Source organism: Plasmodium brasilianum, chromosome 11, assembly GCF_023973825.1.
Source record: "Plasmodium brasilianum strain Bolivian I chromosome 11, whole genome shotgun sequence".
Taxonomy (NCBI): domain Eukaryota; phylum Apicomplexa; class Aconoidasida; order Haemosporida; family Plasmodiidae; genus Plasmodium; species Plasmodium brasilianum.
This window is the reverse complement of record NC_090124.1, coordinates 490,246-625,000: the sequence shown is the minus strand read 5'-3', so window position 1 is coordinate 625,000 and position 134,755 is coordinate 490,246. Positions and strand designations below refer to the sequence as shown.

Here is a 134,755-nt window from a genome sequence, read left to right as displayed (position 1 = left end):
AAGGGGGGTATAAATAAACAGAAAAATGGCATAACATATAGCAAAAAAAAAAAAAGAAAAAAGAAATTGCACACAAAAAAAAAGAAACAACACAAATATGAAATAATGTTTAAAAAAAATCCTCAAAAAATTGCCCAGACGCCTAAACATTAATGCAACTAATTGAAAGCAAAAAAAAATGGGATGTATATCCCGTTCAAGCTCTTTTACGCAGAAACATAATTATCTTTCATAAAAATAACCTGATGAATCCGAAAGGTTGTGCATATTTGGCGTATTGTTCATAAAAATGGTTTCAAATTCTTTTGGCATTTCCCACTGAGTTGTATTTGTTTGTTCATTGTAGTAATAAGGTCTTCCTTCTCCAGAATAATATTCTTTCCATGCACCCACTTGTCGAGGATAATTATTGTTTACACCAAAATTATTTCCGAAGTTTATATTATTAGGGCTTGTAATGTGCGGTTGTGGTGAAATTCCATGTGGTGCATTTTGCATAGGCTGTAATGTTAAGGGCATTTGTGTCTGTTTAGCTGACTTGGGTTCAGCAAACCTAACCTCAACAGGTCTTGCACATCCTTCTAATGTTTTCTTTCCATTTAATGTGTTGATTGCATATAAGGCTTGTTCTTTGAATGCAAATTTTACAAAAGAACATCCTTTTCCTAATCCAGTTGAATTATCTTTCATAATAAAAACTTCCTCAACTGCACCATAAGGAGAAAACATTTCTTTTATACTTTCTTCAGTAATATTTTTTGGTAATGAACCAATAAATAATTTGGCTTGATCAACACCTGATTCAATATTTTGTGGAAAACCTAATTTCATAACTTCTCCTGAAGCATATTTAACTTGTAGTGATCCTAATTGTGGATCTAAAGTTCTCTGATTATTTAATGACCTTATTGCATTATCAGCTTCTGAAATTGATGCCATTTTCACAAAAGCACTTGATTTATGTATGTTTGTTATTTTATCTCGTATGATAACTACTTCATTTACTATTCCAAACTCTTCAAATATAGGACGTAATTGTTCTTCTTCAAAATTTTTTGGAACCCTTCCAATAAATAGTTTTATAGATACAGGTGGAGCTGGATGGCATGGAAAATTGTGATCACTGTAATCAATGTTAATTTCATTGTTATCTGACGAATTTTTTGTTTTTACTGAATTATCCTGCTTCGATTTTGCATTTTTTGTGCTTCCATTTAATTCATTTTCTTCTTTTGAAAAATCCAATTCATCTGATATATTTTCATTATTCTTCCCCTGAATATAATTTGCTGTATTTGTGTCAGAGGAATTTTCATTGGCATCTATGTTCTCACTATTTTCCATACTTATATTCCGAATAGTCATTAATTCTGATGTTCCTTTGTCCCTCACAGGCGCTCTATATGTAAATATGTATATGTATATATATAGGTTCGTATATATATGTACGTATATATTATATATATATGTGTGAACCTACGTATTACGTGTTCGAGCTGGGCGTTTCTAATATAATATACAAAGATAAAAGAGAAAATATACTCTATTTAATTTTAAAATTAAATAAAAATATAAAAAATAAATTTTACATAAATTTCATAAAATCTCTTCAATATTAATTTACGCTTTTTAAAAGCTTCTTATTTTTTTTTAATTTTATTTTTACATTGAATTTTATTCTGAATTTTGTTTTTAAATTTATTTTTAATTTTAATTTTATTTTGTTTGTTCTTTTGTACTCTCTTTTTTACAATATTACTACAACAATAATATGCCTTTTATAAAATTATATAGATGTTTATGTATATATATATATATATATATGTATAATACACTATAATTTTCAATACGTGTATGGCATAAAAAAAAATTAAAGGAATTATACAATTGTTAAATGGTACTTCGCAATAGAATAAATTCACATAAATGCTTATCTACTTTTTTAAATTATCCCGTTTTTTCAAATTTATATAAACGCATATCTATATTTATATATATATATATGTATACATAAGCATATATAAATATATACGTACATGATGTAAGTACATGTTATAGCTCTTTCACACGTAAAATATAAATGTAACGTTGATGAAAAAAAATAAGAAAATGAAAATGCTTAACTGTATTTTGATAAGGAATATCTCTTTTTTTTCTTTTTAATTCATAATTTTTAATTATTCATCTTTTTATTTTAATAATCCTTTCATTTTTTTTTTTTATTTCTCTTTGCTCCTTGTTTTTTTTATTTTTTTTTTTTTTTTTTTTGGGCTTTGTACTTAAGTCATAAGAAGAGCACGTAAAAAAAAAAGTGCATGTGAAATAAAAAAATAAATATGTATTCTTATATATAACATTATTCCATAAACAAGCATACTTATATATATATAATATATATTTTTTATACATACAAATGCATACGCTATTCTTATTGCGCACATAAAAAGCTAGAATATTTATAAAACTTGTGCATATTTTAAGAAATAGCACAAGCCGAATATAAAAATATTATAATAAAAGGCTTTAAAAGGTAATGTTTTTTTTTAAATTTTTTTAAAAGGTGAGATTAAAAATTCAGTTGAGAACATCACCAATGTTGGAAACAGAAGTGAATAGTATGAAAAAAAAAACAGTGTACATTGTTTCCCTGACCCATTTTTTTTTTTTTTTTTTTCGTTTCAAATAAGAGACTTTTTTATGTGTTATTCATCCTTAGTGTTATAAATAATTTTTATAACATCATTTTTAGTCTTATCATGAAAATTGTCCTTGTTAATATAACACTGAAAGAGTGTTAATTTTTGGTACTCATAATTTTTTTAAATTTCATATATATATTTTATATACATATAAATACAAGTGTATATACTTTCGCAACCTGTAGATTAATTAAGCAGCACAAATTTTCACACTTTCTTCTCTACCTTAGTGCTATAAGGGAATACTATTTTATAAATATTGAATGAGTTTATTTTTCACGGGTCATCCTTCATCACGCAGCAGTAGTAGCTGATTATTTATATATACGCATATATATAATTTTTATGTATAAATATCTGTATATATTTAACGAGCTGATAAATTCGTTCCTTTTTATTTTCTAGTAGGTATATTTTTTAGCTACAAGAATGGCTTGTATAATTTTTCGCAATTTTTTTTCTTTTCTTTTTTTTTTTACTCCAAAAGATTAGTAGCAAAAGCGAAAATTAAATTGTAGCTTATATATAAAAAAATCGGGAATAAGTGTACATGTATTATAAATATAATTTCATTCGTGTTATATATAAACAAAGTGCTATTCATTATTAAATTGTATATCTTTTTCTTGAACACCATATATTATTTTTGAAAAATTTCTAGTGACAACATTAATTTTTTTTTATGCACATTTCTTCAGAGTTTTTAAAATGAGCAAAAAATAATTCGTTTAAAAGTATAGTGACTTCCGCAACATACGTATATTTGTATGTATGCATATATATATATATATATATATATATATATATATATATTCGATTGTTAAGCCTTTCTTCCCTTGGTTAAGAGAAAAAATTCTGTATTTAAATAAGAAACGTATGTATGTCATCCCTTGAATAAAAAAGTCGTTTCCCTGTGTGTGTGTAGTTTGATCCTACGATTATTAATAAAGAAAAAACAAAATATAACTCATTATTAATGTTTTTAATAAATATATATATCTTTTTGGAAAATTGAAAAAAAATATATTCTGTTAGATATGCTTAACAAAATATTTATTAGCATTATATAGATTTACATTTTTTTCTAATAAATTAAAATGGTAGAAAGAATTAGAATAAAATAACCCTATATTATATAATACTCACGTATGTATCTACGCAAAAAAATAGAAAGAATGGATGGAATGTATGGCAAAGAAAAAGGGGTCTTAATTTTTTTTTCTTTTTCCCATAACTTTTTGTTTTCCGTGATCATACTTTTTGTTCTAAAATTTATGTGAAATATTAGGAATTTCATATTAATACGAATATTTTTTGAGATGATATAAAAAAAAAAAAAATAATATAATATAAAATAAAAAATAAAAGGATATAAGTAAATTTGCTTAACGTTCTTTTGAAGTATTCCACTTTTTCATTTTATTTTATTCTATTTTGATTTATTCTATCTTATTTTACTTTATTTTACTTTTTATTACTTTATTTTTTTTACTACATATCAATTTTTGTAACAATTTATAATTTTCCTGTAAAACAAACGCATTTAAGCTTTTTTTCCTTTTTTACGTATTTATGCATAACTGGGATAGAGTTCATAATTTGAAAAGAATGGGAAAGGTGACTGTTATATTAATTTTTTTTGGTTTTCCATTTTACTACTTGTTCCTTAACAAGAATGTAGTAGCATTATAAAATAAGGAGATAACTGTGAAAAGATATTGTAATATGCGACTTAAACAGGGATTTCATTTAAAATATATTCATTTTCTATCCTTAAATAATAAGTCGTTAAAAATAGTTGTCTAAGTATGTCAGTGTACATGCTTTTACTTAAACGTGAGTTTGTATTATGGGAATATTATTTTATGTGTATAATACGCATAATTTTAAAGTGGAAAATTGCATTCATTGAGAATAATACCTATTATTAAAGGATTAAAATTAAAAAAAAAATGAAAAATGAAAAATTAATAAATATGAAGATGATAATAGCTAAACGATCGGATCAAGGAAGTAGCGTGAAAAGAAAATAAAAAAAAAAATTAAAATTAATATAAAATAAAAGGTAAGAAAGATAAATTATGCAAGATATAACATAAAATGTAAAACTTAAAGGATAAAACGTCCAAAATAAGGCATACAAGATGCAATATGTATGATAAATGAGCTAATTAAATGTAAAGACACTGTATTTATGTACGTATCACATCATGAATTTAATAAAACATTATTATTCTATATGTGTACATGTGTGTACTCCAGAGAAGTATGTAATAGATCAAAGCGAAATAGAATTTTCCAACACAGGAAAAACAAACATTAGTTTTAAAGTTTTCGATTTATATTACACAACAGAGGATAGTCTTAATATACAAGACAAATATATAAATAATTTTGAAACTAGCATAAGAAGGGAAGTTGATTTAAGGTGGGAAAATCGAAGGAGAAGAAAAGGAAGAAGAAAAAGTTACAAAAATTTAGAAAACATAAAAGTCTTGGAACATTTTTTTTCGAACAGTAAAAAAGACAAAACTGATGGCTCATATAGAAGGTTTCATAAAGAGAATACAACAAAAGAGTGTAGAGATCAATGGAGTCAGGTAGATAAGGGCAAGCATTCTTATGATAAAAGTTCTATATCTGTAGAAAATCTTTTTGATATAGTCATACCTCTCGCAAAGGAAGATACATTAAATAAAACATATATTTTTGAGAAAAAGCTGAATTTAACAGAAACAAGCCAGGAAAAAAAAAAAAAAAAAAAAATATTTAAATAACAGAGGATGATGGGAAGTAAAAAAAAGAAAAAAAAAAAATTATTCTTATCTGAAGAAAAGTAATAATCAAGAAGTATTTTCACAAAGTTGTTCATGCTATAAATATGTCATGTGGAAATATTACAAAAACATCTAAAATGAACATTCCCAAAATAAAGGAATAGAAGGTAAACAAGAGTTCTCCAAATATATAAAAATACAAACGGGGAAATAATAAAAAAAGAATATTTTATGAAGCAATATCTGCGCAAATGGAATACATTGTACACTGATAATATATAAGGAATGTTGTAGAATACATGTTAACATAAAGGGGATATGTCCTACGAATCAACTTCAAATATATGTATACCCACGCGTATGTATATACTTTGTAGAATCAATTCGACAAATTAATATTTGCTATAATTCAATTTTTTTTCTTTTTTACTTCTTTAGTTCTTTATTTATTTCATTCTTTTTTTTTTTTTTTTTTTGCGTTTAAGTGATTTCGATTAAACAAAAATTAATGTAGGATTTAGTAATGTAAATTTTAGCGCATTTTTCTTTTTCAAAAATTACTTAAATTTATCTAGCTACAAGCATCGTAAAATATGTACTACTGATGGAATAGTAAAAGTCAGTTATAAAAAAAAAAATAAAATAAGGTAGAATTATAATAAAATAAAATTGCTGATAAAAATAATATACTTCTCATTACAGTTGAGCATTTCCTATTGGCACCCTTTTCCTTTCTTCTCTTTTTTACGCGAAACCCATTCCCAACGAAATGTCGATTAGAATTTAATTGTTATTATGCCTCTATAATACTTAGTTTTTTAAGGCATGAAAGCATAAATGCTCACAAATAACCTCAACAGAAATGTTTACGTCGTGTGGATGTAGATTTGTAAGTGCCTACTTGTGTAAGGAAATATAGGCGTTCAGTTGTCATATATATGTATGTAAACATATATATATAAGTCGTACGTACATATATACCAAGTTTCTTACGGTTAATTTTTGATTATTTTCAAAATTCTCAATTGACTGTACACCCCTAAATAAAGCAGAAATGAACTCAAAAAAATGATGAAAAAAACAACGTGAAATTAATTTTTACATTGATAATTTCTTTATATATAAAAAAAAAAAATATAAGAATGTAGCTATTTACAAAGGAACATTCCTTTATAAGGAGGCAGAGCATAAAGGTACTTCATTTAAAAGTAACTTGTATTTTTTTTAAATAAAAAAAAAAAAGAGATAACTACATTCTTCGATTTCTTGCTATTTTGGTTTATTAAGAAAAGAAATTATTTTATGAAACTATGTTAACTTATTAACTAAAAATTTGAATGGAGGTGTACATTATTACTCCCCTTTTTTCATTATGTTGTATTTTTCCAAATATATAAACCCACGTGTATTTTTTATTTGGTACTATATGCACGCTTTAAAAAATGAATTATAACGAACTTAAAATTCCATTCCAGCTGTATATGCTTAGATTTATGTATGTATGTTTATGTACGTACGTTTATGTACATTTGTTTATGTACATATGTTTATGTACATATGTTTATGTACGTATGTTTATGTACGTATGTTTATGTACGTATGTTTATGTACGTATGTTTATGTACGTATGTTTATGTACATATGTTTATATACGTATGTTTATGTATGTATGTTTATGTATGTATCTTTATGTACGCATGTTCAGGTATGTACATTTATGTTTGTATGTTTATGTATGTATTCTCATGATTGCATATATTTGTATACATGAAAATACTTAATCGCTATTTCAAGTTTTTACTGCTTAAGGGTGAAACGCGTTTACGACACTTTTCCATATTTTTTCAATAATTATCTTAATTATTTTTTTAACATTTTATTATATTTCCTTCTTTTTAAAAAATTGAGTTAATATGTAAACAAAAATTGGAGAAATTATTTAAAATGTGGAGAATTTTTATATTTAAACAAGTATGAACTAACAAATCTTTATTTACAAAAAAAAAAAATTAAATGCTTATGGAAAAAAAAAAAAAAAAATTGTATATGCCTTTGAAAGAACGCAGAAAGCATTTTATATTTTTAATTTATTATTATTTTTTTTTTTTAATAAACATTAAATATTTAATTTGATTATTTAACGAATCATTTATTTTAAACGGGGAATTTGCACACTTAAATTCACATGTAATTTTAAAAAGAGGAGGGAACTTGGGAAAAGGTAAATTAATTGATGAATTAATAATATTTAAAAATTTCTTTTATAACAAAAATAAAAACAAAAAATGCATGCTATTTATTATTATAATATGGGTACATACATATATAATATAATTGCAATTATATATACATAAATAAATATTTTTGAAACATAAAGGATTAAGCTGTTGTTTCAGTAGAACACATAAGCAAGTATTAAGTGTAAAATGTAAATATAAAATTTAAAAAAAAAAATAAATTTACCTCTTTACTATTTAAAAAACAACACACGAATGTCTTTTTTAAGAATTGAATTTTGCACATTACATTTTACTATCAATAATTCGCAAAATTATTCTTTTAAGCACTCTTTTCAAAAAACCGTGTCTCGTTAAATCCGATAAAAAAAAAAATATATATATATGTATATATGTGCTTAATACAGAAAGGGGAACTCAATACAAAATAAAATGCAATATTCTTTTTTTTTTATATGTTTACACCTTTTTTTTGATGCTTAATTTTTAATTTTTTTATTTTTTCGCTACTTTATTTTTTTAATTAATCAATGTGTCTTTGCTTAACACGCGCTTGTGTCTTGGTTGCTTTTTTTTTTTTAAAGGATTTTTTATAAAAAAGGGTGATAATCTTTTTTTTAATGCACTTAATATAAAAATAACAGAGAAAGGAGTAGTGATAATACAAGGAAAAAATTGAAAGCAGAAGTCACACATTTACATACACATGTAAGTGCAAAAATAGCAAAGCCGTTTTGATTTCCAATTTTTAATAAATTAAATCATCGTTATATATATATATATATACATATACACAATTTTTCGATATATCTTCCTTTAAAAAAGCATTAATATATAATTTAAATTTATTTTGAAATTATCAATTGAAATTGAAAAAATTGTGATATGTCGACGCAAAATGCAAATATGAATGATAAAAAAAATTATGTCGATCCAAATATAATATAGTAAAAATGCATATGTAAAAATAAAATACATTACATTAAGCGTAATAACAAAATTAATATAAATTTATTATAGCGTATTATAATATTTTAATTTATTGTATAAGTTTGATGCGTTTTTTTTTCTTTTTTAATATACCCTCTTTTTGTCTTTATATTTGATGCAGTAATAAAAATGTATTTTCCTTATTAAAAAGGAAAATAGTTAAAAGAGCTTTAAAATTTTAATGCACATTTTCATATGAATTATTATATAAAAAGAAATAATGTTAGTTCTTGAAGAGTATATAGCATTAACTATTATCATTTTATTATTATTATTTTGCGTTTTATGAGTTTATATTATTACAATAGTAAATACGATGAATAAACATCTACTATTCTTTTAGTGGTGTAAATGTTTTATTATGATTATATCGGGTTGTATCTTATGGAAATATGTGTATTACGCATAAAATCGAATGTGACAGAACTTACATGTATTTATAAACATGTATATACAAAATTATATGCACATACGCACATAAATTTCCAAATATATAAGTGCTTTAACTCCTTTTTATACTTGGTGTTTTACTTATTCATTTAATTTTTTATTTCTTTTCCTTTTTTAAAAAGAAATAACAAATCCATAAATTCAAAAGTAAAATAGGTGAAAACCGAATAGTTATAATATTTATTAAAAACGTAAATTTTCTAACAGTCAATTACGACCATTCGTATATTTCTTACCACAATACAGAAGAAAATAGCTTTGAACAGACCTATTCCAAACATATATATTTATATATATATTACAAAAAAATATTTAAAGATAGGTATCAGATAACTTGAAAAAGGAATTAAAGCAAATACCAAAGTACAAGGAAAAAGTAATAAAAATCATTTTTGTGTTTGCCGCTTTTTCAATTTTACATTTTTTGTTAAATGAAATATTATTTTGGTACAAACTAACACATATGTACGTACGTATACATATTTTTATATATATGTACATATGTATATGGTAATATATAGCTTAATAATGTTAAGTTATAACCATTTTTGGAGTATTTTTTTTTTCTTTCTTATTTATAGTGTATATGATATAAGTATGTAATGCGCTTGTAAAGTGTACTTAAAAGGTGGGTATAAAAATGTATGTAAAATAAATGTAAAATATAAATATATATATATGTAAATTGCATGCATTTCTTTAAAATAAAGTATTTTTTTTATGTATTATTAAATTACTTGTAATACAGATTTAATAATAGTATAATATTACTGTGCTAACTTCATAGTAAAAAAAAATTTATTTTATTATTTTATTTTTTATCTTATCAGTCTATTCATAATTTTTAAGTGTTAAAAATAGTATATTAAATTTCATATTTTTCTCGATTCGCATGCAGAAATATAAAATATGGAAAGCTCATTTTTATGATCATTTATAAATATTTATTAATGTAAAGCATAAAATATTTTCCGAATTATTTGACTAATCATATATAAATGAAAATGCAAGAAATAGTATTTTAAATATATTGTAAATAAAATTATTTAAAAATTTTTTATAATACATTACTAATTATCTAATACTTTTAGTGATACACAATAATAACCTTTTAATAGTAATGTATATATAAATATATTTATATGAATGCATATATAAATTATATGTGTACACTTATACGTGTATGCATACGTATATTACGTATATATATTAATATATAATATATACATATATAATATATGCATAAATGTATTCATAAGTGTATACGTAGGTGTATACGGAAGTGTATATACGTAAGTGTATAAGTGTATACATAAGTGCATACGCGCGTACATACTTAAGAGTATATATGTACATATGTAATATAGTGTATAGTGTACATGTATGCATACATTCGCATTAATCATTTTTATTAATATTGTGCTAATATATGAATAATTGAAAAAAAAATTAGAAAAAAAAAAGTGAAATAAACGTTTTGATACTATTTCTATTATTTTTTTACCAAATTATAGTATATTGTATATCTTAACTTTGAATAAAGCTTATAATATTATATGTGTGTCATATATAAAAAATATATACAAACTACACTATAACAAATTAAAAAGGAAATTTTTATGAAATATTATTTTATATTATTTAATGTGTTTTATACATTTATAAGAATCCTATAAAAATCTAGAAAATTAGTTTTAATGTAAAATTTATATGTAATGAATTTATTTACAGTAGTTTATGAAAACAGTTTTTACACAATTCAAAATTATGTGTTATAATGTAAATATTTATATATATATATATATATATAACATATATTCTTCTATTTTTACAAAGGCATGAAAAGCATAATGTATATATTATTTTTTAAGCTATTCATTTTTTACACATATTTTATATATGTATATTATATATATATATATATAAATAAAGATATAATAACATTCTTTTAACTAAAAATAGTATATTATATTTCTTTTCCGTGATAATGCTATTACATGTACCTTTTTTTTTTTTTTTTTATCATCTATTTATTTTAACCAATAAATATAGTTTTATTTAAAAAAAAAAGAGAAAAAGAGAACGAAAAAAAAAAAAAAAAATTGGAAATATACCTATATTTATTTAATATTTTTATGTTTTTTAAATTTATTAACTATTACGTTTTAATACATTTATATATTAAGCAATATTTTCAAATATTTTATTGTATTACAAATTTTAAAACAAAAAAAAAAAAATAATAAAATAATACTAATAATACTTTTTAATTAAAAAAGTATATGCACAACAAAAATATGTGGAAAATTCTGTATTTATTATTAGAATTATATATATGCAAATGTACATACAGACACACACACAAACTTACACACGTACACACACATATTCTTTATAAATATTACACATGTTGAATTTATGAGAAATGTATGTATTTTTAGTTATTAATTTATAAATTATTAATAATTTTCATATGAATGCACAATGTGTTAATTTATATAATACAAATTTTTCTTTGTGTACATGCATCAAAAAATAAGTACATGTGTATAAATATGGGTATATATATAAATATTCTTATGTAGGTAAATTCATACCACTATTATATATATATCTCTGGAGATAATAATCTGCATATATCTATATATGTGTTTATATGTATATACAAGAATACGTATTCTAAAGTGTGAGATTTATTGCATTCTAACGCGTATGTGCAAAACTGGTATAAACATACAAAAAAAATAAAAATAATAAAGTATAAAATAAATGCAATTAAGAATATTATTGATAATAATAATGATACATTAACAATAATTCTCTAATCAGAATTTTTTTTTTTTTTTGTCCATATGTTTATAGAACTGTTTATTGTTGTTGAGGTTACATGGAAAATATATTTTATTGAATAAATAAAATTAATGTATGTATACTTAATTGGACGTGTGTATTTAAGTGATTATGTATTTGTTTTTTTTTTTTTTTTTTCATATGAGTGTTTATTCTATGCTTTAACATCAAAATTATTTTATAGACAATTTAATTCATGCTTTTCAATATTATTAATTTTTAAAGATTTTTTTTTTTTATTTATATAACATTTATAGCAAAATGCTAAGGCAGACTAAATTAAATATATATTTACCTTTTTTTTAATTTTATAAATGTGTAATGTATGTATATATATATTATAATGTTGAGTATGATTATATATCTTGCAAATACACATGTACATACATATATAGGCATACTTATGTAAAGGCATGTATGTGTATATATATATATGTATGTATGTATGCATGTATGTATGTATATATATGTGTATAGATATATGTATATGAACATATGTAATTTTAATGAACAAGTTAGCACCTGCTACAAAAAAAAAAAAAAAATATACTTAGAGTTATGCATATGTATATAGATAAGTAAATTTTATTTGAATATAACAGATTATTGAGTAATGTTAAATGTGTAATAATTTAACAAATACATAAATAATTATAGTGTGCATAATATATTCTTACATACATCTATTCATTCTTTTAAATAGAATTACTATTAAATGTAATTATTATTATGTAGTAAATATATGTGTTTTGACATATCCTATTTTGCATGAACATTTTTATTTTTCTTAATTTTTCATTCAAATTTATTTATTTTGTATTAAAATTATCATACTTTTTTGTAAAAGTTTTTGATATGTAGTTCTTGAGATCTTTTCTTTTTATGATAATTATTAAAAAAAAAAAAAAAATTAAATAAAACAAAACAAAATAGACTATAATAAAATAAAAAAATACTTCATCTATTAATATTTTATTATACAAATATGCTTTTATTATCTATCTTTTTACATGTGTGTGTTTACTTATATATGTATGTGTGTTGTGACAATTAATACATAAAATGTAAATTTTTCATTTAACCGAATGTAAATATGAAAAGTTGGTTATAACCTCTCAATATCTATAAATTATGTAATTTATTTTATTTTTGAAAGATTATATAGTTAGATTTAGATAATTTCATGTGTTTAAACTTATATGTATGTATACAGCTTTTTTTAAAAAAAAAAAAAAAAGATAAAAAGAAAAAAAAAAATTCTGTTGTTTTATTTTTTTTTTTATAAGTGCATCTTATATTTTTAATTTACACCCCATTACCAATTTCTGACTAAATTTAAATATTCGAACCATTTTTTGCAGCTTTTTGTTTATATATGTATATGTAAATATACTTGTATGTGATACTTATTATAGTTATTTTAAACACAAATATTACATATTTTGTAGAAGTCTTATGTATAGGGAATATTTAAAAGAGCTTTTAGCTTTGTCTTTTTATACGTCCATATATATATATATATATATATATATATATATATATATATGTGAATAAGTGTGTATGCATAAGATTGAGATTCGATATTATGTAAGAGAAATATTTGCATTTTTTCCGTTTTACCCATGTTATATTTTGGTGTTCTATGTTATTTCATGTTTTTATTTGCTTTTTGTTAAATAGTGCATATATATCTGTATATATGACTGTGTTCTTATGAATTAATAAAAATTCTAATTATTAATTTATACACTTTTTATTAATGCCTAAGAAACCTTATAATTATAGAAGCCTTTCGTAAATAGTTTATTATTTTTTCAATTTTTTTTTTTTCCTTCCATCTTTATCCCCATCTCGCTTCCTTGCTCCATTTGTTTTTTATTAACTTTGACAACCTTTTCTTTGTGACGATTATAGTTTGTTATAGCAATCTTTATATATGTATCCATCTGTAAAATTTATAAATAAATTATAAAAGTAAATGAATTATAATTTTTTTATTAATTTTTGAATGTTATAATATTAAAACAATTTAAATTACAAATATAGCAGTTGCTTAGCGTAAGACAAATTTTTTAATATATTTGAATATATTTTTCTTATCTTCTAGACGTGTGTGTTGGTATTCACTATTCTTATAATAGCGTATGTATATGTACATGTACACATGTATATGTATGTACATATCTATACATCTAAAGATATATATATATACGTATGTGACATATACGAATTTTCATATTTGCATTAGATTAAGAACCGTTTTAAATTTTGTAGTATTATGAGCACAATACTAACTAGGGTAAATAGTCACTTTTAAAAAAATAAACTAAGAATTAGCAAAACAGAAGATGGATGATACTTACAAAAATGCACCATCAAGTGTTATTAATCTACAGGAAGAAGAAATAAATAATTTTCTTATAAGTAATAAAGAGATTGATACAAATTCGAAACCGAGTAATCAACAAGATGTGAGTGAAAAGACAAGCATATCGAATTCACACTATGAAAATGTTTTAAATATTAAATACAGAACAACGAATAGTGAGGAGGTGAATGTAAAAGATGAAAATAAAGAGCAAAACAAGATAACAAGTGAAGTTAATAATGTAGAAGGTATTTACAATTTTGGAAGTCCATGTAGTGAGAATAACATAAATAAGAGTTATAACAACAATAATAATAACGGTGGTAGTAATAGTACTAGTAATACTAATGATAATGATAATAATAATTGCCTTTTTAATGATTTGAAGAAGAATAAAAGTAATTATTACAGTAGTAAAGGATCTAGCAGTTTCGAAAAATTGAACACTGCAACCAGCGTTAGTGAACAAGATTTATTTTTTAATTCAAACGATGGCATAAATTATTCGAACTGTAACAGAATTAATCATAACTTAAATAGTAAAAGTAATATGTTAGATAATGCTTTTGTCCCGTTGAACGTTCATAGAATTATAAAGGACAAGTGTAACGGTGGCTGTAGTGTTATAGACGATGAGCTTGATGAAGAGAATCATCTGAATAATTATAAGTGTAATGGAAGTAGTAGTAGTTGTAAAAATAATATCAGTAATAGTAACAATATTGCTAGTAATAGTAGTAAGAGTGGTGATTTAAGTTATAACACGAGTAAAAATATGAACAAGAAAAGAATTGATACGTCTAATGGCTTAAATAAACCAGTTAATATGAACAATATTTCCAAAAGGGGTATACCTAAACTAAGAAACGCAAATTTGAAGAGTATTAACAGTAGCGGAGGGTTTAATAACACGAATAATAGTACTTTTAAGAATTACAATTTAAACAAAAGAAAAACAAAAAACTTGAATAACTTTTTACATACAGAAGTTAATGGAAGTTGCGAAAAAATGTACTCAAATATAAAAAAAAATTTTCAAATAAATGAATTTGCAAATGTAGATAATAATATGAAAAATATAAATTGTATGGAGTCTTGTAATTTTTGGCAGGATAATGTTAACAGTAGTATGCACACTTTTAGGGGTAAAAATGATGAGGAGAACAACAACGACATTTCACAAAATGATGAAAATGTGCCAAGTGTAAGTACAAGCAGAAATTGTATTAAAGATGGTATCCTCATGATTGAATCAAATATGATAGACGATAATGTAAATAGCGAAGAATATTTTAATATATCAAGAAATTCTAGGAGTAATGATAAGAACAAATACTATGCTCCTGTGAGTAGTAGCTATAACAGCATGTCAAATGATAAGGAAAATTACTACAGGGTGTTAGAGTATAAGGAGGATAGACGTTGCAACAATTACAGCAATTCTAACATTTGCAAGGATGGTTTTGATACAAATAATGTAGGTACGCATGTGTCTAATGTTAGAAGTAATGAAAGTATTATTAATAATGACAGTAATATATATGACAGTATGTATGAGGAAAATACGATATCACACAGTAATTTAAGTAATGAAAAGAATTATCAATACTATAATAAAATGAGTGAGAAATATTTAAATAATGTGAATGTAGATAATTATAACGATAAATCCTTTGCTTCGTTTGGGGTTACTAATGGTAGAAAGAATGAATGTCCAGTAGGCATTGATAACAGTGAGGAGTGTAAAAATATATCTCATGAACATTTCCTTTTTAAAAATCAGCACAAGATATTTAATGGTAATATGAATTATTATATTACATTAATGAACAAAAATTTCAACAAAGTCAATAGTTCTGTTCATGTTAACACAAAAGACTTGAAGGAACATTACATTAAGACGGATAGTACTATATACAGGAATACTCTAACAAATACATGTAAAAACAAAGAGGACGAAAATGAAGAAATATATCAAGATTATAATTATTACGATAGTGAAAATATGAACGTAATGCATAGGAATTATGAGGAAGATATTTTTAAAAAGAGAAAAAATATTAAATCGAACTTGAAGAATATGGGTAATTCTGATATTTTGGGGAAAAATGAACATCATGATGATAATATAAAATTGCATGAAAAAGGTTTAGATATTTCTATGAATTTGAACATTCAAGAAAATTTGTCTTTTTTAAATTTCGATGACACCGGAACTGATTGGAGGTATAATCAGGAGATCGACAATTTTGTAAGCAAGGAAAATAATCGGATAGGCTGTTCGAGTTTTTATGATAAAATGAAATTGAGTAAGACCATGGATTTTGAAATGCATGGAGAAGGTAATAATAATATTTATAGTGGTGATGAGCAAGGAAATTATGGAGAAAAAGATAACATTTTTATAGTATCTATGGATGATAGTGATACTTGCAGCGGAATTTTGAATAGAAATATGAACCATGTTATACAGAATGAAAATAGTCATGGTATAGGTGTTACTTTTAATGCCTTTAATTTTAGCAAACATTTCAAGGGTACAAGCTTGGAGAATTTGAATAGTAGAAATAATATTGATACAACATGCAGCAATTTAAACAATGATGAGAATATTCATAAAAATGATAGTAACGATATTACTTTGACGGATGACAATAATTTAAATGTTTCCATTGCAGATAAAACAGTGGAGAATAATATAAGTGGTGTAAACAGTGGTAGCATTGTAAATTACAGTATGAATAGCGCGAATATGAATGAGAAAAATTTTTCATTTATTAAAAAAAATAAAAATGAATGTGCAAAAAAGTGTATGGATGATAATACTTTAATTTGTGCGGTGAACTTGGAACATTTGGATAAGAAGGAAAAGAACAGTAATAACGTGAAGAAAGTGAAAAAGAAGAATACTGATATAAAAAATGTGAAAAATAATATACATATCAACGACAAGTCTAATATTAACAATAACTCTAGCTGTAAAAGCAACATTAAGGATAACTCAAACGAAGGTATTAGTAAAACCACTAAAAAGGGTAACAAGGAATCAACCACAACTAATATTAGTGCAAATGTAGCTAAAACGAGCGAACTTATCTTATGCAAAACAAATATGAATAATTTGATAACGAGTGATATTTCGTCAGTCATTAATGACAGTACCAAAAAGGTGGACTTGAAAAATGTTGATGAGAATAATAATGGTAGCTGTAACAGTAATAATATTGATGATGTGGATAAGGAAAATATAGATAATGAAAACATTGGTGATGATAATAATGGTAAAATGTACAATAAGATGGATAAAAGAAGCAGTATTAATAGTAGCGATAATGTCCAATTGAAGATCATTAGTAATTTCAGTAATGATAGTACTAACAACACCAGTAGTAATAGAACTTCTAATAACATTATTAACGATAGTAATAGTGGTAATGATAATGAGAATGACATGGTTGCTGATGATAACAGTAACGATGGAAATAATAGCAGGAGCAACAACTCAACGAACAAAAATAGTTTAAGGGTTCCTGAAGGTAATTCAGATCTTGTTAATGATGAACCTGCAAATTGTAATGTATCCAATTATGATATAGCCAATTATGATATAGCCAAATATGATATAGCCAATTATGAACCAGCTAATTATGATCACTTTAAATTTGACAACTATTCTTTTAAAAGTGAAATGATAAGAAATTATAAATCTAGGAACAATGGCTTCTTAAAATTTTCGTCAAGTAATTTACTTAATAGTAAGTTTAATGAGTGTTCAAATAGTAATTCCTTTATGCATAACAGATATAATACAGATGAAAAGGGAAATGGTAGCCTACCGAATTCTTTACAAGCTATTAATAAGTTTAATAAAAATGCTGGTAAATATAGCAGTAACATAATCAGAGAAAATAATTTTAATATATACTCAAGCAATATGGACGATGGAATGCATATGGACAGGAAAATTCTTCATCCCCCCGATTTTTTAAATGTCACCAATAATAATAATGGCAGTAATAACAATAATGATAGCAAAGATAATAATAATAATAATAATAAGGATAGCAATGATAATAAGGATAGCAATGATAATAACCATAACATTCATAACAATAATATATATGACGTAGGTATCGAAATGCATGGTGGATATTACCTACCCATTACAAACAACCCTTTAGAAAACGATGGAAACATAAATTTATCAATAAATGAAAAGGACAAAGAAATTATGAACCCAATTTTTTGTTGTAATAAGCAAAGTATTAAAAATGACCATGGTATGAATTCTGATACCTTTTGTAGTATCCCTAATAATTTAAGTGATGAAAAAAATGATGATATAATGTTTAATACTAACAACAAATTAGATAAATATAATGATATAAATAATGGTAAAAATATGTACCTCCCTCATTTAGGTATCAGGGGCAATATGTACAATACTCATAATAACAACCTTAAAACTAATGAGGAAAATATATTTTATAGTGTGGATGATGAACAAAATATTGTATATAAAAATATGGAAAATGTGCATAATTTTACAGATACTATGATTAATAGTGCTACAAATAAATGTATTTATAATGAAATAAATAATTTACAACCAAACAGTGATAACGATCTATATATTATGGGAAATAGCGAATGCATGTTTAATAATATAGAAGACGATATATATAACGAGTTAAGTAATTTACAAGGGAATGAAATTAAATGTAACAGGCATAGTAATAATAGCCAGAACAATAACAGTAACAATGATATAGGTAATATTAGTGGAAGTTTATGTAATAACCTCATAGACACTGATAAGTATGATACCAACATGAATAGAATTGAAAGCAATATGGAATTCATTTTAGGTGATAATGAAGACTTAGATAAACAGTCAAGAGCTATGATGAGAAATGATAAAATAGTTGAACTACAAAATATTATAAATAGTTTAAAGATTAAGAATAGACAACTAGAAAAAGAGTTAACTGATGTAAAGAACATGCATTTAAAAAAAAAACAAAGCATGATTTTAAAGAGCTTAAATAACAAAATAGATGACATTAGCAGCTATTCAACACTTAAGGATAATACAAATAATTCTGATTGTGATAGTGCCGATTATTCAAACAAATATATACAGAACATATTAAATGATAAAGAAAAATATAATTACGACACAAAAATATCTATTCAAAAGTTTCATTTAGCTTATACAAATAATTCAATTGGGAAATTAAAAATAGCAGCTCAAAGAGATATTAGTGGTTCATTTATGGGTCCCAAAGGAATTCATGTAAAAACGATAAAATCATCTTTGCATATTTCTGTTTATAAAAGTGCGAAGGATGTGTGGTTTCCTGGATTTGCTGATAGTCATGTTTTTTTATTAAAAGGAAATATATTTGGAATTTTAAGAGCATGTCAATTATTATATCATTACGTAAAATCAAAAATGTCCTCATCTAAATGTTGTATATATTTAGTTGCTCCCTTTGAGTGTGTGCAAAAGTTATTAGCAGATGGATGCAAAAGAATGGCTATTATTAAAGAGGAATGTGGTGCAGACGTACGATTAGGAAATCTGTATGTACAAGTGCATGAAGGGTTTACTGAAAGATTAATGGAAATAAGAGGAAACGAAGTTAGTGTGGATTGTGCATTGGAAAAGCTAGTTATTTTTATGCAGTCTTGTTTTTCTGTACAGTCATATGACTACGAGCTGTTAAAGTATCCATGTCGTTCAGTCTTAAATTTACAATAAAAGACAAAAAAAAAAAATAAAATAAATAAATAAAATAAAATAAATTAAATTAAATTAAAACAGAGTAAAATAAAATAATATATAATAAAATAACATAATATGTAAGCTTTTTTGTTAAAATATTTTTATGTAAATATTTTTTTCATCATTATAAATATTTATTGGAAAATAGAGGAACATGAATGGAGAAGTTATATATTTATGTGTAATTATTTTTTTCTGTGTCCCTTTTTTTCATTTACCTTCCTTACGAGTGTATTAACATATATAATGATACGCATGTTTGCACTTACTACACCCGTATGTTTGTATTTATTTTCACTCATTTATTTTGTATTTGTCAACATTCATATGTGTGCATTTATGCCCATATAATATGTATTGTATGTATGTATTATGTATATATATTTATATGTGTGCACGTGCGTAAGCGTAAGCCCAAGCGTATGAACTAGCACATGATATATTGTTAATACGGTTATTTGTCCAAAAAAGGGGATGTATTCCCCCTCCATTTGATTCTTCCCCTTATTTTTACATTAATTTTATTTTTTTTTTTTTGTAACATATATGAATTGTTTAGTTGTAAAGAGTTTATTTGTTTATTCTCTTTTGTTTTGTTATGTTTTTTTTTTTTTTTTTCTTTTATTTAAATCTTCACAAGCATAATTTCAGTACATTTATTTAATAATTTACTTTAATGTTTCAATAGTTAATATTTATAATTATGTACTATTATTTTTTTTTTAGTTATAATATTAATTTACATCAAAGAAATTTTTTTTTAAATGTTTCAAAACATGAATATGTTTATGTAAGATTAACTTAATTTTTTTTTTTTTTTACAAAAAAAAATATAATATTTTTAATTATAGAATAATATTTCCAAAATATTATTAACATTTTTTTTTTTTTTTTTGGTGTTTTTTGGTCGTTATTATATATGTGAAACAGTAAATTACGAAAGAAAAAGGGTGTTATGGTAAATGTGTAACCCGTCTTTTTTTCGGCATTAAGTATCTTCTTTATTTTATTGTTTAATTTTAAATTTGTTATAACTATCGTTATACAGAATTTAATTTTCTTTTTGGCTTTATGGAGCATTTTAACAGTATTTCGTTTGAGAAACACTTTTGATATTTGCCATTTTATTGGGGGTTTTTTGTGTATAAAATGTAATATTCTGTGTACAGATAAATATTTGTTATTTATTATAAGAATATATATTTTCCTTATTACCTGTTGTAATAAGTTTTATAATTCATAGACATTTCCAATCGTAAATATTTAAATAATTGATATGTTAATTTAAATTTTTAGTATTTCTTTTAAAGGTTTAATTTTTAATTTTGCAAATTTATTTATTAATAGAATTGCCTTATTTAATTTACAAAAAAAAAAATAAAAAGTAATAAAATAAAATAAAATAAAATAAAATAAAAGTAAAAATAATTATTATAATTATAATAATAATAATGTTAATATGTACATACAACTTAGAACTTTATTTATACATGTGCTGTTAGAACAAAATAGCAAAAATAATGCACAGCAAAAATTAATTTATTATTTTTGCCTACATTTAATTAATGGTGTTTTTTTTTTTTTTTTTTGGCATATATTTATGTATACATATATATACGTATGATGGAAATAAAGTTGAAATACATTTCAGTGAAAAAATATATAGCAAAAATATACACGATGTATTTTACAACAATGATAAGGAGTAATATTAAAAGGCTGGAAATGCGAAACTACAAATAATAAAATAACTAAATGGCTAAATAACGAATTTATCATAAATCAGACGCTTATACTTTTCTCATTAAAGACACTTAAAATTATATAATGTGTACTTTAATCAATGTAACATAATATGATATTTTCCCGTTTAAACATACAGATAATGTAGCAGAATTAATATTCTTTTTTTTTTTTTTTTTTTTTTTTGTTATGCAATATGACTTTTACTGAAATTCTACCGATATAATTAAGTATAATAAATAAAAATATGAAAAATGATTATGTATATAATATCTTTATTAATTTAGCAAAGAAAAATTCGCTATTCCTTTGAGAATTTAGCTCGCGTCTTATAGTTTATGTATATACATTCTTATGGCATAGAATTTTTCGATAAAACTAAACAGCACATGAATAAATGTATGAAAAAATTATTAAAGACGTTCCTTTTGTTAATTATGAATAATTAAATAATTTTAGCTGTAATAAATATATCGGATTTCATAATGTGTATGCTCTATTTCAGTTAATTATCATTTTTGCAGTATTTTAAATTATTATTGTTTTTTTTTTCTATGGTTAAGTATTTTTTTTCTTTTTTTATTCCTCCACCCCTAGCTCCCGTTGCACATTTCGTTGTTTAATTATGTTTACTTAAACCATTTCGCCGTAAAATTAATTTATTTTTTATTTATTTTTTTTTTCGTCGATTAAGCTGCGTTTCTTTTTCTGGTATTCTATAAGTGATTTATTTACTTTTATATCCTCCATTTGTCCCTATTTAGGTTAAATTAGAACAGGACTTTTTGTAAATATGAATAATTTGAAGTTGTACAGATGCAAGCATTTAACTGAGATATATGCTAAAAATAAGGAAATCAATGAATACTTAAATATTCTACAATATCTTGATTGCTCAAACAGCGAAGGTGTAAGAAGTTTTAAAATATTTATTTTCAATAATTCGTATAGTGCACTACAAGAAAAATATGTTGAAAAGGAGGAGCATGATAGTGAGGAGTCTCTTAAAGAGTGTAACCGAACAACGGAACAAGAAAAAAAAATATTAGATAGTAAAAAAGTGCAATATATGGAATCATTTGAAAAAAAATTAACAGCTCAAAATAATGGAATAGTAAATAAAGAAGAAAAAAAATATTATGAAATATTTATTTTTTATAATAACACATTTTGTACTGATTTGATATATGACACTTTAGCACTGGACATATATGAAGTGCCTTTTAAGATTGAAACTATTGAATTTTTAAAGGAGATATTGATAATGTGTAAATTGTCAAATGACAAAAATGTGAAGGAGGATATATCAGAATGTAATAATTTGTTAATTTGTTATTCTAAAATATTTAAGTTAAGAAAAATTTTTGATTCGTTAGGTTTACAAAATGTTAGCTCTTTCGTTGGAACACTTATAAAACTTCCTTTGGAAATAAATTTAGATAAAAGTGAAATGTATGAAAAAATTAAAACAGCCACAACAGAATTCTTGCTTTTCTCGAAGAATATAAAAAATATTGACATGGAGATAAATGAAGGCCATATTTCTAGATGGGGAAAGCATAACAAAGTTATAAGTATTTCTAATTTAGAAAAAGATTCAAAATTAAGAAAGGAGCTAAGTTATTTTTCTGTTGATTACAAATATAAAGAATTAGTAAGTCAATATGTCGTCTACCAAAGTGAAATTAAAAGTAGTGATAGAAGCATGCCTGATGATGAGCAGCAGGAGCAGGTAGAACAGGACAAGTATAACTACAGGGGTAATAAGGATGAGATATGGTTCATCCATAAACTCGAAAAGGAACCCTACGAAAAAGATGAATATAATGAAATAAATGTGGAAAAAGGAACACTCGATATTAATAATAGATGTATTAAAAAACTTACAGATTATCTACCTATATTTATGAGGACAAAAAATAACAAAACAACACTAATAAATGATATTAATTCTGAAAACAATTTTTGTTCCTCATTATGTGATATATATATTGAATTTTTGTTGTTACTGCGAGAATTAAATATTTCCCTTTGTAGCTATGACTTTTGTTTGTATCTTCCACTGTTAGACATATCCATTAAGCGAACATTTGATAATCTTTGTTATTTGTTATATAGACAATTATTTGATGAAGAAAGAAAGTTAAAATTATTTTTTAACGGTCGAGTATGGTTAAGTTTTAGTGAATGTATATTTATTTCAGAAGATTTAAAAGAAGCATTTTATTTGGGTTTATCTGATATTATAGAATATTCAAATGAGAAAAATTTCCTCTTTTTAAGTAAAAAGGTTAGAAATGCTTTATTATACTATTTGAATATATTATATAATGACAAAAAGTACAATTTAATTACAAAAATTTGTAATCATAATTTGAAATATATAGACAATGTTTCTTTAAATTTTAAGGATATAGATACAGTATTTCATGATGATAACTTATTAAAAAACCAACTGGAAAAGAGCACTAATAAGTTTTTATGCGATGTTATTATAAATAATTTGCCATATGTACAATATGAAAATTGTCTGCCAATTTTGGTTTATTTAGTTCAATTAGATGAAGAACTTATAGATAAATTTCTAAAAGAATGTCCTTGTTTTCCTAATGAGGAAAAGATTTTTAAAAGTATTAATGAATTAGTATTTCCATTAGACAAAGAATATTACGAAATATATATGGAGAGAAGCAATAAGGAGGGTAAACCTACTTCAGATGAGGATAGACAGAATGTGAATATGTTACTTAAACAGAATGACAAAAACGACAATGATGGAAAATGTACAAATCCAGAATCGAATAACACAACGGTAAAAGGTTTTATAAATAGGGGAAACTTACTGTCTTTCGATTTTGTTAGAAGGCTTAGAAATAAAGACATGGAAAAACTGAAGTCTTTAGGTCTAACAATCATCGATGAACAGTATAAATTAAATGATAATATAAACGACATTTTACTAGATTTAAATAAATTATATTTTAGCAAAAGTACTTATCAGAATAAACTGAAAATTTTGAACAAAATAATTGGCCAATTAGAGAAAAACATAAATTACTTAGATGATCCTATAATATTGCAAAAGTTGAGGGAACTTTTCTTTCTCCCCATTTTTAGTAGTAAAGCATTTAGTTACCTCAGCTTGATAAATGACTCATCAGTAAATGGAAGCAACAGTAACAAAAGTAGTAACAGTAACAAAAGTAGTAACAGTAACAAAAATAGTAACAGTAACAAAAATAGTAACAGTAACCAAAATAGTAACAGTAACAAAAATAGTAACAGTAACAAAAATAATAATAATAATAAAATGTTATGTAAGAACGGTTTAAGGTCTACCACACACGGACGTGCTGCTAGTGACAATGATGGGGATGATTATATAGAGGATAATAATGCTGCAAGGAGTAATATTTCCCACCTATCGAATAGTACAAATAACAGAACTTGTAGGAACATTACTGTGTATACAAATAACTACATCAGCAATAGTAATGATTTATTTTTGGAGCACATTACCGAAAAAGGAAATGACAAATATTTGAAGGATTTTATTAGAATAAATGAGGGTTATGATAAAAAATATTTTAATATAGTTTTTTTAAAAGGAAAGAATTATACAATGGAAAAAATTAACATATCTTCAACTTTGAAAGACCTATTAAATTTACATAAGAGACCCTCCATAAATGTTGTAATGGATCACGTCGAATTGCTTACCAAAAATTATAAAAGCTTTTGTTTTCAAAATATAGCAAAGGTGTATGATGATATATATGAATATTTTGAAAATTATATTTGTGAAAATAAATTAAAAGAAAAGTTAAAAAATACCATTAAAGGTGAAACATTTAAACATGACATAACTGATTCTAGACAATTCCTAACGGAGGAGCATCAAATGTTTTTAGATTATATACAAAAGACTAAATATATTTATATTAAGAATAAACTGTGGTGTGCTAAAGATGTATTCATCACAAGATATACTATTCCTTTTAACATTTTTTTGTGTGAATTACCGAAATTATTTAAAATAAAATACCCCAATTTGTTAGAGATGAGTTGTATTCAATTGAAGCTAAAGCACTCCAGGTTAGTTGCTATATTGAACAAGATAATCAATAAATTAGAGAACAAAGGGGGAAAACAGAATGAAACTAATAAAGGTGATGAAGATAATATGCAATTAACTGGTTTACTAAAAATTTCTTATATTAACACATTAAACATAATTGACATCTCCATTTGTGATCAGGCCCTTCAATGTATTGAGGACAAAATCGTAGATTCCAATTATGTGGAAAAGGAAAATCTTTCAAAAAATGGAATATCTAGAAGTAATGAAAAAGCAAATAAAAAATTAGAATGCCAATGTTTTGAACATATTTATTTGCCAAATAACAAGTGCGTTTTGGTGAAAAAAGAAGAGTGTATATATATTAAAAATTCATTACTCCATAATAGCAGTTCGCAGAAAAATAAAATTGTTCATAAGGACGTTAGGGAAATTACTATTGATTTATTAAATATACCAAAAAAGGAAAAAGTAAGTAGTGTTGTAAATAAAGCCAAAACAATAATAGAAAAAAAAGTGTCTCCTAAAATGAAACAAAATTTAGTAAAAATTGTAGGGAAGTATAGACGCCAAACGCGATCTCCTAACATAACAAAAATAAAGTGTTCTCTCCCAAGGGTCAGAAAGGAGAAGACATGCAAAACGGATATGACAACTTGCATAAATAAAAAATCAATTAAGTCAAATATAATCAACACAAAAAAGAATGAATCACTATTAAAATGGAAGAATGAAGAAGTGTCTGTAAATTTCAAAGAAAAGAGTGTATTTTCACTAAAAAGTACCATCAGCGAAATTGTAGCTTCTGATAAGAGTAAAATGTCTCTAAATAATTTAAAAAAGAATGAATTAAAAAAAACAAGTGAGATGAATGAAAATACAATATTTAAAGAAATAAAGAATTTCATATGCTTTTTAGATGATATAGGATGTTTCGATATAAAATTTATTATAGACAAAAGAACTTTTGAAGTAGACAACCTTCCAAGACATTTTTTTAAAAGAGCATGTATGTGTTTGTATATAAAGGTAAAAAATGAAAATTATCAGAAATTTTTGATGGATAAAGATGAGCTAAATATATATGCTTCTTCTTATAATATTATATATAACAAGGAGAAAATAAATTTAGACACAAATAATTGCCAGCCGATTAAAACGTATGCTGATTTAATTTGTTTATATCTGTTTCAGAATTTTCCACAAATAGTAGATTATCTGATAATACTAAATGGTGATAACATTTCTGAGTGGTATTCAAAGGTAAAGGAGGGAAATAGAAATAATGAACAAAGCAATGATACTAATATAGTTAATATATTTTCTTTAAATAGTTATGACCAGAAATTATACAGTGAACTTAGCATATGTAACAGCATAGAACAGAATAATTTTTCTCTTAAAGAAGAAGATATTGCAAGGATGAACACTATAAATAATAATGCAGATGAAACTGTAAATTGGAATGGATGGCATGATAGAAAAAAAAATATATATAGAAAAAAATGTTCATTGGATGAAAAGGATGGGGAATTTATAAAAAAATTTTTTTTATATAACTATTTTTTTGCACACGCGGAAAAAAAAAAAAATGATGAAAATGGATTCCTTCGGAAACTCTCCAAAATTAGAAGTAGTGTAACTATGAAAGAGGGAAACCAAAAAGATGTCATCCAAAGGAGAAGGATAAGGATAAATACGATGGAGGGTGAAACAACATATGTTAGTTCGAGAAGGGTTAAATCCGTGGAAGGAGAAGATCAATTAAAAGAAGCAAGCAGAAATATTTTAAACAATGACGACTATAGAACGATATGCATTCGCCTGTACAACAAACAGAAGTTGTCACTACTAAAAATTATTGAAAATGTATTTTTGGAGTGTAAAAAATTTAATGAAAAATTTTTTTTTTTTTCAAAAAATTTAACCAAATTAGATTTTATAAAAATAAATGAAAAAGATGCAAGAGTAGAAAATGTAGCCAGTTTAGGTATTACTATGTCTAATAACCATTTCCATTTAAGAGAAAAATTTTATGATTCTGTTGTTAAGAAGTCAGAAGAAAGGAAAAAAGAAGATAATATAGATAAGGAAGAAAATGGAAATTCGTCATTAAATTTAGATGAAAAAAATTTAGAAATTTTTTTGCAATGCCAAATATATAATGGTAGTAAGTCCAGCAGATGGATAATAGGCTTATTAGGAGATGTAGGCATATCAATATGTTTTGAACATTATCAGATTTTTCGTAAACATTATTTATTTCAAAATTTAAATATCATCTCAAATATTGATAGTTTACCTATGCATATTAAAGTCAATTTATTTGAGAATAATATTTATAATTTAAAAAAATTGAAGAAAGATAAAAATTTGGAAAGCGTGATAAATAATATATCTGTGCTATATGCACATTTTTTAAGATTAGCTCATAGAAATGCGGTAAAAAAATTGTTTAAACATGATTCAAATAAAATATTGTACAAACATAAGGGAAAATGGATTAAAAGAAAAAAAAGCCAAATGGAAAAATGTTATAATAGCAACAGTGGAAACACTACAGAAACGAGCACAAACAAAGTGAAGGATAATAATACAAAAATTGAAAAGATGAGCAGTATTTTTAGGTGTAATAGTGGCATTAGTAATGGTAATATAACCCTGGATTATATATACAAAATAGATAAGAGTGAAATTAAAAGTTTTAATGAAATATACCAAATTTTTAAGAGCAAATATCTTAATTTTATTCCAAGAAAATATGACAAAAATGATTTTTTCTGTTCCGTTGTTAAAAATGTATTTTTGAATTGCAGAGAACTTCATATTTTACCTTGTCTTAAAAAAATTGATAAAATATATTCCTTATTTTGGAGCAGTATGTACAACTGTGTTAACATATATCCCTTCTGCAAATATGTAAATCAACTTACTTTTTTTTTGTTAGACTTAGGTTTAACTGTTCTCTTGCCCTATTACGAAATTGACAACATTGTCCACTTGCATAAAACTGTAAATTCAACGAATGTACATAACAAGTACGGTGTGAATAGTTCTAACAAGGAGAATAATGATGAATTGAGATGTAAAAGAGAAATAGATATTCTTACGAACTTGGAAAAGAATAATAAAGCTATGCATAGTTTCCAAGCACATTACTCAGATGATAAGGGGGGAAATGGTACCGTTACTCCGTTAACAAAAGAATTTAACCATGAAAAAAATTGTGGACATGTTCTTAACTTAACACCATATTATTTGAGAAGTATAATAAAAAAGCATATTTCTATTTATGTATGTTTTATAAAAGAATGTTTAAATGAAAAGAAAATTTCCTCCGTAGTTTATTTACTGGAATACATTTTTTCAGATTTTAAAAAACATGATGCACGTGATACGTTAATAACTTATTTAAAGAGCATGCCTTTGCTGTTTGTATACAATTATAATTCATCTTATTTAAAAAGCAAAATAGACAACTATATATGTATAGAGGATGTAAAAAAGGATAAAATAGTATATAATATAGAAAAGGAATCGTCCGGTAATAATGAAATGGAATTTTGTAAAACGAAATGTGATGACGAGGAGGGGGATTATGAAGATAGAACTAATAAATATAGAGATGATATGTATGGGGATGATAAGTACAAAGATTGTATGCATAAAGATAGCATGCATAAAGATGATAGCTATAATAATGATACGAATGAGACACAAAATGAGAGCGAGGATGAAGATGTGAATAAAAATGGAGATGGTAAAGTGTTAGATTTCGTTGATAACTCTGTGTACTCTTTTTCCAGTAATACGAGGAAAATTAGGAGAAATATATATTCTATATGCCTCGATAACTTTGTTAAAATTAAAAATAATAATTTTGGTACAGAAGAATTTTTTAATTTTGAATTTATTCATTTGATTAAATATGATGAAGACAAAAAAATTTATTCTTCTAAATATTTTTATTTATTTGATTTAAATAATGTAATTTTTATAAATGTACATTTTTATTCTATGTCTTTTTTATCTCTTCTACTGGAAGCAAAAATCATAGTAAAATTATGCTTTACGGATTTGCCTAATGTGTTGAAGCATAATTTATATTGTAATATTTTTCATTATTCTTCTTCACATGACAGCAAAGAGGATAGAGAAAAAATTGTTTCCCCATGTGATAACTATAATGAATTAACTTCTAATGATAATAGTAGAAGTAACCAAATGAATTTGCTACCATCCTACTCAAAGGAATACTCAAATAACATTTATGAAAATGAATATTATTGTTGTAAAAACATAGAAGAAAATAATGACAATGTTAGCAATTCCTTTTACGATGCAGTAAAAGTTCCTCATGATATTAAAATCATTGTCTATAGTAGACTCTTATTAGAAATGATTAATGAATTATATAATGAGAACATGGAGACAAATATTTTACAGGCATTAAGGGATTTCCGTTTATTAGTAACATTTGATATGTTAACTCATCATGAGTCATACGCATTTATGTATGTACATAATGTAAGTGATATAAAAAACATTATAAGTTTTCAATTTAAGGATGTGCATATAGAAAAAATTTTATTTTTAATAGGATACAAGAAAATGCATAACATATTATCAGCAAATGCTATTTTTACACAACATTTAATAAATAATTATGAAGATATTATGTTATCATTATATAGAAACAGGAAAAAAATTAATTGGTCTCTTTTAAATAGGAGAGAGAGAAATTCTCTTTTACATACGTTTTTATCAAATATAAAATTTAATAGTAACAATATTTTCTATTTTAAATCGTTACCCCTATTTTACTCTTTGAACTCTTCTAGATTTACAAATTTGTTAGACAAAGATAAAATATATATTATAATTCATACAAAATATATTGATTTGATTATTCATATACTGTCAGAATTTGATTCGCATAATAGCAGTATTGATAATTATGGGATTCACCAAAATGGTAAGAATAATTTTTATCAGGGTGATACTAAGATAATTGATTGCAGTGATAGCCATAATAATGATGAGCTCAACAGGATGAACAGCGGCGTTATTGACATGAATACTGGTAAAGGTATAATGGACCCCATTAACACAAATAAAGGTAATAATAACAGTAGTTTTAAGAACATAACATTCAATACCTATAATGTTTATAATAATAATATGTCCTTAAATGGATGTGATGGGGAAGACAATAATCCGTGTATTATTTCGAAAATATACCAAAATAGTATTAAAACAGAAGGAGAGAATGCACAAAATAGTATGGAATTAATAAATGGTACTTCATACAGTGTGTATAAAAGTACAGATGATAATTTAGTTATGAAAAATTCGAATAATATGATAAAGACAAACAAGGATGAAATGAAATCAAAAACGAAACATATATTCATACATCATTCTAACATTAATATAAAGTACTGGAGACATATAAACATTGATTGTTGGTATGGGTATGACATAATTACTAATTTTTTTTTAGAATTTTTAAGAAATTGTACGAGTGAGAACATATTTCAGAATATTATGCTTTTTATATATAAAGAGTATGAAGAAATTTTTGAAAAAAGAAATTTTCAAATGAAGCAAAAAGGAAAGGTTAAAAATGACGCAGATATTACACATGATACAGGTGATAATATATATGGTGTAGACAACATGAACACATCAGAAAATTTGTATAGTGAATTCCTTATGAACATTATTGGTGAGGTGAAGGATATACGTTTAAAATTTAAGGGGAATGTACAAATTTCTCAACTTTATAACGCAAATAATAATATATTCAAAGAGTTCATAAATGATAACAAATTATTTAAATTTATGTATTTCAGCAATTTTAAATATGAAAAGGAATTCTTAGAAAATCTAAACTTTCGTGTAATTCCTAGCACAGTAGAATTGAGTAACTTTCTGCTAATTCTAATTAATGTTATAAAAAGGATAAATGATACAGTAGAATTGAGTAACTTTCTGCTAATTCTAATTAATATTATAAAAAGGATAAATGATAATAATAATAATAATAATAAATAATAATAATAATAATAATAATAATAATAATAATAATAATAATAAATAATAATAATAATAATAATAATATAATAATAATAATAATAATAATAATAATAATAATAATAATAATAATAATAATAATAATAATAATAATAATAATAATAATAATAATAATAATAATAATAATAATAATAATAATAATAATAATAATAATAGTAGTAGTAATAGTAATAATAATAATAATAGTAGTAGTAATAGTAATAATAATAATAATAGTAGTAGTAATAGTAATAATAATAATAATAGTAGTAGTAATAGTAATAATAATAATAGTAATAGTAATAGTAATAGCAATAATAATTTGTTAGTCAAAGTTAATATAGAAAATATATACAGTAACATAAACTTAGACTGCAGCAGGTATAATACATTATTTAATGAAGAACATTTTAATAGAAAAATTGATTGCATTTTAAAATACATCAATGATAACATAAAATTTTTACTTAAAAAAAGAGACGAATATTTTGCTTATTTATTTACGTGTCTAATGGATCTATTAATCAGTACGAAAGAATTTACAGCAAAATTAAAAAATTATAAAGAACTGGAACGATATTATAAGTGTAAGAGCAAAGGAGTAGTTCCATATTCCTTTGACGGAACAAACAACAAATATAATGAATTAACATCAGATGAAAACGACAATGAAAATGAGAATGAAAATGAGAATGAAAATGAAAATGAGAATGAAAATGAAAATGAAAATGAAAATAAAAATGAAAATAAAAATGAGAATGAAAATGAGAATGAAAATAAAAATGACATAAACAATGTCAAAGATTGTGATTATGCGAGCAGTGGTAAATGCGAAGATAGAGATCATGAAAAATATGTACACAAAAATAGTGCGATTACTGATGAACATGGTGCTGGTCAAATGGAGGATTTTAAATATAGTAACAAATACGATAATGAGGTCGAAAAAAATAAATATGAGAAAATATGTGTAATTAATATAAATAGCAGAGAAAATTGTAAATTGAGTAAAAGTAAAACGTTATGATATACTATTTGTTCACACTAGTAAATTGTTCTCATGGTCATTATAAGAGAAAATAGTAACACAATCCATAAGTTTTAGAGTATATAAAGAAATTAAGAAATGATAAAGTAAATAATAAAAGGAATCAAAAACCAAATATTATATTAATGTTATAAATAAAGCTACATAAAGTGGTAAATGCTTTTTCAAAAATTTGCTTCACAATTAAAAGCATGTTAAGGGGTAAAATGAATGGTGCAAGTAGAAATAAATATACAGACAAATAAACCTATAAATAAATATATTTATATATACATATCTCATAGATAAAACAATATTCATATAATTTGTATTTATCTTAGATATATATGTGCTTTAACTTTTTTAATGGGGGAAATATAAAGAAAAGGAAAATAAGTTAAGTTAGCGGAGGAAAATAATCATGGATAATTGATGAATAATTATGAATGTTTTATTATATAGAAGATTTTTAAAATAAAGGAATGCAGAATAAAAATAAAATTCTCAGCTTAGATATACGCGTAAAATTGTATTTTTCAAGTAGGTGCACACGTGCGTCAACAGATGCAATTGTCATTTGGACGCATTCATAGTTTGTTAATATTAAAATGATGCTTATTTTTATCATAAAAAAACTACAAATTAAAGGCATGAGGAAATTATAAATGTAGACAACACCCAGAAAATAACGGAAATATATGAGTTAAATGAGAAACAACCTATACGTGAAGTAATAAACATGTTGCAAAATAAATAAATATAAGTATTACATATAAACATGTGTTTTATTATTTTTTTTTGTTTGTTCTTGATAAGAATCATTGTTTACTGTGTAAGTGGCATTTGTTCAAGGGCAGTAATACATATATATATATATATATACATATATATTAAATACACATTACATATGCATTATATATTCATTATATATACATTACATACATATTTCATACGCGTAACATAAGTATTACACAAATGTTACACAACCATATGAGTACATTTTTTTTTTAATATTTTCCGTAAATATAAAAAAGTATCTCTGTGCACATACTCAGCTTTACACAAAAATTGTGGTACAATGTGTATTAGCCGTACAAATTATAATGTCTAAATGAAAAGATTTTTTTGTACTTATAATTTTTTATTTAACACTTTTATGCATAAAAAATACCTTTTTTTTAATTTTTTACTGTTCATTCATCAATTAGAAATATATTAATTTTTAAGGCCAAATTATTAACAAAATATTACAAAAAATGTTACACGAAAAGAAAAATGCAATTTTAGTTGTTTAAAATTTAGTTTAAGTGATCTATTTACAGCTAAAACAGGAAAAATGGGATATTTATAAATAGCATAAAAATGCAGAAATTATTTGGAAATATAATAAATTCTGACATATTTTTACTAGCTAAAATAAATAAATAAATAAATATATATATATATATATATATATATATATATATTTATTATATTTTTTTTTTTTTTTTTTTTTTTGGTTCTATTTTGTACATAAAATGGGGAACGCAGTAAATAAAATAGCGCTTCTTACAAATAACAATGTCGAGGAAAATAGGAAAGCACCTGACAAGAAGTATAATATATTAATTTTAGGCCTTAATGGTTCAGGAAAAACGACACTATTATACCATAATTTTATTCCTGGTTATAAAAATAACACAAAAAAATTAATATAGCGATTGAGTGAATAATTATGATTACTAGGCTACAAAATGTAGCTGTATATATATATATATATATATATACGTTTCCACATTTATAAAAAAATAATTTAAACAGCTATTTCTTTTTTTTTCATTTCCCCTTCCGTACTATAAAAGAATGGACTACCATCACTTCTCACATGGAACCAACAGTATCTTATCACTATGAAGAAATTAAGTCAATAAATGGAAGAATTGGTTTTTGGGATCTTTCGGGAAATCCAATAGTTAATTTTAATTATTTTTGTTTTTTTTTTCAAATATTTTTATTAATGAATAAAGATTTTATTATTTTATTATTTTGCATTTTTTAATTTTTTTTTAGATGAGGAATATTTGGCAATTAATTTATAGAAATGTAAAAGTAAATGCAATTTTGTACGTTATTAATATAATGGATATATCGGATGAAAGTATAACGGAGAATAATTTACTAATAAGCCTTTTGCTAAATGATGAGTGTTTACAAGCGTCTTGTATTGTTTTAGTGTTTAATACTTTTAATGATGTAAACAATATAGATGAAAGTACTAAAAATCAACAGTTAATCAAGTATAAAATTAAAGATTTAATTGATCATTATGGGAATAGAATTCACCACATTTTTGTAGATTGCAAAAATTGTAAATTAGACAAGAATTGGATGGACTTAATGCAACAAATTTCTTATTATTTTTGAAGAAAAATATAAAAAGAAATTAAACTATGTATATAAATACTAATCTGATAAGGTGAATTTTACAACAGCCTTTAAAAAATAAAGAGAATTAAGAAATTTACAATTTAATTAAAACAAAATAAAAGCAAGCTTCTTGTTGCAAGCGAGTTAACGCGATAGGTGTATAGGTATGTATTTTTACATGCACATATATAAATATACATACATATATATATATATTTATATATATATATATATATATAAATTTAATTTTAAGCAAGTGTATGTGGATATTATTTCTCAGGGAACAACCACTTTGTGTAATGTGCTTATCTCATAAATATTTTATTTTGTTAGCTTATATATTTGTAAAAATATTTTTTATTGAACTTAAAAAAAGGTAAAACATACATTGGTATATTTTTATTGCATATATACAGTTAATCGTAAAAGATAGAAATTTATAATTAGATTATTAAAAAATAAAAAAAGAACAAAGGGGAAAACGTTATGTAATGTAATAACGTATTAAAGAAAAACGTTTGGTCAAATAGGTAAACAGAAGATAATGTATTTTTATAACTTCTTTTATTTTATGTGTGATAGAAATTTTGAAAGAAAGGAAAAAAACAAACTATTTTTTAATGTTATATACATATCACATAGTCAAAAAATACCTTAACTACAGAAAATTAAAAAGATAAAATTTTAAATTTTGTTTTTCAAAAATTTGTAAATGAATAAAAGGGGAAAAATAGGAAAAAACAGAGATAAAATTTTGATACATTAATTTCACAATAACAAATTAAAAGGTTAAAAGGATAACTGTTCAATTTTTTTTTTTTTTTTAATTTAAACGCATATGTACACATTTGTATACACGTTTTTTTACACATTCGATTACACTTTTGTTTACACATTTGTATGCACATTTATTTGTACATATATTTTTACATATATCTGTAAATTTACTTTTTATTTTTAAGCAATTGTTCACACAAAATATAGGAGATTTTTTTTACTTTTTGAAAATAAGTAGGAACTTTAATTAACAAAAGTGCTTGTAATAATTGCGATAATACGTGTACATATTATTTGCATATAATTGTATTTGTATCCTTAAATGTTTAAATGGAAAAATCTTGTATGTTTTTATAACTTTCATTTTAAGAATGAATTTTTTTTTAACTTGTATCGGTTGAATATGTATATAAATAAATATATAATAAATATGTATGCATTATTTACATGTTATAATTAAAGCTACAGATTTTTATTTATAATTAATTTTTTTGTCAATATTTTTCTTGCTTATCTAAAAAAAAAAAAAACCCTTTTTGAAGAGAAAGAAATTCTAAAAAAGAAAAAAAATTATTAGAGGGAAGAAGGAAATATTTTGTGGTATAGTAAAAGTGTGCCAAAGAAATAACAACTACAGATTGACACTCAATGAAATAAAAAAAAAGAAACAAATCATAATTCAGCAGTAAAATCATTACATTATTACATAAATAATATATGTATATATATATATATATATATATATATACTTATGTAACCTTCGTGAAGTTTATTGATAATTCGTGCTTATTCTATCATTAGATGAGAGTGTTATAAAATTAAAAAAAAAAGAAAGGAATTTTTAATAATGAAAAGAGGGTATAAAAAAAGAAAAAAATGAAAATAGTGGAAGCGAAAGAAAGCGTTCGCTTAAAAACATTTTTAAATATGTGCAAGTGATAGTACAAAAAAAATATTAAGAGAGCTACAAAATAATTAATCAAATTTCTTATTTCTAAATGGTAGTGAAATGAAGTTAGGAGTTACAGATATTAAAATAGAAGACTTAAAAGGGCAAATGGAAAAAAGAATAACAACCAAGCATGAAGAAAGTAGTGCAAATACATATTTATTTTTAGAACAGCATATGCATAGTACAAAAAATAGAATTGCAAAAGAGGATGCTACTGTAAAGAATGATATCATTTTGGTGAATAACACTACAGATATCACTACTACGAAGAAAAATGAAAAAAAAGAAAAAGTTGTAAGCAAAATTAAAAGAAATAAAATGAAGGATAAGGTGGAAGCAAATTCTAAATTAGATAAAAATTGCATAGACGTAAATGATGAAAGTGTTGACTTAAAATTTGAAAATAACCGGAAGCAAAACTATGGAAGTAGGAACAAGTTAAATAATAAGAAATCCTTAAAGGCAGGGAAAAGTTGTATAAATAAGAACAGTACTAATACAAGTAATAATGAAAATAATACATGTGAATTATATAAAGAGGATGATTATGAGAATGGAGAAGAAGACGAAGCTATTAAAAATATTATAAAAAAGGATAACTCCTATTGTACGGATAGTGAATGTTCTTACATAAGCGATATAAATAAAACAAAGATGTGTGTAAATAATGAATGTTGTTGTTGTTGCAATAGGAGAGGGAAAAAATATATCAGTAGTAGCAACAATCCCAGTGATATTAAAACTGTACGAAACAATAGTAACAATTGTGGTAGTAGAGAGAATAAAAAAAATAAAGGAAAAAAGAAAAAAAAGAAAGATTCAAAGAATGAGTTAAAAAATATGGATTGGTTAATATACACAATTCGATACATGGATTATAGGAGATTACGAAGAAGATTTAATGGAATAAGAAAACCGATCTCCAAAAAAATAGTATTTATAATAACAATATTTTGCTTAATATTAATATCATGGAAGTATTTCCAAACCTTTTATGAAAATAATAGGCTTACTATTAGTTTTGAAATTCAGACAAGTTTTTTATTTTTTTTAGAAGCTACATTAGCAATTATTGGAGTAATAATTTTTGCAAAATTTCAGACACGTTTGAGTTTACATTGGCCAATATATGCTTCATATATATTTATTATATGTGCATCTGTTTTATTAATATTTTATGAAAAGGATAAAACGGATAAGAGTTCAAGAGGAGAAAACATTTTGATGATATATGGAATAATTCAATTGTCTTTAATTATAATAGTGAAAATAATAGTTTATATAGGTCCCATTTTAGCCATCTATGGATTTTTCTGTCCATGTACAGAACATTGTAGAATATTAAAAAAAAAGATATCAACAAATAAGTTAAATATTACGATAAGTCGTTATAATGATTTTGCAGGAATGTGCGGTAATAACTTTTGTTGTTTTTGCTTATGTGCCTATCGATCTTTCTATCGTATAATAAATTGTTTTTACAAAAAGTTTGCAAACTTGCGTTTTAAAATTACAAAAGATAGTATTAATGAAGCACCATTTAGTCATCAGTTAAGATATAAGGGAAAAACAGATATATATGGTAGACCCCATGGATATGGGGAATGGATAGAGGATCATTCGTTTGGTGAAAAGTTAAGGGGATTTTGGTTTCATGGATACCCAGTAGGTCCTTTTATATCTCAAGAAGTTGGAAGTGGTTCTCTTTTTGTAAATACTAGGGTTGGTTTTGCTGCATGTGTAGGTAAAGATTGGTCTGATGTCAGATATGGAGTAGCATGTACTGAATGTTCTATTAGTGGACATTTTTTTAATGATTTTCCTTTGACCTACTTTTTTAATCCTAAAATTCAAAAAGATGCAAATGGGAGATTACCAAATAACAGATATGATATTATAGTAAAGGATATATTAAAAGAAAATTATGAAGACATTTTAGGTTATGATTTAAAATGGTGTTTCAACATGTTAAAAGTGAATAGTAGTACTACTACAGAACACTTCTCAAATAATTGTATGATATCGTTAGATCATGTTACTATGAGTTTAAAAGTGCATAATTATAAACGATTAGGTTCAATCAAAAGAAGGAATGATATTCTTGATGAAATTGTTGTAAAATTAGTTAATGTGCCCAAAGAGAAAAAACATAAAAAAATGTACAAAAGAAATAAACTTGTCAAATATGATGAAAAATTTAAAACAAAAGAAAATGATGAATTTTTTTTTAGTAATAAAAATAAAATACAAAATAACATGAAAATATTAGGTTCACAAGGTAGTCATATTATTACAAGAAACTCGTTTAGAGAAAATCGCCAATCCTACTACATACACAAATTATCAGACAAATCGCTTGATTCAATAAATGATGATATTTATTTATATAAAATGAATAAAATAATTAAATCCTCGGAGATACACAAGTGCCCTTTTTTTGACGACTCGAAGCAGGATGTAACTCTCACAGATTTACAACTCAAGTCACACAATGAAATTGAAATAAAGCAACGTTTGAAAAGACGCTATCCTAGCGATCTGAGTGTATATAATGACGAAAAAGAAAAAGGTAGTCATGCTATTCACATAAGTAAAAAGTTTGATCATCGTAAAAAGAATCACCTTAGTATGCGTACCCCTATGAACTGTCCCAAAAATAAGGGTTATCATTATAGTAATATACCTCATATTGATAGTTATGGAAAAAATGAGAAAGAATATGAAAGTTGGAAAAAAAAAAGAAAAAAAAGAAAAAGTAAAATTGATAATCTAAGTGAAGAAATTGACTTAGTGAATTACCCCACCATTCTTCATTCCTCAATTAATGAAAGTATGACAAAGGCAAATTCGTCGTTTTGTTCGAAAAAACTCGATGAGTTTGTTGTTGATGTGAAGGATTACAATGAGGGAGTACATGAGAAGAGCTCGAGCAGCAACGCTAACAGTAGCACTGGAAGTAGCACTAATAGGAGCATCAGTAGTTGCACAAGTAATAGCTTCAGTTGTTGTAATAATGACAACTCTAATGAAGGAGTAATAATGGGAAAATTTTTTTCTCGTAAAAAAAGAACATCACTTGATGCTTGTACTCCTGGTGCGTTTTCTACATCCGATGAGTATAAGGAAGAGCAGAATACAAAGGAACACCTTCTTTTCAGTCAAAATGAATACGAAATGTTCAGAACACAAAAAAAGGAACGTGTATGTTCTAATGTTTTGTGTGTGAAATTTCGGAGAGAACATACTTTTGGTTCCAAAAGGCAAGGAAATAAAAGCAATGAAATGATAAGGATCGATAAGGAAAAAAAAAGAAATGATGATCAAGATGCCGAGGAAATGTCATTTTCGTACCATGAAAATGAATATGACCAGGTGCAGAACTCGAATAGAGGGAGGAAGAAAATCGTCAATTTAGTAAGTGATTGTAAGGGAAAAAATGGGTGCAAGAATGAAGGAACAGATAAGCAAATTGGTAACCAAATCGACAATCAAACTGACAATCAAACTGACAATCAAACAGACAAAAGGGTAGATAAGCACTCGGATAAGCAGCCGAATGAGGACAAACGCGAGAAGATGACCCTAAGGGATAAGGATAAAAATGGAAATAAGGAAAAGGTGTCATGCGAGCAAGTATTCTATGATGAAACTGAATCGGATGATATTGAAGGGATCTCCTTGTTTAATAAGAAGGAGCGGAATAGTGAAAACCAACATGACATTTCAAAAATTGTAGATGATTATGAGAAACTTGGTGAAACTAAAAACTTGTTTATTTCGGACATATTTAAATCTTTTATTAAATCAGGGGCACAGAAAAGGTTAAGGAATAAAAATTCTTTACATTCTAGTGATGATGTAGATGAGTATATACAAAAACATTATGAGGAAGAAAAGATGAAAAATAAAAAATTTAAAACAAGTTTATTGAATTTAAAAAAAAATAGAAGGGAACATCCTAGCAAAACCATGAAAAAAATTAGTTTACACAAAATGAAGAACTCAAAATTAAAAGGTTTTGTAAAAAAGTATACAAAACAGTACAGAAAAGGTTCCATACATATAACTTCAAATAATAAAAAAATTGATAAAATTATACGTTCTAAACAAACACCAAAAAGTAGGAATACAAAAATAATAGGTTCTATAAGAAATAAAGTGAGAAGCTTGAATGAATCAATTGGTAGTTTGAATAGTCCTAATTTATCTCCATTTAATATGCAAAGAAATAAAACTATTGCACAAGTTTTTGCTGAAGAGGATGAATGGGAAATATACAGACATCAACATAAAGAAACAATTGTTGTTGATGGATGGCAGTCTTTATCTTTAAAACAAAATTTAAATAGTATGCCAGATGAAATTGTTATATATATACATGGTTATAATGTGAAATTACATCATGGTTGTTCTCAGTTAGCACATTTAGTTTCTTTTTCTAAATTACCATCCTATATTCAACCGTTTGTCTTTCATTGGGAAGGGCATACGTGGGGAGCTCTTTCTGCTCTTTCATATCCTATTGCAAAGAAGAGATCAGAAATGGCTGTTTTAGGAAATTCCTTTAAGACATTTATACAAGAACTTATCAATTCAGGTGTTAAGAATGTTCACCTAATAAGTCATTCATGTGGTTCAAGACTCTTTTTCAACGGATTCGCAAGTTGTGTAGAGGATAACTTATTTTATAATGTCCTAAATAAAGAGAAGCCTAAATTGAGGAAAAGTAATCGTACTAAGAGAAGCTCGGAAAATTCCAATGTATTCAAAGAGGGTGAGAATGAAGGCGATGCAGAGAGTGATGATGATGAGGACGAGGGAGAAGACGATGATGAAGATGATGGGAAGGACACTAAGGACAACAAGGTCAATAGGGATAGTAGGAACCATAATGATGAATGTAACATGATGGAGCTTAACCAAAACAGAAAAAAAAAAAAAAAGTCAGTGTAAATAAACCCCTCCGACAAAAGAAAAAAAAAAAGAAGAAAAGAAAACAGATCATAGTAAAAACGGTAATTCTGTTAAATCCAGATTATCCTTTAGATAAGTTTTTGGAAAAAGATTTTTTTATATTAAGAAGTCATTGTAATCATATAGTTATGTATGGTGATACTCGAGACCAAGCATTAACGTACTCAGAAACGTGGAATAGGGAAAAATGCCTCGGGAAAAGAATTTTCAAATTAATGCTACCATTATATAAAATATATAATTATGAAGACTATTTAAATTTAAACATGGAAATAAATAACTTACAGGAAAGATATTATGAAGAAAAGTTTAAAATGTGTGATAACATCTTATTTCCTAACTCTACATTTGTGGAAGAAAATATTAAAAAGCAAAAAAAAACTAAGGACGATTTGTTAGGCAAAGACAGAAAAAATAAAAGGGAAAAGGAAATAGAGGGGGATGAACATGCAGTGGACGATGGAAAATCGTTGGTTAATCCCACCAAGAGTGGGATCACTGGTGGTATTTGCGGCGGGAACAACAGCAGGAACAACATCGGAAGTAACAGCGAAAGTAACAGTGGAAATAATGCTAAATCCAAATTGAAGCGCTATACATTTGATTATGAAGATGGAGGCTCGTACGTTTCTGAAGACCTCACGAAGAACTACCTTAATGACAATTTTTGGAAAACCGTTGAATTTAGTGATACCAGCTTAAAAACGTTTAAATCAAAAAAAAAGTTTAGATTATCCACAGCTTTTAAGAAAATAAAGAGAAAATGGTTATTCAAAAATAAGAAAAAATATATATATTTTAATGAAAAATCAGCAAATAATCCGTATACGCTGAAACTAAAAAAAAAAAATATTAAAACGTCCCTTCAAGTTCCTCAGAAAACAGACACAGTTTATATATCTTTTGATAAATATGCATGGCTAGACATGGATGTTATAGATACAACATTTGTTGAAACGAACGTGGATTTTTTGAAACATTCTTTTTATCAAGTGAAAAGAGAAATTATGGATGATATAAGAGAAGTTTTGACATCTAATATTCGAGCACATGAACGTGTAAGCAGGTTAGACAGAAGAAGAGGCAACGTCTTTGTGCTCAGAGTAGCTCCAGCTGGAGTTGGGAGCTTGCACAGATGAGCACAAAAAAAAAAAAAAAAATCAAAAAATTAAAATATTAGCAAATTAGTAAATTAACATTTTAGCAAATTAACATATTAGCGAATTAGCATATTAGCAAATTAGTATATCAACAAATTAGCATATCAACAAATTAGCAAATTTAGCAAATTAACGAATTAGCAAATTAGCGAATTCGTAAACTAAAATATACCATTTTTATGCTTCCCCACCCTTTTTTTTGAGTTTTTTGTTTATATTTTTAATACATTGCGTATGAAGTTATAATAAAATTGCACGTAATATTGTTGCGCAAATATTTGAATTACCTCGGTATTATAAAAATACTATGCATTCTAGTTTTATCTAGAACTATTTTTAATTTAATTTTTTTTTTCTGTTATTCTGTTTATAATATAATGCAATGTAACATTTAAATGTTATTATCTCATTATTATTTTTTTTATTTTATTTGTTTATAATTATAAATATTGTAAATTTAAGCATAATATATTTAATAATTCTATTCATATGTTATATTTCTGAACCCTTCCAAAAAATATTAGAAGACTGTAAAGTTGAGGATTTGTATATAAATAAATATTAATATTATTCATATTTTCAAGGTATTCATCATCATGTTCATCATATTTCCACGTCATTGTGTGTGCGGTAAACTGTATATCCCTACGTTTCTCATTCTCGGTAAATGGGCATATGCATATATATATATATATATATATATATATATATATATATATATATATATATATGTGTATATTTTTTTTTTTTTTTTTTGGGTTGTGGGATTAGGAAATGCATGCTACAAAAACAGTTACAATTATCGATGTGCTCTTCCTTTTTGGTGAAGCGAATGAAGAAAATCATACTTTTATTAAAATTGTTAAATTAAATAAAAGGAAGATTTAAAATATTAATACATGTTATGTCTGCGCTGATGTTAAAATAGACATGGTAAGGACTCCTTTGTAACTTATGAAATTAGTGCATATCTTGAGTTAAGGTATAAATCAAAATGTTTAAATGTTTCACATTTTAAATATTTATTACTGTGAAAACTGTACCATAGTACGCTCAATTACTGGGAATACCTTTAATGTTTTGAATGTTTTAATTATTAAAAATGTTTATATAAATATGGCGACAAATATATGTGCCATTGAAATAAAGGAAGCTTATTCATGAAAAGGCACTTGGTTTCGCTTTTATCGAATAATTTATTATTAATTTAAAAAAAAAAAAAAAAAAAAAAAAATGCAAAAGGAGAAGTTAAAACAAAATAAGGATGTGAATAAAAATGAGACTATGAACGAAACTGTAAATAAGAACGTCTAATGAGAATGCAAAGAGCACTATGCAGAAAAGAAATAGAAAGAAAAAAGCAAAATGAATATTAATGAAGATGCACATGCAAATCCACAGGGGTGGAAACATTATTGTACTGCCTAAAAACATAAGGATATTGAATAGCTGGTATACTCTCGATTAAATAATTTTCTCTTAATTTAAACCACAAATCTTTAATTTCATTAATGGTAAAAGGATGATCAATACCTCTATAAAAATATCTAGCTTCATATGTCATAAAAGAAATTTTCACACCTGGTCTTTTACCCTCATTATAAAATGCTGATAAGATACGAAATTTTGGGGAATTTAACCAATACTTGTCAACTCTCTCTAATGGGGGTGGATCGAAAATTCTTGAAAACCACAAAACAAATGCAAAAGCAAACATTGATGTCCATGCGTTTCCAAAAAATAAGAAGGACCCATTTGTGTACTGACCTTCAAAAAATCTTCTCCATAAAGGCATACGACTGTAATTCGGGGCATCTAGAAACCATCTTGGAGTAAATATTTCCTTAAACTCTACATTTCTCTTCAGTATTTTCGAACTGCTTAACAAACATTTTGAAACATTCATTCTTATTGCTCAAGATATTCATTAATGTAAATGCTCAAATAGTATACGTAGAATGGGTATATTAAAATGCATACACAATTAAGTGTACATATATATATATATAATTTATATAAACACGTTAATTCATTTGTACATTTTACACAGTTTTTCCCTTCAACCTTTTGAAGTGTAATCCCACATATTAAAATTATTTTTTGTTTTTGTTTCGATTATTCATGAATATGTTACTCTGCAATATGCATAAGTGTACATTCTTTTTTTTTTTGTTAATTCAATTTTTTTAAATATTTTATATATGCTTTGTAATTTAATTTCGATTATATTCCGCACCATTTACTTAAAATTTTTTTTTTTTTTTTTTACTAGTCATTTTGTTATAAATATTCATATCCTTTCAGAAAATTTTAAGAAAATCTACGTACATAAGATATAATATGATTTAACAAAAGGGAAAAAAAAAAAAAAAAAGGTACTGAGGGAAGGAATGTAGCTTAAGGCAACGCCTATATCAACTTTTAATAAAAAGGTAGTAAAAAATTAATTGAAAAAGAATACATGTGTGCGTAATATAACATAAGTCCATGGTGCAGTCTACATAACTATTTTTTTATAATTATGATATATAATATGAGGAGATGACAGTAGAACATTTATAACTTGGTGTTTATTTTTTTCTTTCACTTTTTCTATGTTATTATTAGCCAAGTGAAAAGAACAATAAAACCTGTTCATATGTTTAATTTGGAAAAAAAAAAAAAAAAAAAAAAAATTCAAAGATATACTAACAATAATTACTGTAACCATATCGTTGACACACAATTTAAACATACAAAAAAAAAAGAAATATGAGACAAGAGACTCAAATATTTGTATGTATTATATACCTTTTTGATACACCTATTGACTTACACACAATTCGTTGTATTACTTGAAAATATTAATAATAATAAAAAAACTATTTAACTTAACATTTTTATAAAAAAAAAAAATTATTTAAATACACTTTTCTTTCCTAACCGTAAATATGGTATATATTAAATTAAAATTGACAACAAATGGTTAAAGCTAATTAAAATTAAAATAAAAGCATACACACACACACAAAAAAAAAAAATATATGAAATCAAGTATAAAGAATAAGGAATAAAGTATAAAGCATAATGAATGAAAAATATAACATAAAATGTAAAATGTAAAACGTAAAACGTAAAACATAATTTTATGGAAAAGAAAAAACAATTGGAATAAAACAAAAATGCCAATATAAATAAATTTAATGAAGCACAAAATTAAAAAAATGGGTAGAAAAAAGGGCACTTTTCTTTTTAACCTATTCTTAGTTTTTATGAATAAAGAAATATCTATTTACCTGTTAAGGGCTACATCTTCATATTAACAAATTTAAATTATAGTAAATCCTGCTTCGTTAATTATTTGAATTTTTAGATATTAACTTATCCTGAACTTCTGTAAAAAGGTGCACGAAAATATACACACATATATAGACATGTACATGCGTATGTTTGCTTTTTCATACGTAAAACTATCTACTTGCACGTAACATTCATATGCATAAATATAAAACGTTTGTAATATGGATAAGAAATATGTACAATACTTCAAAAAAGCTTGAGCGCACATAATTTTAAATTAATTCTAACCTTTTTTATCGGATTTCACAAATTTTTTGAATTTCCTAAATTTTTTGGTTGGAAGATAAGAATCTTTTATAAAATTATCGAAGTCCTTATTTTTCTTTGAGTCCACTTCTCTGTCTTTCCATTTACTTCTTTTAACTGTTATTGGTCTATTACCAATAAATTTATTATTCATATTTTTTAATGCATCTAACATGTCTTGGGGGTCTGATAAGGATACAAAACCGTAGCCTTTTGTTTTATTATTTCTTTTCTCCCTTATTACCTACATAAATTAAGAAGTATGTGCACAATAATGATAAGCTTAATATGCACAGGCACCTGTAAATATACATGTACACTTATATATTTAATTGTTTACGGATTAATGCAGAAAGTTAGCAAGGATTAACTTAAATGTATATGTTTATTTATCTTTTTCGAAATTTTATTTTACTAACTTTTGCCATATTAAATGATTTATATTTCCTAAAAGCATTAGCCAAAATATCAGTCGTAACTTCATTTCCTAAATTTCCGCAAAAAATTCGAAAATCATTTTCTGGCCAATCATCTAGTGATGGATCCTTCCATACAATTCCAGCTGCTTTTCGCAAGTGTGGCTATGTACGCAAAAAGAAAAAAAATATATATATATATATATATTCAAGCATTGGAATGTTTGTTTATTATAATATATATGCGAATTTAACTATATTGCAAAAGTTATACGCCACCACATAATTACATGAATACTTTATATACGAATACAACCATAATACAGTACATATGCCTATGTTAGTATGGTTATATATACATATATATATATATGTATATGTAAATGTATGTATAATAACCAATTAAATATGTTAGGGAATATGTATGTAAAATCTGATACTTTAAAATATATGCAAATTTTTATGATTTACTTTTTTTTTGTTATCTTTATCATCTTTCGAGGGGGATGTATTATCCTTCTGTGTTTCCACTTTCTCGTTTGAATTCATTTATTGCTATATATATTATGTACATATGTATATATGTATGTATTTTTCCACTTTTGTTCGTGGATATGTTTAACAAAAAATAGTTGAAATGAATTACACTTTGTTAGCATCTATATATTAATCTTTTTTTTTTTTTTTTTTTTTACTTACCAAATAAATGCACTTAATGTGCTTTTTATTTTTCTTTAAAAATTAAAAAAACCATAAAAATAAAATGAAAAATTTTATAACATCCATAAAATCATTGAAATACTTAACGTAACTCAATAAAAAGAAACAAAATTGTAATTAAAAAAAAAAAATTATTACATTTTGTGAAATGCAAAACAAATTATATTAAATTGTTATTTCTGTAAAATACGCGTTATATTTTTCATTATTTATTGTATAAATTTTATTTTTCCCAATCATTTTTCAAGAATATTACGTAATAAAAGTTCACTTGCTTATGTTATCTACATATAATGGAACTGATGCTTTCATTTCCCCTTCAAAAATGACTTCATCAATACTACAAATGAATGTACTTACTGTTTATCCATACAAATACGTGCGTATGTGAATATATTGTATACATATACATGTATTTAGTTATTTAATTTGTATTTAACTGGGTAATAAATTTTTCATTTTAATCATTTTTTCTAAAAGTTTAAAATGTTTTTTACAAAAAAAAAAAAAAAAAAAATGGAAATCATAAGAGAAAAAAACAAAATGTACTGTTGATATACAAAATAACAAATAAATAAATATAAAATTTCATTAAGTTATACCTTAAAAAAAAAGGCAAAAAGTTTAATTTAACATTAATAAAAAACACAAATATTAAAGAAACTATAAAAATTTTCACTTCCAGTTTTGTACAAGATGATATTCTATATTGTCCAGTAAAAACTTATACCTCTGAAAAATTAAAAAGAAAAATAGCAATGTTTAAATGACCCCTGAACATTATGTGGACAAGAAAATGACAGAGTGCAGGCAGATGGAGCAAAAGCATTAAGTGAAGGTAAAAAAGAAAAACAAAAATAAAATATTAAAATGGGAACAATCAAAAATAGAATGATAAAAAATGAAGGCTTAGTAAAATGTTCTTTATAAATACCACACTCTCTAATTCTTCCTTTTTTTTTTCATAAAACGTTTTTAAGTCAGGTACGTTGCTGTTTATGTTTGGCGGCTCTATAGGTTTAAAATGAAAAAATATATAGTAAATTTAAGTTAAAATATATAAATTTACACATACATATATGTACATATGGAGTATTTAACTGTTTTGTGTTGTTCGATCATTTCCCCTCAACGTTCTATTAATTTATCAATTTTTAATTATAAAAAAATATCCTTTTTATTTATCCTCCAGTTACGTCTAGCTAATGGATTTTGGGCTGCCATTATATTATCCATTGCGTTGTTTTGTGTTCCATCCTTATCTACATCAATTTATGGCAAAAAGAAATTTTGAATATTAATTAGCTGTTATGTTATTTATTTGTTCAATATTTTGTTTGTTTGATTGTTAGTATGTGTATTTATCTGTTTATTTATTTGTATATTCATTTTCCATTTTATCATTTTACAATTACCTTGAAGAACGAAATAATCAATAATACTAATTATGCCGTTCGATCCAAACATAACAAGAAAATACCTACAGTTTAAAAATAAATAGAAAATGGAGTGTTATATTAATACTGAAAATTTTGAAAATAAAAAAAAAAAAAAGATATATTTTCCAAATGGGGTTCAGTGAAAAATGTAAACAAACCATGACAGGGAAGATACAAATTTCATATCAAGCAGCTCAATATCCATTCCCATCTGTAATGTTGACTTAAATTTGTACGTTAACGGAAATGGTATTTTTGCTATAAAAAAAATAAGAAAAAGGCGTAAACATGTAAAAATATATATATGAACATATTTGTGTATGCCATGGACGTGTGCGTGTGCTTTTGCGTGTGAATGTATATGTGCATATATGCATATCTGCTCATGAAGGTACAAAGAGGCATACCTACTAAAAACCCAGAGAAAAAAAGGTTTATTAAAAACCCTAACCCTAACTGTAAAACTAAAAAGGGAATTTGATTTTTCATCATGCCAAATAAGTCCGAAGGGTCTTGTTTTAAAAGTGCATCAAAAGGATTAGCCTGTTCTGGCAAATCGTTGAAGAAACCAACTTGCGGTTTGTTGAAAAAATACTTTCGACTTAGAAAAGCCACCGGACTGATAAACCCGTAATTAGTTTTCAGCTGGGTATACCTTGTTAAGAAATTGCTTAAAACAAAAAGAAAAAGAGAAAAAAAATTTATACAATTATTACTTATTCTTTTTATTTATATGCAATAATAGATTGTCGTAATTCATGCATGTACATCTATGTGTGCGTATTATATGTTTATTCTTTATTTTACTTCTGTCTTAATTTCTCAATATCCGTTTTCATGGTAGGTCGAACCATTTGTGCTAAATTACTTTTTATTATACAAACTAAAACTACAATTATAAATATTGGCAATAAGGCATATATCCTAATTCGTTCATCCACTATTAATGCATCCATCTCTTCTAATTTTTTTTTTTTTCTATTTATTTTAATTAAAATTAAATATTTCATAAAAGGTAATTATTTATGAAGTCCCAATATGTATGTATGCTTCTTACATAATGTTGTAATAATTTTGTTTTTTAAAACTTTTGCTCTCCTGTTTATGCTATGAATTATAAAAATGTGGAGGGATAAAATTAAACTTAATTATATATACGTATAAATATATATATTATAAATATATGAATTTCGCTATATTCTAATGTAATGAATACCACTATATTTTAAATAACATGTCATATTTAAAAGGCATATTTCTGTCATAATCTGTTTATAGTATATTATAATAAATAACAAAAAAAAATTAACTAAAATGAAGTAACAGTAATATAAAAAAAAAAAAAAAAAAAAATGAGTAATAAGAACACGAAAAATAGGCTGAACATTTGAACTAGTTAAGATAAAATTATGCTTGTTATATTACGTAAAATCAATCTATTGAACTGCTTAATGGTAACGATAAAGGATGTTAATTAAAAAAGGCACTCTCAAAAAAAAAGAGGCATTAACAAAAAATGCTAAAATTTATAATGTGAACACTTCTTTTTTTTTTTTTTATTATACAAAATGAATGCGATAACAATAATGTGTAGTAATCATATACCTCTTTTTGATACAGTTTAAAAATAAGAATTTCTTTTATTTGTATATATGTTAAAACCGAAATTTATGCTATTTAAATAGAAAAATTAATATAAGCATATGAATACATACACATATACGTAATATATGTGTATGTAAGCATTCATGCCAATGAAGAGTTAAACAAAATATTTTTTCCCAATTTTTACAAATGAAATAACAAAATATTTCATTAACAATTATGTAATATTTATTTATAAGTAAAAAGCTTAATTTTTTTTTTTTTTTTCGACTTCATATGTTTTTCCATGTAAGATATGTATATGTTGTTATTATTTGCTTGTTCAAAAACAATTTTTATATTTTAAGAAGATTTTATAAAAAATATAAGCAAAAACTAGTGAAGAAATTAAAATAATTAGAGTGTGGTAAAATACGGGGGGTAACTGAAATAAGTAGGAAACGAGTTCTATATTAAAATATAGATTAGATAGCCTTTTGAACAAACCATACATGTTTTGTTTATATGTTATTCCATTGAAGTAATGACAGATTTCTATTAAGTAAAAGTCATTTATATCATCATAATATGTGTTACTATTTTTAATCATAGTTGTAGTATCCTCCTTAAAAAGCTTAAATGGGTAAATGATTTCATTTTTATAAATTATATAATTATTGCTAACAATTTTATTACTGTTATGCTGTTTTCCACTCTTGTCATCCTTATAATTGTTAAATACAAAAAAAAAAGTATGGTCCAATATGTTATTCATAAAAGTAACATAATAATAATATACTATATAAAAAAAAGAGCTATAAAATTTATCATAAAATTGTGGAATACTTTCTGCATATTTTTCTTTTTTTTCTCCTGTAATAAAAATATAACTGCTTTCATCCAGTGGATCACTATTTAAGTGATCTGTTTTTACAAAATATCTTTTTCGCATGGTTCCCATATGAGTATTATATGCTTTTTCCCTATTATTAAATTTTAATAGATCACTTACACACAATTTATAAAATGAGCAATATGTACTGAAAGATGATATATCTACATAGTTCAGTCTTTTTTTAATTATTCGTCTTGTTATCTCATCATGAAATTCTGAAGTGTAAATTTTTTCTCTTTCTAATATTTGATTTGGATGTATTTTAGGTATCTTGTGACTCCATAAGTAAAATAAATTCTTACTATTTTTTAGCAAATATCTTTTGACGCATTCAAACGTGGTTTTTTTTTTTTTTTTCTCAAACGGACAATAAAATGCAGCGGCATTTTCTCTTTTTTTTTTAATTATTATGACCTGTTCAGGCGAAAATGCTTCATAAATAATTCGATTATACATACCTTTTAAAGTTCTACTGTTATTAATCAGTTCATTAGTTGCAGTTACTATAAATAAAAAGCCAAAAAAAAGCAGCATTTTGAAATTAAAATGTAGCATATTTTTTCATTAGCTGTAAGAAATTCATCGAAAAAAAGGGAACCATTAAAAAATTAACAAATTCATTAATAAAAAATTATATACTAATGAAAAGTTATAAAAACACACTCTTCCTGTTTCACCTATTTTATAAAAAAAAAAACATCACTACATACCTTTTTTTTTGACCTAATTAAAAAGAAATTAAAAAAAAAAAAAAGAAAAAACCTTACCTCATTCTCCTTCGATCTAACTGCAAAAATATATATATATATATATATATTTTTTTTTTTTTTTTTTTTTGAATAAAAATAATAATGGTGAGAATGATCCTAAAAAGAGCGAAGATCTTCATCTTGAATTAACTTATACATCATTTACAATAAAAAAAAAGTTCATTTTTAGCAAGATCATAAAAATGAGCGGAAATAATGAGAACTATAACGGTATAAGAAAAGAAAAAACAAATGAATTAAGCAATGAAAGCATACTAAATGATGAAAACATTATATCTATATGCATAACAAATGTATTAAAGTCTTCACTTGAGAGAAATTTAGAAAATGAAGATTTCTTAAATAAAAAAAATGAAGAATTAACCAATTTTATTGAAAGCAATGGTAAGGACAATATATCAGTCAATGAAGAAAAGGATAAATATGGAACTGGTGATGATTTAGAATTTGTTAATGTAATTAATAATAAACCCTTTTTAAATAATGAACATAAAATAAAAAATTGGGGGGAAACAGCTAATGAAGGCAATATTGTTTATAACCCATCTATAAACATTTTGGCAGATAGAAAGAAAAATAATAAAAGAAAAAGAAATTACTTAAATATTAATAAGATTAATTTTGATTTTGAAAAAGAAGACTTTGCATGTAGTTCCAGCGATGAATTAATTAGTCTTAAGTATACAAGAGAAAACGAACTCGAAGGAGAATATGGGGAAGAATTCGAAGGGGAATATGTAAAGTATTACACAAATGTGTGTACAAAAGAAAACATAAATAATTATCTCATTAACATGAACAATGAAACAATTAGAAGTCTGATAGAACCACCACCAATACCATTTAATGAGACTTTCCAAAAATACAATAAAGAAATAAGTGATATATTTATGAAATACAAGAAAAATGATGATACTTTAAACATATATTTAGCTTCTCAGCTTTTGTGTATTGAAGAAAATGCATTCACAAATGAAAATAATTTCATAAGCAGCAATTTTGATCAGTTTATTATGAAAAAATTAAATGTTGTTAATCCAACAATTGACAACACTATGAATCAAAATAAAGATTTACAAGAACTGTTGAAGTACCTTATGTCATGGTATTTCTCCGGTTATTATTCAGGAAAAATGAGTGTTTTAAAAGAATTACATAAATAGTGGTTCTCCCTTTTTTATTTTTCAAATTTCTTTTCTTTCTTTTTTATTTCCCTTCACTTATTATAAATTTAAGGAATAAAGTTTATTTTCTTACAGCATCCACAGGATGTTGTAGAAGAATAGACACCCCTACACAAGTTTATATTTACAATAGTACTGATTTGTTTGTTGTATCTGTTATATATATTTACCCACGTATATATGTTATAATGTATTTTATATATTACGTAGAAGTTATTCTTTAAAAAAAACAGGTAGATAGTAAAATCCCCCAATTTTTTTTTTTTTTTTTTTTTTTAAGACAAAATAAACACAATGCAAGTACAATGCCAAAAAGATCAATTTTTTAAAAATAGTTTTTTTTTTTTACCCATTGAACCTTAACACTATTTGATCTTTTTGCACAATTAATACCAATTTAAAGTAAAATGATAGGAACTTATGATTTATGTATATATATAATATTTTAGTTTTTAATTTTTTTTTTTTCTTTTTGATACATCTTAATATTTCGTGGTCCCATTAATAAAAACACATATAAACAAGTGTTATTGTGAATACCTTTTTAATTAAATTTATTTAATTTTTTGTATGCGAATTTATATGTTTATTATTCTGTTATAATTTGAATCTTAATGAAAAGTAATATGTCTTTCTTCATTTAGATAAAAAAATAAAATATGTAATCAAATTGTTTGTAAGTTATGAAAAAAAAAAAAAAAACTTCGTAGTTACAATAATGCTTACAATTTTATTAAATGATATTTATCCATTTGTAGAACATTGAAATATTGCACGAATACACTATATTCTTTAGAGCTATATGTGTCGGAAAATAAAATGTAGCGTTACATCCTCCTGACCGATTTGCTTATGCCTATTTAACATACGTACATAAGTACACGTGTACAAGAGTACATGTATATATATATATAAACGTTCTTATATTTATATACACATTATTCAAGATGATGCTTAAAAAAAAAAAAAATCAACATTAAACTGTAGTAAAAGAAAGTAAAATGAAAAATTATTACATATAAATAATAATAGCTCACTTGATCAAATTAATTGTTACTTTAACAATGTAATTTTTTTGATTTATTTATTTTTGAATACAACTGAAAAATAAAACAAATAATTCATATAATATACAATAAATAAAGCTCCAATATGGTTAATAGCAATATGATTTAGGATAAGAATACATTTTTTTTTTTCCCCATTGTTTGAACTTTAAGCGTCTAAGAGAAGTTTACGCATTCTATATATACAACACAGGACAATTTTTACTTTTTTTTCTTTTGGCATTCTTTGATATGCTACTGTGAAAAAGTACAGAATAATTGTTTCATATTTTAAATTTATTTTTTCTTTATTTAAAAATAAAACGTAAAAATGAAAACAAATAGAATAAAAACCGAAGCTTTAACGTTAATGGTAAAACGAGGGAAAAAAAAAAAAAAAAGACAACGTTTTACTTATCTAATATATTTTTTCTTCTTTAATACTGATTTAATAAAAATGTATTTTCTTCTATTCTTTGGAATGTATAGCATTTAGATGGAAAGAGAAAGTACATAGGTACAAATAATAAAATTTACAGAAAAGTTGTTATAAACCCAACCTCCGAAGATGATTTACAAAAATTTTGTAGAAATTATTTTAGAATATATAATTTCTCTGTAAGAATTTTTTTTTTTTTTTTTTTTTGAAGTTACATTTGCATTTAATTTTCATTGCATTTTGTTTTTCTAACCTAAACATACAATTTAAGAATATTACTAATTGACGGTAAACATTTTCTTTCTTCTCTTTTTTTTTTTTTTTTTTACCCTCTTTTCAGTTATATAATTTCATTAGAAGACTTATATCATTCGACGCAGTTATTGTATACTCCTTATTTTTAACCGTCTATTTATTTTCTGAAATTAATAAAGGAATAACAAAAGAATATGTATTTATTGATACGACCATCTCCTTACTTTTAAACATTATCATTTTAGTTGTTATAGAAACTCTGTATGAGTTAAAACTACTGAAGGATATAAAGGATGCAAATTCGCAGTGTTACCTTAGGATAGTACCTAAAATGTCTTACTTTGAAAAAGTACAAGAATAGATGAAAAATAAAAAATAAATTATGCAAAATAATAGCACAAAAAATTTGGAAAAGATAAATATCCTAATTACGTAGAAAATTGTTATAACATGTCCTTAAAAATAAAATGTAAAATATTTAAAAAAAAAATTCCATCCCTTTAGGTTATGACTAAAGACATAAAAGTAGGAAACATAATTAGAATTTTTCAAGGTGATGAATTTCCAGCTGATGCAGTCATACTTTATGTTAAAAATAATTTAAATGCAGTTGTAGACTCTTTTAAAATAGATGGGTTATTTAGAAAGAGCATTAAATACCCAGTAGATAAGTACAAAAGTACAAATGCACATTTTACACTGTTTTCTCCTCTTCTTCAGATATAAATAAATATATATATATATATATATATATATATATATATATATATGCATATGTATGCACACGCGTATGCAATACTATCATGCTCTATTGTTCTATTTTTAGTTGACAGAGATTATTTAAAAATGCTATCAGAAATAAACGGCGTCATTAGATGTGAATTGCCTAACAAGGATATATTTCGTTTTGAAGGTAACTTCAAACTGGACAAGCACCCGAGGTCGTTGATATTGAGCTACAAAAATTTTGTCCTTCAATGTAAAAAAAAAAGAAAAAAATGAAGTATAGAAAAAAAAAAAGAATATACAAAAGAATAAACAAATAAAAAAAATAAAGTATAAAACATACCTCATAAAATAAAGACATTACTATTCACGTTCTATCACCATTAGTTATGGAACTTATTATGGCAACTAAAAAATTTATTGACGCACTATTACTTTTTTGCCGCTTTTATTTATTTTTTTTCTTTTATTATAACCTTTTTCTTCTTTTAGCTTCCATTTTGAAAGGAGCAGAATACATAGATGCAGTAGTTGTATACACGGGGGCCGACACAAAAAAAAATTTGAATATTCCTCACAAAATTGAAGAGAATAGAACATTTTGCATAAAGATGAATAATGTTGTGTATTACTTAATATTTATGTATTTCTTTTTTGTCCTCCTAAGTATTATAATAAAGATGTCCTTCTACCATAAAAATGAATCTCTCCATAACACAAAGGATTCCTTTTTTAATGTTCTAGAAGATTTTATTGGTCTTTATATACTAGTTTTGCCTATTATGATGTATTCGGAAAAGAGCCTTATATACATAATTCAAAGTTTGAGAATAGGTATATATATATATATATACAAAAAGAGATGGAAACTGCAGCATTATGAGTTCTTATTTTTGCTCTTTTTCCTTTGGCACTTTTGTAATTTTACCTGTTATACGACACTACAAAGAAAAAAAAATAATAATTATTGAATAACTTTTCTTAAATGCAGAAAATGATGTAAGAATGAAAGAGAGCAAGGATAGTGATAAACCAAAAGTTTTCAATAAAAACAAAAATGATGCATTAGGCACAGTAGATTTGTTAGCCACAGCAAGGAATGGAATTCTTGTAGAAAAAAAAGATCTATTTGTATCATGTGTAGTTAATAATGTTTTATATGCGAAGGAAGACTTTGTTCATACTTGTGAAAATTTTCAGTTGCCCACTCTAAGCATACTGGATGCAGAGAGGTTCAAATAGAAACGCGCAAATACATACGTCTATGTGTATAATTATAAGTATGTGTATGTCTATGCGTGAGCATGTGTATATACTTGTAAATGCTTATATATATAAAAACATTTATTTATGTATGTATGTACATATATACATACATGGGCAGAAACAAGCTGCGTACAAAATTAGAAGTTTAATATATTAGCAAAAATAAACTCTATGAAATCTCGGAGCATTTGCATTTCGACTTATAGGAGTGACCTTACAATTTTTTTTTTTTTTTTTTAATTGAAAGAAAAACTTCTTTTCCTTTTTTTATAAAATTTTTCAGAGAAAATATTGAGGAGCTTTTAAACTTAGATGAAAGAATTTTTAAAGATCCTGAAAATATACTCTTCCCTTCAAGAGACTTCGGTTTGTTTCTAAAAAGGTTTGAAAAAAGAGTAAATTCGGTATATGACCCGTTTGTTGATGACTTGTCTAAGCTGCTAAAGGAAAAATATAAAAGTTACTTGAACGAAGAAATTTTGAATAAGAACGTTAGACTTACATCTTTTATTAAATCCAAGTTAAATGCAGGATATAACCGTAAAAATTTATAACATTAAAAAATCGCATGAACTGTTCATGTAAAACCTCGTGATACATAAAATGTATGATTTACTGTCTGATGTTCTCCGTAATTTACGGAAAATGAACGTTTCGAGTTATCTATGTGTTTAATTATATGCTTATTTTACTCTAATGTATATATATATATATATATACATGCTGACGCAATGTTTATGTGGTTAACTCCCTTTAGAATTTTACGAGAATTACAAAAGCAGCTATAACTGCAAGGAAGTAATTGACGATGCAGAGAATAAGAGCGAACAGTCAATCCGAATAGAAGAATTTATTTTAGGAATGAGTGTATGTAACAGGATTATCATTTTTAATGAGAAATGCCTACATATGTCTATAAAAGAATGTAGAAGTGAAAATTATAGCGATCAACATATGAAAAGTGAAAATGAACATGAAAATGAAAATGAACAAGAGAATGAACATCGTAATTATGATTATAGTGAGGAATCAGATGAGGAAAGTTTAAATACAATTGAACATGAAGATGTATGCTTATATAACATTGTAAAGAATATAGGATTTCATGCTTACTGTTATAAGAATAGTGTGTTTTATTATAATTTAAAAAATGAATGTAAAGAATATTATATAATTTGTTTTCATGATTTTTTAACAAGTAATAATTTTTCCATGTGCATTTTAAAATATGCAAATGAATTAGACAAAGGGGTACTATATGTTCGAGGTTATGATTTTAACATGATTCCTTGTTTATCACAAGCGAAAAATAATTTAAGTAAAATTAAAAAAATTATAAAACTATATACAATGAACTATTTAAGAATATTATTTATTTGTAAAAAGGAAATAAAAAATGAAGACATTGCAAAATACCTTTTTCTAAAAAGTTCCAGAAATAAATTGTCCCTAAAATTATACGATTTAATGAAACTATTTTTTTTGTACGATTTGGAGGTTGTAGGCATAATAGGTTTGAAAAATGAATTAAAAGAAGGAGTAAAAGAAACTTTTAACGATATAATAAAGTTTGATATAAGGTCATGTATATTTACAAATGGATGTTCAAAGGATACCTATTTGACCGCATTGGAATGCAATCTTATCGCTTCTAATTCGAATTTATTCCTAATAAACTTTTTTAATACAGACAATACTGAATATATGGCAAATATATTATTTAACAATTTTGTTCAATCCCTGGAAAAGCTAAAACCTCCTTCATATGCTGTCGCAATAAACGATGCAAGTATCAAAAATATTATGGCTAATGCGCATGCAATGGTTAGTTATGTGAAAATGATTTATGCACATATTTAGCATTACTGTGATTTAGCATTTTACATCCACATACATGCTTGCATATATGTAACACTATGTATTGAGGGGAATATGTATAAAGCTACATACGAACTTGCTTATTTGTGACAATAAGTATAAACCTTAATGTGCATAAACTATTACTTATCAACTTACATATATGTAATTCGCCATATGCACTTAAACAGTTAAGCTACTTACGAATTTGTGTACAGCCTCACATTAATTTCGATGTATATCAAATGTTATATATTATATTACGTATTATGATTTTATTTTATTTCCCTTTTGGAGTGCAGAAAATGTTCCTATGTATAGCTATGAAAGCCACAGTTATTATGTTTTGTAAGTTGAAAAATAAGACTAAAGGGAAAATAATAAAAAAATTGTTATCTTCTACTAGTCCTAGATTAACAATATTAGGTATTGGGTCTACATTAAATGATGCCTATTTATTAAAATATACAACTATAAGTGTGTGTTTGAGTTTAAATGAACAAGTTAATGTCCTGTACAGTATTTCTGATTATGTACTGCAAAAGTTTAAACACGTTAGTGATCTCCTTGTATTAGGTCGTTTAAACAGATTTTCCCTATGGTAATAGGAAAAAAATTAATGTTTTTCGGACTTTGTGCACATTTATACATGATTTGCTTCATTGTTGTCTAGTATATGATTAGTTAGTACATGCTTTGTCAGTACATGCTTAGTATATGCTTAATTAGTACATACTTAGTACGTGTGTGGTACATGTTGAGCACATATTCACGTAAGATTCAGTATTCCTGTTGTGTAGCTGAATAGACATTAATTTTTGTTTTTAAACGGAAAATTATTTATATTTGCTTCTTTATTCATTTATTTGCATTTTTTTTTTTTTTTTTTTTATAGTAGAGCATTCCTGTGGATAATATATCTAAAGATCACAATCGTTTCGTTCTACTTTTTTCACAGTTTTGACAATTATTTTTCAGGATCTTCCATTTCATCAATTTTATACTCCCAAACAACGTTTGCTGTTTTTCATTATTTATTAATTATAGCCTTTTCAGCTTATGATATAGACTTGCCGTATAAATTCATCAGACGCGTTCCGTACATTTATCAGCTGGTAACACAAAAATGGAAGAATAAGAAGAAGGAAAGAAAAATGAAGAACGAAAGAAAAAGGAGAGAAAAATGAAAAACAAAAGAAAAAGGAGAGAAAAATGAAAAACGAAAGAAAAAGGAGAGAAAAATGAAAAACGAAAAACAAAATGTGAAAAAAGAATGCATTTCATTTTAACCTAATTGTACACTGGAACATGTGTGTATCTGTGAATCCACAGATATGTATTTTTCTTCCTTTTTTTTTTTTTTTTTTTTTTTTGTAGGCAAGAAGGAAATACTTCTTAAACAATACGATTATATTTTTGACAATTATGGAAGCTGCGCTGATTTCATTTATTTCATACTTTATTTTAAGGACTCTCGTTTTTCACTTAATTACGCATCGAACCTTTACATTCCACATATTTATCCTAAATTTTTTCATAACTTCTGAAAAAATACTTTTATTTTCGAAAACGTGGCATCTGTACTTCTTTATTATGGCGGTTGTTATTATTTGCTCTTTATTTATATATGTTAATGTATACACACTATTTGATTGTCTAAAAATGGGGAAATGCGAGTTTAGTCTTTTTACCACGGAAGATGTATATTTTTGGGTATCTCTGTTTCCAATTATGTATATTAACTTTTTAGTTGATAAAGCTATGAAATTTATAAGCAACAAGTATGACAACTAAAAATTAATATGGGATAAATGGCTATTTCTTTTTTTCTATATCTATCTAGTGAAAGTGTTTACGTTGTGTGCATGTGGCGTATGATTTTGCAAGTTAGTTGTTCTACATATTTGTGTGATTTGTCATGCCTACTGAAAATTAATATATATGAGCACTATTTTGTTTTACTTTGTTCTGATTTGTTTTCTTCTGCTTTGCCTTCTTTTGCTTTTTTTTTTTTTTTTTTTTTGCTTTGTTTTCTTTTGTTTTACTTTTTTTTTTTTTTACTTTTTTCCACTTCCTGACCGCAGCATATATCCAGACATTTCTGACTACTTCCGCGAGAAGTTTGTAAAGAGAGGGGGAAAAGATAAGTGGGGAAATTCATACAAAGTAGACGATAACACAAATAATTTCATTGATTTCAATAAAAATAAAAATCTGCAAAAGTTGATACCTACCCCAAGGAGTTATAAAATAAAGGATGATAATAACTATTATTACACCAAGCGTAACAAAACCAAGTTCATTTATGAAACTTTCAAAAAAATTATAGACATCAATATAAAATACAGGAATCAACAATTAAATTTGGAATATAAAACATATGAAAAGAGAAACAAATTAAAACTAAGGATAATTGTAATTATACTGTTTATAATTTTTTTAGTAGTATTTTTTTCACAAGCATTAGCTTCAAAACTTACAAAAAATAATCTGAACGTCATAACTTACACTTTGATATGGTATTATTTATTAGGAGCAATGTGTTTAATATATATAAAGTTAAGAAATAATTCTAATTCTACTCTTTTTTTTTTATTTGGAAAATTTCTATTAATACTTGGTTTTATATTCGAATTATATGATAATGTGAGTTATAATATAATTAATATGCTAGTAGTTTATTCCTTTACAGTTTCTTACATATATTTTATTTCTTTTAAAATATTAGAAGGATTACTAATTTGTGTAATTATACTAATAATAACAACATGGGTGTACTATCATAAAAATAAGAGTTTTGATTCTTCCTGTTCAGCATTCTGTGCAAATCCTTATCTAAGTATAAATAACTTAGAAAATGTAAATATCTCCTGTTTATGTAAACAGCAAGTACTAACCTTTTTAATATGTATATTAAGCTTTACTTTAATATGTTTATATATGAAATATTACGAAATTTATTACTTAAAAAAAAAGTTTTTTTTTAGATACAAACAAAAGATTAATTTAGCTAAACAGATAGAAATATTACATACAATGTTACCTAGTTTTTTAGTTGAATATTTATTAGTAAGCCATCCCAAAGCTGATGGAATAATGGTGGGAAAAAATATATCAGGAGAAGACAGAGGAATTATATCGGTTATTTTTTGTGATATAGATGATTTTCAAAGTATGGTTTCTACTTTACAACCCCATGCACTAGTTGAGACATTAGACAGTTTATATTTATATTTTGATAAATGTATAAAATATTTTAATTGCATCAAAATAGAAACAGTATTCGAGTCATACCTAGCTGCATCAGGTCTAAGTGAAAAACAAAACAACAGCATTTACAAAATTAAATATGATACAAGGTGCGCAATCAAATTGGCCATAGCTCAACTAAGCGCAAAATATTACATAACCTACAAAGTTTTAGACACTCAACAGTCCAGCCTGGACAGCAACAATAACATTAACTATAACAATAATGGTACTAACGCTGACAATAACACTAATACTAGTTCCAATACTAGTACCAATATCAGAACCAATATCAGAACCAATATCAGAACCAATACTAGTACCAATACTAGTACCAATACTAGTACCAATACCAGAACCAATACTAATGCGTTTACCTATGACAGATATGTACATAAAAATATTAGTCTGCGAATAGGTATACATACAGGTAAAGCAATAAGTGGCGTTATCGGATCAGTCAAGCCTCAGTATTCACTTTTCGGTGATACTGTTAATACTGCTTCAAGAATGAAGTCTACATCCCTCGCAGATCACATCCATGTCTCATATGATACATACAAGTACTTAGAGGATGATAAGACTCTAGTGTGGGAAGAAAGAAAAATATTCATCAAGGGAAAAGGAGAGATGAAAACCTATTTACTTGTTGATATTTTAGATAATTCGAAAAGGAAAAAAGAACAACCTGCGGAGCTTGGATTGTCTAGCTCCACTATATTTGAGAAAAACGTTGAGGGAAAGGCGTGGGAGAAGGAAGAACGAGGGGAGCTGATTAAGGAAGAGGAGAGAAAAAAGAAGATAAAAAGTGAAAAGAAGGAGGGGAAGGAGAATCGAGAAAAAGAGATAGACGAAAAGAAGAGGAAAAAGCAAAAGGAAAAAAAGAGTGAAGAAAAAAAGGTGGAAAAGAAGAATGAAGAAAAGAATGAGAAAAAAAAGCCGAAAGTGCAAACGGACGATGTGAAAAAACTTTCGAAAACAAAAAAAAGAAAAAAAGAAAAAACAGAGAACAAGCTGATTGCAGATATTTTTGATATGTATGAAAAAGGCGAACATTGCTACTGCAACAAAAGCGATGACAGTACTATGAGCATAGCAAGTGACAATCTTCTTACCCATTCCAGGGATGTTTACTATAAAAAGTCCAAATACTTGAGCTTCGGAAATTTGGAAAAAGCAAAAAGTTTAAGAAGAAATGCTGCATATATCTTTGAATCTCCTCTAAGTGGAAGAAGAAATGATGGATACATTTTGGAAACTCCTGTAAGTTTAACAAATGATATTGTTAGCAAAAAAAGAGATTATGCGTCTGATGCATTGTATACCTCTCAATATTTAGTGGATGAGGATAGTATAGAATCAGTTGGAAAAGGAAAGAGGAAAAAACGACGGTATTTACGTTACATAGAAGAGTACCCATCCGAATTTAAAGCAGAATATGAAATACAGGATCATATAATAAAAAAATATATAGAAGAAAGAAAAAATTACCAAAGTAAATTTTACTCCCCTATATTTAATTTTAATAAAATTTTGAAAGATTCAAATGTTTTTAAAAGAAAGAAAAAAGGAAAGAAGCATAAATATACATCTACCTATGAGGGAGTATCATACAATTTTGCAAATGATAATTTTACATCAAATTATGAGTACTCCACTGAGTCTGAATATTATGGAAACCAACTAATGCAAGATAAAAAATTCATAAATTTCGATGATTTGTTTACTAAAATATACAAAAAAAAGAAAAATTTATTAAAAAAGGAAATTCAGCAATTAGAGGAGAACAAGAAGACAAACCAGAAAAAAGGAAAGAAGAGCGAAAAGGAAAAAAACAAAAAAAAGGAAAAAAAAGGAAAAAAAGGAAAAACAGGAAAAACAGGAAAAACAGGAAAAACAGGAAAAAAAGGAAAAAGAAAATTTTCTTTTAAAAATAGAAAAAATGAGTATGACGATGAACAAAACGATTACCCAAAGAGCAGACAAAAAAAATTTTTTCATTCCTCTAAGCATGAAGCACAAAAAATGGTAGATGATACGTATACGCAACTATCTAATTCTTCTTTTTATGAAAACAAACTAAAATACTTTGTTTCTTCTGTTGACGAACCGTGTGGACATGTTTGGATGAAGAAAAAAATACATGCACATAATAATGGTACATTTAACCAAAATAAGAACAATTACTCATCGGGAACAATATCGAATAAAGATTTGAGTAAAAAAAACAAAAATACATGCACCGCGTTAAATGGAGGTCATTATTTTGGAAAAAATAGAGTAGATCTAAATAATAATACAGAAGTGAAAAAATTTCTGAGCGCAGAGGGGATAATATTTGGTTCTGCCATGAAATGTGCTCCTGAGAATAACTACGAAAGAAATGAAAAAAAAAAGAGTAGATTTAAATTAAATGGAAATAGTTATAAGGGAAAAAACACACATAAACTAAATGAGAGCAATTTGCTTAAAAAAAAGGAGGTAAATTTTAGCAGTGCACAAAACGCTGTGAAGGATAGCGCAAGTAGTTGTGATAGTGCTAGCAGTGGTAATACTAGCAATAGAAGTAGTAGTAGTGATAATATCATTGGCAACGGAAGCGACAGAGCTAATATACTTTATGGAGGAGATCAGACGGGAAGTGGGGGGATCCGCAAGAAAGGAAAAAGAAAAGATGCGAGTGAGGAGGAAAAGAAGGATTCTAATGATGCTTATTGTTATGAAGATAAATCGAAATCAAAGAGGGAGGAGGATGAATCAGAGAAAGCGTTAAAAAAGAAAAAAAATATCACAAAAAAAATAAGTTTTTACAGTTTAAAAGAGGATGGAAAAAGCTATATGTCCGAAGAGTTTGGAGATAGTTCTTGTGCTATAAAATCAAATGAAACAATGAGCGTAGTAAATGATAATGCAAAAAAAGAATATTTTATATACAGTCCATCCCTCAAAAAAAAGAAGAGTATATTAACAAAAATTAACCATATATTTAGAAGTTATTTCAAAAGTATGGATATACGCGAACGAAATAAATCTATTAAGTATAAATATGAAAATAGTATATCACCTCTAAGTGGTACTACAAAGAGAAGTGAACAACTTATTAAGACAAGCACAACTGTTAGTAACAAAAACTTAGATTTCGTAAATAAATTTGATAAGTATAATAAGAAACTGCTAAAAAAATTGACGTCCACATTACATTTAAATAAAAAAAAGGACACCAATTTTAATAACCTTTTTTATAAATTTAGAGATGAAGAATTAGAAGAAGAATACACACAAGGATATTATAAAGAAATAATAAATATTGATTTAACCAAAAAATTAGTTATAATATTTATTATATCGGAACTAATTTTAAGTTTATGTAATGTGATTGAGTTATCTTATTATGATCATAAATCGAAAACAAATGATTTTATCGTAATTATATGGCTTATAAGATCTATTTATTTATTTATAATATCTTTCATATGGCTTTTATTAAAAGTAAAACTAAGGGAGTTTAAAAATAATTCAAGTAAAATGATGTGGACAACTTTTATATTAAATATTTTTTTATCTTCTTGGTGTATTATATTAATAGATCTGTCTTGTATACACTATAGTAATTTAGTTGGAAACTCAAATGAGAGATCTTTATTTTTTATGAAAGATGCAACTGAGTTAATTATTTGTATGCAGTTGATATTTATTAAAAATATGTTATTTAAGCATAAATTTTTTTTTTTCGTATTCTTTTTTGTATTTCTTATTTATTCATTTTCTAAGCTCTTTATTACACATTTGAGCGAAATTCGAATATGTTGTAGTATCATTTTGATTCTTTCTATTAATATCCTCTACTTTTGGTATTCAGAATATATAGACAGAACTCAGTATTTAATAAAGAGGAAAAGAAATAGAATGGAAAAAACATCACACGATTTCCTCACAAGAATATTACCGAGACATGTTTTAGAAGAATATCAAAATGATAATCTACAGTTAACATACAAGCATGAACAAATAGCATTTTTATTTGCTGATATTGTTGGTTTCACAAGATGGAGTAAAACAGTTTCACCTAAAGATGTTCTAAAGTTACTACAAAAATTAATATCTAAAATTGATAAAGACACAATTAAATTGGGATTGTATAAACTTTTTACAATTGGAGATGCATATGTAGCTACTAGCCAACCTAATTCTTCAATTACTGATGAAAGTCAAGCAGTTGAAGGAATTCTAAATATATTTAAATTAGCAAAACTTATTTTACACAATATTAATACTATAAAAATACAGTTCAAGAAACATGATTTCAGTATGAGAATAGGATTACATTATGGATCATGCGTTGGTGGGATCATCGGATCTGTTAGAATTAGATACGATATGTGGGGATTGGATGTATTAATAGCCAACAAAATAGAATCTAACGGAATACCAGGAGAGATCATCTGCTCTGAGCAGTTCAAAAACTTTTTCATGGAAAACGAACCTCAGGCGTAAGTTGAAGTCTTATGTCTTTTAAGTGGTCACGTGTGTATTTACGTGTTAATTGTGTAAATGAATAAAATAAAACTTATAGCAAATATTTAGTGAAAAGCGCATATAAGAAGCTCTTACGCACTGTGTTACAATTGCCTTTATAAGCTACTTTTTTTTTTTTTTTTTCTATTTTTTTTAGGAAGCTAAATTTTTGGTACTATAAAACCATATATATAAGTAACAAAGAGATAAATCTATACGTTATAGAAGATAAAAATTATGATGAAGATTATGATCAAAAAATTATAGATTATGAAACCTTACTGAAATTGCGGGAAGAAAAGGGTAAAAAGATACCTAAACTTTAAACATATAAATAAAAAAAGAGTAAGCAAAAAATTAATATTTATTAATAAATTAAATAATAATTCTATATTTGCGAATTTTGCAAGGAACAAAAAAGAAAAAAAAAAAAACATAGGAAGCACTGTTTACATTTACATCAATACGAATTCACAAGCATACAAGCTGACGAAGTGGACGGGAATGAAAAAAATATTGAAACATTGAAATAAATAACGAAATAATAAATTAAGAAATAACTAATTTTACAATATTTAAAATTTTTATAATATTATTCATTTAAATTAGCTAAACTTTCTTTTTTTTACAAAAGACATACAATACATATTCAAAATTTTAGCAACACAATACAAAAGTTAAAAAATACAAGGGTTATTTTCTTTTTTTTTATTTTATATTTCCATTAAAAAAATAAAGGAAAAAATTAAAATAATACGATATTAATATAAAAGTTAATTTTACAGAACAATATGAGCGATATACTTCTAACACTAATTGTTTATTATATAGAGAAACAACTAAATAAAATAAATCAAGAAGGCATTAACATAAAATGCTTGTATGGCATACAATAATTAATGAAACGAGCTGTATTTATGTAATTCAGCATAACTTCACTGAAGCAAAAGTAATATATAGACATTGTTTACTTGTTCCTAGTAAGTGGGTATTTAAAATGTAAAAGATGTTTATCTTGAATGTAATCACTTAAAAAGGGCATTTTAACAAAAGGGATAAAAATAAAAAATTTACGGAAGTAAACCACAAATTTGTAGATGTCTCTATATAAAAAGGTAAATATTCATTTTGTCATTTATTTGTCTATTTGTTTGTTTACCTATTTATTCATCTATATATTTGTTTGTTTACCTATTTATTCATCTATGTATTTGTTTGATTACCTATTTATTCATCTATGTATTTGTTTAATTACCTATTTATTCATCTATGTATTTGTTTAATTACCTATTTATTCACCTACTTATTCGTTTGTTTACTTATTTATTCATGTACTTAATTGTTTAACTTATTTTTTCATGAGCACATCCATAAATACGTTGCATGGAAGATATGTTGATTAAAAATATTCATAGTTTTTTTATAAAATTTACAGCATTTGCATCTTTTAACAAAAAAAAAGAAAAAAAAAAAAAACTAAGACAATTATAGAAGTGTTTGTTAACTTTAAAAACTGCAAAAGAAAATTTTTAAACATTCTGAAAAAAAATGTTACTTGCACAAACACCTAACAGGGGTAACAAGTTTTCTCGGTACTCTTATTAATTTAATTAAATCAGTACGTTTGTAGTTAACTCGGGGTAAAAGCATATGTAAAAGTACGTAAACGTATATAAACGCAAAGTATAGACATATGTTAATACATACACATATTTTGCTTAACATTTACATTTATTAAAAAATGTTATGCAATAAAAAAAATTTGGAGCTGTAAAATATTATCTTCAATGAATAGTATATTTATTGCAAAATTTGAAATAAAAAATAATTTGCTCTTTATACTTCTTCATTTTTAATAAAAAAAATAAAAAAAAATATAGTACATACATTTATATATATGTATATATTTATGTTTGTAGATGACTGATTAAAGGTGAGAAGCTAAATTATGTCGTTTACTAAAATTTTAATAAGACGCGGAACCTTCGAAAAATATATGCTTATATATATATATATATATATATAGTTCGGTGTTACGTTAATAATGTATATTGTGCTTGAATGTTTTTAAAAAATATATTGAGAATATTAATTAATATTATAACTGTCTACATTGAAATCATATGCTAACAGATATACATTTTAAGAATAAAATCTTAAATATTTAATACATTTTTCGTTATGTAAAAAAAAAAAAAAAAAAAAAACAAAAAACAAAACAAAACAAAACAAAAGAAATGAAGTGAAAATCTTATTAATATTAAAATTATTTTAGAACTAAAAAAACAGTATCCGTTGAACTAATGTGTATTTGCATTTTTTCTTCCTACACGTTAAAATTAAGCAAATCTGAAAAGTAATTTTTTCATATATTTATCTTATAATATTAATATGGTTTTCCCTTGTTTCTTAAAAATTCAAAAAAATATTAAGTATATGGTATATCAATATTATATAATATCTCTTTGCCAACTTTCTTCTATTCTTAACACATAAATCTAATATACGTACATATGTACTGCATGCGCATATGTTTACATGTGTATATATTTACACGTGTATACATCTGTTTTTCTACTTTATTTTTATTTTACAAGGATGGAGAAATATTCTTTAATATCCTTCTGTATTTTATCTATTCTATACCCTTAAATGTATGTATGCATATATATACGTGTGAATAAAATAAACTTCATTTTCTGTTAAACTACGTTTTTTTTTTTTTTTTTCTCTTTTTATGATCAGAATAATTTAAACAATTCACATTTCTTATAATAGGCTCACGTATTATTTATACACTTTAAAACTTATATCAGTTATAATTTTTTTTTTCCATATGTTCCTCCGTTCTTTATATTATCATTGCACAATTACAGATATAGAAATAAAAACCTTTTTATTACATCAACCTAGTTATAACAATTTAAACATGCACCTCTGGTTGTTTTATTATATATATATATGTTATTACTTTGAAATAGGAATTACTAGTGAGTATTATTAACCACGTTTTGTTGTGTCTATCTGAACGTTATTGTTCTCGTCATTCGCATATGTTCAACCAGTATGGTAAGGTCATTATTTCTTGTTTTTCTTTTTTTTTTTACTTTTTTTGCCATTTAAACTATCGTTTTTGCTGTTAGTTTTTTTGGTGTACCTGGATCTATTCATAACATGATAAATTTTATTCTTAATGTTTGTGCTACTACAACTTTTACATTTGTTACTATTTTTACTGTTACTACGGTTTCTACTACTGTTATTATTATCATTATTATTACTAGTACTATTATTTTTACTACTATTATTATTATTATTATTACTACTACTACTACTACTATTTTTATTACTGTTATTATTATTACTATCCTTCAACTGTTTACATCTACTATATTTACTTTTGAAATTAATCATGGAGAAATTAAAATTACTTGAAAAACTATCATATTTCCGTATCTTTTCCATTGTATTACTTCTTCTTTCTTTTTTCTTCCTTTTCTTTTTCTTTTTATTTTGTTTATTTTCGTCCACAAGTATATCCCTTAAATCACTGTCAAGATATTTGTAACTCTCAAAATTATTAAGACTGGTTATTTCATTATTTGGTAATTTATCTTTGTCGAAAATAGACCTACCTTCTATTTTCAAATAAAAATTACTCTTGTTCTCGCCTATACATGATTTATCATTAATAATGAAATTTTGTTCCTCACTAGAACATGCTCGGTTGTTACTTTCATTTTCTGAAAATAATGCTTCGCTCATTTTTTTAATGTCAAGCAGTGATAGGTGCTCCTTACTTTTCCCGTTATTACCCATACTTCCGCCAATTATATTACCCATACTTCCACCAATTATATTATCCATACTTCCGCCTATTATATTACCCATACTTCCGCCAATTATATTATCCATACTTCCGCCTATTATATTACCCATACTTCCGCCAATTATATTATCCATACTTCCGCCTATTATATTACCCATACTTCCGCCAATTATATTATCCATACTTCCGCCAATTATATTATCATTACTGGCACTAATTCTATTATAATTTCTGTTACCATTACTATATTTACGACTGCTAGCAATACTATTATTACAACTGATATCCTTATTCAAAGATAATAAAGTATTACTTACTGCAACTAAATTATTATTTATTGAAATTATGTTATCCTTTCCTTGAGGGGTAGGTGTACAACATATTTTCCCATTCTTCACATTATTTAAATAAAATAAATTATTATCTTCTACTGAATCACGGTTACTTATATATTCATTATTTGTTTTTAAGCTCAATGCATTCTGACTACTCAGAAGATATATATCTTTAGCTAATATGCTTCTTTTATTATAAAAACCCAAAGGAGGTGCGCTCGAAATTTCATTATTATTACTATTACTATTAATATTATTACTATTACTATTAATATTGTTACTATTACTATTACTATTAATATTGTTACTATTACTATTAATATTATTACTATTACTATTAATATTATTACTATTACTATTAATATTATTACTATTACTATTAATATTGTTACTATTACTATTAATATTATTACTATTACTATTAATATTATTACTATTACTATTAATATTATTACTATTACTATTAATATTATTACTATTACTATTAATATTATTACTATTACTATTAATATTATTACTATTACTATTAATATTATTACTATTGTTATTATTATTATTACTATTACTATTGTTACTACTATTATTATAATTATAATCATTATTATTATTATGATTAATATTACTATTAATGTTAGTATTACTTCTAGTATTAATATCACTACTGCTGCTATGATTATTTCCGCTATGATTACTGCCGCTATTATTGTTGTTTGTATTAGTATTATTATTAGGATCTGGTGTTCTCTCCTTTTGCATGTTCACAGTTGACAATTTTTCATTCACATGAATTTTACTAATATCATTTAAAACATCCAAAACCATATGGTTGAAAAAAATACGAGAGTTTGGAAGGAAATTTCTTTTATCTAAACCTTTAATATTTCTCATTAAGAAATTATTAACACTTTTATTAGTACTATAATTATTCATTCCAAATAAAAAGGGAGAATTTTCCTCGTTCCCTTTTTTGTCAATATTGTGTGTTGTTTGTGGTAAACTATCCTCATTATCACTATCTGATATGTATATGACCTCTTGTTCACCTAAAGCAATGTCCAAAAAAAAAAAAAAAAAAAAAAAAACTTATATGTCTTCATCGATACATGCATACGTGCACATTACTGTATAAATATATTTTCTATGTATATATACAAATAATATGTAGGCACATTCACATCACAAGCACACACACATACATATACATGTACACACGCATACACATACATATGTACTTGTATAATTATATATACATGTACAATTCTATGGTATTAAACCTTCCGAACATTCAACTCTCCTAAAACTTTCGCATGTACATAATAATATATATATGCAAGCAAAAAAGATATGCAATTATGCGCATAAAAAGGGTGTAAAAAAAAAAATAAAATAATAAAATTTTGTAGCAGTGAAAGGAAAGAATTCAATTGGCTCCTTAATTAACCAAAATTCATTTTAAGTAAATTTTATTTGTAGTTGAAACAATAAAAATATTAATTTCAATCAGCAAAATGGAAAAAAATACACTTCCATTTCTTTTTCATATTTATTTCCCCCCGCTTAATCTCGTGTATTATATGCTTAGATGTATTTTTTCTTTGTGTATTTTCTTTTTCTCATAGATTCGTTTTTTCTCTTCTATTCTAACTCCACGCACGCGTATATGTATATACATATATATATATATATATATATGCATGCATGCATATAAGTATATATATACTTTTTCTTCCTCTTTTTCAATTAATATTTTACATAACATTTTGTCTTTTAATTGAAAATGCGTTTATAAATTTGAAAATTCTACAAAAAAATTGTGTTAAACGAGATGTAATTTCTATGCAGAATTTTGTATTAATGTGTAGTTTGTGTCTGGTTTTATTCGTTTTTAATACATATACTTCGAAGTTTATGCATATACACATATATATATATGCATGCGTACATACTTATCTGTGAATATTTTTCTTATATGTAACATATACTCTATCAATATATACATCTAAGTGTGAAAATTTAATTAACAAAAGGCATACCCTGTGTAACATTATGATTCTTTTGCACGCTGCTTTTTTCAAAAGAACTGCAATTATTGTTATCTTCCGGGTCTGAATCTAATATAATAATTTCATTAGGACTGAATATATTGTCTTTATCTCCTACGCTTTCAATACTGTTACGAGCTTTAAAAATAAGTAAACGGAGAAATGTTTGTATATATATATATATATATATACCCAAACATACGCATATGTATATATATACCAGGACAAAGTTAAGTTTTTAAATTTAATGCACACGAAAAACATGAATACACTGTACAAGAATACATGTGCAATCGTTTTTGGTTACCTGTATTATACTCCGTTTTAATCTCTATTTTGCTCTTCTGAAGATTCACTGAATCAATATCATCCACCTGCTTAATCACTTTCCCTTCTACACTGTTATGATTAAAAATTATTTCCCCACTTTTGCTCAATTCTACTTCTTTAATGTCTTTAGGTACTTGTGATAAAATATAGGTAATAAATGTATCTATTACTAAATCTTTTGGTCTTAAAAATAACGAACAGACAGGACATTTCCATCTATTATTAAAAGCTTTTGTTTTTTTAGTTACATCAATAAATGATTTTAAATCAAAACATTGTATGTGACAACATTTTACTCCTCTACATGGTATTAAAATTCTATCTAAAGAAAAAGGACAATGCAAACTAATTTTTCTATTAATTTCCATACACATAACTTCATCATCATCATGTTTTGTTAATAATATATTAATTATTCTTTGTTTTGAATCTTTAAAATTTAACGAACTATTAACAATAACATTTTCAATTATACTTTGTTCTGTTTCAATATTACATAATAAAAAAGCAACAACATATAATTTTGGTATTTCATAATTTGTTATATTTATATCAATATTATTATTTCCTGCTTTTAATGTATGAGTAATTTTTAATGGGCTATCCCGTCGTTTATGTTCCCATGAGGGTTCAAAAATTTTTTCAATAACATTACCGTTCACTTTTAAAATAAAAGTCCTTGGCCATTCTTGTTTTAAATTAACATTAGTACTTAAATTTTTTTTGTCAATATGCATACAAAATATTATAACTTCTTTATTTTCATTTCTCCAACTTTTAATATCACATGCATTAATCACTAATTTTTCTGAATTCACATTTAAATTTTTCATCCATAATACTTTCTTCAGAGGATAAAACGGGTCAATATCTCTTAGTCGACATACTACACATAATATTTTGTAATTATTTAAGTCTTTGTTTACACATGCATTTTGAGTATAGCAACTGACATGCTGTAATTTGTTGCACTCTATACATTTTACTATGCAATTTTTACTAATAACATTTTTGTTCATCCCTCCGCAAACGCACGAAGAAAAATCGCTGTCCTCTTGGTATATCTTCACCGCTAATAAAAAAGGTACGCAAATGAATTAGATGTGTATGTTTGTATATGTACGTGTGTATATGTACGTGTGTATATGTACGTGTGTATATGTACGTGTGTATATGTACGTGTGTATATGTACGTGTGTATATGTACGTGTGTATATGTACGTGTGTATATGTACGCGTGTATATATACGTGTGTATATAAATGTGTAAATATATATGTATGCATATATGTAAACGCCTATACGTTCGTAAAAAATAGTACTGAAAAGTGGAGACATTGCACGTCTATGGCGTTTATGTACACGACGAATGAATAAGGTACATCACAAATATATATTTACATATATGTACATATGCGTATATAAGTGCATATGTGTATATTTTTCCTTCATGATTGTGCTATTGATTACCTTTACCCTTTCTTTCAACGGGTAAATTATTTTTTTTTATTACGGAGTTTTCACTATTTGAATGATTAACACTATCATTATTATTACATAAAAAAAGGTTATTTGCGTGATTATTATTATTACTAAGAAAGAAATTATTATTATTACTAAAATATTTATTATTATTACTATGACTGTTACTAATAATATTATTATTAAGTGGGTTATTTATTCTCCTTCCGCTAATTAAATCAAAAATGGAAGGCTTCGTTGCTAAAATAAATTCATATATTTGTTCTTCTCTTTCAACATCTGTAATGTACTCTAATATCCGTTCTACTATTGCAACTTTTTTCCCATGCTGTGGTAACAAAAACTTTCGACATAACTGATTGAGGTCATACACTCTTAGTTTATTTAAGCTGTAAATGATGGGAAAAAACAGATAACATATATATATAGTTTTTATTTTTTTCTTTACGTCACTTTTGAGCAAATATACATAAAACAATATATATAGTATATAAATGAAAAGAGAGTAACTAAAAAATTACAGAAACTTAAAAACTATAGTAATATAATGATATTACGTAAATAAATAACACAATACATAAAAATACAAAGATAATAATACGTATATTAACATTACCAATCAGCCATATTAGTATTGTAAACATTGTAAGACATTGTTACTATATATATATATAGGTATATTTTTTTTTTCCTAAATGTATTATTTCTATCAGCTTAAAATATTTTTTGTACTTTCCTTTTTCTGCTTTTTATATATTATTAGTATACTATTTTTTATTAACAAAAAATTAAACTTTTATATACAATAATCGCATTAATAGCTATTTAATCCACACAAAAAAATTAACAATAAAAACATAATTAAAATCGAAAATGTAGATATGCATACATATACAATATGCATAGATTATTTATATGTATATGTATATAAATGTAAACATCTTATGTACCTATGTATGTATATATATATATATATATATATATATATATATATATATATATACCCATTTATGTGTACATATGTAGCTTTATATGTATAAATAAATATACATAACATGCAAATATTACGAAGTACATGTATATGTATTTATACATCTTATGTACTTATATATATGCATGTGTACATATGCAATACATGTACATCAAAATATTTTACTACATTTTGTAAAATGTTATTAAAAAAAAGCTTTATTATTTAAAAATGAATAAATGGATGTTAAAAAAAGACAAAATTTTCTATTTTTTTAAAACTTCAAAAAGTATAAAACAATATTTCTCATTAATGTAATTAATATTGTGTAATTTTTAATAACTTAAAATCTAGTTTAATCTTTTTTATATACGAAGAAAAAGTGTATTATAAGGCGTAATATTACTTCTCGTGTAATTCGTATAAGTATATATATATATATATATATATATATACGTACATAAAAAATATATATATATAAATATATTTGTTAATTATATATGTAAATTAAAAAAATTTTATGTATATATAAATTTCAGAAAAATTTTTTATTAAAACAAGTAATAAAAAGGAGAAAAAGAAAATGAAAAATAGCTCATATTAATACTAACAATAAAATTTGTTCAAGCATCATAATGCTAAAAAAAATTCTCACAAAAAAAATAAAATGTATTTAAACTTATATATATATATATATATAAATATAAATAAATATATAATTAAGTTTATCTGCTCTTCGTACCTAATATTTACTTAAAACATTATTAAAAAAAAAAAAAAAAAAAAAAGAGGTAATTGTAGTTAACTATGATATAATAAACTTCTAAGTAAATATAATTAAATAAACACTGTTATCAATTTGTGAATGGTTGGTGTCAGTGAATTCTTTCTTTTTTTTTTTTTTTTTGGTTTCTATTTCTAAACTATTCAGGATTGTGAAACCGTTAAAAAGTAAAAAATTTGGATTTTTAATAAAAAAAAATATAATTAAATTTTTTTTTTATAAATTAGTACAAGTTAGTATGTACGAAATTGCACATAAATAATATATATTTATAATTATAGGGATATATTTATGAATATATACTTATTATTCTACATATATATATATATTTATATATAATAATTATACATAAAGTGTACATATATAATAGATATTTGTGCGAACTTAAATAAAATTATAAGATTATTATTTAAGTTCCCCGTAACTGCGCTATTTTTTTAAAAATTCCTTGAAATAGCGATTTTCCTTATCCGTTAGCTACACTCATATGAATATAGTAAGCCCCTCGAAATTAAAGCAAAAATGTGCAATAATAAATAAATTAACAGATAAATAAATATAATAGTAAATTTATTAGCACATTTATGGAAATAATTTAAAAAGCCCTCTTTCTTTGTTCATACTTTAACTGGAAAAAATATATATTTTAAAAGATAATAATAAAAAACGTTGGGCTTTGTATTTTATTAAAAATTATGTGTTAAATTATTTTTACGTGATTAATTTTTTTTTTTTTTCAAGTAAATAATTTTTATATTTTGTCTAATTATAACAAGTTTTTATTTTTAAAATGTGAAATACACTTGTATAATTGCGCATATGGGTAATAAAAATACATAGATTTCAATATAGAAACGAATGTACGCACGTATATATACACATATTTATAATATTACACGTGTACAGTACTACATACACACATACATATATATATATATACACTTTGACGCAAATGAATAGAAACGTTAAAAGTAAAAAGGAACTAGTATAAATTATTTTTTATGTTACCCCGTTATATTTTATTATAGTTGTTTTTCTAAGGACTTCAGAAGTGTATATTTTTTTTTATAGTATACAATATCACATGTAATTGTGAAAAACTAATGTAGTATTTTTCCCCTTATACGTTTGATATTCATTTAATAAATTATATAACTTATATAACATATATTTTGTATTCTAATGTAATAAGGTATGTGCTGAATTTGAAAACTCGAGTAAGCACGCATCTGTATATATACATTTGTGTAAGTTTTTATATAGGTACATATATATACACATAAAAATATCTTTGATGAGTTTAATGAAATAAAAGAAAAAATATTTTAAAATTACAATTCCACATATACATTTTTCGGACTAAAAGTTTGATGAAATATGAAATGTAATTGGTGAAACCATATGGTTACTATATCAATTCGTACCTATGAAAATTTAAATAAAAGAGCAAAATCTAGGATATTTAATTAGGGAAATAATAAAACAGTGGAATAATGTGTATGGAAAAAACATGCTAGAATATACAAAAATTTAAAGTACTAAAGTTTTGTAATTTATTCGCATCTACACATATATGCTTATTTTCTTTTTTTTTTTGGAAGTAATTATTTTTTTATCATTGTACTTTTTCATTATTGAAAAATAATATTTTTATTCTTTTTTTTTTTTTTTTTACGATTACGTATAATTACTTTTTAGTATTTAAAAAACATTCAAATGGTAAAATAGTAATATCGCGAATGTTTATATATGAATATATGATTAAATAACAATTAATACTTATAATGTTGGTTGAGATGCAGATATTGGATCTTTTTTAAAATATGCGGAAATTTTTTTCGTATATGGAAATGTATCAATTTTAAAAAAAAAAAACAAATAATAATTTTGCCATACAATGAAATAAACGATGTACTTTAAATTGCATATATACATAATGATAAACGATTATGCATTTTTGGGGATATAGGTGAAAAATTATTTTATCTACCATGTATGCATTTTTCTTGCTTTTATTTGTTAATAGCTATATTTTTTTGTGTAGTACTACTCATTTAAATTATTGTTACCCCTTTTTTAAATTACTTAATGTGCTCAGGAACATAATATGGAACAGAACTATTTAAAAATATTCCCTTTTATGCTTATGTGAGAATTAAGAAAAAAAAAATAATTCTATATATATATGTATGTGCAAACGAATAGAGGGAGTATTATTCACTTATAAACATTTTCCTTTACGTTATTAAGTATTTCTACCTTCACTGGGGTTCGTATGTTTGAAGGCGCTTATATATGCAGGTGTAGTATATACATGTGCAAGTGTTCACATGTGCAAGCGTTTACATGGGCATGTGTTTACATGTGCAAGTGTTTACGTGTGCAAGTGTTTACATGTGCAAGTGTTTACATGTGCAAGTGTTTACATGTGCAAGTGTTTACATGTGCAAGTGTTTACATGTGCAAGTGTTTACATGGGCATGTGTTTACATGTGCAAGTGTTTACATGTGCAAGTGTTTACATGTACAGGTGTTTACATGTGCAGGTGTTTACATGTGCAAGTGTTTACATGTGCAAGTGTTTATATGTGCAAGTGTTTATATGTGCAAGTGTTTATATGTGCAAGTGTTTATATGTGCAAATGATTATATGTACACATATTCATATGCCCGCGAGTTTAAGCATTCACTTGTTTACATGGTCAAGGGTTTATACAATTCTCTAAGTATTTACACATGTTAATGCATCTACAATTTTATGAACGTTTTTATGTGTATACACATTTTTATATATAAATACACTTTTATATTTAAACATGCATCTGAGGCAAAAAAGCTTTAATATTTACATGTACCAAATGTACTCATAAACTTGCGTGTATTTACATACTTCTAAAAACAAGTAAGTTTTAATATTTTTGTAAATGACCAAATATGTTTATATTTCTTTAATTATATTGAGCAAAGAAATATGTGTATTCGACTATATTAAAGCAACGGGCGTGCAGAAAGCTAAAAAATATTGATCCCATTAATGCTAAAATATAACATGCACTTAGTAAAAAAAAAAAATTTTTCAATTAAAAATAGGGGTAAAATTATATTAAGTGAAATTTAATCAATAAATGGAATAAAGTAAATAAAGGTGAAACGAAATTTTTTTATTCAAGAGAATAGGACAAAAAATAAAAATAAAATAAGGTTAAACATTTGAAACTTTTTTTAATTAACGTACAAAAAAAAACAAAATAAATAATGTATATATAAAGGGGTACCACTAAGAAAAGTGCTCAATGAGTATGCGTATATATATATATTTATGTACCCCTTACGAAATAACCTTAACTTAAACAATTATTTGTTGGTACACCTAAAACACGAACACTGATTAGTACATCAATTTTTTTTGCACGAATCGTTTTGGTATTTACTTCAAAAAAAGAATATCATAGCTTGAATAAAATAAATATAAAAAAAAAACAAATATCTTTGTCATATAATTTGTTTTTAAATTTAAAAACAAAATTAAAAAAAAAAAAAAAATTTTACCTTATTTATTTATACGTACGTAATAAATGAAATTAATGAAAGTTTTGGGATATATAAACATTATCACCAATTGTGTCAATGGCATTTTTTGCAGAGTGGATAAAAGAAAATATAACCTATTTACCAACAGTTTTATTTACTCCATAAATACGACAAACTTATATTCATTTACAGCCATTATGAATAAAACACCAGATTGGATTCAGGAAAAATGCCCGGAACATAAAAGTTACGATATTGTTGAAAAAAGATACAATGATAAATTTAATATGACATATACAGTGTATGAGCATAAGAAGGCAAAAACGCAAGTGATAGCATTAGGTTCAAATGATCCTTTAGATGTTGATCAATCATTTGCTTTTTATGTTAAAACGTTGACACATTCAGGTAAAGGAATTCCACATATATTAGAACATACAGTTTTATCCGGTTCTAAAAATTTCAACTATAAAGATTCTATGGGGTTATTAGAAAAAGGGACCTTAAACACACATTTAAATGCTTATACTTTTAATGATAGAACTATATATATGGCTGGATCAATGAACAATAGAGATTTTTTCAACATAATGAGTATATATATGGATAGTGTGTTTCAACCAAATGTACTTGAGAATAAATTTATATTTCAAACAGAGGGATGGACATACGAAGTAGAGAAATTGAAGGAAGAGGAAAAAAATTTAGATGTTCCAAAAATAAAAGATTATAAGGTTTCTTTTAATGGCATAGTGTATAATGAAATGAAAGGATCATTTAGCAATCCCTTACAAGATTTGTATTACGAAATTATGAAGTATATATTTCCAGATAATGTGCATTCAAATATTAGTGGTGGAGATCCTAAGGAAATTCCAAATTTAACCTATGAAGAATTTAAAGAGTTTTATTACAAAAATTACAACCCTAAGAAAATTAAGGTATTTTTTTTTAGCAAAAACAATCCAACCGAACTTCTAAATTTTGTGGACAATTATTTGAGTCAACTTGACTTGACCAAATATAGAGATGATGCTGTTGAGGATGTAAAATATCAAGATTATAAAAAAGGTCCTTTTTATGTTAAGAAGAAATTTGCTGATCATTCGGAGGAAAAAGAAAATTTAGTTTCTATTTCCTGGTTATTAAACCCAAAGAAAAGTAAAAGTTCTGATGTAGATTTAAGTTTGGAATCCCCTACTGATTATTATGCTTTGTTAATAGTAAATAACCTTTTGACCCATACATCAGAGAGTGTATTATATAAAGCGTTAATTGAATGCGGTTTGGGTAATAGTGTTGTTGATAGGGGTTTAAATGATAGTCTTGTTCAATATGTTTTTAGCATAGGATTAAAAGGAATTAAGGAAAAGAATGAAAGAAATATAAGTATAGATAAAGTACATTATGAAGTAGAAAACGTTGTTTTGGATGCTTTGAAAAAAGTTGTACAAGAAGGATTCAATAAATCAGCTGTAGAAGCAGCAATAAATAATATAGAATTTGTGTTGAAAGAAGCTAATTTAAAAACTTCAAAAAGTATCGATTTTATATTTGAAATGGCTGCACGATTGAATTATAATAGAGATCCAATGCTAATGTTTGATTTTGAAAAACATCTAAACGTTGTTAAGCATAAAATAAAAAATGAACCTAAGTATTTAGAAAATATAGTTGAAAAGCATTTCATTAATAATGATCATCGTGCTGTTATTTTACTTGAAGGAGATGAACATTATGGAAATGAACAAGAGAAATTGGAAAAGGAGTCTTTAAAGAAAAGAATTGAAAATTTTACAGAAAAGGAAAAGGAAGAAATAATAAATGATTTTGAACAATTAAACAAGTACAAAAATACTGTAGAATCACCTGAACATTTAGATAAATTTCCCATTATTAGTATATCGGATTTAAATAAAAAAACGTTAGAAATTCCGGTAAATGTGTACTTCACAGAGGTTAAGGAAGAAAATAATATGCAGCAATATAATTATGCAAAGTCTAGTAAGGACATCCTTAAGCAAAATATGAATTATTTCCAAAGTAAGTACATTTTAAGCAAATTATCTACAGAAAAAAAAGTACATATGAATGAGGGTTCTATACAAAAGGTGGATGAAACAAAAGTACCAATTCTAATTTATGAAATGCCTACTAGTGGTATTTTATATCTGCAGTTTATATTTTCTATAGACAATTTAACACTAGAAGAACTGAGCTACTTAAATTTATTCAAATCTCTAATTCTTGAAAATAAAACGAATAAAAGATCATCAGAAGAGTTTGTAATTTTAAGAGAGAAAAATATAGGGAATATGATGTCGAACGTAGCATTATATTCTACAAGTGATCGTTTAAATGTTACAGATAAATATAACGCACATGCTTATTTTAATTTCGAAATTCATGTATTAAGTCATAAATGTAATGAAGCATTAGATATTGTACTAGAAGCATTAAAAGAATCCGATTTTTCGAATAAAAAAAAAATTATAGAGATATTAAAAAGAAAAATTAATGGAATGAAAACAGCATTTAGTTCAAAAGGGTATTCCATATTAATGAAGTATGTGAAGTCTCATCTCAATTCAAAATATTATGCACACAATGTGACATATGGATACGAAAATTATTTAAAATTGCAAGAACAGTTACAGTTAGCAGAAACAGATTTCCCAGCTTTTGAGCAGATTTTAAATAGAATGAGAAAAAAAATATTCAGTAGGAGTAATTTAATAATAAGTGTAACATCTGATGCTGGAGACTTAAATCAACTTTTTGTGAAGTCCAAAGAAACGTTTAAAAATCTTTTGATGTATTTTGAGGAAAATGAAGCGAGTGTTAGAAGTAGTAACAACAACGGTAATAACATAACAGGTACTGGATGGAATGATGAAATAAAACAAAGCAAAGTGCTGGAAGGGGAACAATCGAAAAAAGAATTTTTTGTCATACCAACGTTTGTGAATTCTGTATCAATGTCGGGTGTTTTGTTTAATGAAGGAGAATATTTAGATCCTGCTTTTACAGTAATTGTAGCAGCTCTAAAAAATTCGTATCTTTGGGAAACTGTTAGAGGCCTCAATGGCGCTTATGGTGTTTTTGCAGATATTGAATATGATGGAGTCGTAGTATTTTTATCTGCTAGAGATCCAAATTTAGAAAAGACTTTACAAACATTTAGAGAGGCAGCTCAAGGGTTAAGGAAAATGGCAGATACTATGACGAAAAATGATTTACTCAGATACATTATTAATGCTATCGGTACTATTGACAGACCAAGAAGAGGAGTTGAACTGAGCAAACTCTCCTTTTTAAGGGTTATATCGAACGAATCTGAGCAAGATCGAATTGAATTTAGAAATAGAATTATGAACACAAAAAAAGAAGACTTTTATAAATTTGCAGATTTGTTAGAAAAAAAGGTTAAAGAATTTGAAAAAAGTATCGTTATCATAACAAGCAAGGAAAAGGCAAACGATTACACGAATAATGTAGATAAAGAATTTAAAAATATTCTTATTGAGTAATAGTAGTGTCCTCTTTCCACCTATGTACATAAAGAGGAGGAACTACCATAATATAAAAATTTTTAAGCTTTTTAAATATTAAATATTAAAACTGCATCGTTTACTGTTTGCACATAAGTATGTATACATGTGCATGTGCATCTATGTATGTATGTATCTATATACATATAAATGTATATGTTTTTATATGATCATATATATATAGGCATAAATCATGTATGTTAACTCGTCTTTTATAAGAATATGTTATTCCAATAGAAAAAAGGAATGAATAAAATAGGAAAAAAAAAAAAAAAAAAAAATTAAACTCTCATTCCAAGTATGGAAGAAAAAAAATTATTGTTAAATACTGCAACTTTAAGTAGTCACACGTCTTTTTGTTTTCTCCTACATCTTATACTTTACATCATTTAAAGAGAAGAAAAACAATTATTGACATGAGGACCAATATGAATATTTTCCCCGATTTGTTATTCCTAAGGTTTGAAAAAAGGGAAATATAGATAGACATATAGAATTATAGCTTTTAATATGTGGTTGTTTAGGAAACAATATGTTTTTTTTTTTTTTTTTTTTAAGAACGCGTCATTTATTATCCTTTAGAATACAAAAGCTTAAAATTTTTTAACTTTTTTAATTTATCAAGAGAGAAGGGAAAAATGTGTTCATACCTTATCCTTATTATTCTTCCCTTATGGGAAATGGTACAAAGAATGGGATAACACAGCACGATAAAAATTTTTTGCACACAGATATTTTACTTTTTATTTGTTTTCTTATTTTGTTTGGGTACTATTATATATGCAAGTTTACATTTATGTAGATATGATATCGTTTCGCTAGCGAGTATAAGCGTATTAAATATGTATAATGGAGAATGATCAATTCGAAAAGGGACCTGTTGAAATGATTCCTCGAAAGTTATTCCTACTTACGAATGAGTTTATTTTAACACACAATAATTCATGTCATCAGCTTTAAATTATTAAAATTATAGTTACATTATATTTAGTTTTAAAGTTAGCCATACATTTTATAATTTAAAAAAAAAAAAAAGAAAAAAAGTGGCGTATAATGGGGTTCATTTATTTATATATGTATATATATATATATATATACCAAACATAAAAATAAAAGTAAATAATTTAACATAAATTCATACATAAAATGCTTTATTTTCATTATTATTTTTGTATATATTTTAATTAAGCTTCTTTTTTTTCTTTTTTTTTTTTTTCTCTCTCTCTCTCTTTTAAACAAAATTGAAAGGTTATCATGCATATATATATATAACAGAGTAATAAATTAAAAGCTATTTCTTATAACGTAAAACATTGAAATAAACATTTCGTTAATTTAAAAAGTAATACAATATATATTTCTTCTTTTTTTTTTTTTTTTGGAGAGAAAAAAATTCTATAAATATATTTGAATCTCAAAACCTTATAATATTATCATAAATATGTTATAAGGAATAAGCAAAAATATGAAAAGTCTACAAGAAACATTTTTACATTGTTTCACAGAAAGATTTTCGTTAATTAAATGAACGTGTATTAAATGTACGTACATATATATATATATATATATATATACATTTGTAGATGTGCACAAGCAGGCATGCGCATATACAGATGTGGGTATATATGTAATATGTATATTATTATACACATGTACAATTCTTGAAGTTATTTTAATTTAATTAATTTATATGAATATATATACATATATATATTGAATTATAATTAAATAAAATAATTTAGGTCTTCCCCATGTTATAGTTCTTATTATAAGATCTCTGCATGTAAGCCCCTTGTTCATTATTTTTAAAAAAATTATAAGGAAAATGCCCATACTGGCTATTAATAAATGACTGGTGCATTTCGTTAGTAGAAACACGAGAATTGAATCGATTATTTGGTAACGTATTTTGAATAGAATACATTTCATTATTAGCGAAATTTGATGAATCGTTTCCGTGGCATGAAATAGGTGGAGGTGGAGGAGGCGGGGAAGTATACGACTAAAAGGGAATAAAAAAAAAAAATATAATAATAAAAATAAATGTTAAAAAAAAAAAAAGAAAATTTTTAATATATGCATAATGCATACATAGAATAAATTTCGAAAAAATGTATTAATTGAACAAATAACTAAAATTAGAATTATATTTCCACATATATCTACGTTTATATGTATATACATGCATGCATATATATATTATATCCAAATTGATAATTGAAGTAACGAAAAAATATCGTCCTTATAGTATTCATTCTTTTATATTACATTGTTGGGCATTCTATCTATATTTACATATTGAGGAGCCAAGTACCTAAAAAGTTTTTAAAAAGAAAAAAAAAAAAATTATGTTAAAATTAAAAATGATAAGCATGTATTGATTTCTAATATAGCTGATATTTATTCTTGTTACGTTTAATTCTTACTGTTCTTCCCCCTTTTTTATTGAAACTTTCAAGTATTTATTGCCTGCGTTAAATCCATTCATACCCGCTACAGCATTAATTGCACTTTGCTGATTTTCAAAGTTAATGAAACCATAACCCCTACTTTTTCCATTAGTTTCCCTTTTTATCGTTGCACCTAATATATTTCCGTAATGCGAAAAATGCTACAAGAAATACGGAAAATAATGCAAATAATTAGAACTACACATGTATATAAACAAATAAATAAGCACGAAAGAATAAATAAACATATTCCTTTACATAAATAAAAGAGTGAAAAATTAATAGCCATCTTAAATAAATGATAAAATTCTCCACAATTTTCACATTAATTATTTCATACAAGTTTCCTTCTCCTTTTTCGTATTTACTCTGTTCTTACCCTCTTTAGATCTTTGTCACTCCAGTCGTTAGGTAAATAAAAAACGAAAATCGTACATCCGGGTTTTATCTTTTTCTTGTTGTTTTCATTAGAATTAGATTTTAACAAAACCTAGAAAGTGTTCAAATGTGTTATTACATGAAAGGCATATTTGCAAAAAATACTTCTTTTTTCTGTTGTACATTATTTTGTTGTATTTTTTCTTATCTTAATTAATTTTATTTTATCTTTTTTTTTTTTTGAGAAATTCCTACCTTAAGTCTTTTTCCTGTGTATACTTCGACCTTGTTCATATTTGATATAGCTAGTGCAGCACTATGTGGGTCGGTGTAAACAACAAAACCGTATCCCTTACTTGATTTATCATTTTTTTTTGCTACAGTAGCGCTCTCTAAATTTCCAAATGTTTTGAATTTCTTTAAAAGTGAGAAACATAAATATACACATAAATGTGGATAAACTTGTACAGATAAGTTTACATATATACATACATATGTGAAGTCATATATGTACACAATTTTTTTAACTTTTAAAGCAATAATGAAAAAGAAATTTAATATTATTTTACATCAAATAAATCCTGATCATTCCAGTGTGGAGGCAGATAAAAAACAAAAAGTGTTGTTTTTTTGTTATCGTTACTTGACTAAGGAACAGAAAAAAAAAAAAAAAATAAAATAAAATAAAATAATGTGTGTTCTTATTGTATGTATTAGAGAACTTAAAAGAGGAATGTGTCATGAGATAAAAAAAGGAAATAATTTATAAAAATACTAAGTTAAACAAGCTATTTTACTTTATCGGTAAGTATACATAGAAATATATATATATATATATATATATACATGTACTTACACGCGTTTCTATAATTTTTATTTCTTACTTGTGATTTTTGTTGTGAGTCCATTTTTGTTGAATTCATATCTAGGCACTCGTCCACCATTTTTGTCGAAGTAACTTTCAATACTTTTCCATTTATTTCTTTTCCATTCATTACTTCAATAGCTTTTTGTGATGATTCACTGTCGTTATATTGTATAAATGCGTACACGTTTATATCTTTGTCTATGATTATGTTATTTATTGTTCCGAACATCAAAAAGTTCTACAAGATGAGAGAAATAAACACACACATGTGTGTGTATATATATGTGTGTATATATATATGTGTGTATATATATGTGTGTGTATATATATATGTGTGTATATATATATGTGTGTATATATATGTGTATATATATATGTGTGTACATATATGTGTATATATATATATGTGTTTATATATGTGTGTATATATATGTGTGTGTATATATATGTGTGTGTATATATATGTGTGTATATATATGTGTGTGTATATATGTGGGTATATATATGTGTATATATATATGTGTGTATATATATGTGTATATATATATATGTATTTATATATATGTGTATATGTATGTGTGTGTGTACATATGTATGTATACACATGCACATATTTCAGAATAATTCTCCTTTCGCACATGTATATGTATGTTATATATTCCCTATTCATTTATGTTTCCTACTTTTTTTATGTCATTTTCCATCCATTCGTTAGGAAAATTATAAACAAATATACTATTCGACTGAAAACTCTTGTTCCATTCCATCTTGTTGTCCTATGAAGCAATCAATGGGAAAAGTATATTTAAAATATAATAGCTCTGTTGACATTGAAAATTTAATTCACAACAAGCTATTTAGCACCAAAATAAAACTAACAAGAGAATATTACACAACTTTATAATGTAATATATCTCTACTGAATGAACTACAATGCAATACACTTTTTTCTTCTTCTTTTTTTTTTTTTTTTTTTTTTTGTTTTATATTTACTAAATCCATTAACATAAAAATCTTCTATTTTTTTAGAATATGTGTTGAAACTTTAAAAATTGTAAAAAAATTGTAAAAGGATAAACAAATTAATCAATAAATGAAGTAGAATGGCCTTAAAAGAATTTGTACAAGAAGGAACATAAGTTGTACATATACATAAATGTACGTATATATGCATATATATATATATATATATATATAATGCTTTGTTATTTTATTGTGAATAAATATTCACTGTGTTTAAAAGAAACGCTATTATTGTGTAAATGTATATCATTCGTTTATTAATTTTTACTGAAATATTTATACGAATTCATATTCTCACATCTTTTGTTTTTTTGTTAATTACACTATATAGTTTTACGTAATAGTTCTTATAAGAAAAAGGAAAAAATGTAAAAACGAAGTTCAAAAGAAAAACAGATTACAGAAAATATGAGATTGCGTGAATACATCAGTGAATTAATATACATAAATATGTATATGAAAAAAAATCAATCAAGGAAATAATATTAAAATACTTTTAAAATGTACTTTTTTATTATATTTTAATAACAGTTCTTATATAAAAAAAAAAAAAAGAAAAAGATTTCCCTAAAGATATAGTAAACACATAATAATAAAAAATTATATATTTTTTTTTTTTTAGTCTGCTCTTTTGAAATATATATTTATATGCATAAACGTAATATGTACATATATAAACATATAATATATACATATATACATACATGTATAAACATATAATATATACATGTATACATACATATATACATACATGTATAAACATATAATATATACATGTATACATACATATATACATATAATATATACATAACATTATATAATGGGTATTTAATTAGTGTTATTACGCTTTTTTATCCTTATTTTAAACTTTTAAAGTTCGATCCTTGAATAATGCCTTTAAATAAATATATATGCACTCATCTTAATATATACATCTATTATAATATACAAGGAAATTATGCTAAAAATACAGAGCATTTTTTTTTATTTCTTTTTTTAATATATATATATATATATATATATATAAATATGCGTTTACGTTTTTTGCCTTCTCCAAATTCTGATAACGTGTAAAATCCGTGAAAAATAATTATATTAATTTCACTATCATATATATAAAATAAGCATGTGTGAAAAATATATATATGATAAAAAGTAAAAATAAAAATAAATTAAAATATGATAAATAAAAATAAGAAAAAATAGAAAGAAAAATAAAATATGAAAAGTGGAAAGAAACTTAAAATAAGGAAAAACTGAAAAAAAAAGCTAAAAATAAAACATATCTAATATCCATCCATAGAATCTAAATATATGCAAAAAAAAAAAAAAAAAAAAGAATAACGGAATACCAGAACAAAATAACAGAATAACAAAATTACAAAACGACAAAATAACAAATAATGAATAATGAATAATTTCGATAAATGGGTGTATTACTAATTATACAACTCTTTGAAACTACAATTTTGAAAGAAGAGATAAAAAAAAATTAATAACTTCCATGCGTGTATTTTTAAAAAAGGAAGCGTTAATCTATTTTTTAAAGCGAATTCTTATATTGTTTAAAAAAACCAAAAACACAATGAAATATTTGACCGAAAAAGTATGCTATATATTTATATAGTCTACACTAAAAAAAATTTATATGCTTTTGTTGGTAATTTTAAAACAAAGAACAATTTTTTTATATTTTTCCCACATATATTTAGAGGTTATTATAAATTTTAATACATATTAGTTATAATAATAAAAATTCACAAGCCAAAAAAAAAAAAAAAAGTGTATAACATTTTTGATTACATATTACAGATATATTGGAAAACAATAGGGGAATATAAATCTGTTAAGACGAAATCATGTGTAAGATAAAAATTTTTATAATGAATTAAATGTTACTCAAAAAAGAACGAATAAACATGTTGTGCGAAAATATTACGAAATAAAGTTGTATTTTTAAATGTAATCTTTTAGTAGCAGTTGCTATTACATGTTTTTTTTTTGGATTGAAAGGAAAAGTTTTACACAAAATAGTAGCATATAATAACAAAAATATATATTTTTATGTAAATATATGAGTGTAATATGTGTGTATACATATGTGTGTGTACATATTTCTGTGTACGTACGTGTGTGTATACATATATGTGTAAATACGTATATATATTTTTACATGTGTACCATTGTTTTTAATGTGGAAAAGGGAGAATATGAGATAATTTCCTATAAATAAAGGAAGATGAAAAAGAATACATAACGAAAATAGAAATAAACAACAGTGTCATCTATTAGCACTAGCTTAATAAATGTATTATTCAACGTAACCTTTATGCACCTGTTCACTCGTACAAATATAGTGCGTTCATTAAGGTAGGCCATATATATATATTATAAATATATACATACATGTACATATGCTTGTATATTAAATGCATGTGCATTTATTCGTAGGCTTCTTTTCTATACTACATTATTTTAACATACATCAAATGGTAACAAGTCGAGGAAAACAACTAATACGAAAGTAATTGCTTAGAACGCAAATTTTTTGTTTATGCTGATTTAAAAAAAAAAAAATAATAACAAAACTTAAATAATATTTCAATAATACTGGGTTAATAAAATTTTAAAAAGTGAAATATTTAGTTACAAAAACTGATTTAAAATTTGTATCCCATATTTTTTGGTACGATAAAAACGTTCTTAGAACAAATAAGGCTAAATCTAATTTAACTGTAAATAAATTGAGAATCGATGTTTGTGATTAATAATAAAGCAAATAGTAGGCCTACAAAGTAAGATAAAAATATAAATAAATAATTAAAAAATTATACTAATACACAAGCAAATATATAAGCAAATAAATAAGCAAACAAATAAGCAAACAAATAAGCAAACAAATAGGCAAACAAATAAGCAAACAAATAAGCAAACAAATAAGCAAACAAATAAGCAAACAAATAAGCAAACAAATAAGCAAACAAATAAGCAAACAAATAAGCAAACAAATAAGCAAACAAATAAGCAAACAAATAAGCAAACACATACGTGAATAAAGGAACAAATTGATGAACAAAAAAATAAATAAACAAAGTAAATATACGAAAGAATAACATAAAACAAAAAAGGATTAAAAAGGCTTACACACTCCAGAAATACGGTGGAAACGATACCTACTAAACAACTGCTTATTCATTATATTTTAATTTCTTTTCTTTGCATTTTTTTTTATTTTTGGTGTTCATTCCTCCCTTCAAATGACTTTAATCTCTATTATTTTCCGATAAAAAAATGTCGAGCATTGAAATTGTGAATGCTTGTTGTAATGGGTTCATTGATACACCATTCATACCAAATTTTATGACAATCAGTTAGTCTCCAAATACTCAGAGACAGATGTTGTTCTTTTCTTAAAAAAATGATTTTATTTATAGGGATAAATAATGGATACCAACTATGCATATTTTTGGTATGAGTAATTGGTTCAATTGATATATAAACATCATCATATAATTGACTTTTAAAATAGCATAAGAAACCATGCAAATAAGAATCTAATTTAATTTTAAAATTAATATTTTTATAACGATTATTATGAGTATTGTCCTTTTTAATATCTTTATTGGGTATTTCAAAATAGAAACACTCTTTTGGTTGTTCTTCCGATATTTTACAATAAGAATATAAATTGACTACATAAAACATTTCATTATTTCCTGAAAAAGAATTGTGACATATTTTATGATAGAGGCTAGAACAAGATATAGGCTCAACATAAGATAAACAATTTTTGGGTATACTTACCCCATCCTTCTTTAAATATTTTTGTATTCCATCTAGACACTCCGGAAATAATTCATTATCACCAAATGAACCTAACAATTCACTAACAATCAAATCTGCTTTTTTCTCTATTTGTACATATCTCATGTCACTATGAATAACCTTAACATTTTTCCATTCTTCTTCTTCCAATCTATTTTCAAGAACTAAAATAGCACTATCATTTTTTTCTACAGCATAAATTTCATAATTGGTAATTTTATTTTTTTCAAGGGCACGTAAGGTGGAGTCAACAAGTGGTCCCCTTCCTGCTCCTACGACAAAAATAGTGAATTCTATACTACTTACTGTTTTACTATTATTACTACTATTTTGGAGTCGTTTGGATAAGTATTTACTAATAGCTAATTCATACTGTTCATATTTCATTTTATCTTTTTCGAATATTTCATATATTTGAGAGCATAAATTATCCTTTAACGGTTGCAAAGGTATTTGTAGGTAGTCCCAGTATGCATGGTCAAATAAAGTTTCGTTATCAAAATTTTCGATAGACATAAAAAGTCTTTTTAAATAATACATACAAAATTTTAAGTAACTTGTATCTGAGTTTATTTTTTCATTAATTCCTTCTACGTCTTTTTTACCATTATCTTGATAATACAAATGATTCAATCTTTCTTTCCATCCAGTTAATACTATCTCAATATTTCTTCTAAAAAAGAATATTAACAAATCTTTTAATTTTTTTGGTAAATATGGGTATCCACTTTTAGAATCAATGATAAATGAATTCAATGGTATTATAATTAATTTTACGGGTTCTGATTTCCATACATCTAAATTTATATCATTAATTTCGAAGTCTTTTACATTCACAAGTTCCAAGCCTACGTTCATATGGGATATATTATAATTACAGTAGGAGATAAATTTTGCCCAAACATTCCACCCGTTTATAATTTTGTAGGATTTTGCACAATTAGCATTGTGGGAATTACTACTATACAAATTCGTGTGTTCAATTTTTTTAGCTATTGGTATCCTTACTATTATGGATACTCCGTTATAATTATGAATATTCGCATTAATACATCTTGCATAATTATCACATTTATTATAAGATGGTGTATTAATAATTAAATTTGGTATTAATATATAACTAGTCCATTGTATTTCTTTGTTTAATACATCAATACTGTATGAACTAAAATGCTCATTGGGGTTATCTGTATCAATCCATTCAGATATTAAACCGTAAATCTTTGTTTTCCAAATTTCTCTATCATTAAATTTATTCCCAAAAAGGGGATCTACTTTATATGTATTCGATAATTTAGAATATAGAGAAGAAGTATATTCAGACGGAATAATAAGATTACCGTCTGTGGTGCTCTCTTTAAACAGTTTACATACCAAAAAATCTATATCAATATCATCTATTTCGCTTACGTCCTCATGGTAATTATATTCTATTCCTATTTTTAAAACTGCATACTTGTTTTTTAGAGGCATTTTTTCCTTTACATAATCTATTCCTTTTAAAAGTATTCTTGACAAACGTATTTATTCATATGCTTTATGATAATCTATGTGTATTCCGTGAACAATATTTTTTGTAAGGAACTATTGCTCTCCTTATATGTATGTTTGTATGTATGTTATTAAATGTATATATTTAATTTTATTAGTAAAAAAAATAGAGGAGGCTTATAACACATACGTTCTGTTTGTATCTATTTCAATAAAGCCCAACTTTTGAAATCCATTAATTTCATTTCGTATTCAAATAAGTGTTTACAAACATTACGCTTTTGTAAAACCACAATATTTTTCTCGTTATAGAGTGTTATTATATTGAGTATGATAGATAGGGTTAAATAAATTTATTGTACAAGGGGTACGAAATAAAAGCTCGTAATATAAATTCAATTCGTTATTAAATAAATATCATACACTTTCAAAGCAAAAGAACATAAAATGAAACAAAAATATAATAGCACTGAACGGAGGAGGCGAAAAACCGCTCAAGAGAGTGAGTAAATGTATACATATATATCTATACAATATATAAATGCCATGCCTTATGGATAATTTGACTATATATACTAGTACACATTATTAAATACGTGCTTAGTTTATTATTTATTAATACAAAAGCGTATAACTCTCAGATGATCTCCAAAATAAGTTTAATAATATGAAATGGTCATTATTGCCTTTCTGCTTTCTTATAACCTCTTTAACCGTTTAACTAAGAACAGTTTTTCTGTTACCTTTTTGTGCTCATAACAGCATATAAGCTCTCAAAACTTGAAAAAAAATAATAATATAAAAAATGTGGGGCTTTATTTTTTAATATCGATGTAGAGGTACAACCTTTAGTATCGAATATTTTAGAAAACATGAGAACGAAACCTTTGCAATAAAAATTTCTCGTATACATGATTTGTTGTTTTAATGAGCACTAATGTTTTTGGACTTTTAACATTTGAACAAAATGAAAAGTGTTACTATAGGTGTTTCGTCGTAATAAAAAAAAAAAAAAAATCATTACACTAATACCATATTTACCGTAACAGAATAATTTTATAAGCTAAAGTATAATTGGAAGAGCTAATTTCGCCCATGCGTAAATGAAAAAAAATTTTAAGATTCTAATTTCACGCCATTTGCCAGTCAAAAGATACAATTCTTATATTTAATTTTAATTGAAGAGCGCGTTAATAATAGATACAATCTCACCGTTGGAAGAGTATATGAACTACTTGTGTAAGCATCAACATATGGAAACACTTGTTATGGAATTATTACACAAAATGATTAAGTAGTAATTATCGAGAGTTGGCGTAAAGGACAGAGTGTAAAAATTATAGATAATTACAAATGTAGTCTTTTTTCATCAAAAATTAAAGGAAATTTTTTATTATTTTTTTTTTCACTAATCTTATTAAAAATTTTAAATAAATATATTCTAAGAAACTTCTTTTTACATAATTCAGATTAATACATATAAGTGACTACTTTTAATTTAAACAAAAAAAAGTTTTTTTTTTCTTTTTTTTTTTTAATTATTAGAACTGTTTAAATATGCACCTACACACACACATATTTACGTTTACGGTATATAGTTTTTTAAGTATTTACATATACACATTCTTAAGATATAGGTACTTCAGATATAAATTTGATACAATGCACAAAACATCTTTACATCATATTAACAGAGAATGAATTAGAACTTGTACTACTGGTAACAACTAAGAAAGTTTCTGTCATTTTCATAATATTCTCTTATGTGTACCGTTATATATATATATACATTTTTGTGCATAATTTGATTTTATAATAATTTTTGCGTGTCATATACTCAAATAACATGTAAAATATATTTTAGTGCCAATTAAGTGATACTGTTACTTTTTTTTTCTTTTCTTTTCCTTTTTTGTCCTCTCCTGTTTTCTTTGCTTATTGTATATGTTCTCATTATTTATATTTTTTTTTATTTCTCGCTGTTTGTTTAGCTTTATGAATGTCTTAACAATATTTGTTTAAACAAAAAACAGTATTATATTTTTACATGGTTAAAATATAACAGAAATGAGTTTAAGGAAGGACAGTGTTAAGGAACGCTTTAGAAGAAAAAAGTTATGCACAGCACAGAGGCTTTTATAGGAGACCCAAGTTTACAAAAAAATAAAGAGATTAAAGGCAAAAATAACATAAATATATATATAAACACAAATTTTTTTAACTTCGCCTATAATGCTAAGAAATACATAGTAACAAAATAGTTACAGTTTTTCCGCAATTAATTTGTTCATGTTTTGGTATATAAATTAATGTGCTTATTTTACTACTTTTCTCATACTCATACGTTTCATCATGTTATATCGACACGTATGTATATATGCCCACGTACATCTATTATATATTCTTCTTTCCAGTAAAAACTCTGAACTATATAATTCACTTTATTATAACGTTCATACAAGAGTATGCAATTTTATGAAATGACCAAAAAAATAATATTTAATGTACAATTTAAAATTATTTACTAAAGTATAAAATTATTTAAATACTTGTATGTGTGTGAACTACATATAAAATAAATATATATGTAAATAGCCTCTTAATGGAAATTCTTCTTAAAAAGATCATACAAAAAAAACTCCACATAATTAAAATAAAAAAATAACATGAATTCGCAAAGATGTAATATAAATGTTGTATTGAAATTTCGCGTAAAATATAAAAATTACGTGAATATTTTGAATTTGGGAAAATATTGTAATACAGAATAATTTTGTTTTATTTTATTTTATATCGTTTTATTTTATTTTATTTTATTTTTCTTCATTTTGTTTTGTTTTATTTTGTTTTAGTTTGTTTTATTTTAATTTTTTTTTGTAAATTTTTGAAGTGTGATGATTTGTAGCAGTGTATAAATAATAAAGCTCCCTATATAAGGTAAAATTCCAAAAAAAAAAAAATTGAAAAAATTTGTTAGGAAAAAGAGATTTTAACGTGTTGATATATTATATATGAACATAATTATATATGTGAACGTAATTATTATATTCATAATAACAAAGCACTTATTAAGAAAAAATAGCAAAAAGTTGTACAATTTGTGTTAATAACTATTTAGTGCATACTTATACACTTAAGCGAATAAAAGTTTTGTATATTTATACATATATATTTTATATACATACAAATATATTATTGTATGTGTTATTATGAATTCATAAAAATATGTGGCACTGCTTAATTTTTTTGCATAATCATAAAAAATTAAACACATAATTACAGAAATAAGCAAAAACTTAATAAAACGAACATAGGAAAGAAATTTAACATAAATAATGAAAAAAAAAAAAAAAAAATTAAACAAAACATTAGATATAATATGTATAAAGGATAATAAAATTATTAGATGAAAAAAGTATTGCTTAAGAAACATAATACATAGCCAAATGATTATATAGCTAATATAATTAGTGAAAAAGGAAAAAATTATACATTTATTATACATACATATACATATATATTTTCGTGTAATTTGCGTGTACATTTTTGCGTAATTTGCGAGCACACTATTGTGTATATTTACGCGTTAACTTGTACATTTGCGGGTATATATACATTTATACCTGTATATTTGTTGTGTATTTTATGTGTTTGTTTAGGTGTACATTTAGATTTACTTTTGCGATTATATTTTGAAGCTATTTTTTATATATAGTGATTCTCCTCCATTTCCTTTACTCACTTCCATATATTACAAAGGAGCAAGAGTTATTTACTAGTAAAGGAATTAGGAAACATTAGTTTTTTTTTTTTTTTTTTTTCTAAGAACATTTATCACTTGTGTAAATAGACAATTTTCGAAGTTAAAATGCAGCCATATGAAAATAATAGAGGGTTAAACAGTTACAACAACAGCAATATCAATGCTAATAGTAATGCTACATTTTATAATAACAGTAATCAAAATAATGTAAATAAACCAATGAACAACCCTTTTTTTTATAACAATAATACTGCTGATATAGCAAGTAATAGTAATAATCTTAAAGGAAATGAAAATGTGTATATACAAGGTTATTATCATCCACAACAGCAAATGCAACAGGGAGGATATAGTATTCCAAATCAACCACATATGAATACAAGTAATATAAACGAAAATATATATGGAGATGGAACAAATACAAATGCATATTTAAATAACCAAGCACAATATCGAGGTGTGCCTAATCAATTTATTCCTGTACAAGGTAGCCCTACCAATATATTAAAAACACAAGGAAACGTATTAGGGTATGATACTAGCGGACATGTAAATAATGTAGTACAACCAATTATAAATGATTCTTATCAAGAATTTTTACAATTTAATGCATTTTCTCATTTTGTAAAAAGTTCTGTAAGTTATATGCCAGCAAATACAACATTAAAACAGAAAGCATATGTGCCTTTAGGTTTTGTAATACAACCATTAGCTCCAATACCTGAGGGATATCCCGAGTTATCATCAGTAAATTTTGGAAATTCAACTGTTGTTAGATGTAAAAAATGTAGAACATATATAAACCCATTTGTTAGGTTCGAAGCAGGAGGGAAAAAATGGAATTGTAACATGTGCTATCATGTGAATGATACACCTCAATTTTATTTTGTTCCATTAGATGAGAAAGGAAAAAGAAAAGATTTATTTCAAAGACCAGAATTATGTACGGGTAGTGTTGAATTTATTGCCCCAAGTGATTACATGATAAGACCCCCGCAACCTCCTGTTTATTTATTTTTAATTGATGTAACAGTGACATCTGTTAATTCAGGTTTATTAGATGTGGTTTGTAGTACTATTAAAAAATTATTACCAAAAAATAGTGATCTTAATAATAAAAATTCATTCGATTCTCGTACCTTAATTGGAATTATGACATTTGATTCTACTGTTCATTTTTACAATTTAAATTCAAATTTAAAACAAACACAAATGATGATAGTACCAGATATACAAGATATATTTATCCCTTTACCTGAAGATATTTTAGTAAATGCCCATGAATGTCAAAATGTGATAGATGTGTTATTAGATAATTTACCTACTATGTGGAGAAATAATAAAATGAGTGATTCTTGTGCTGGTAATGCATTAAAAGCAGCAGTAATGGTATTAAAAAAAGTGGGTGGAAAACTTTTATTTTTTGTATCATCAGTGCCAAATATTGGCGATCTAACAGTAAATGTAAATAGAGAAATAAAAGATAAAGGTAGTAGTTATAAAAATATATATAGTTCAAATAGTTCAGGAAATAATGTTGTAGATGCCAAGGTAAGAGAAGTGGAAATGTTAACTCCTTTTAATAATTTATATGCCGAATTAGCACAAAACATAACACAATATCAAATTGCAGTAGATTTGTTTGCATGCCCATTATATAATCTCGATTTAGCTACCATATACCCTTTAATTAAGAATTCAGGAGGTTCTTTATATTATTATCCACAATTTAATGTACATCAATATAGTGATAAATTAAGAGAGGAATTATTATTTGCATTAACAACAGAAATTGCTTGGGAATCAGTAATGAGAATAAGAATAAGTAGAGGATGGAAAATTACTAACTGGTATGGAAATTTTCAATTCAGAGGAGTAGACTTATTAGCTTTACCAAATTGTCACTCTCATCAAAATTTTAGTATTATTGTTGATTTGGAAGAAAATGTAGTTCAAGATTCTGTGGTCTATGTCCAGTCAGCTTTATTATATACGAACTCTAATGGTGAAAGAAGAATTCGTTTACATACTTATGCTTTGCCTGTTACACAGAATATTAAAACCATTACAGATTCAGTTAATCCTCAAGTTGTTGTATCATTATTATCTCATCAAGCAATAGATATTACTAAGAAAGGGAAAATAGCTGATGGAAGAAATTTAATTCAAACACTTTGTTCTCAGGTGTTATCGGCACAGTTACTACCATCAGAAAGTGCTAGGTTATTATCTGTATATATTTTAGGTATGCTAAAGTCAATTTCTTTTAGGGATAGTGGAGACATTTCACCTGACTTAAGAATTTTTCATTGGTCAAGAGTTGAAAATATACCTGTGGAATCAGTAGAAGCCTATTTTTATCCAAGAATGTTTAGTTTACACAATTTAGAAAAACATCATGGTAACTATGATGAGAACAATTCTATTATGCTACCTGACACGTTGAATTTGACTTGTGAAATTATGACACAAGATGGTTGTTACTTAGTTGAAGATGGGGAACATATTGTTATGTGGATAGGGAGGTATTTCGAAAAATAAGTCTATACATTACTGTTTCGTGAAAGACTATTTTATTTTGAATTAGTACAACGGTCCATACATACATGTGTATGATTGTGCGCAAATGCCTGTACATGATCATGCACACGTGCGGTACACTTTTTATTTGTCCTTCGCAGAAGTATCAATCCCCAGTGGATGTATGCAGTGTTTGGAGTTCAATCCATAGAACAGTTAAATTCGGAATATGCGGAAAATCATATAGGTAATTCAGAAAAGAAGATATGTATTTATGTTTGTATGTATATATATATATATATGTGTTGTGTTAATTTGTAGTGGAAGATGCATTTATGTAATTTTTTTTCCCCCCCCCTTCCCCTATTATTTAAAAATTTTTTAGGGTCAACCGGTAATCCTTGTGGTGTGCAAGTATTAAACATAATTAATGTGTTAAGGAAAAATAGAACACCCTCGTATATGAAACTGTTGATCGTGAAGCAAGGAGACCCATTGGAATATAAGTAATGTTTCCTATATATATGCTCATTAATTTTTCCATTATATATCCTCATATGTGTATGTATATGTGTTTCTGACCGCATGAAGGAAAAAACGTGTGACATTATGTATACACATCTTTATATATGTATATCTATGTGTCTATATATTATATATATATATATATATATATATATAATATATATATATATATATATAATTTAACCTTGTAGATTTTTCTCATGTTTAATTGAAGATAGATCACAACACATGATGATGTCTTTAAAAGAATTTTTAGCAAAAATTTGTAAGATAAAAAGAATTACAATTTTTAAATATACATAATATACATGTGTGAAGTTATGTATGTAGATAGGATTTTATTTTTTGTATAATTTTGACAAAATTTGTTTTAAAATGGATTTATAAGTGATTATATATATGCATATTTACACCTAGTTAAGTTGTGTGCACAATATTCCCTTTTAAGTGACAAAGCAAAAGATCTCCATTATAACTTATATTAATGTTATTGTTTGAAGGACATTTTTTTACAGCACAGTTTTTTTTTCTTTTTTTTAATGAATATTCACTTTGTATTTACATTATTATATATATAATCATTTTATACATAAAGTGATTTTTTGGATCCCACAAATTATAGCTTTGAATTAAAAAAAATTTTTTTTTTTTTGACCGTTTATTGTTTCGTATGTAAAGAGATACATGAATATGCATATATGTTTACGAAATTTTTATTTTTTTAGGTCCCAAATACCCGCAGTTTGTTCCTTCTTTGAACAATCCGCATGCTGCGGCACTTGGTCGTTAATTTTTTTTTTTTTTTTTTGGAACTCTTATTTTAAAAATTATTGAATTATATTTTATTATAAGTATACACATTTCTCGCGCTAATATTGTGCCCCTTACCTCCGTTCCTTTTTTCATTCACATTAAAATGAGTAAATGTAACATATAATATATATATATATATATATGTATATGTATATATGCATATAAGCGGAAGGAACTGATGTAAATTTATATATGTACAGTTGAGATAAAAAAGTTTTATATACACTTTGTACCCATAATAATACATCATATATATTTTTTCTTCCATTTTCGTAGTAATAATCATTCACTTACCCTAGCTTATTTAAAAATTTTTTTTTTTTCTTCATTATTTTACGCGTCGTTTATGCTTATTTTTCATTATTTAATTTATATATTTTATATTATTATTTTTTACCCAGTAACACTGCGTACTTTAATAAAAAAATAAAAAGAAAAAAACAGAAGTCTATAAGCGTTTATACTTTCATGCATGAATTTTTTTTTTTATTTTTTCTTATTTATGAAGTTCATTTTGATTTTAATATATTTTCTAACATGTATTTTTATTTTAAAAATTTTTTAATATTGAAAGAATTAAAGAAAATTTGTTTTTTTCAAAACATTTTTATGCTTCTTTTCATTATCGTTCAAGACAATAAAGAAGAAATCAATTCTTATAAAGAATTTTGTGTTATGCTTAAAAAAGTTTTCTTTTATTATTGTAATCGTAGTGGATGTTCTCTCGTGAGAAATAACATCTGAAAATATGTAACATACGTAACAGCACTGAATATAAAGTCAACGGGTGATTCGCCAATTTCTTCATATGGACTCTTCATATATAAAAGTATACTTATACAAGTAAGTACATATATGCACACATATAAAATATATATGAGTAGATTGTGTACGTAATCATTTTTTCCATTTAACGAATAACACAATTATATATTTTCCCGTTAAATTTAAAAGAAAACTGTGAAATTAAAGTTACGAAAATACGCATTCATGAATTCAATTTTGTGCTTTTATTTTTTAATCATACTTATTTTTTTTCCCCTTTAAGCGTACATAAAAATATTAGTGTCATGCGCAGATAAATTTTTCTTTGTACCAATTTAATAAAATCATAATTTTATATTCTAATTTTTTTTTTTATTTTAATTTTATTTCAATTTTATTTCATTTTTATTTCAGTTTTATTTCAATTTTATTTCATTTTTATTTCAGTTTTATTTCAGTTTTATTTCATTTTTATTTCAGTTTTATTTCAGTTTTATTTCAGTTTTATTTCAGTTTTATTCCAGTTTTATTGCAGTTTTATTTTAGTTTTATTTTAATTTTATTTCAGTTTTATTTTAATTTTATTTCAATTTTATTTTAATTTTATTTTAATTTTATTTTAATTTTATTTCAATTGTATTTTAATTTTAATTTAGCTTTATTTTATTTAATTTCCTCCTCTTTTTTTTTGTAAAATTAAAAACAGTGAATAATTAAAAGTATGAAAATTATGTAAATGAAAAGAATTCTATTTTATATTGTTACAATAATGGTCTTTTTATTGATGAAAAAGATAGAATAAAATGTTTGCTACATACTATATTTAAATGACAAAGAATATATAAAATATTCAAGCACATACAAATGTATACATGTACTGTTATATACATATATATGTGTTATAATAATTGACTTAGTAAATGGCAGACAAAAGAATATGAAGTAAAAAACATAACACAAAACATAAAGAGCGCAAAACGTAGGACGACGTTAGTGTAAAATGTAATCGTAAAATCTAAACGTGAAAAGTAAAACATGTTTGCATTCCTACATGATTACAATGATGATGAAATGCCATTTTGAATTCATCATTAAAAAAAATATTTCTAGTCATCAAAAGATTTATAACAGTATAACTATCGCTTAATTTAGGATATAGTGCAAAAAAAGAAAAAAAAAAAAAAGAAAAAGAAAAAGAAAAAGAAAGTAGTTCGTAGTAAATAAAATTACATATTCAAACGGACATATAAAAAAAACATTGCAAAATGAAACCGAATAACAACTTTTACATCTCCCAAAACAGTTCGTACAGAAATAACGCAAATAATAATAATAATAATAAAGAATGTAATGTAGATACTGTAAATAATGAAAATAATGAAAATGTATCAAACAATCCATTTATAAATAATCTTAGTACTCTTAATAGGAGCTTGCAAAAGAGGGGTGTAAGCCCATCAAATACTACTGCATCACATCCAAACAACGGCAGCAGTTTTAAAAATAATAACAATAACATCCTTAAGAGTATGTCAAAATCCTCTCCGATTAGCTATTCAGTGAACAACAACTTTAATTTTCATAATAGTATTAATAACAATAGTAATAGTTATAATGACAACAGTAATAATAATATTAGTAATAATAATAATAATAGACATAGTCATAATAATGAACATATAACTTATACTTACAACAATATAAAGAAAAATGCTTATAACAGTAATAATAATAATACTAAAAACCCAAGCATAATAAATAACTTGAAAATTGGTGGTATGGGTCAAAAAACAAATGAAAGCGCAGTTTATATTTTAAATAACAGTATGAATAATAAATCAGTAAATGTTATGAACTACAATAAATTCTCTAACAATATGAAAGGATCTATTATTGATCAAGGTATGAATATTCCTCAAACGAATTATCGAAACTTTGTGCTAAATAATAATGATACTACTTCTAAGTTCTATAATTCTTCTGACATTAATAAAAACTTAAATAACACTAGCAGCTTAAGTAATAGGAGTACTGGAAACAATTTAATTAGAGGTAAGACAGTTGACGTAATTAATAGAGGAAATGGTACAAACGATTTAAATAGCTTAGCTGGTGTGAATAACATCAACGATGCTATTGACATGAAGAACATGATTAACGTGAATAGTGCGATTAACGTGAATAGTGCGATTAACGTGAATAGTGCGATTAGCATGAATAATACGAATAATGCTGTTAATACATTTAGCACGAACAAAATGTTTAGCAGTAAGAATTTCCATAATTCAAACATCAGTAATAGGAATAATATTTTTAATGCAATTGTAAGCAAACCAAACGCAATTAATAGTGCAAATGCAAATTCCATTGCGATGAACGGAAAAATGAGCAATGTAAATAACAATCTTAGTAATGTAAAAAGCAACATGAACAACTTAAATAGGAATATGGCCCATTTAAGTAACAACAACCTAAGTATGAACATGGGGAAAATTAACACTTTCCCTAACTTTCAGAATACGAACAATAACAACAGTAATAGCTATAATAGTAACAGTAACATTAATAATCCAGATTCCATGAGTAACAGAATAAGCAACTTAAATAACATGAATTATACTACGAGTAATATAAAGAGTAATATTAAGAATATAGGTACTAATGTTGGAAGTAATGGGAAGAGCTTAAGCTCCAGTATAAGCAATCACTCAGACGTACATAACAAGACGGATGATAAAGTTCCATATATGAAGAATAATACGGATAGTATAGATAAATTAAATTTCAGTTATAGTAAGAATAGTATAAACAATTCCTTTTATAATATGAAAACATATAGTAAGAACAAGATTAACATAAACAATTTAAAGGATAAAAAAAATAAAATTAGTAATAATAATGGAGATGCTTCTATAATGAATAACAACATAAGCAGTAATTTAAGCTACAATATTTGTTTAAATATGTCGTTAAATGATAAAAAAAAACTCCAAGTTGAGAATATAAAAAATAATTCAAATAAGGACCCATATAATATTGATAATTCTCAAATAAGCTATTATAATAATTTAAATTCTCTTCATCAAAAGAATAATTACAATTCGAATAGCAGTAAGTATATTGGAGGTACTATCCGGAACAATAACGACGTACCACCTATGTATAAGATAAATAATACGTATCAAACGAATGCAAATTTTTTGGTTATTGACCATGGTGCAAATGTGTTAAATAATAATACTAATTATTTAAATAGTTCAAATGTACAGGGAATTAACCCAAAAATGTACTCATCTGCCCTTTCTCAAAATGTAGATATAATAAACAAAAGTAAAGAAGACGTGAACAAGAGCGTTTCCACTTATGATATAAACAATATACAAAGTGCATCTTACGTTAATAATATAAACAACCCGACAAATGTTATGAACTTAATTATTAATAATAATTCTATGAGTATGGAGAGTACAAAAAAGAGGAAAAAGAAAGACAAAGAAAAACTTCTTTCTGCTTTGGGTGCTGAAAAGAAAAATAAAACTATTCCAAATAATAACGAACAGATGGTTATAACGAATAAGGGTGCTGAACATATGCTCAACAGCATGAATGGTTACTTTAATAATTCTATTTCAAATTCGACGGGCTCACTAGGACTTCATAACGACCCATCGAGTAGAAATAATATTAATAATAGCAATTACAGTAATAATAATATTATTAATATTAATCACAGCAATAATAATGTTATTAATAGTAATAACAATAATATCAATAATAATAATAATAATATTAATAGTTATAGTTATAGTAATGGTTCTATTGATAATAGTTATAATAATTACTATGGCGGAGATAAGCTAAAACCAAATAATGAAGATCCGAGGTGTGCAGAAAGTAAAATGGGGAACAAATTAATGGAAAACAAAATGAACAATTACTCTTCTATAAAGCAGTATGAAAATATGTACGGTATTAATGAACAGGTATTTCCTCAAAAGCAAAACATATTACTTAACAATTTGTCAGGAGTGAATAGAAATATGAACAATGGTATGATAAATAATAACATAGTCAATGATACCTATTTTAATAATTTTTATAATAGTTCTTCATTAAATGGAAATTATAATAATTTAAGTAAAGAAAAAAATATGGATGTTTCTAATGCAAAAAATATGTTGGGTGAAAATGAAACTGTAAATAGGATGAACCGAGTTAATTATGTCGATGCCCATGCAGTAAATAATGCTGGAAATTTAAAGGACTTGAAAAGTTTAAATGATTCATACACTTTAAACCACTCTAGTAATATTAATAACTTGAACTATAATATAAGTACACACAGCAACAATGTGAATGTTAACGATCTTGTTAATAACAAATTTAAAGAAAATACCTTCAATCGACATAATGGAGTAGAGGGAGATGGTAATAACATGCAGATAAATTCATATAATTATATGGATACTGATACAAATATAAAGATGAATGAAAGATTAATGAATGTAGATAATAACATCCTGAATAATGAAATAGTAAAAAAAGAAGATACTTTGTTAATAAAAAATGACAAAATTAAAGTGGATTCACAATTTGTGTGGTTATTTTTAAATAAAGAATTTAATGAAAATAAGAAAAAGTATGCTGCATTCATACCCTACTTAAAAAATTATTACCCAAATAATTTAACTAATTTAATACATCAGTTAGAAAAATGTTCACTGTTAAGTTTTAGTTATATTATAAGTGCATCCTACGATTTACAGATGAAGTTTAGTAATAATTACAAAGCAGGAATAATAAATTTAGAAAATATCACCCCTGGTGCTTCTCTCAATAATACAGTTACTACGAGTATTATCAGTAATAATAATAATACTGCTACTATTACAACTAATTATGATACTGCTGCTGCTACTACCACTACTGCTATTACTACTAATAATAATAATAGTACTGCTACTACTGCTATTATAGATAATAATAGTAATAATAATGCTACTACTACTATTACAGATAATAATAGTAATAATAATGCTACTACTACTATTACAGATAATAATAGTAATAATAATGCTACTACTACTATTACAAATAATAATAATAATAGTTATAATAATAATAGTTATAATAATAATAATAATAATAATAATAATAATGTTAAGATATCCATCATGAATGGTACCTGCCATGATAACCTTATTAACAACAAATTAATTAATAACATAAACAGCAATTTCAACGACCTTATTATGAATATGAACATAGATAGTAACCCTATACCCAACAATGCCAATGCAGGACTTTTAAGCTCCCCCAAAGTCAGGAGGAAAAAAAAAAGTGTAAACAGTGTTGGGGAAAATATCAGAGGTCATATCAGTGGTATTGTCAGAAACAACATCAATAACAATAACAGTGGAGAAGCAAAAAAAGTCAGAAAATCTAGAATAAGCAAAAAGGAATCAACTAAGAGCAATACATCCAAAATTTTTATGAACGAGCAAGGTAAATTGATTCCCCTTAACAACAATGTACAGAGTAACCTAACCGTGAGTGGCATTTATATTAATGCGAAAGATAGGTTTACAAGTGAAAATAATGACTGTATGCTAAACTTGTCTACGAACATTAATATGAACAGTGTAGAATATAGCAGTAATAATAACATAAATATGACGAAGGAAAATACAGCTTTTAATGATAAGGACATAACTTTAAGTGGCATGTACAGTTTAAACGAAGAAAACAGATACATGTATGATGGACAGCATTTGGAAAACGATCACAATAAAAATAGAAATAAATTTAACAAAAGTAATTTTCAAAAAAATGAAATACTTAATGAAAAAGGAAGTACCAATATGCTTAATATTATAACTTGTTCAGAAAATATGGAAAGAGGTGAAAAGGATTTGAATAATCGTTTAAACAAAAATGGCAAAGTAAAAAAATATAGGAGAAGAAAAAATAATAATTTAGAATTAACAAATCAGACAAAATTATCACCATCTTTTTGTAACAATGTTGATGTGGATGGTAGTCAGAGGAATGTTGATTTGTTAAATATGGAGGCGGCAAACGTAAATATTGAAATTGATCAAATGATAATGAATAAGGAAAGTACAAAATTTTATGAGGGAAGAGGTGAGGGACACTCTTATAATAATAGCATGAATATGATGCTGGATAATATATCTTCTGAGGGAAAAATAAATGTAAATGTAAAAGGAGAACAGATCAATTTCAACAGTATGGATGATACGTATATGGGTGATCATGAAGACCTTTCTACAAAGTATTTGTTAAATTTCCTAGTAGAAGATTACAAAAAGGAGAGCAACAGTGACAATAATAATGTTAATAATAATAATGTTAAAAGTTTTAATGATAAGAGTTGTAATGATGATAATAATGTTGTTACCAATGAATCAAGAAGGAAAAACGCTAGGAAGGAAATGATAAAAAAAGAAAAAGGAGCACGAAGAAATAAAGGTAAAATTAAAACCAAAGAAATGCAAATGACGCAGATGCTTCAATATTATGAAAGTAAAGATGCCACTAGCATTAACGATTTATATAATAATGAAGAAAATAATTCATATATAAAAAAAAATAAAAATATGAAGAAGTTATGTTTCCCGCAAAGTAATTTCACACCTAATATGAAAGGTTCTCGTAGTCTTATTAAAAGTTTAAGTAGAAATATTAGAATAAATACTATTAACACATTTAGAAAGAAGTATAAAAAGTTTAGTTTTTGTTTAAATAGAGTTTTCAAGAAAAAAAATATAAATGATATTATTGCTTTAAACGAGAATATCAATAATAACAAAGATATGCTATCTTTATTTAAAAAAAAAGACATACACAATTTGAGAAGGAAAAATCTGGCCTTCTTTATGGGAAAATTACAACTTCAAAAAATTGATATGTTAATTATAAAAAGAATACATATATGTTTAGACAAAATAAAAAGTACATTAGGATTTACTTGTATAATAAATAATGTGGAAAAAGTAGTAGATATATTAAAAAACGCATTTAAAGATAGACTTCATTTAATATGGCCTTTAATAGAATTTTCCAACAATTACAGGCTAGATCAGTACTTTCATTTATTGGGAAAAAATAGAAATAACGCAAATTCGAGATTTAAGAACTCGAGGCTATTTGTGCATCAGGTAGGGTTAATTTTGGAGTGTGTATGCATATGTGCACGTACGTTTGCATGTACTTCACTGATCTTATATATGCACATAAACACGTACACCTTTTCTTCCTTATAGAATATAAACTCCTTGATAATGTACTTTAATCAGAGAACTTTAGATGATAAATTAGTAAGAGCACAAAATATAGTTTTTTTTTTATGTTTTAAATAGATGTATGTAACGGAGATATGTAGGTATAAGATATTCCCAACATTTTGTATTTTTTTTTTTTTTTTTTTTTTTTTTTTTGATAAAGGTTGAACATTTGAAAAATCAAATGAAACCAAAAAAGAGGAGAAGAAAAAACAAAAACAAAAACAAAGAACCCTATTTAGATGAGAAATCTTTAGATGTAATTATGAATATATTTTATAGAAATAGAAAGTATGCCATATTTTGTTTTAAATATAAAATAATGTGCATATAAGTATAACATGTAAACATAAATATATAAATACAAATTTTTTCTGTTTATTTTATATATAGCAATTTTTTAAAACAATGATCAATATACCGTTAAATAACATCACAACCGATAGCCTGCTCGATTTAGACACAGCGGAAACCAAGGCAAATGAATTCGCATTCGTAAGTATAAGAAGTGTAAGATGTGATTATTTATACATATATATATATATATATATATATATGTATAAACATGTATATGTATTTATTTATGCCTCTGAAATGATGCAGTTGTTCCCTTCATTTTGTATTCGTCCATTTTACCGCATACAGGTTGGGTATAATCAAAAAAGACTCTTAACGCAGATTACGCCTTATGATTACAGAAACATTCTGAACTCTGATTTTTGTAATAAGTTATTTACGATTAAGTGGAGGTACAAAAAAGGAAAATAATGTGTGTGCATGAAATGTGCAGCTTGGAAAAATTATTCGTTTATGTATATCATTTGTTTTTTTTGTTTTTTTTTTTTTGTTATTAACAATAAAATAAATTGTTTATTCTTCAAAAGATATATATTTAATCACTTTCAAGTATGTGAAAATTGTTCCTGTAAGTTCATTGTGTTTTTGTTTTTATTTATATATGTGCATGAATTTGTGCATCAATATATGTTTAAGCAAAACGCACATATTCCATTGGTAATTTTTTTTTTTTTTTAAACCTTTTAAGGGAACAACAAACTTCGTTTATTAACCATTTACATTTTGACATGGTCCCAGATACTGATGAAATGAAAAAGCATTTCGAAAATGTTTATAGCAGATACATGGGATATGATCAGAGAAAGATGGTAATAAAATTGGATAATAAATTGAAAGCCCTTAAATTAAAAAATAAAAATGAAATAAATAAGAGTATAAAAGTAGAAGGAAAACATAAAACAACAAGAAGAAAAAAAAAGACAGAAAGAAATAATGAAACTCTGGATAAGGAACTAAAAATTAAAAAACCGAGAAGGAAATATGAAAGAATAAAACCAAAAAAAAATAAAAACACAAATGGAAATATAGATGATATACATGAAAATATAAAGGATAAGGGTAATATGGAGACAGGTCAAAATATAGAAGCAAACGGAAATGTAGAGAATAATGAGATTATTAAGGAAAACATGGTTATTAAAAAAAAAGGAAGGAAATCAGGAGAACGAGCAAATAAAAATAAAAATAAAAAAGATAAAGACAATTTGGAAAATGATAATTTAACTATACTTAAAGGAAATCCTGATACTGTATTTCAGGCTTCCTTAGATTTTATGAACCCCAGTATGTTTACTTAAATAAGAATAACATATGAGAGGAACAACTAAATGGACAGAATATTGGTGTTACATTGTAAGTTTTAAGTTATATGATTTTTTTTTTTTTTTTATTATTTATAAGTGCTTAGAACTATATGTGGATACCTTTTGAACTTACACTGAATCATATAGAATGTGTCTACTTGTTTAGACATGTACATATACATACATGTATGTACATATGCATATACATACATATACATGTATATATATATATTTACACGTTTTTGCGCGTAATTATTTATTGTTAAAAATTCCCAGTTGCATAATTTCGAGTGTTATTTATCACCTGTTAGATGTTTTTCTATAAAATGAGTGACGCAGTAGGTGCATTTATTTCGTTTGAATATCTTATTACAAAAAGCATATAAGCTATGATTATTTCATTAAACTTTTTTTTTTTTTATATATATATATATTATGTAACAGCTATATCTATTTTCTTTTTCTTTTTTTTTCAACCATACATTTTGTAGAATATTTTGTAATGTGGAATCATGTTCATCAAATTTTTCGTTTGTAGAGAAGAATATGTGATAAATTTGAACTTCAAGAAATATGTACTTGTATATATGGGTACGTATAGTACTTACGTATAATTTTATGTACTTTTTTTGCTTCTTTTAATTTTTCATATTTGTCTTTTTTTCATTTTTCTTTAGTTTTTTCTTATTTTCTCCCAACAGGGATTTGTTTTACATGTTCATAAAATACGCTTTTAACATCTAGTCTTTATGTTAATGTGTATATATATGGATGTAAATGTGACCGTATGGTAGTATACACGCCTAACCGTGTTTTAACTAGTAGCACCTTTTTACGAAAAAATATATTACGTATAAAAAATAATAAAGTTGTTCATAAATTTTTACTTTTTTACTTCTCTGCTTCACTTTTGGCTCTTCGTTTTTTATTTGCTTCTTTTTTGCTTCTGTTTTTGCTTCTGTTTTTGCTTCTGTTTTTTTTTTTTTTTTTTTTTTTTTTGGAGGATATATATTTATGTTTATTTCATTATTATTTAGAAGAAAGGCACGAATGTATATACACGTTTAATACTTCTACATGTTATAATATTAAAAAAATAAATGCTTATCAGTCTTTCTGCATTTTACAAAAATTTTTATTTTTCTTTTCCAAGCCCATACCACTCATACTTTTAGTTTTAATTTTATTGTTCATTTTTGATAAGATATATCAATTTAGAGTAAAATAATTTGTTTTAAAATTTTTTTTAATTATATACTCTATTTGTGACCGCGCATTCTTATATATATTTTTTTTATAAATTTGTACTATGCAATATGATACTAAATTATATACTTCATAATAAAAATTCCAAGAAGTATGAGAATAAAATTGGAAAGGTTAAAAAAGATGAACTAAGCTCTTTAAAAAGTTGTATTGAAAATGTGTCTATTACATTTATATTGTTCGGTTCTATTATTATAATGATAAATCTCTTGGCGGTATAAATAGAGCAAAAGAACAAAAAAATATGGGAAAAAGTGTTGTAATTTTTTGCGAAAAATGATAGTACTACATACGTATGCATGTACGTATAGATGTATGTATATATGTTTATATGGAGGTGCTAATATATTGCCTTTTTTGAAGAATATATTTTTTATAGGAAATTCAACGTTTTCAAGTGTTTATAAATTATATTCTATTACGTCTGGTAAATTTTTATGCTTAAAAGGGTGAAGTACAACATAGATATATATATAATATAAACATACATGCGTAGTGTGTTCTTTTTTTTTTTTTTTTTATTTTTAAACGAACCAAAATGTAAAATGTATACTCTACTACTGACCGTATATCAACAATATGAATAAAAAGACATATTTTACTAATGGTATTTTAAAAAAATCATTGTAGGATTATGGCTAATCATTGTTATAGCTCAAGTGTTATCATTTTTGTTTTCCTCAACCTTTTTTGAGAGTAATTTTATTTTTTCATCTTACATATATACTCATCTGTTCATATTGTTTATTCACAAAATAAAAACACATATATATATATATGTCTTTTTTTTTTTTTTTTTTTGTAGATTCAACACATTTGTTTTTAAATAATGAAAAAAAAAATAAAGGTATATTAAAATTTATTTTTTGATTCCTCTGAAATGTTACCCATAAATGTGTTAATAATACTTTTTTAGTAGGGCATAAATGGAACCCCTTAAGCACCGCAATATTTTTAAGTATAAAAAAATAGGACCAACTGTTCAGCTACTACTTTATATTTAATGCGTTCATTATCTTATTTTATCCCATATAAAGCGTATAAACGTACTTGGTCTCAAATATGCGCTTGTACATGCGGGGATGTGGATGCATGTATAGGTATATGTATGGATGTTTGTATATATTGTAAAAAAAACAAATTCTTCTTTTTTTTACTTCCTCCTTTAATGCTTGAAGCCAATGTAACGGCATTTAGTTGTGTGTCTATTCTGTCCTTTTATGGTTAAATTAATAATAAGTATTACTATTATTATTATTATAAGCTCATTTTTTATAATAAAAAGAGAAAAATAAACGTTACTTTTCCTTAACACATGCATATATTATATACATATGTATGTGTAATACCCTCTGCTTCATTTTATAGGAATATTCTCTTGTATGATAAATGTGTTTAATATAACAAATGGGCGCATGCTTGCAACAACAGTTTTCAGTTTTTCAGTCAATTTGTAAAAATAAAATTTCAATAAAATAAAAAAAAAAGAAAAAAAAGAAATGAAAAATGAATAAATGTGTATATTAAAGTATTTATATATATTCATTTAATTTTTTTTATTCTTCTCAAATTCTTCAGGATGTTTCTAGTTTTGCAGTTCTTATATATATTACTGAAAATACATCGAATTAAAAATATAAAATTCAATAATTATATGCCACTTTTTTTACCTGGTTTTTCTTGCGTAATATAAAAAGCAAAGAGTATACATATGACATAGATGCATCATTATATGTATATATATATATATATATATATATATATATATGTGTGCGTAAATATGTGTAGATTTTACCTTAACAAGTATTTATACCCGTTATTTTTCAATTCATTAATTTTACTTCTTTTTCTAGCTGATAGAGTCAACTATAATGAATATAAAATCTAAAATAAAAGAGAGTTTATTAGATGAAAAATCGAAAAAGAAAAAACTGAAACAAAAAAATAAAGACTATATTTTACATCAAGATGGTAAATTTAGTTTAAGCACATAAAAAATTAAAAAAAAAAAAAAAATAATAAAAAAAATGAATAGAATAAATAATATATGATATCCTAATTCATACTTTTCATTTATTTAATATATTTTCGTATTTATTTAATTTCTTTATTTTTTTATAGAAAATTTATACTTAATTAATTAAAATGAGATGACCGCAGATATTATAAGTAAAGCATGTTTAGACAAATATATATTTTTCTTCATTTCCAAATAAATTAATGACAATAGTTAAGAAGAATGCATATTACGAAAAAGGAATGTATATTTCACTATAACAAAATGCTTTTTTTTTTCCCCTACGATAACATTATTTTGTTGTAATATTTATATAATGGCAATTTTCATAATCATGTTGTTAATAATTGTATTATTACTATTATCATTAGATATGTACGGTATGTATATATATACCCGTGTATATATACATAGGTGTGTATTTTATAAATGGGCATTAAACGAGTTGTCTGCCACGATTTAGGTGCTTAAAATAATAGTCTTTAGCTCCTCTTCGAATTCTTCTAAGTCACAGGTAATTTCGAAACTTTTAAAAATTCCATTAATTTTTCGTACTAGAGATTCTTTAGATGATGCATATAGCATTTTCTCTTTTGCCCTTGCGGAATCAGGAGACCAAAAAATAAAATATATTTTATTTCGCAAAACACCCTCAGGAGTAGGAATTGGCATATCTACAGTATTTTAAAAATGAATAATAAAAATTATTCCAGCGAAATAATGGAATAAGAAAAAACTAAATAAGAAAAAATGGAATAGAAAAAACATTCTACATATAAAAGCATCAACTTATCGTACGTGCGTATGTATTCGTAATATACGAATTCACCTGCTACAATGTATCTACATTCGGTTTTTTTCAAATGGTTGCTAATTCCTATTATTATATCATCCAAAGATTTTAAATCAGGATCCTGTTCTAATATGTCAACAATAATTTCTTCACAATTTTCTATTCGAAAAATCATATATTTGTGTAGATGTTTAACTTTCAATTTATTAAATTCGTAAATACATTCTTCTGATACCCTAACACCTGAGACCATTTTTACCTTTTAATTCTATGTCTTATTTTTATTTATTTTTGGTTTTTCTCTTTTCTATCTGTGTTTATTTTGTGTGCGTTTTTATGCCTAACTTTATTATTTTTATTATGCATTTATTTTATTTGTGTCCTTTTTTGCTACGCTGTGACTATTTAATTCATTCTTCAACTTCTGCGTATTCCTTTTTGTTTTTTAATGATATAGACGCTTTTGCGTATTATATCTTTTTTTTTCTTTTTATTAGATATTTAATCAAAAGGTAGTATAAAAACTTAGACAATAGTTTTTTTTTCACAACACTGATATAATAAAAGGCGCAACAATAAAACGATAATAATAATAATAATAATAACTAATCCATTTTCCTACCAGTATCTGTAAAGTTAATACTAATATTAATCTTCTAAAATGTCTCTGACAAATTTTTTTTTTTTTTTTATGTCTAATATCTTTATTTTTTTTTTTCGTATTATCATGGAATGTGTTAATTTGGTTTAGAAAAATTATATTAATGCACACACATATGATGTATATATATAAGTATGGGAAGAAAAAAAAAAAAAAATTGGGTAAATAAATAAATGAAGATTAATGAATAAAAAGAAAAGATAGGTAAATACCTATACCTTCACTATAAATATTGCGGAGTAGTCAAAAAAGTATGAAGAAATTTCGGAGGAGCTAATAAATAGTAGAGAAGAAGTTAAAAAAAATATTTCTTAATGACACTCTGCAGTTGGTAGGAAATTACCTAGTTTTTCTTTTCTGCCAACATACATGCATATATACATAAATGAATATTTAAATATTTATACAAATATATATATATATATATATATGTATATATATATATATATATATATATACGTGCAAATTTAAATTCATTTCAAATCAAAAAGCAATTGAAATTTAAAACTTCGAAATTGGAAAAAGGAGGAAGAAAAAAAGTCAATTATTCATAGGGAAAAATCTATGCACAGTTCATTATTTAGCTGACAGCCTGACTGTAACTTAATTTTTTCTTCGAATTTTTCGGAAAAATTGCCTAATAAGGGTAAGGAATTTTTGTTTTTAATATTTCTTATGTTATCCATTTTATAAACATATTTCTTTAACGATAACATATATAGGCGCATGGCAGATTGTGGGTATTATTAAAAAAAAAAAAAAGAAAAAAGACATTATAACGTAGACAAAGAATATAGAAGGAGGATTGAAAAATAATAATGAAAATAAAAATAATGAAGAGAATATATCATATGTTTAAATTTTAAATCTATATGATTATATTTATATACGTATATGTGCATATATATTTTTACACATGTTCTCATTATAATTTACTTGGCCAAATATAAGAACAAGTGGTACTTAAAGGAATGACACCCATTATCTTTGGTTGTTATATGAATTTAAATAGTCAAAAAGGAAAATTGAAAATGTAGTACTTGTAGATATACATTAAAATACATAAACATGTATACATATATTTATATGTATATACTTATGTATGTTTACATATTAGCAGTTTTCTTTTCCTTTTTCTTTCCCTCTTTTCGTTATTTTTTTAAGACTTACCTTCCAACACTCTCCTATCAATTCTGAGCAAAAGTAACTATCCGTACCCGCTAAAAGTGAATGGAAAAAATTATTATAAAAAGAGAATATTTAATATTAGATATTATAGCGAAATTAAAAGTTTACATATATGTATATATGCAGGAGTATTCTATGTATTTTTACTTCCATTATGTTTTGTTTTTTTTATAAGCATAAAATATGAAGTTCATGAATCGAATGGCCTAAAAAATTTTGTTTGTTCGATAGGAATAAATTTAAAATACCAGATTTGGGAGTAATAAAATTAATTATTTTTAAATTATATTTTTTTCCTATTGTATTTTTCAAAAAATTTAATAAATTTCGAAGATTCTCTTCAGAGTTATCCCATGTTAGACGTCTTAAAGCAATCCTAAAAAAAGTCAAAGTGTGCAAGTGAAAATAAATTAGTACGTACATTAAATGTTTCCTTGTGTATGTACATACGTACATACATATATGTGAACACATGTACATTTTAAGTTTTTCTTCTTTCGAGCCTTTTGTTTGTTTAACAATCAACCCTTTGTTAAATGCCTATTATCATTCAATAAAAGCAAAAAAGTAAAAAAAAACAAGAAAAATATATCTCATAAAAGGAGTAACCTAGCGTATGCTTCGTTCCATCGGTTTTTTCGAAAGAGATCCCAAGGTGTTAAGACAATTCCCTGCACGAAATTCGCAAAATAAAGATTCTTCAACTTCGTTGCTTTAAAGTGCCATACTTATTGGACACCCATATGCATCTGTATATATACATATGTATGTATATTTTTTTATAACCATATTTGATAGCGCTTCTAAAAGGAATAAATTATTTTTGTCATTCCTTAAAATCATTCCAATGTGATCATATTCTCCCCTTGTCAACATACGCTGAAGTTTTGCTGAGACAACGTTTGACCTTATTTAAAAAAAAAAAAAAAATCATTCAATATTATTTTATAAAAAATTATACTTGCCAAAAAAGAAATTATGTATACATTATTGAAATACACGTCATATAAAAAAAAAAAAAAAAAAAATTTTAGAATAAGATTAATTTTTTGAAAATATTCCTTAACCTAAATAAGACTATATCACCCGTGTCTGCGATAGATTCAAAAACGTCAACAGATATCCTATCTATTTTCCAGAAATTATTTTCTGAAAAAATAAATTTAGGTTGAGTTGTAATTTTTTTGTTAATCATTGAATTACTTAATAAACTGTACCACTCACATATATCTTTATCATTACCCTACAAACAAAATTTTGTTAAAATATCTTAGTTAATAAAGGAAATATAATTAGTATTAACATATGAGCTCCCTTTGATTATAATTTTTAGTTCTACTGTTATTTATATAAATATACCCTTAAATAAAACTTGACTTTTGTATTTTGGGGGTTTAATATTAATAATGATTCGTTCTTGTACATTCTTGATTCAATGCAATCTATTAAGGGCGAAAAGGAACTCATACATGAGTAAATATATACGTATATATATAATACATCTACAAGTATTTTCATATGTGTGCATACATATATCAAAGTACAGTTCTATTAAAACATCCGAAATGTGGAAAAGCATCGCTAATATTATTAGTGTACAAGAATTTTCGAATATTACATAAAAAACAGTCGTCGGCATTTCTTTTCCTATTAACTCCATGATCATACTATAAAAATTCAAGAAAGAAAAAAAAAAAAAAATGGAAGCGCAAAAAAATATGAGAGAAGAATTATATAAAGTTGTAACAAAAAGAAACTACTAATTTTCAATATGTTCTGTGGGTAAATGTAAAAAAATATTCTCATATAAAATTATTGTTTTTTTAGGGTTAAGTATGCATTTTTTTTTTTTTTAAATGATGGATAATATTACACAAATGATAAATAATTTCATATTTACGTTAATATTCATATGAATTAATTCTAGGTCTAGAACACCAGACGGTCTTAAACTTTCTTTTGTTTTAAAATAATATAATTTTTTATTTTTTAAAAGAAACCATCTTTTTGCGTAACCACACCATGAATTTGAGCATTTTTTTTCTAAATATCCTTCTTTGTAATACTAAAAAAATTGTGAAAAGCAATGACAAAAATGGGTATTATGGAAAATATATATATTTTTGTATGTATAAGGATACATATTTGCGTTTATATTTTGAATACTGGCGAAAAATTATGACAGCTTGAGCGCAAAACAAAATCATCGGAAAACTCTAAGAATTCCTGTAGTCCCAAAAAATGCTATTATATATATAGAAATACCGAAGAGGCATAAAAAAAAAAAAAATAAAATAAAATTTACAATTAATTAGAACTAAATTGTAATAAAATAACCTCTTTATTTTTAGTATTTTCTGTAATATGGTTACACTCTTCTCTTGTTAGTTTTTCCATGTATTATGAAATATGACAGATCATAAACAAAAAGTGGGAAAAGGTATATTCATACTTCTTATATAATATATGTATTTAAAAAAATTAGACAAGGAAAATTTTTTTTAAAGAACAAGACTTCAAAAAAAAACAAAAAAAAAACATTACTTTTTGCTTACTCTTTTTATGTCTACTCAACATATAACGCTTTAGTGCTCTCGTTAATATTTCAATAAAATTTATGTTTTTAAAAATATAAATATTGTATCTGCAGAGTTTATTTTTTCACAAAAATGCAAAATCGTTTTTACTTATAATTTATGCTTTTATCATCATGTATAAGAATGTTGTCTATTAATATTTGGAAAAAGATTAAAAAAAAAAAAAAAAAGTAATTTATAATTCTTTGAATATATATTTCCTTTGAAAAATTAAATAATGACGTTTCTATAATTTGCGAAAAAAATACAAAAAATTATTTAACAAAGCAATTCCTTTTGTTAACATGTACATATACATAAATATATATGTATATGTTATTTCCATTACTTTTTATGCAAAAATATTGCATGAGTTATTGGTGCACCAAAACAAATTCATGTGCTAATTTTAAGAAGAAAACAATGAATATAAACGCACGAACTAATGCGATTAAAACTGTGAATTATTAACGAAATTTTTTTTTTTTTTTTTTTATTCTTAAAAGAATATCAATAAATATATGTTCAATAGTTTATTAATATATATATATATATATATGTACACATGTACATGTAAGTGCAAATATATATATATACACGACATATACATGAATAAGCGAATATGTATACGTATAAATGTGTCCAGAAAGGTTCCTTTTCAGCATATGCATATTTGATTAAATAGATCGCCTAATCACATATATAATGTACAAACAAATGAATGATGCAAACGTTAAATATTACAAACCGAGGAATTACAAAAAAATAATAATAAATAAATACATATATATATATATGTGGATAAACTTGGGTTAACTAATTTCTTCATTATACCTTTCTAACCAGTTCATTTGTATATTTTCTAAAACGCTTTCGTTACAGCTTCCACTCAACTTTTTTTTGTTTTTATTTACAACCGTTTCTATTATCATTTTTTCTAATTCTTCAAATCTTAATGTTAGTGGATCAACATTTTTATATTCTTCATAAAGTAAATCTACTATATCATCTGAATTTTCCCATTCTAAAGTTAAATCATTTTTAGTATTATCGTTTAAGTACCTTTTGCAATTAAAGGATAATTTATTAAATGAAAATTCACAAGGATTATTATTACAGTATGTAATACTCCTATATTTGGAACATTTAAGCCTTATCATACTATAATATTTATTTAATGCAATATACGAAATTTTTTTAACTTTACCTGTTGTCATTTTTATCATCTACCCACATTCAAAAAAAAAAAAAAAAGTTAATAACAAATTTGATTATTCAGGTAAAAATGGGAAATTTGCAAAATAAAGCAAAATAAAACTAAAAAAAAAAAAAAAATATTACAATAAGGCTATTTTATTAACTTGCACCAATAACAAACCATTGCAGTATTCTCTTTTTTCACACATGTTTTTATATATGGTCCACACATTTATTATATTATTTTATTTACAAGGGATGTTTTACCAGAATTTATTTTTTTTGTGTTATTTTATTTTATATATATCTTTCGGATTTGTTCTGCACTAATTTTTCTTTCTCACCAAGTATCCTTTTTATTTTCTTTTAACTTTAATTACAGTTTTTGTTCTTTTTTTTTTTTTTTTCTGCTAATTATAATTATACTTTTAACGTTAAATAATAGTTTGTACAATCAGCTTATAAAATAAATATATTTTTTTGAAATACCGTTATTCGTCGATATGCACTATTAGAAAGTTTAATGGTTAACACGCATATTAGTCCCTTTTTCTTTAATACTACATAGTAAACGTTTTTGTTTTTTTTTAAATTAACACAATTAAACTTTATATTGAAAAGTGTGTGCCGAAAAATATTATCATATAATTCTTAAATCATATAGAATTCTGTTCTATCCATATGATTTATTATTTTTTTTTTACAGTATTTAAGTTCATTGTAAAAATAAAGATCAATTCCTCAGGACGAACAATAATTTCAAGAAAAATGATTCTATCTAAAATGTGTAATAAATATTATAATATTCTTAAGAAACTATGAACATGGTTGTGAAGGTATATAAAACTTAATTATTATTAGTTCGTATGTATATATATATATGGACCTTTTTGTTTTTAAAATGTTTTACGTAATAAAAAAACTACTGCTTAATATTAATATTAAAAATTTTTACAGTATGTTAAAAACAATTTTGCAATATATAATGAAATAACAGAAAAAAGTATTCATAATTATATTATTCTCTATATAACTCCTATTATATTTATTATAAAGAAAAAATATATATATAATGGCTTTAGAAATAATACAAAATTAAAAGAATTTTTTATTTTAATTTCACTTATTTGAGGGGAAATTTTAAGTAAGCGTTTAATTTTTTTGAAAAAAAGTGCAAGAAAAAACAAGCTGTATATTTTAAACATGTTTGAATGTTTTTATTTTTAAATACAAATATTCATTTTGTGAAAAATTATTCAAAGCGTATTAAGAAGATATGCTGAATAAATGAGGAAAAAAATAAAATATGAATATGTATATATATACATGATACATAAGCAATACATAAATAAACATGTACATACATGCATATTTTTAATGTCAAAAATTGACATTTTTAACATATAAAAGTACTTTAACGTTAAATTAAAAGTATTATTCTGAAAAGAATTTGTATTTTGCTTTAAAGGAATAGAAAATTATTGTTATATTATTTTTTTGTTTATAAACACACCTTTTTAATTTTTTTTTTTTACTATTCCCCGATCCGTATATTTAATGTTTGTTCTTTCATTAATACTAAAATGTTTAAAATGAATTCCAGGCTATATGTTCGTTTAAGAAATATAAATCATTTAATTAGTAATCATAAAAATAATTATATAAAGCAAAAATTTATTGGAGAAAGTACATTAAAATGCAAAGAATTTTCGACAATAAAAAAGAATGCTCCTGCCAATAATAAATTAAACGAGATTAAGGACAAAGGGCTATCTGAAAAAATTGTCCACGAACATGAAGGACACACAAAGGGATTATATTATCATATAGATCATCATCATGGTAATCCACGTGATCATTTAAATGAAGATGGAACAAGAAAACATGAATACGATTTCGATAATTATCATTGGGATGATTATTGGTTAAGTACACCAAAACAAAATATTGTAATTGTCAATGGACAGAAAATGATTAAAGGAGAAGAAACTAAACCAATGGAATACTTATTCAATGTTAGTCAACAAAATATTCCTTTTTGGTCTAGAACAAGATTGAATGTTTGGGGAAATTATAATATGGTTTTAAAAGTAGAATTTCTATTTTTTTGGATTCCAACACTTATTATTTTTAGCATAGCCATTCCATGTTTCACGATGTTATATATGCTAGATGAAATAGTTCACACAACCATGACAGTAAAGGTTATAGGGAGACAGTGGTACTAATAAAAAAAAAATATATGTATAATATAAACACTATGAAAAGGGTTTATTCATTTCTTCCCAATTCTACGCAGTATTTTGTGTTGAGCGAATATTTATATAATGCACATATACATATTTATATATTTTTTTATGTTTTTATTAATTTTACTTCGTGTACATATTTTTGTTTGTAAGAAGAAAACACAGTTTGTTCTATCATAAAAATAAAATGTGTAATTTTAAATCAGAGGTTTTTCCCTCATCAACCTTTTTGTTACATATATGTGTGAATATTTTATTGTGTTGTTATGGCACAACTGATTTATATTTCTAAAGAGTTTTTCATCTTTCATACGAAATAGGCATTAGTTCTAAAACAATGCATTGGTTTATTTTTACAAATATATCTACTTATATTTGTTTGTGTTTACATGCATGTATTCACATTTAGGTATATCTATTTATATTTACGTGCATGTACGAGTATTTACGTTTATTTAATTTGTTTATTTAAATCTGTGTATATTTATTATTTTTTTTTTTTGTAATGAGTTAATTAAAAATAAAAGATAAGTGCAACACATGCATTTTACATATGCAAATTATACACATATATGTATATTTTTTTTAACATTTCACACCCTTTTCAAGGTATTGGATTTATGAAGTAGAATCACCACCAGAAGATGATGATGAGTAATTAAAGGATATAGTTTCATCTTATTCTTTTTTTCTCCTTTTTTATTGTTTTCTTTTTTTTCTTTTTTTTTACTCCTTGTAATATAATTGACATTAGTTCAAAACACTATATTAGTTGAAAGTTTACATTGTAGTTTTTATTGTACACGTATATATGAATAAAATTTATATTAAAAGTTAAACATTTATAAACGTATGAGATAACGCATGTACACGTATAGTAAATATATATATATATATTTTTTTTTTTGTCTGTACATTTTTGTTGCAACACAATATTATTTTACACATATATAAATATAAAATAAAGTTAAAAAAATATTAACACCATATTTTACTAAAAAAAAAAAGGTGACATATTAAATGAATGGAAAGTTATGTTTAAATAATAGAACTCATTCACAACTTTTTTGTGAAAATAGTTGTGAATTAACTTCATGGGAATTTCACTTCTTATGCACAGAATTGATTATTTCACTTTTGGAATAAATGTAACTATGAATTAATCTGTTCTTTTAAAAAAAAAATAATTTTATTTTTAATTAAATTTTTTTTTTTTTTTTTTTTTGTCTTGTGTAAAAATCCATTTGCATTTTGTGTTATAAAGTGTTAAAATAGCTTTAAATTTTTTTTTTTTTCAAATTTGCATGTATTGTTCATGTTAAAATGTGTAAATTCGTGTATATTTACAAATTATAGCTAGTTTTCTTATATAGTTAAGACAATATTAAATAAAAGAAAAAGGAACAGACTATGGTTGTAAGTTGGGAATGCAAATGCACACTAAAAATTATACTGAACACTTTTACAATTATATAATTTTCTTCTTTTTTTTTTTTTACAATATATGCATACATTCTTTTGTTTTAATTTTATTTTTTTAATATATTTTTTTTTTTATCTTATTTTATACATTTTTTTCACATTTTTTATTTTTTTGCTTTTATACATATATGTGTACACACATATATGCATATACATATAAATATTATGTATGTATATATATATATTTTTTTTTTTTTTTTGGTACTCTTTTAGTTCCCAAGAAATTCATATTATTTTTAAAGTAATATGTTATTACGTACTTTTTTTTTTTTTTTGCATAAATATTTTAAGTAAAATATATAAATATTTAAGTTGCTAACAAAGAGATGGTACTTGTAAATTTATATTAAAATATATCTTTTTTTAACTTTGTTTTTTATTTTGTCTTTTTAGTTATTTTAATGCATTACGAAATTGGCAACTTGCATGTGCAAAAAGAATTTTTATTTTAACAAGTATCTTATATTTGTTTTAAGAACAATTCTTATTAATTAAAACTGTTTGTTTAAATATTGAAATTTAAAAGAAAAAAAAAAAAAAATAATAATTGGACTAAATATTAATATTTTTTTTTTCGTTGACAACTAAGAACACGCCCAAGTCCTTTATAGCACAGCTACAATCATCATAAATATATACATTTTTTATTAATACGTTATATCAGAGAAAATGCCAAGGACACTAGGTAAAGAAAAAGAAAGACGAATATTTGCATTTTAAAAAAAAAATATTTCTATTATCTGTTTGTTACGAAGGAAATACTTTCTTTTTTAAATTTACAATTTGGAAAGACAGATTTAAAATTTTTGTTTTTCACACATTTCATGTGCCCGATTATGTATGTATTGCATTGAAACTACATTTACATAATAAGGATGTGGTCATATATATGTTTATATATATATAAATATATAATGAAATATGGTGCAAATGAACCATGTGAATATTTCTTATTAGTAAGGATGCTATAATTTGCATAATTATTCACATTTATTTGTAGTGAGAAGGGGAGGTGACCCTGGTGTTATTACCGCTGTGTCATCTATAGTGCAACATCAAAATTTTAAGCGTATGTTAATGTTTGGATTGAGATCACTATCTGATTTTTGCAATCCCACATCAAAATCGTACAAAGAAAATGCATCTGATGCGCTGGATAGAGGTGCCGTAGAGCCAATAAAGAATGCAGTAACCAATTATAAGGATGATGATGACATTCTTTTTTGCGCAAGTAGAGTATTGCTTGCTATGTCTGATTATTGCTGTTCTGAGAAGGATTTAGAATCATTACAAAAATTAATTACAAGTGGTGGTGTAGAAGCTATAGTAGATATTATTAAAACAGTTCCCTCGGATCAAGACACATTAAAAAATTGTATGACGTTTATTCAAAATATGAACGATTCAAATGTACAAATAGAGGGGGGAGAACTTAGTACTGCTTTATTAAATGTGTTTACATCAAACACATATAACATTAAGTTGAGGGTTGGGATAGTATCTGCTTTGTCAGTTGTATCTAAATCTCCTGCTAGTTCAGAGTACTTGAACAAAGGAGGAGCACATCATAAATTAATAGATTATTGTTTATCATTTCAAACAATAAATGACGATACTGCAGAAATAGTTGAAGGAGTTTTTGATACAATTAAGAATTTATCTTCAAATGGATTTGTAGTTCCAACTATAATTGAAAAATCAGTTATAATTTTAGATAAATTTAAGTCTTACCCTAGAATTGTTTCAAAAGGAAGTGATGCTATGAAATGTGCTGTAGGACCAGAACAATTAACTGACTGTTTAAATGTACTAAAAAAAGCAGAGCAAGGATCAAAGGAGCAGGATTCTGCATTGGAACTACTGAGTTCCCTTTCATACATTTCATCTATAACAGATAAGGTTGTTGAATCTGGAGGAATACCTGTACTTATCGAATTAATCAATAGTGGTTTACAACAATATGAAAGTAACCCTGAAAAAATTTCTAGATTAGTAGCTGGAGCATCCAGAATGTTAGGAAGAATATCAAATAATCCTCCTCATGCTTTGATAGTATATGAATATGGAGGCATTGCCACACTTTGTACGGCATTGTCATATTTTCCTAATGATATCGATTGCGAAAGTGCTATATGTAATGCATTAACTCCATTTGTATCTCGATCTAATTATGTTAATGAAATAAACAGTTATTCATTATTTGCTTCCTTATTTCCTATTTTATATGCATCTTTGGAATCAATTGAATTAGCAAAAGCTAGTATGGCATGTATAGCTTCTGCATCAATGATAAATGAATTTCATGAACAAATGGTAAACAATCAAGCAATTGAAATTTTGTCAACGTGTATTCAATATCATTTAACAGAATTAGATTATCTTCTAAATTGTTTTACGACATATTTTAGATTATCGGAATACATAACAACAATTGAACCAATAAGTCAATATGGAGGGGTTACTGGTATTACGAATGCTTTATCAGCAGTAAGTAAGGATAGCGCAATATCAGAAATTGGACTGAAATTAATAAATAAAATGTTAACTGCGTCGGATTCCTTAAAATTCTTGAGTAATCAACAAGTGGTTGATACTGTATTAACTGTCATGTTAGAAAACGAAACTAAGGAAGTTATTATCCAAGAAGGAACAAAAATTATGGAGAAATTAGCTACTGAAAGTGACTGTCAAAGACATATATCTAATTTAGAATCGATTATAAATTTAGCAGAATCAAACCCAGAAGGTGCATACAAAACATTAGCAGCTATATCTGGATTATCAAGAATTCAATCGTTAAAAAGTATACTAGAATCCAAAGGAGCTGATTCTTGTATTTTCAATGGTATTAAAGTATGGATCGAGTCACCAAGATTTAATGAACAGACTAAGTTAATTAAAGCTGCGTTAAAAACTATAAAAATATTAAAACTAAATGCAGCAACTACATTACATGAGGTGATAGCGTCCATAGTTGATATAATGTGTATTTCTCAAGTAAAAAGATTAGCAGAAGGGGAGGAACCAGATGATAATATACTGATAACATCTGCAGAATGTATAAATTATTTAACAGAAGTATACAAAGTAAGCAATAAAGAAATTGTAGAGGCAAGTTTAGACAGTATATTTAAATTAATGAAAAAATATTCAGAATCTCGTTTAACTCAAACGAATTTGCTTGCAGCGATTAACAATATAATTTTAAGTAGCAATGTAGTAGGTTCAGAAAGTTTGGTTAATAAAGGATATGTAAAACAAATTGTGACATATATTCATAAAGTTCCTATGTATGTGGATGTTCAGATAATTGGTTTTAGTGTCTTAGGAAACGTACTTAAGATTTATCCTGATTCACTGGATGCTATAAAAAAAGCAAATACATTAGTTCCACTTCAAAATGCCTTAAGGACCCATGTAAAAAATCCTAAACTTAAAACAACATGTGCTCCTCTGTTAGCAGTTCTGATGCCATTAGATTCTTTGACGAAAGAAATTGAGGATCTTTTAAAATTATGTGATGAATCTATGAAAGAAAAAGATCTTGTACAATTGCATGAATATTTAGTTTCTTTAAATGAATTATTATTAACAGCAGAAGCAAGTAAAATATCTTCTCGTTGTAACATAGGAGAATCTCTTCGTAATATTGTAGCGTGGTTAAAAAAGAATCCTAACTGCTACAAAGAAACAAGTAACAAAGATTATAGCATTTTAGGAAGAAGTTTATATGATGCTATTATATCAGAGGTTGCCCATGCATGTATAAATATTTCTCAAACAAGAATTGGATTAGTGCATCTAACTAAAAGTGATATGGTATCTGTATTAATAGAGGCGGAAAATCTTTTAGTGTTCCCTGGAGATGATCACACGGAAGAAGCAGTTTCTAATATATTAGAATCTCTAAGTTTATTACTCAAACATGATATTACAAATGCAGATTTAGCGTTTAACTTAGGTTTAGTTAATAAATTGTGTGAAGGAATAAATTACTTTTCAGAATCGGACATGGTTATAAAGAGTACCTTTGGATGCTTGGCGCATATGTGCACAAGTGAAAAACGTGTAAATCAATTAATTAGTCATCCAGAGTACGATACACTTATATCGCTAATTGTGAGTTTAATAGGTAATTCAGAAAAAAATAAGAATTCTAGAGGAAGTGCAATAAAAGCTTTACATGAATTGCTAAAAACTGAAAATGAAAATATAATAACAAATATATCTAAGAAAACTCGTGTTATTGACAATCTGTTTAAAATTATGGGAGAATATCAAGTATATTTGCCTATTGTTCAGGACAGTTCAAAATGTTTAGCATTTTTTGCTGATCACATTAATATAGAAGAGCAGATGAAAATAGATAAATATTCTGCTATGAAAATATTGCTAGAAACGTTAGGTAAGAATAAGAATGATGAATCAACAGCTCTAGAAATAATGACTGTTTTAGTTAAATTATGTAATGGTAATGATAAAATGAAACTAAGAGAATTGGGTGCTGTTGATATCATTTCTGATGTGACTATGATTTTCAACGAAAATGAGGAGATATCAAGATTAGGAGGAGTATTGTTCTCATATATGGGTGCTGATGAACAAGTAAAGAAATTGATGAAATTAATATTAAATGTTAAAAGTAGTGATACTGATGCTGTCCAAAAAATAGATAACTTGACTAGTAAACTAGAGATGTTTTTAAGAGCCCCGTTAGAAAATCCTCAGGATGCTTTACAATATACAGAAGCCACACTGCAGCAATTAAATGGCTATTTATCTTCTGAATTAGATAACGTTTCTTTACAAGCAAATGTAGCTTTAGTTACAAAAAGATTAGTAGATCGTGTGAAATATGATCATGAAGATCAATTGGGAGCATGGGCTGTAGCTTCTGCGGGCATATTAAATCAATATACAGATATGATTGCAAATAAAGTTGGATTGTCAAACTGTAAGTTTGTATCATCTGTTTATAGTGTTTTAGCTGGATGTGTCTTGAATCCATATACAAAACAATTGGTAATGGATAAACTATCACCGATAGTAGACAATTCATATGATGTATTGGAACAGTATAAAAATAAGCCAAACGTTGTTCAAGGAATTTTTGAATTACTGGAACAGGTGGCGAAAGATGAAGAAGGAGCTAAACTGCTCTATATGAAATGGAATGGTTCAATGGGCAATTTAGTAGAACAGACAGTAGCAGTTATGAATTTGAATAGAGCAAACGATTGCGTCTATTTGTCTGGAATTAAATTATTAGGTGCTATTGCAGAAACGTCAAGCACATCTGGATATGTAAATGATATGGATGCTGGTCATGTAATAGAATCATGTGAATTGTTGTTAAATTTGGGTTCACCTAATGATAGAACTGTTGAATTTATAAATTTAATAGATACAATGGTTTTATCCAATATCCTAGATGAGAGAGTAGCTTCCGAAACTCTTAGAAAAATTAATAATTTAGTATCAGAAGAAAATTTATCTAGTTATCCAACACAAGACAGAGTAGATATCATAAAGTCATATGCAAACTTGCTGAAAGATTCAGCTGCCACAGGACTATTTACACATATTAATCAAGCAGATAAATTGAATGCGTTGAATAATTTAGCAAAGTTAATGGAATATGAATCAAATGAAGAAGTACATGTAGCTGTCTTGGAAGCACTGAGTGAGATAGCATCTTTAGATGCATCAACAGCATCAAAAATATTAAATTCTGCTTTGCCTTCTATTATTCAAAGTAATCATGATAATATAATAAACGATGCACAAACGACCGAAGCATTTTTGCAAACTTTGGAAAAATTATTAGTTAATGAAGGAATAGGTCGACAGCTTGCTAATAATGATGAACTGACTAACTTATTAGAAGAGTTAGAAAATAGTCTTGAAGAAAGGAGGAAAGAACTAGGTGATGAGTTTGTTAATAATATGAAAATGAAAATTAATAATATACGTAATGCTGTAAATGATGACAAGCCGAAAGAGAAAACATGTAAATATATATATGATTTATTAACAGAATATAAAACAAAGGAAATGGAAATTAATGTTTTAAAAGAACCATCCTTAGAAGAAGATATGAATTTTGTATTGGATAGAGTAAGAGTGTATAATAAGGATAATCTATTACCAACAACGGAAGATGGAATAGACAATTCGTATGGTTATATGGCTATAGAACTATTTTGTGAGAACAGTGATAATATTGGGGAGCTTATAAAGAAAGGATTTCAGACTACCGCTTTTAGTTCATTGGTAAAACAAAGTAATGAAAATGTAAAACATTACTCATGTCGTGCGTTATGCGCTTTTACAAAAAATCCAAAGGGTTTAGAACAAGTGGTTAAAGAGATAAAGGATTATGCGAATATTATAAGTAAATCTGTAGGTAATTTGTGTTCAGAAGAAACGTTAGAAAAGGATGATAAAGAAGACTTTCTAATAAATCGTGTTTTGTTAATTGATAGAACAGCTTATAATAGAAATGTGTATGACAACACAAAAGCTATTCATTATTTAATAGATATATGGAATCAATATGATCATGGGGATTATTCTATTTCGTTATTACGTCACACCTTTCGAGCTATGAGAAAAGTTGTATCTGACGCACATGTGGAGACATTATTAAAGGCAGATGTGTTAGTTCGTTTGACCAATATTATAAACAGTACTGATACAGATAAAATTATTTATCCAGATGTTTTGTTTTTAGTTGGAAGTTTATCAGTAGTAAAAGAAATAAAGACACAAATTGGAGAAATAAAAGGTGTAGATGCATGTGTCAGTTTATTATATAGATCATTAAATAAAGAAGAAATGGAACCAACTATAACAAACAGTTGTTTGGCGTTAGCTAATATGTGTATAGATCACAAGGTTAATTCTAGTATATTTTGTAATTTAAAAGGACCTGATTTAAATGTACAAATTTTAAGAGAATATAGATCTAATTTTGATGTAACAAATGCAGCTTCTGTTTTACTTTGTAACATTTTATTTAGAAATGAAGACATGAAAAAAACTTATGGAACGAATGGTGCTCCTGCTGAATTAGTAGAATGTTTAAAAAGTTATGATGGCAGTGATAATAAAAATGCTGTAAGATGTATTGAGAGTTTGTTTAAAGCTATTTCTAATCTGTCTTTATATACAACAAATGTTAAATATTTTCTAGATGCACAAATTGAGGTTTCCTATGAATCATGGTTAAATAAATTAAATGAATATTTTCCTGACGCTGAATTGGAGACAGGTTTACGTACGTTATCAAATTTAGTTATGGAAAATGAAGAAAGAAATATGAAAAATTTTGGAATCACATTAATTCCAGTGTTAAATGTGTTAAAACAGAATAGAGAAAATACAAAAGTCATATTTTTTTTATTAGATATTCTATGTTCTTTATGTAGATTACATGAAAATGCCAAAATGTTTGCTGATAATGATGGAATAGAAGCAACTATAAATGTGATACAATTATATGATTATGATATTAATTTACTAACTTTAGCTATTCATTTATTAAGTAATCAATGTAAAATTGAATCTAGTTTACCTTTATTAGTAAAGGCAGACGCTTTTGGTATATTAATTAGTTGTATGGAAGCAGAAACAGAAGAGTTTGAAATGACTGAATTAGTTGTTTCTTCTCTTAGATGTGTTAGACGTTTAATACAATCTGAAGAATTAGCCTATGAATTTTGTAATTGTGGTGGAGTACCTTCCATAGCTAATCTTATATGTAAGTCGGTTAAAAAATCAATTGTAATGTTAGAAGCATTACGTTTATTACTTTGTATATTATATTATACACAAAATATAGAAGGTGTAACAAATGAATATAGTGAGGAGGAAGAAGAATTACATAATGCAAGATTAGGTGGTTGGTATAACATTAGTATGGATAAAGAAATGATTGATATAATATTACAATCTGTACTAACTTGTGCAAATGATAATAATCATTTGAAACAGTTGAGATTACAAAAAGTATCACTCGGTTTATTAGCATATTTTGCATACCATAGATTAGGTATTATTTCGATGACCGCATCTGGTTTTGATAATTTAACGAGGGAGAATTTAAATAATTTTGGAGGAGATTCTGTTATTATGCAATTATTGGCTCTGTGTATAGATAACATTGCAATGTATTCAGCAGAAGTGTATGATAGGACTATTTCACGAGATATTGTAAAAGGTTTTAAGTCGTCTATATCAAAAATGAGTAATAAAAAGGAGGATAAACAAATTGTACAAAAAGTTGAGCGTACATTAGATGCAATGAATTCAGCAGAAGACCCATTGGATGCATTTAAAGATACACTACTAACTTTTGACTTTAATTTATCTGAATTTGATAAAGATCCATATGTTAATGGTGTACACGATTTAGCTTCGAATATTAAGGATTCTTTAAGAAAAGGTGGTTCGTGTAAAATATATCATAATAGTGATCAAAGAAAACCATTTAAATGGAAAGCTAGCCAAGACTTGAGTACCTTGGAATGGATAATCGGTGATGATTCAGATCATATATTTAAAATATCTGTGGTTCGTATAAAAAATATATCGAAAGGATTAGCACATCCGTTATTAAAAGCAAGTAATAAACGAGAACCTAGAAAAGTGAATGCAAAGGTAACATTATGTATCTATGGACCACCCACTGAAGATTTCCCAGAGGGACTAGAATTACCAATTAAAACAAAAACGCAAAAGGAGAGAGACGCCTTTGTAGATTTGCTTGTTCTTTGGCGTGACGCCGCTAGCTATAATTATTAAGTTGCCCCCCACCCCCCAAAAAAAAAATGAAAAAATGAAGCAAAATAAAAAAAAATAAAAAAGCAGCTTTTGCACGCCACATATATGAAATATAATAGTATATGAAAAGTATAAAAAACACATAACACATAAAACAGATAACACATTAAACAGATAACACATAATACATAACACACAATACATAACACATAATACATTAAGCATAAAACATTTGTTTCTTTTCAAATCATTCGTTCTATTTTCCCCTTCCCACTAATTTAGTCTACCGGAATTGTTTTCTTTTATCTGTTCTTGTTTTTGTATATGCTCCGTGTAGCTCTATTAAATTGCTATTTTGTTATATATTTTTTTTTTTTCCCTTCCTACTTGAGTACTAAAAGAGGAGAAAAATGAAATAAGAATAGTATAAAATTATATTACTTTTTCTTTTCCAATTTTCCTTTTTCCCCGGTTCCATCCGCTTGTATGCGTGAGCCCATTTTACAAAATGTTATATCACAAAAGAATACTCAATAAATATATAATAAAAAAAAAAAATAAAAAATATATATATATAGTGTACATAACGATTTTATTGCATATTTTCATTATTCGTAGGTGATTTATATATTTGCGAATGACTTAATTTACCTAATAAATTAAAAATTTGCTGTATGTATTGTTACTTTTTTTCAGTCATTTTCCCCTATACCAAAATAATTATAATTGTTCAGGTTAATTAATTTTATGGGAGTTTATTTTCAATACATATTATCATAAAATTGTATTAAAAAATGTTATAAAATTTTTGTGATGATTTTTTAAAGATAGAAATATTATAAATAATTTTACAGTTAATGTTATTTATTAGCGTGTTTGAATATGTTAGGTTGTTGTTTAAAAGGCTGTTTTTAATAAATATATGTAAAGTATACATTTATATAAATGTATATGTACATACGTGTAGAGGGTATATTATATATATATATACATAGACATATGCGAT

The 134,755-nt window shown here is 25.1% G+C and overlaps 23 protein-coding genes and 1 pseudogene across 24 annotated transcripts in view; 14 read left to right on the top strand and 10 right to left on the bottom strand.

Annotated features, from left to right (window-relative positions):
- Window positions 1-1,365, bottom strand: part of MKS88_003600 (CUGBP Elav-like family member 1) — a gene marked incomplete at both ends in the record, with an annotated part of 1,812 nt that extends 447 nt beyond the window's left edge. Inside the window, one exon of the mRNA XM_067216704.1 lies at window positions 243-1,365. Coding sequence (XP_067072412.1) covers window positions 243-1,365 — 1,123 coding nt within the window. The remainder of the gene's footprint in view (window positions 1-242) is intronic.
- A 3,286-nt stretch (window positions 1,366-4,651) lies between these two features.
- Window positions 4,652-5,476, top strand: MKS88_003599 (uncharacterized protein; the record flags this gene model as incomplete). Its single annotated transcript, XM_067216703.1, has 2 exons — window positions 4,652-4,712; window positions 4,977-5,476. The coding sequence occupies 2 exons, from the start codon at window positions 4,652-4,654 to the stop codon at window positions 5,474-5,476; spliced, it is 561 nt and encodes a 186-aa protein (XP_067072411.1).
- Window positions 5,477-14,351: 8,875 nt separating this feature from the next.
- MKS88_003598 (uncharacterized protein) lies at window positions 14,352-20,135 on the top strand (the record flags this gene model as incomplete). Its single annotated transcript, XM_067216702.1, has 1 exon — window positions 14,352-20,135. The coding sequence occupies one exon, from the start codon at window positions 14,352-14,354 to the stop codon at window positions 20,133-20,135; it is 5,784 nt and encodes a 1,927-aa protein (XP_067072410.1).
- A 2,560-nt stretch (window positions 20,136-22,695) lies between these two features.
- On the top strand, window positions 22,696-33,082 carry MKS88_003597 (uncharacterized protein; the record flags this gene model as incomplete). The annotated part of the gene is made up of 2 exons (XM_067216701.1): window positions 22,696-31,826; window positions 32,233-33,082. 2 exons carry the CDS (start codon window positions 22,696-22,698, stop codon window positions 33,080-33,082), a joined length of 9,981 nt encoding a protein of 3,326 aa, XP_067072409.1.
- Window positions 33,083-34,599: 1,517 nt separating this feature from the next.
- Window positions 34,600-35,485, top strand: MKS88_003596 (ADP-ribosylation factor; the record flags this gene model as incomplete). The annotated part of the gene is made up of 3 exons (XM_067216700.1): window positions 34,600-34,747; window positions 34,924-35,033; window positions 35,132-35,485. The coding sequence occupies 3 exons, from the start codon at window positions 34,600-34,602 to the stop codon at window positions 35,483-35,485; spliced, it is 612 nt and encodes a 203-aa protein (XP_067072408.1).
- Window positions 35,486-37,274: 1,789 nt separating this feature from the next.
- Window positions 37,275-43,330, top strand: MKS88_003595 (uncharacterized protein; the record flags this gene model as incomplete). The annotated part of the gene is made up of 2 exons (XM_067216699.1): window positions 37,275-42,117; window positions 42,252-43,330. The coding sequence occupies 2 exons, from the start codon at window positions 37,275-37,277 to the stop codon at window positions 43,328-43,330; spliced, it is 5,922 nt and encodes a 1,973-aa protein (XP_067072407.1).
- A 1,393-nt stretch (window positions 43,331-44,723) lies between these two features.
- Window positions 44,724-45,257, bottom strand: MKS88_003594 (ATP synthase-associated protein; the record flags this gene model as incomplete). Its single annotated transcript, XM_067216697.1, has 1 exon — window positions 44,724-45,257. The coding sequence occupies one exon, from the start codon at window positions 45,255-45,257 to the stop codon at window positions 44,724-44,726; it is 534 nt and encodes a 177-aa protein (XP_067072406.1).
- Window positions 45,258-46,683: 1,426 nt separating this feature from the next.
- On the bottom strand, window positions 46,684-47,901 carry MKS88_003593 (RNA-binding protein; the record flags this gene model as incomplete). The annotated part of the gene is made up of 4 exons (XM_067216696.1): window positions 46,684-46,724; window positions 46,919-47,180; window positions 47,356-47,517; window positions 47,824-47,901. The coding sequence occupies 4 exons, from the start codon at window positions 47,899-47,901 to the stop codon at window positions 46,684-46,686; spliced, it is 543 nt and encodes a 180-aa protein (XP_067072405.1).
- An 846-nt stretch (window positions 47,902-48,747) lies between these two features.
- Window positions 48,748-52,524, bottom strand: MKS88_003592 (ER membrane protein complex subunit 3; the record flags this gene model as incomplete). Its single annotated transcript, XM_067216695.1, has 9 exons — window positions 48,748-48,804; window positions 49,007-49,083; window positions 49,269-49,334; window positions 49,488-49,552; window positions 49,670-49,769; window positions 49,919-50,181; window positions 50,319-50,400; window positions 50,569-50,618; window positions 51,608-52,524. 9 exons carry the CDS (start codon window positions 52,522-52,524, stop codon window positions 48,748-48,750), a joined length of 1,677 nt encoding a protein of 558 aa, XP_067072404.1.
- A 418-nt stretch (window positions 52,525-52,942) lies between these two features.
- On the top strand, window positions 52,943-53,923 carry MKS88_003591 (uncharacterized protein; the record flags this gene model as incomplete). The annotated part of the gene is made up of 1 exon (XM_067216694.1): window positions 52,943-53,923. The coding sequence occupies one exon, from the start codon at window positions 52,943-52,945 to the stop codon at window positions 53,921-53,923; it is 981 nt and encodes a 326-aa protein (XP_067072403.1).
- Window positions 53,924-55,321: 1,398 nt separating this feature from the next.
- MKS88_003590 (guanylyl cyclase beta) lies at window positions 55,322-60,932 on the top strand (the record flags this gene model as incomplete). Its single annotated transcript, XM_067216693.1, has 12 exons — window positions 55,322-55,363; window positions 55,480-55,608; window positions 55,770-56,033; window positions 56,189-56,363; window positions 56,511-56,663; window positions 56,903-57,244; window positions 57,402-57,642; window positions 57,960-58,216; window positions 58,434-59,500; window positions 59,836-60,134; window positions 60,492-60,608; window positions 60,911-60,932. 12 exons carry the CDS (start codon window positions 55,322-55,324, stop codon window positions 60,930-60,932), a joined length of 3,108 nt encoding a protein of 1,035 aa, XP_067072402.1.
- A 263-nt stretch (window positions 60,933-61,195) lies between these two features.
- Window positions 61,196-67,623, top strand: MKS88_003589 (annotated as a pseudogene). The gene is made up of 4 exons: window positions 61,196-61,314; window positions 61,618-66,458; window positions 66,642-67,272; window positions 67,455-67,620. Coding segments are annotated over exons 1-4 (5,757 nt in total).
- A 2,752-nt stretch (window positions 67,624-70,375) lies between these two features.
- On the bottom strand, window positions 70,376-75,968 carry MKS88_003588 (E3 SUMO-protein ligase PIAS; the record flags this gene model as incomplete). Its single annotated transcript, XM_067216692.1, has 5 exons — window positions 70,376-72,504; window positions 73,495-73,641; window positions 73,811-74,905; window positions 75,303-75,703; window positions 75,931-75,968. The coding sequence occupies 5 exons, from the start codon at window positions 75,966-75,968 to the stop codon at window positions 70,376-70,378; spliced, it is 3,810 nt and encodes a 1,269-aa protein (XP_067072401.1).
- A 4,684-nt stretch (window positions 75,969-80,652) lies between these two features.
- On the top strand, window positions 80,653-84,129 carry MKS88_003587 (falcilysin; the record flags this gene model as incomplete). The annotated part of the gene is made up of 1 exon (XM_067216691.1): window positions 80,653-84,129. The coding sequence occupies one exon, from the start codon at window positions 80,653-80,655 to the stop codon at window positions 84,127-84,129; it is 3,477 nt and encodes a 1,158-aa protein (XP_067072400.1).
- A 1,759-nt stretch (window positions 84,130-85,888) lies between these two features.
- Window positions 85,889-88,613, bottom strand: MKS88_003586 (RNA-binding protein; the record flags this gene model as incomplete). Its single annotated transcript, XM_067216690.1, has 8 exons — window positions 85,889-86,152; window positions 86,419-86,464; window positions 86,577-86,761; window positions 86,980-87,090; window positions 87,234-87,395; window positions 87,548-87,625; window positions 87,863-88,084; window positions 88,530-88,613. 8 exons carry the CDS (start codon window positions 88,611-88,613, stop codon window positions 85,889-85,891), a joined length of 1,152 nt encoding a protein of 383 aa, XP_067072399.1.
- Window positions 88,614-92,142: 3,529 nt separating this feature from the next.
- MKS88_003585 (protein arginine N-methyltransferase 5) lies at window positions 92,143-94,167 on the bottom strand (the record flags this gene model as incomplete). The annotated part of the gene is made up of 1 exon (XM_067216689.1): window positions 92,143-94,167. The coding sequence occupies one exon, from the start codon at window positions 94,165-94,167 to the stop codon at window positions 92,143-92,145; it is 2,025 nt and encodes a 674-aa protein (XP_067072398.1).
- A 3,886-nt stretch (window positions 94,168-98,053) lies between these two features.
- On the top strand, window positions 98,054-101,783 carry MKS88_003584 (protein transport protein Sec24A; the record flags this gene model as incomplete). Its single annotated transcript, XM_067216687.1, has 5 exons — window positions 98,054-100,473; window positions 100,630-100,715; window positions 100,854-100,974; window positions 101,185-101,258; window positions 101,719-101,783. 5 exons carry the CDS (start codon window positions 98,054-98,056, stop codon window positions 101,781-101,783), a joined length of 2,766 nt encoding a protein of 921 aa, XP_067072397.1.
- A 2,053-nt stretch (window positions 101,784-103,836) lies between these two features.
- Window positions 103,837-111,530, top strand: MKS88_003583 (uncharacterized protein; the record flags this gene model as incomplete). The annotated part of the gene is made up of 6 exons (XM_067216686.1): window positions 103,837-109,752; window positions 109,858-109,911; window positions 110,039-110,134; window positions 110,269-110,385; window positions 110,521-110,624; window positions 110,921-111,530. 6 exons carry the CDS (start codon window positions 103,837-103,839, stop codon window positions 111,528-111,530), a joined length of 6,897 nt encoding a protein of 2,298 aa, XP_067072396.1.
- Window positions 111,531-112,852: 1,322 nt separating this feature from the next.
- MKS88_003582 (uncharacterized protein) lies at window positions 112,853-114,796 on the top strand (the record flags this gene model as incomplete). Its single annotated transcript, XM_067216685.1, has 7 exons — window positions 112,853-113,017; window positions 113,166-113,229; window positions 113,433-113,498; window positions 113,608-113,649; window positions 113,981-114,025; window positions 114,171-114,232; window positions 114,656-114,796. The coding sequence occupies 7 exons, from the start codon at window positions 112,853-112,855 to the stop codon at window positions 114,794-114,796; spliced, it is 585 nt and encodes a 194-aa protein (XP_067072395.1).
- A 482-nt stretch (window positions 114,797-115,278) lies between these two features.
- MKS88_003581 (actin-depolymerizing factor 2) lies at window positions 115,279-115,865 on the bottom strand (the record flags this gene model as incomplete). The annotated part of the gene is made up of 2 exons (XM_067216684.1): window positions 115,279-115,493; window positions 115,649-115,865. 2 exons carry the CDS (start codon window positions 115,863-115,865, stop codon window positions 115,279-115,281), a joined length of 432 nt encoding a protein of 143 aa, XP_067072394.1.
- Window positions 115,866-116,821: 956 nt separating this feature from the next.
- MKS88_003580 (PH domain-containing protein) lies at window positions 116,822-119,858 on the bottom strand (the record flags this gene model as incomplete). The annotated part of the gene is made up of 11 exons (XM_067216683.1): window positions 116,822-116,974; window positions 117,444-117,493; window positions 117,710-117,837; window positions 118,071-118,132; window positions 118,248-118,368; window positions 118,529-118,704; window positions 118,821-118,903; window positions 119,020-119,128; window positions 119,362-119,526; window positions 119,628-119,687; window positions 119,799-119,858. The coding sequence occupies 11 exons, from the start codon at window positions 119,856-119,858 to the stop codon at window positions 116,822-116,824; spliced, it is 1,167 nt and encodes a 388-aa protein (XP_067072393.1).
- Window positions 119,859-120,849: 991 nt separating this feature from the next.
- MKS88_003579 (Fe-S assembly protein IscX) lies at window positions 120,850-121,254 on the bottom strand (the record flags this gene model as incomplete). The annotated part of the gene is made up of 1 exon (XM_067216682.1): window positions 120,850-121,254. The coding sequence occupies one exon, from the start codon at window positions 121,252-121,254 to the stop codon at window positions 120,850-120,852; it is 405 nt and encodes a 134-aa protein (XP_067072392.1).
- A 1,572-nt stretch (window positions 121,255-122,826) lies between these two features.
- On the top strand, window positions 122,827-124,141 carry MKS88_003578 (cytochrome c oxidase subunit 2A; the record flags this gene model as incomplete). The annotated part of the gene is made up of 2 exons (XM_067216681.1): window positions 122,827-123,455; window positions 124,093-124,141. The coding sequence occupies 2 exons, from the start codon at window positions 122,827-122,829 to the stop codon at window positions 124,139-124,141; spliced, it is 678 nt and encodes a 225-aa protein (XP_067072391.1).
- A 1,493-nt stretch (window positions 124,142-125,634) lies between these two features.
- On the top strand, window positions 125,635-133,770 carry MKS88_003577 (glideosome-associated connector; the record flags this gene model as incomplete). The annotated part of the gene is made up of 2 exons (XM_067216680.1): window positions 125,635-125,650; window positions 125,927-133,770. The coding sequence occupies 2 exons, from the start codon at window positions 125,635-125,637 to the stop codon at window positions 133,768-133,770; spliced, it is 7,860 nt and encodes a 2,619-aa protein (XP_067072390.1).
- Between the last annotated feature and the right edge of the window lie 985 nt (window positions 133,771-134,755).